Below are 143,257 nucleotides of genomic sequence, written 5' to 3' on the forward strand. Positions count from 1 at the left end.
TAATTTGGAAGGCAAAACGGAACTATTTCCGGTATCCCCCCCGCCCCCCACCGGGTAGTTTACCAGCAGGAATATTACCTGCGGTTACATTGACTCTCAGAATGCCAGTTAATGAAATTAAATTAAAATGGTCACAATACACACGCTCATAAACACTTAAAATGTATGTTTACCACTTTTCCAAGCGGCACCGCTCGTTTCTTTACATTCTCGCGTTCAGTGAATAAAACGCCACTAAAGAAGTTTGTTCCTTTGGAGACACCGTAACAGTTATCCACGCAGTTTCCGCCCAACAGGAAGTGAGCGGAGTCCAGCGAAAGTGTGAGTGAACTGTCAAAACAAACCAATAGCGACAAAATTATATCTTCACTTAGAGCGTCCGCACATCTAAAGAGGTCCCTTCACCACCATGGACAACATGCCTAACCCTCTGTGGTGTTTCCGTGAGCAGCAATCGGCAGAAATGTTCTTGGATGACGGGGTAGAGACGGTGACTTCTGTGGAGCAGGTAAGCACACGAGCGTTAGCTTTTCTTTTTTTATAAGGCAGTGTGGCTAATGCTAACGTGCGGCTCTCCAGTCTGGGTGTAAAAAAGTGCACAGAAACTCAGCTGCCATACACACAATGCGTTATATTGCTAAAATGTCGGCACTTTGATTGAAAAAGTAATCAGAAACTTGTTTGCGGGCATTAGTTCGCCGTGCTTTATCCATTTAGCCCATGGATGGCTAGCTTTGTTCCTTAATGAGATTAAGTTTGAATGTAGCTAGCTGCTAGCCAACTAATTAAAATAGTTAAGCCTGGGCATGACATAAAGTCTAACTTTGTCTTTAGTTTCTTCCCAATTAAAACATGATAGCAGGAGAGGGCTTTTATTTTGAAAAAACCTTATAAGACGTCAATTTCTGACAGCGTCTGAACATCTCTGCATCCTGGGCACTGTTCTTGAAAGTTACTCCACTGCAATCATTTTAGATCAGATCCAGTAACAGTTATCACTTCAGTCAAGGCACAAGTTAGAACTGCATTAATACAAAAGGAAACTAGGATTCAGACTGCCGTTTTTGCTCATTTCTAAAAAGTTCATCTTTCATTTTTTTCGGGGGGTGCAAACATTATTGTTATGTACGTTTTTGCTATTTGCAAAAAGAGATCTTTCTCTCGAGTCTGTGTGGGAAGGTGCGACAGCTGCTGCAGCATGCACACACATCTTAATCCAGGGTGTCAAAATCACTGTTTGTCTCTTACAGTGGGTATGCACAATTCAGTGATTTATCAATATTTTAGTACCTGAATTTGTTCATACTTTAGGAAAACATTTAAAAGTGCCAAGTGAACAAATGAAGACCTGGCTGTCTTAGGAAATGAGGTGGGAATGAGGTGGAAATGAGAGCAGTGATGGCGGATCAGGCAGATGAAGAAGAGGAGGAGAAAGATGCAATGAGAAAAAGATAATGAAAATATACAGGTTACAGGTACACTGTTAAATGGTCATATATAGTTTAAAAGAACTATTATGATAGTTATGTTAGAGTGTAACTTATAAGATGTACTATTTATGTTTCTGGTCTCTGCAAACATACATAAAACTCGATCAGGTGGAATGATCAGGTGTCCATCTAGGTGCCTTGTTGCTTTTGCTAATTTTGCTGATTTTTACCCCTTTTGATGACACCATACACTTAAAAAAACAGTACAATCAGAAATGTATGCATATTGTAGCATATCCCCATAGCAGGAAGAGTAGTGACTATTGGTGATGTCACAAGAAATTTCACACATTGCAAAGCCCTCAAGAGGGTCAAATTGGACCCTTTGGCTGGCTTTTTTCACCCACTTGTCATATGTTTTACATCCCTGGTCTAAATTAAGCTATACATGAACAAATAATGTCAAAAGTTACCCATTTTATTATGATAGAAGTTTTAAATATTCCTGGCTGCTAACGTTGATAAAGTAGCTCACACTCTTTCAGTCACTTTCCATAATATAGGTCATGTGTAAGGCACAAATACGAGGTTATATGTTTTGAATTGATTGAGTTGACAGTTTTGACCACAAAACACACATGAGCTGTTAATGTTCAGGGGTTTACACATCAATCGCACCTTTTCTGAATTTTGTGGCTGATGCTAGTCCAGATTTTTAAATAGGAAATAATCCTGTTTTCTGAAATGCCTAAAATATGTTTTTTTTCCCCTCAAAATAAGCTTCATAACAACCAATCACATGCTGCTTTTTTTCTCTTTTTTTTTTTTTTAGAAAAAGGTGGAGAAATCCATTCAAGAAGTCATGAGTGTTTACAAGCAAATACACAGCTTACCACAGTAAGTATCCGCAGTGTGTTGTAGAATACAATGGAGCAGAGTCTGTGAGCTTTTTCAGGCAGACAGCTCAGCCCACTACAGCCTGTGATGTGCCTCGTTCTCCACACTTCATATATCAAACACCACCTTCAGATTTGAATGTTTAATTAAACTGCAAATCCCCATCTCTCCCTCTGACATGTTAATGCTGATGCTGCCATGTGTTGCTGCCAACATTTTCAATCCCTAAACTGCACCAACATCTACCTGTAGGCTCCAGAATTTTAATCATCTCCCACTAATTTCTATGTTTATCCCGTTTGCGGGGAGTGATGAGCTCTCATTATAGAGATTTTGGATATCCGCTAAAGGAGGAGGGGGGTTGTTTCTCCTTTTGTCCAAGGGGAACAATTAACAATTTGAAGTCCTCCTTCACACTGCAGTACATTTTTAGAATCACACATTCCATCATACAAAATGAGGAAAGTAGATTACAGATGTAAGGATGTAGGTGATAAACACTGCCATCATTGATTGGCAATTTATTTGCCAATGGGCCGATAGCAGACAGTAAGGAAAACGTCGACCAATACCAATTTTCAGTGCATCCCAAAGTATTTTTCACTATATGTGGGATTGTGTCATTTATGGGTAATGTTGATGTTTGAAAAAGGAGACGGGATGGGTTCTTTGGAGTTCCTTGTCAGGTGACTCTTTTGAAGCAGAAAAGTAGAATTGCCTTGTCTCTTTATAAAAATCTCAAAATCTTACTTTGTTGTTTTGTTTTGTTTTGTTTTTTTTAAAGACTCAGACCTGGTTTCCTACATTGTTAAAGTCATTACCTGAAACCAGGACACTAAATTGGCCTGGTTATGACAGAAAAGTGTGCATTTTCAGACTCTTGCTGACAAGTAGGCCAGACGTTGTGTAGCCATAGCAATAATAATTACGTATTCATCAGTCACTCATAAAGGTGACTACATGAACAGCCATTATGAGGCATTTACAGGAACACCATTATTGGCCGTAGATGTTATTATGTTTTTTGTTTTTTTTACCCACAAACACCTGCTGTTTGTTTGCTATTAGAGAAGGCTGCACTGTGATGCACGATGGCTGTTATCTTAGCGGCGAGTAGATCTGCCCACGTAGTTTGCTTCTGCTATCAGCTGCCGTCGCTTCTCAATGAGGTGACTCATCTCATTTCTATGACAACTGCTAGATGTGAATGTCAGCGGTACTGCAACCAATGGAGAAATGCATTTTAGTACTACTAAAGAATCCGTGATATTCATCAGCTGAGGTCCTGCTTTTAGTGGTGATAATTGTTTTTTCAGCCTTGGCCGGGACTTGACCTCAAACAGGTGGGAGATTTAAAGTTTTTAGATACGCTTTTTAAAACATAGTTGCAAAGTGCTTTATAGGACATAATAAATGGATCATATGAAATATAAAAACAGTGAGTGATTTACAGGATGGGTAAAATGAAGTATTTAAGAATAAATAAAGGCGGAATGAGAACATTTTTATTATTAAAAATTACTTTCTGTAAGAATAAGTTTTGAGGAGGGATTTGAAAGTAGGGTCTTAACCCTCAGCGCCTCTGGTTAAGGGATCCATAGCTACAAGCTCTAACAGAAATGTCCTGATGGGGGTACGACAAAGCAAATTTGGCAAGTTCTTTGAATTAGCTGGGTCGACGAAACCTATAATCAATGTCAGCAATCTGTAAAAATATCTTTTTGTTGTGCCTTCATTTTTTGTTCCGCTGTTTGTTTTTCTTTCCTTCATTAGTTTATTTCTTTAGAGAATTTGCCTGTAATATTTTTTCTTTCTTTATGTGCTTTCTTTCTCTTTTAGTTCTTCTATTCTTTCTATCTAGTCTTTCTCTCCTTCTTTTATTCACTGTTTTTTTCCATAGCTTTTATTCTTTCATTAATTTCTTTTTCCTTCCGATCATTTGGTCATTCGTTTTCTTTTTCTTTTGCTCTATTTATTTATTTGTTTGGTCATTCATTTATTTCTTTAATTTGTTCTTCCCCCCTATCTTTTTAGTTGTATTTTTGTTTGTACATTTTGTATTTTTTGTTTTCTTTCGTTCACTAATTTTTGGTTTCGTTGTGTACACTTGCGTGTAGCCTGTCGAGCTCTCAGCATTTAAAAGGGTGGGTTGAACATATATTTGTGTGGTGGGCAGACGAGGTTTTAGATGTGGAGCTCTGCTTCTGTCATGTAGTGATCTGTGACTCATTCTGTGTTGGTAGAAAGCGCATATTATAACAGGTGTAGCGAACACTGTGTGGAAAGGTCAAGCAGAGAATCAGAGTGGGTGGGTATCAGTTGTCATTGATGCAGATATATAGTCAGACTTATGTTTATGAAGAGCTGCAGACTGAATTTTCCTTCAAACATTTAAAGATTAACTATGCGGCTCCTTAGTTTCTGTCATTCTGTTATAGTGTTTTAAGGCATTCTTTCATTCATATGTTTATTTTTATTTGTTTTTGCCTTAATTTCCTATATATTATATATATGTCTACCTCAATTTAATTTGATGTTTATTCGGGATAAGAATACGATATGGACCAGTATCACATACCACAGCATTAATGGGTGGTTTGTGGTGCTGCTCCCTAGATAGTTTTAAGAGTTTTATGCATAAAAATCTATCGACAACAAATTAAAAAAACACAGTGCTGAAAAATATGATAGACATGATGACTTTCTTTTCTTTTTCTTTTTCTTTTTTTTAGTTTCGTTGAGAAATACTTTAAAACTTGAAAGGCTAAGCTGATGTTTTGGTTTGCCTGGCTTTGGTTTCTTTTTTCTTTTTGTTCTTAATGAGGACAGGCCTCAAAGCTCTCCTAATAGAAAGTGAATAAAAAATAAGGAAGGAAACAGAAGTCGCTAATTAGACTGCTGAGGATCTGAATATCTGAAACGAGTGAATAAATAATGCAGAGTTTGATCACAAACCCTTGCGTAGACGATCATTTTATTTGTGTTTCTCAGATTTTGGGCTACCTGGTGAATAATTAATTTTTGACACATAAATCAGTTCTTCTTTTTTTAAAATTTAAACTTACAAATGTTAGAAAAACAAGTGAATTGTGTGTCTAAGTTTTGAAATTATGAGTACTGACACTTTTCTGATTTTGTTTTTATTTATTTTAAAAAAAATTTCCAAGTTGTTTGACATTTAACTTTTTGTCCCTCGTTTGTTTTTCAGGCCAACGTTGTTGCGGGAACAACACTACCAGTATCTCAAGAAGGGCTTACGTCATTTATCAGATGCTTATGAGGTAAAGTAAATTACTAATAAATAAAGAAAACGCACACAAATTATGTGTTGTAGATATGTAGATGTAGTTTTATTTTTTCTTATAAACCTGTATTTCAATCAAAGTAGGCGTTGTATTTACACTCATCAGCCACTTTATTAGTTGTGCTCCTTTTGCCTTCTGAGCTGAGCTGTTCAGTGCTGGAAACATTGCTCAGACATTTTAGTCCATATTATGATGATAGCATCACACAATTGCTGCAGTTTTGTCCATCGCACATCCATGATGAGAATCTCCTGTTCCCCTACAGCGCAAGATTGTGTGTGAAAATTCCAGTCGATCAGCAGTTTCTCAAATACTCAGATCAGCTGGTCTGGCACAACCATTCCACATTCATTGTTTGAATGATTAGCTATTTGCATTAGCAAGCCGTTAAGTGTGTAACTAACAAAGTGGCTGGTGAGTGTGTGCTTAATATCGTGTGCTGAACAGTACGACACAAATCTCACTGCCTCTGGAAAAATGCCGAATTGTTATCCTCTGCTTTAAATAGAAATGCTGCAATTTTCAATTGGCCAAAAAAATATAGTTGTCTGCTTCTGGCAAAGTCACTGCTTTTTTAAAATCTTTTACTTTTTTAATGTGTGTGCTTTTTGTTACTCTAGCCAGAAGAGAGAAAAGCATTTGTGTTTCACCTTTTCTTCGGCTCAGTACCTTCATTATTTCAGTGGAGTTTCCTTTGATCACACAAAAGCAGGCAGACAGCCAATTTGTGTAGTTAAGTGTACGCAGTGCTAAAGAGAACAAACTGAGTTTGAATTATATGTAATAAAATCAGCACAAAAAGCATCACACAACTAATATTTGCATCATAAATGGCAGACATAATCATAAAGTCCATTTACCAACTGCAGAAAATGAGTTTGTATGATGTTTCTGTGTGGCTCACTCCCATCATTTTCCTCCTCCTGTCCCTTGTGTGTCTGGCAGAGTTGTTTTTCTCTCATCTGTGCCTCTGACTGGCTGATCTCACAATCTCATTTATAGCTGTAATCGGTCATGTGATGCCCATTTGATTTTGTGTGTGTGTGTCTGTGCGAGTAGTGTCTGGATGCTAGCCGGCCGTGGCTTTGCTTCTGGATTCTTCACAGTCTGGAGTTACTACAGGAGCCCATTCCTGCTGCCGTCGCCTCAGAGTGAGTCACACACGACAACAGAGTGGAGCCAAATAATACCCGTGCACTGCCAACGAATTTTGTTATTTATTGCTTTTTGCATAGTTCTCATAATTATTGCAGTAAAGCAGGTTTGTTGAAGATGCCACCCACCAATACCCCACCGCCCTTTATTTATAAATATCCATAAATAGTAAATGTAGAAATATGATATAGTTGTGATATGCTAGCTTTACTTAACAGAGTTTTTTAGTGGATTTCATTTTCATTTATTTTTTTAAAGATTTCTACACAACATCCTTGATGACTGCATTTTTTTTTTTTTGCTTTGCAGTTTTCTCTTTTGTATAGCAAAATCTAATATAACCACACACAACTTTCAGGTCCACCTCCTGGTAGCTAGGGAAGTGGTGTTTTTCTGTTATGGTTGATCATTGGTAGTTTGCAGACAGCTTGTAGACACATTACCGCCCCCTTCTGGTAGTAGTAGCAAACTCTTATGTTAAACTAGGCCCTAAAAAGGAGACGGTTTACAGTTTTGAGCAGGATAATCCTCCTTTCTGGCTCCAATAATGAACATAATGTAGTTTATCTTATTCCATATGATCTGAAATTACCGACCACCCTATAAGTACAGTGGTAAATGTCACAGAGTTAGGAACCTGAGGCTGTTTTCCCTCAGACTTCCTATAGAGGCCATTGAAAAAGAATGCAGGTTTAGGGCATCTGCTTCAGTTCTCAAACCCAGGGGCTATGCACATTTGTATAATTGTACATATGAATAAACCCAAAATTTCAACATATTTTTCTAAAATGCTCCAGATGTGTTTAAACGTGTTATATTGCTTAAAACAAGTTGGAAGATCAGACTACATCTGTACAGAATACAGTTATACTAGCTCTTCCTATGTCTCAGGTTATACACAATAAAAAGAGATTATTAGCTCAATTAAAATGTCCTTTATACTTTATTCCTTACGCTACAGTCACACTGTGGCAAACAGCAGTTGGATACTGAGGCACAAACAAAATGAGTGTGAACTTGTGATTTTGTTGCCTTTGAAACGGTTGCTTTGAAAATGGGGACCAGGTCTGTGACCACTTGCTGTCAGTTTGTGATTGAAGTTGGCAGATACTTAAAATTCATTTGTAACTGTGACATATTGTAAACACTGCAATTCTGTTGCCATCTACCTACAGAAAAATTCATATTAACTACTTCTAGCTCAGTGGTCCCCAACCCCTGGGCCGCGAGAGTTGAGGCTCAGGTGTGAAATGTATGGTTCAGGGTTTTTATCGGTATTTTGTTATCGTTTTTATCGTTAACTCGGTTTTCCTGGGTCTTTTCACATGTGTTATGAATAAATCTTCTTTTTTTCGGTACCGGTACTGGTTTTATTTTGTTGTATTTATCCGTGACGCCTTAAAGGCCGGTCCGTGAAAATACTGTCGGGCATAAACCGGTCCGTGGCGCAAAGAAGGTTGGGGACCGCTGGTCTAGCTGGAACCTCATAGATCTGGACCCAAAATTTCCCCCCAAAATAGTGATGTAGTTCCTGCAAGATGGCAGTTTAAGTGCTCAGCAACCTTATTTTTATATAACCAGAATGCAACCAGTTGGCAGCCAGTTCAGTCGAATCCCCGATTGCAAAGAGCCATGTCCATGTCACACATGGGATACACTCCTTGGTGCAGACTGACTCTGACTGACTGCAGCGTGTCAGGAATCTGACTGTTATGAATTGAAGGGGATCAAGTGCCAGCAGTGCGAGTCAGACTGCAATTGTTTGTAGACAGGTTTCTCCCACCGGGCGACCTATTCAAGAGCCTCGTGATCACAAGTGGCCCACCACAGGTTCAGGGTGTTGGACGCAGACATTATACTACATTACATGTACCAATGTTACTGTAAACTCCTCCTATCCTCTGGCTCCCTTCCTAAAACACAAGTCACCATTTTATAAAACAGAACCAGAAGTGGTAAGAGATGAAAGATGTTGATTAAATTACCATATAATGACCTTTTTTTTTTTTTTTTTTTTTTTTTCCTGTCCAGCTGCAGCATTGGCCTGGGCTTTGCTGTTAAATCATCCCTTGTCCTTGTTTCCATAGCCAACTTCAAGAAGTTTAATTTATTCTCTGTAATAGAAAACTCGCAGTAATAAAAAGTTGGGGTGTTGATGTTTGAAGCAGTGAAATGAAGGTTTTTCCAAGAGTTATTATGCCTGATATGTGTGATTAAAAGTGATGACAACATTGTGCATGACTGGCAGGTGTACTTATAAGTACTTTTTTTTTTATGCTGACACGGCTTCAAACACTGTTGCTCTCACTGCCACCAAAATGTCATTTGATTAAATTACTGCCAGTCAAAGTAGCACTCTGCAAACCACGTAGCGAGTCGCCGTTCCAGGCTGCCAGCCCACGCTCTCATTATAACCGTGAGGCGTGCCAGCACACCGGCTGGCACTGCCCGGGCACCAACGTGATGGCTTTGTGCTCACACACACAAAAACACTGGCCCTGTTCAACGATCTATAACAATGCAACCTACAAGAGATTGCTTTCTCTGGTTTATGAAGTGTACACTGTTCTCAGGTCAGTGTTGGCACCAGACCGGTTGGCCAAAATTAAAGTGGGCTTCCCTTCCAACTCACTTGGCTCAAAGCACTCTTACAGTTTTATTATTTTTCTCCATGGCGGAGGATGAAGAGGACATTTGTGAGCAAAGCAGCGTGGTGCATGGAGGCTGGAAAGAAAGGGACCTGTGGTAGAGTTGGTCTATGCAGTATGACACGTCAGCTAAAGTGAAATAGCCCAGTGGAGCGTGTTTTATAGCCTTCCAACTTTCTGCCGGTCTGAGATAGAAAATAGGAGCTGTGATTATTTAGTAAATGGAAACTGTGTAGCGTGCAGAAAAAGTGGTTTGTTCAAGTCAGGTGAAATAATTAGCGTCAAACTTTTAAACAGAAAGAAAAGCTGCTATACGTACATACTTATACAGACTGGAATCTGTATTGTACAGGATTACTTGACCCTCAGATGACCAAGTGGAGTAATTTATGACGTATTTTTGTGCTTATCAGCCTCATACCACATCCTTTATCTATGAAAGATATTCTAAAAATGTGCTAATGCAAGTAATCATGGTTTCTAATCATTTCTATGCAAAAGCAACGTGATCGTCACCTTCATATCATTTTGATTGTCACATTGGGTATTCGATATCTGCAGCTGCTAACAGACCTTTCTACTGAAGGTTCTACTGTTAGCCTTGGTTTACGGCAAAACATTGCAATGCAGTGATTAGAAGCAGAAAACTGCAATAAGATTGAAGACTATAATGTTTAAAAAATACACTATCCATGCCACAGTAATGGGCCACTTACTGTTTTTAAAAAAAAGCTATAAAGCATGTAGGAGAACTACACTGACAAATTACTGGTAGTAAATGTTTTTGTGATTAAAGATGTGTAACTGCAACATACGACATGGCTGTGATCCCCATTTCTTGACACCTCCTTGAATATTTGGTTCTAAAAATAGTATTTAGATATCAGCATTATTTTTATTTATTTATTTATTTTTAGAAATCGTGTCAATATCTTGTGTAACTCAAGGAAGTGAGCATCAAAACTCATTATCTGTGCAAACATACATTTCTGCAGATTGCCTAAACGTGCCAAAAATTGCGAACCCTTTGGGTGTTGACACAGATCTGAGGTAAATGGTAACTGTAACTTGCCGTCTTAATCAAACGAATAAATAAATAAATTATGTGTTTTACAAAAAAGCTGAAAAAAATAGTAAAACAGTGAATTTGAAAATTGATTAAAAACAGTAATTATATTTTAGCATTATTGCTGCTGGATTAGCCTTTACAAACATTAATATGATTTTTGGCAATTACTGTTAATTTAGGGCAGTTGTGGGGTAAACCTTTGGGTGGTGGACTAGTACATTTGTTCAAACTATCAATACAATTAATGAGTGTTTTATTGCTGCCATGCAATTTCAGCAATCCTGCATGTAAGAAAGAGTATGCTGGTGTTTGTAGTACATTCATGCAGTACCATTTGGCTGCTCTTTGTGGTTGTCAGTTTGTATATTAAATAAATAATGATATTATAACCTCTGTATCTTTGCTCTCCAGTGTGTGTCAGTTTCTGGCACGCTGTCAAAGCCCAACAGGGGGTTTTGCCGGGGGACCGGGGCAACACGCCCACCTTGCACCCACCTACGCTGCCGTCAACGCCCTCTGCATCATCGGCACAGATGAGGCCTATAATGTTATAGACAGGTATGATCACACAGTGTGCTGCTAGGGTGGTAAAATGACAACATGACAAACACAAAACAGCTTCCGTTAAAGCAGCTCAGTTTGTTTGAAATTAATATGTCAGACAACCCCTAATTTATGTGATGATATTTATTGGATTTCTTTTAGACTTGCATAGTTTATTACAGTGCTCTTATTGTATCTTGGATATTTATTTGTATTTTATAGGCTATTTAATAAAGATGAAAATAAACTGTGGCTGTGTAATTGAAATTCATAATTTACGCCTTTAAATTTGTTTGTGTAACTGAATTTCCCTCCTATGCTATAACCACTATAACACATTTTCTTACAGTTGGAGGGGGTTGTCGCAGCTACGGATCATGTTAATGTTATTTAACCAGCAGCTCATTATAAGACCATTTCGAAACACTGTTTACATGAGTTATTTTTCTCCTAATTGACTCTGCGTGATGGAGAAAAGGTGACGCTTTGCGTGTTTACAGTCGAGCAGCGATTCCCGTTTCTTCGCAGCGACGCAGATTTAGACAGCGGGTGTTGACTTTGCATTAGTGCTTTATTAAATTTGCAGCACCTACTCTTCCACCCCCTGCCCTCTCTCTCCTCTGTTTATTCTTCACTCCATCTACAGCGCCTCCTCCTCCTCCTCTTTACACCATGAACTCATCCTTGTTTCTAATCAACCCTTCTCCCCCTTCTGTTTTGACTTCCTCCAGGGAGAAGCTGCTAGATTTCTTGTGGTCAGTGAAGCAGCCAGATGGCTCCTTTGTGATGCACGTCGGTGGAGAGGTGGATGTCAGGTGAGGCCCCAGAAGATAAATTCTGATTCCTCTATCCTTGTGTTTTTCTGTAGGTTTTTATTTTTTAGAATTTGCTTTTCATCACATAAGAAAATTTATATCGTTAACTACATCTTTGATGACTGCTTGGACACCAAACATCTTTGGTGTCCATACTGTGTTGATCACAGTAAAGGGGTCATTTTTGAAGGCTAATTTCCCCTTAAGCACACTCTGCTTTGTATTTATATTCTCCTGTGTTTTCTTTTAGTGTTGATAACAGGGGAAATAATGAGAAATGCCCACATCTCTTTTACATAATAGTGGATTTATCTCATTTCGGATGTGTGTGTGTGCTTTTTCCTCTTTGAGGCTGTTATGTGGGGCTTTTTGTTATGTTTTTGTTTTGTTCTTTGAGGTTCAGTTTCCTTTGAACAAAGAACTTCAGAAGGTACTTTTTCATTCTCAGAGGAGCCTGATATCTGTTTCCAACCAATTAGCATCGAGGTGCCGTTATGTATTACTAAAACTGTCTTTCTCTTAGGCAGGTTTTGCTATTCAGTTTTTGATAAACCATTTTGTGTCACATTTTTCTAAACTGTCAACAAAGTTATCCTTATTTTGAAAGTTTTTTTTAGGGGTTGTAATTACAGGATTTTCTGATTTGATGTTAGTGTAAGTGTGGTGATATACAGTGTTATGCAAAGATTTAGTTGCCTTATTCGTGTTTTCACTGTTTTTGCTAGAAGTCTGATATAGCTTAGCTTTAAAAAAAAAACACACATTCAATTTAATTACCACGAACAAGTCTGGCTGCTGTCACTGTTCACGAGCAGCACTAAATGTATTTTCCAGATGAAAGTACTCCAACAAAAAGTGGCTTATACATTCTAGGGGAACTTTTTATTAGGTACAGCTTGCCAGTTCCAGGTTGGATCCTGTTTTGCCTTTTTTGTTTCATAGATTCAACAAGATGCTGGAAACATTTTCCATAGATTCTGGTCCATATTAACGTGATAACATCACATAGTTGCTCCAGATTTGTTTTGTTTCGACATCTTAACAGGAAAAAAAGTAACTTGTCTTTCTACAAACCTGGTTTAAGGTTTTTCCCAGCACACATAAGCACATCGGTTCAACTTTTATATCATATTTGAAAGAAATTGAAATCAAATAAACCCCAATTATTAAAACAGTCTTTCTTTCTAGTTATTTAGTTAACATAGTTTTGTGAACCCACATGAACTATAGCCAAGGTGTTCATCATAAAGATAGAAGATTATTTATATAACACTTTTTGAGTTTTTGGACGATCTCTGCAACCAAATAAGGAGTTTTATGCACGTCTGATACCTGAGCTTTTCAAGTGATTTATTGACAATATCAAAGATTTAAAAAACACCTTTCTTGAATTCTAGTTTAGTTATGATTCCTTGCAGTCTCAACATTGCAGGGAAACAAAATATGTAACAGTCAAAATGACTGTGACTGAACAGCAGGGGAACATAAATGGCAAACTGGATGTTTGTTTGGTCTGCTGGCAGCCTAAAACACAGTATGATGATGTTTAGCGAGAGCTTCCTGCTCCCTCTCAACTTTATCGTGATCTTTATCAGCCTGATTTGTTTTTTCTGCTTTTTTAGGAGTGCATACTGTGCAGCTTCGGTAGCATCGCTCACAAACATCCTCACACCTAAACTGTTTGAAAACACAACCAACTGGATTCTCAGGTACAACAACCGACCACAGCACTCTGAGTAAATTATTAAAGAGCATTTTTGTCCTGCTTTTTTTACATAATCCAGTGTATGGGTTTTTTTGTTTTTTAACTACATGGTTTTCTGATTTCTAGCTGTCAGAACTGGGAGGGTGGTTTAAGTGGAGTACCGGGTTTGGAGGCACACGGCGGTTACACGTTCTGTGGTACAGCCGCCCTTGTCATCCTGGGCAAAGAACACATGCTGGATCTGAAAGCCTTGCTGGTGAGCACATCCTCCCTCCCCGCCTTTTCCTCTCTATTGTAACCTCAAATGCTCAGTCTGTGTCCCAACAGCAGAAAAAGATGCTATCATTGTCAGTCACAACAGGGGCTTTGTGCTAAAGTTTTATCGCTTTCAAAGTTGGGTGCTCAGTTCTGTGACGAAGCAAGTACAAAATGTCATTAAAAATCAAATACAATGTTGCAACTCACAACAAAATTTCATCTTCTGAAAAATGTGGAGAAATCTCTCTATGTCAGTCTTTCCTTCTCCTATTCGACAAACATTAATCTGATCCACTTATTGTTAAGCTTTTCTCATACTTACTATCTTTGTGATGATATTTACTGACTTTAATGCATCTACAGGCCTCTAATTCCCAAGTTAATCATTCACAAAAAGTGCCAAACGTCAGGTGCTGGTTTAGCTCAGTAGTTGAGCAGGCAAGCAGATAATGCAAGACCAAATGCAGCAGGCTGGGTTTGACTCTTTTGTTGGGCATCTTTCCTGTCTGCTCTTTACTGAAAACTATCTAATAAAGGTGAGAAAAACCCAAAATTAGTCACTCAGGAACTGTCCTTGCATACATCTTTACACTACATGTTACTTTTATTGTGCACAATCGCACGTCGCAGTAATGCAAACTTCATCATGAAGTACTAAAAGGAAATAAGTATTCAGTGACTTCAAGCAACAAAATAACCACAGATTACATGAAGTGAGCGGGTCCCAAGTTAAAGAGTGAATGTTACTGCTGTTTGCTAAAAGAGGAGGCCTGAATTTATTGATGTCACCTAGGCAGAGCAGCCTAGAAATGTTTAGCTTTTAAAAAATTCCTTATTCTGATAGTTTGATTATGTTTGGTTTCTGTGATAAGTTACTCATAATTTGTTTGAAGCAGTTTCCAGGAAAACTGCAACCTGCTCTTTCTTCACAGACTCGTTTAAACTGGCACAATTACACAAACGCATTCGCCGAGTCCTTGTAGCTGTCCTCTTTACACAGGAGTAACTTAATAATGACCTGCATGTGAGCTGTTTAGGAGACATCTGTAAACTGGAGCTATGAAAAACACGGGTTACACTCTTCCTGAATCTACTAAAACTGCCGATGTTCCTTTTATGACTTCTTTACGTGTTTAGCTGCACCATAATGTGCTTCCGTGTATTCAATCACTCTTTCTGTACTGTGGAATAAACATCTGTGCATGTAGTTACTCTCGGAGCACTCTGGAGGTTTACATTAGTTTTTGTTTTGCAACTGTTGGGATGCTTTGTTTCTCCCCTCAGGGAAATCTCATTTCCCTTCTTCCTTAGTAGTAAAAGGTTAGGAGCAGCTGCCCTTTAGCTTTGATGCAGGTCGAGCTTTTGAGTCATGCTCAGGGAAGCTGCAGTGGGGCAGATGCTCGCTGACACAAAGCTTGAGGTCATCCTGAGAAGATAAAATGATAAGGCTGTAACCAGAAGGCCAGTCTGCAGCAGTTTTTTATATTTTATTGAGCTCATAAAACACTTGATGTCATCATCCCTTAGCTTTTATTCAAATACTGTGTGATCACATTTGCATGTAACTGTGAAGTAAACCTGTTTCCACACCTGCGTGCACTAAAGTCCCTCTACCTTTAAACAACGTTAGTTATTTTCACCCAACACCCAGCTCAAGTGGCAGGTCAACAGAGCGCGCTCTCTAAGGTGTTGTGTGTCACTGTCCGTCCCTCAGAGACGCCCGGCATATAGCTCTGACTGAAGGCGGCGGGTTAGCAAAGGTTGTAAGTTGAAACCAGGTGGAGAATATCAAAAGCAGCGAGACTCGCTCGCTGCACAACTCGAGTCATAACCTAAAAATTGTATGTGAGAGAATGCATAAATCATTAACGCTGAGATACATAGATAATTCACAATGAACAACTTTCATATTTACGTGGTGTCATTGTTTATTTTCACGGGGATCTATTAATGATCTTGTGATGATCATAGTCCAGATTCTCATTAGGAATTCATTAAATCCGTGAACAACCAGGCAAATATACTCATTTTACCGCAAGCCGCGTTATTTCTTTGCCTTGCATTTTTCTTTCTTTGGTAAAGGCGGCCACTTCTCACATGATTAAGACATTTAAAACCTTTTGAAGGTGCACTAATTAAAATTTGCCTCTGTGGCACGCAAACACCCATTAGTTCCCTCATCCAAATTTGGATGACTACATATGTGGCCAGTCTCTAACCTTTAAAAGAGAGAGGTGGGGAGCTTGTTCATTCAGGTGACTCTCCTCCAGTATCTCTTGGGTGACTCTGAGGTGAGGTGTTCCAACATGTCCTAAGGGGGGGGGGCAGAGCAGACCCAGGACATGCTGGGGAGATTACATCTCTCAGCTGGAATGCCTTGGTGTCCATGCAGAAGAACTGGTGGAGTGGGTTGACTTTGTTTAGGCTGCTCCCCCAATAACCTAGCCATTGATCAGCAGCTTTTGTGTTACATGGCCTGGGTATTTTCACATTATTAACTCTTTCGCCCACGGACACTCACTAGGACTAACCCTTGTTTCTCTTTTCTTAACTGAGCAGTTTCTATTATATTTCAGGGCTGCTACCAGAACAAAATGACAGTTTTTTTTGTGTGTGTGCACCAAGTTGAGAGCAAATTTGGTCCAAAGAGCACTTCAAATAAAAATGTGTTGCAGTTTAGTTTCATCTGGTGTAGAAACATGTAGAGGTACAAATGGAGGCTGGAAATGTTACAGGCGTCACTGCTTCTGTTACCTCTTGAAGGCTCTGGCTGCTGGGCTGGGTACAGGACACACTCACTCTGTGAGCTTTGTAAGCACCTGCAAAGCCAGCGTGCTAACACAAAGTTCAATTTTGCGTTAGCTAGAGTGGATCGTTTTCTGGCCTGGGTGTACTTTGTGCTTCACTGTTACGTTCTTGTCCTTTTGTGCAATAAAAATGACAGTTATGTAATCTCCACTCCTCAAAAAAGTGCAGGCTGCTCAACTATTATTTTCTGCTCCATCAACATGAACGCCAGCTGCTTGTAGCACAAGTGCACAGAAAAGGGGACACATCATGATGTTCTTTTTCTTAGTCTGCTCTTGCTGGTTATTAAAGAACACAAATGATATTCCTACAAATTCCTTAACTTATGCAATGCACATCATAAATCAAATACATTGTGATAATTTGATGCTCTATGTAAACAGCAGAATTTTCAGAGCCATTTTAACGCTCTCCACCACTGCAGCAAATCAAAGTTCAATATATATATTTTTTTTATCTCAGCGTCCAGATGCAGTGAAATTAAAGCTAAAGCAGTAGCATGTTTGAAGCATCTATGGTACCCTGTGACTTAATGAGGAATTATGTGGAAAAATAAATAACAGAAAATATGAATTGAAGGAAATTTGCACAAAACACACATACTCACTATCAAATTTAGGTGGATACTCCAACGTTAATTTACTGATCACCGGTGCACATATCACTGTCTGTGTTGTGAGATAAAATGCAATAATTTTCCATACAGCTTAATAAAGTTTAATATGAGACATTAAATAATTTCAAATACTTCTTTCCCACGTTTGCTTCGTAGCAACTGATGTGCAGTAGTTTAATACACATATTGATTAACCCCCCCCCCCCCCCCCCCACCCCTTCTTCCAGAGTGGAGCTGGTATTAACTCCAATATCCCATAATTATTCAGTCCTATTGGACTGGATTGTACCAGTTGGCAATTTCCATGGCAGCAGTTTTCTAAATCGTTCCTATTCTGAAAAATATCAGGTCCCGTCTGGTCCGCTCCTGCCTCCTGTCTCGTCTTACCCTGTGAGGTTTTCAGCTGTTGGTATACATGCGATTCCACTCAGAGCTAAAGGGACACAAACACATGCAGTACATTCAAATTCAAATTCAAATTTTATTTGTCACACACACACAACCATACACAGTATGACATGGGGGTGAAATGCTTGTAGCTGTACAATGCCCGACCATTAAATGACAGAAGAAAAGTTTTACAATATTTACAATTTACAGTTTACTACAGAATTTACAAATCAACTTAGGAATTTACAGTAAAGAATGTGCAAATAGCAGAAGAGATTATAAAGATTATAGGAATTATAGGATTATAGGAAATGTGTGGTGGTGCGTGTGGTGACGTGTGTGAGAGTCCAGTCTTTAAGTGAAGTGTTTGGGAGAGTCCAGTCCTACACCTGGTTCAGGGCCCGAATAGCCTGGGGGAAGAAGCTCCTCCTCATTCTCTCTGTTTTGGCCTTAAGGGAGCGGAAGCGCTTCCCAGACCTCAACAGTGAGAAGAGTCCATTGTTGGGATGGGAGAGGTCCATCATAATCTTCCTAGCTTTGGACTTGCACCGCTTGGTGTAGATGGACAGCAGGTCAGGGAGCTCTGATTGATGCGTTCGGCTGAGCGCACCACCCTTTGCAGATCTCGTCTGTCCTGCTTGGTGCTGTTCCCAAACCAGGTGCAGATGTTTGCCGTCAGGACGCTCTCGATGGTGCAGGAGTAGAAGTTCTTGAGTTCTACATGCTTTGTTTGTTAATTCAGCGTATTTAAATGTGTGTTTGTCACCTTTCCTCCTCAGCGTTGGGTGGTCAGCAGGCAGATGCGATTTGAAGGAGGTTTCCAAGGCCGCTGCAATAAACTAGTGGACGGCTGCTACTCTTTCTGGCAAGCTGGACTCCTGCCTTTACTCCACAGAGCCTTATACAAAGAAGGTGCCTTTACATTTTGACCCTAAACTCTTAAAACAGTTCGAAATGGAAAGGTCTCATCACCGTAGCATCAAGCGGCACAAGGAAAACCAATTTAGCAAAGCGTGATTTTTGGTCAGAATTATTTGAAATGATAATATCAGCAAGTCTCCACTGACTTCAGCTGATCTGAATGAATGTCAGTGCAACAAAGATAGAATATTTTTCCAGTTTTAGTCGTTTTTCACCCAAAACTCTTTGAATAGTGAGTGATAGATTTATCAGTGTCAAAATCTTGAGGTTTGTCGTGAAGCAGTCCTTCGTTCTAAAATGTAAATCAGAAAATTAGAGAATATGTGGTTAGGAGGTCATTTTTCTTTAGATTTTGACTAATTTGTATTGTTATTCTGTGGGGGGTTTTAAAATGTTAAAACTGGAAATAGCCAGGTGTTCACATTTTCATGTTGAAAATGAAGTCTGAATTTTCTGTGGGATCATCCTGGGTTTTTTTTGTTGGGTTTTTTTTTTTTTCCCCTCTTGTGACTGACCTGTGTGTTTGCTCAGGAGAGTCAGAGCTGAGTCAGCAGCGGTGGATGTTTGAGCAGCAGGCCTTGCAGGAGTACATCCTCCTGTGCTGTCAAAACCCAACAGGAGGCCTTCTGGATAAGCCTGGCAAGTCAGTACCACACCATCTGAGCGCACACACACACACTACATATTTGTACAGCTTTACTCATGCGTAGCGTTTTTACATCACTGCCCTGTTTTATTGTCTTGGTATGTCCAGGTCCAGAGATTTTTACCACACGTGTTACTGCCTCAGCGGCCTCTCCATAGCACAGCACTTTGGGAACATGGACAACCATTACGAGGTGATCCTCGGCAAGGAGGAGAATAGATTGGTGAGAATGAAAGATATACATTATATGAAACTTTGACAAATGTTGGGTGTAATAAATATTTTACATAGAGGACATGTTACTTGTTGGGGAGTGGAGTCAGAAGCTGGTCTTTACATTCAGTTAAAACATGTCATCCTAAATGAGCTGTTCTACAGTTCTAACTCTACCTTCCTGTTTCGCTCAGAGTTAGATTAGATAATCAGTGCACACTCATGTGTCTGACCCACCTTGGCTTTCTGAATAACTCTGTGAGGTCTCAGTCATCATTAGTGGAGACCCTGAAGGGGATGGTTGAGAAACACACGGATGTACGTTGCTCTTGCTAAGAGCTTTGCATCCATCGTTATTTGGCGGTCATCCTAGACCTAGAACAAGAATTACCCGAATGTCATCCCTTCCCCTGTTCCTGGACTTGTAAGCACCGACCGCATATATGAGAGCAGGTAAACGTATAGCAAATCAGTCTGCAAGAGTGGGAGCTATACTCTTGGATACTGTCCAGGACTGGAAGATGCAGGCTGACTTGGATCAGAAGCTCAGTTTTCCACCAGAGATCCCAGCACCTGCTCGTAGGCCGGGCCAAATCTCGTGGAACAAACGGTACCATTAAAGAATGCGGTGGGTGAAGCGCACGAACAGAAAAAGCTGAAATAGAATGAAATAGCAGCTGAAGCTGAAGAGAGCAACGAATGTACAAGCTGCTCCATTTAGAGTTGGGATGCAGGGCATTTGTAGTGACATCAACAACAAGGCTCCCAAAGAGCACAGAGGTTTGAGAACAGGCTTTCTGATAAGTCATCAATTCACTGTCAGTTTGGAAAACGGACTCAAGTGGGACCGCAGGATGTCCAGCATAAGTGGTAAAAGCAGAGCAGCCATGAGAAACCGCATGTGGAGCTAGTGCATAATAATGCCTCAGCAGATGAGTCCATGCGATCATAATAAACCGCTGGGGTCGCAGGCGTCTGCACAAACCCTCCTGGTCACCGTTTGATCTCAAGTTTTCTGTCATTCAGACTGTAGCAGACCCACTGACAGGACACTGTGGAACATGTTTGACAGAAACACATATTAAAGCATTCACAGGTTTTACAGAAAAGGTGCTTTTCCAAAGGCTGTTATGTTAGGGCGGAGTCCTCACCGAGTTACACTAATTAACTCCTGAGCAGTTTAAAGAGATTAACATTACTGTTAATTGTTTCAAGTCTGAAATGGTAGCTAACGACATATGTAGATTTTTGATGGCATTATTCATTCCTAAAGGTCTGTGTCAGTCTCGGCTGAAAACTCTGCATTAAATCAGGTGGTTTCATTTAAAATAAAACAATGTTTTAGGACCTTTTTGCATCAAAAACTGAAATACCAACAATAGAGCTCAAATATTATGTATGTATACAGGTTTTTATATCATGTCACGCAGTTGCAAACACAAGCGGCTCTTCATGAGTAGATGAGAACTAACTGTGCACAGTGACACGGCTGCTTGCAGAGATAATCGCTCATACGGGAAACTGCTTAAGAAGGTTGGCAATTTTTATTTTTATTTTTTATAACCAGGACATGATTTCTGCACTACATTTTATATGTATTTTATTTTTGTTTTTTCTTTCTTTTTGGGCAGTTTTTGGTTTATAATCCCATTATTTTCAAGAGAAGTTGCACATTTTTCTGCAGCCAGTATCTCTAAAACTGGGAAACTTAAATATTCTTGCTTTAGCTATTGAAGCTAACAGTATAATTGTCTCTTTAAGGGTAACTGCTGCTTCTTTTTTTCTTGTTTTTTTGCACCCTTTCATTTCATCACCATGCAGTAAATAATTAAAGTACTGGTTTTCTTTTATCAGCCATGGTTTAATCTGCACGCACCTGCATAAAGAGTCAAAAACGCCTCAAAGGTGTTCCCGTGCTGACTATCGAGTGCAGTGCAGTCAGGTTTAATATGAGCGAGCTATAAAATGAGAAGCTCTGAAAGATGCTCTACAATAAGTGGGGTTTATAAAAAAGAAAAAAAAATTGAAGCTACTGAAATGACACGTGTGGTTGCACGTAAAGGCCGCGGCAGTTGGTTTTGGTTTTGTTTTTCTGTTTGCTGTTGCATTACTGGCACTGACAGCTGTTTACAGCAAGTCTTCCCCTTGCACATGCATATGCATATCGGCTCGTAGGTTAAAACAGCAGCCAGGTTCAAACTGTATCCCTAAAGTGCCTGAGCTATGGTGTTTTCAGCTCAAAGTGTAGTGGGTTTCTTTGTGGTGTGCAATTCTCAGATAAATCAATAAAACAGTCTCGGTGGATGGTGGCAGCTTCCTGTGATGAAAATGTTAAAACTGCATCATAATAGTGAAACTGCAGTTCCACCCACTAATGGGATATAATGGGATATAATAAGAAAAAAAATACATACTGCGACAAACGAAATATCTCGCAAATCTTTTGTTTTCTTCTTCTGACCAATTAGGCACCAACTCATCCAGTTTACAACATCTGTCCAGAGAAGGTGGCTCAGGCCCTGCAGCACTTTCTCCGGATGCCCGTTCCCGAGGTCAGCAGGCAGCCGGGAGGCTCCGGTGAAGACAGACCGTCAGATGCTGCTGCTGCCTCCTCATCAGCTGACCTTCAGTCCTAGTTGGTCCTCAGCAGTAACGTCACTGTGCGTTTTTAAAAAAAAACAAAACAAAATAACAAAAATCAGCCAACTCTGGGGATCGCCCCTGAGCCGGGAAGCTGTTGTCAGGTATTTTGTGGACAAGCGGGATAGTTGACCCTTGCTGCAGACCAGTGCTGAATTTTGCCCCAAATAAAGGTCAACGGTTTTGCAAGGGCAGCCTCACATTCAGTTGAATATGTTTTATTTTTATTTTTTTTGCTTGCATTGTCTGTTTTCATTCTCTGAAATAAAGGTGGAACTTTATAAGGTTTCAGTAGGTTAATAAAACTTGTTAGAGCTTTTCTCATGATGGTGTTAGGGTGCTGAGGGGGTCGGTCAGGTGTTTTTTCTGAGTTTGTATGTTATACACGTATTATATTCACTGGCCAGTTCATTAGGTACACCAGTTCCACTGCTTTTGTAAAGCAACCAACAATAGGGCAGCAACTTGGTGTATTTACACACACAGGCATGGTCAAAACAACCTCCTGAAATTCAAACTGTGCTTTTTTTTTTTTTATGCCACATACTATTCTGTCTATCCCTTTGTGACCACACTTGTATGGTGTATCTACTGTGTCACACATCCGAAATCATCCCGAACTGGTTTCGTGAATGTAACGAGTTCACTGTACTCAAATGGCGTCCGCAGAGCTCAATCCAGCAGAGCACCTTTGGGATGTGTTTGAACAAGCGATTTGCATCGTAGATGTGCGGCCAACCAATGTGCAGCACCTGTTTGATGCTATCATGTCAATATGGGCAAGAGTCACATGTTAGATGTTTCCACCAACTTGTTAGAGGAGGATCTAACTTGGTACTAGTGTGCTTAACAAAGTGGCTGGCGAGTGTATAATCGCACTCTGTGTAATTTCCCTTTAACTTGAAGCTCAGCAAAACAGGATGCAGTAGATCCTCACCAGGTGTTTGTGTTGCTAAATTAAAAGGTAGCAAACTGTGTCGAGTCCATGATTACAGGACAAATGGGGACAAAGTACTAAGACAGCTACTTAACTCTTTCCCCCATAAAGATCACATTTTATGACCTCCTTTGTACCCTTAATGATGACTTGACACCTCAGTGTGTAACAATAAAGATGCGGTTTGATGACCATTAGGATATTTTCCAGGTTTTCAGATGACAGCTAGATGATGCAGACCCAGTCATTTTGTCCTATAAGCAGGCCTGAAGTATGAAAGACGCTCAGTTCAGGGAAGAGCATCAAGGGTTACTGCTAGTAGGCTTTCAAAAGGGTAAAGCGTTATTGTAGATCTTAAAAGGTTTACGTTTGAGGTCATTTTAGACTTTACAAAAGACAGAATAAATCTATACAAAATCCGATTTAGTTTTTCTCATCTCAGTAGTTGCACCCTCCTATTTTAGAAACTGGAGCTTTTGGACATTTGCCAAATGATTTATTGCATCAGCTTTATAAAGGCAGCGTGTCTAGGCTCATTCCATGCAAACATGTTATTTACAGTAATGGGAATGGCAGTTACAGGTGGATACTGGGGAAGGGAGACTCGGCGCTTGAATAGGTCATCAAATTGGTACATGTGTGCAACTCAGGGCAAAGAACATGACATATTAAAGCAATTAAAATATTTCCGATGCTTGTAGACTTTTCTAAAATCCAGAGAGTGGTTAAACCGGAGAGCAGGAAACACACACAAAAGTATCCTCTAAATAAGAAGGGAATGACCGTGAACAGACAAGAGTCGGCTGGGGTTGGCCGCTGCTCAGCCACCTGGTTAAAAAACGACTCTCGTGTAAAAATGGGAAATTATAACACATCAGGTAGACAAACAAAACCAGAAAAACCTGACTTCACTACACCTGCACAATAAATCAGTTAAATTCAGTTTGAGTCTTTAATGTTCCCACGTACAGCTTCGTTAAGCCGCCGCCACACATTTTTTCGATCACGCCATGTGGCTGCATTGTTCAGTTCGATTGCACATTTTCAGACTTCTAGAAACTGTTAACGGTGAAATGCATTTTAAAATTTGAAAAACAAAACATGGAAACCATAAGGATGATGACACAGGTCATTAATGACCAAATAAGATTTCATCTATGATGGGTATTTCCATTTCCAGTTTGGTCTTAAATTTGATTTAGAGGCATAGCTTTGGGCCAACAAGTGAATCCCAAAGAGCTGGAAATGTGCCGTATATGTGTGCAGTGAGTCCTTAAAAAATTGAGGAAATTCAACAGGTGGAGGAGGAAAGAAGTTCCAAGGCTCTTTCTTTTCAGTTGAAAATTTCAAATGTTTTTATTCTTATGGCACTGTCATGTTTAACTTAAAAAACAAAAACCTTCCAACATATTTTGGCACACAAGCCTTCATCAGGGGAGTCAGTAGATCAATTCTGGGTCCCCGTGTATGATTTATTGTAGATTTCTTTAACATTTTGTGCACATTTTTTTGAAAAGAAAAGCCTTTGAGTTTTTCGATGTTTAGTGCCTCAAATAGCAGCTAAACAGTTGACATTTAGCATTTCAGTTGATCAATCTACTGTTTGATAAGGTCTCGTCCTAAATGGTCTCATTGGAAAGGCAGCTGTCAAGAAGCCATTCTTAAAAAAAAGAAAAAAGAAATTGAGCAGAGTCCAATATTTTAGCACTTTCACACACCGAAGGAAATGCTGATCAGTGACCACAGACAGACAGCTAAAGGATAAAATAGTTTATTTTATAGTCTCATAGTAAAGGTAGGCCTCAACTTGCAAGACAATTGTTGGCAGTATGTACAACATACTTGTAATTTCCATGGAATGGAACTGGACAAAGACCTACTACACTAATAATATCCTTCTAAATAGAAATTAAATGGAAACAATATACATACACACACATTTCCTAGACACGAAAATGCTTCCTTTTTTTTTTTTCCTTGGAGGGGGGGGGGGATTCAGCAACATTGATTTTTACTGTGTAAAGCACAACACACTGACATGGACTTCTTTTGCTTCCCTGTACTGCAGGAGACGGGGGCTACTTTTTCAGATTCAAAACCTAGTTCATAACCTTGAAGAAAACTACATGTGACAAAATCAGCATCATCTCATGACTTGTGTGATCACTAAAGAAATGCATAACATACTGTTTGAACTTGAAAACATCCAATTAATGCTTTTTTGAAATATATAAAACGAGATGCCTAATGTATTCAGCCACCTAAAGTCATCCACTACTTCAAGCTAAAGGACAAAATACGATATAAGTTCAGGAATATTCTCCTTCAAAACATCAATTTCAACAGAACAGGTTTCTCTCTCTCTTTTCTTTTTTTAATCATCTTGTGTTGACAAGTGTGTGCTGCAGGAAACGTCTGCAATCCAGTGGGGCTGAGGTGGGTTATCACTTTTAACATTTGCTCCGAGCATCTTCACATTCTTTACTGGAAAAAAAAAGAAAGCTACAAATGTTTTATTCATTTTTAAAAAGGTAAATCTTTCCAAAACTTTTTTCTTTTTTTATCTAGGTGTGTGTGTAAATTCTAAACAACAAAAACAAAAAAAATACATAACATAGCAGTGCTTGAAAGAGTACACCTGGCTCATCCTTCCTCCCAAAGGAAAAAAAGATAACTTGGGGGAGGAGGAGGAGCTTTACTGAGGGTACACACACACACAAAAGAGCCTCGAGTCCTTACATAGCCAAGCTGCCTCTTTTTAGGATTTGGATTGATGTTGCTAAAGAAGGGGAGGATACCAATGATGGAGAACAAAAATCAACAGAGAAAGAGGGGTGGAGGAGGAGGGGAACCTGAAGCTCTCTAGGTGGATTGAAGCAGTTGTCTTTCACCCTGCTTACAACCTCTCTCCCGTGGGTGGAGACTGGCTGGAGAGAGACGATTGTGGCGGCTGTTGTGAGGAGATTTGATGGCGACGAGTCTCCAGTGCGAGCCCATCCAGAGATGGAGGAGAGAGGATGACGAGGGAGGCCGAGGTGGTCGTTGGCATGAAGGTAGGAGAGGTCGGTGAGCCTCGAGAGCTTTGAAGGCCGTCTCCCCTCTCGCCCTCCGCTGTGCTCTGCTGCCTCGACCGCACCTATTTTTTTTCCTTTTTTTATTTTTTCGTTTTAAGACGCTCGGCTCTCTAGCTTGCCTCCACGCGCACCTTCTTCCTGGTGGGTGGCTCTTCTGCCTCCGACTCCGAGCTGGAGTCGGAGCCGCCGTCGAAAGCCGACACGGCGCTGCCTTTGGGGTTGGTGTACAGGCTGCTGTCAGACGAGGAATAGTTGGCCTGGAGCTGAGCTGAGCCCTTCACTTTCTCCAGAGCGCGGACTGCGTGGACACAAAGGAACAGAGAACTCAAATTTACTGAAGAAACGATTGGTCTGAGGAAACACTGCTGATCATAATTCTCTGCTTTTATAAGCTGGACAGAAACCTGATTAGGATGCATTCAAAGCACTAACAGATTACTTTCAGCGCCAGATCTTGAAGTAATTAAACAGATTTCAAACAGTCAAACTTAAGAGTGAATCTGAATCCTGGGGCCAGAATCGCCCCAGCAAAGATACCAATCTGGATGGCATTAGAAATTGTGAAGGAGGGCATTTACTTTGGACTCTTACCTGCAGTTTCATGAGTTTAACAACTTCTCTTATTGGCAAATAGCTCTCCCGTGGCTATTCATACTACACCAAAGTAAAAAAGTAGTAAATCAACTATTAAATGACAAAAAAGTTACAGCACCAATTTCTGTAGTTAAACTTCTTTAGACCGACAGAAAGGGCAGCTTCTTTGGGCCGGCCCACTCAACATTAAATTGGGTTGTTTGTCGCCCACAATGTCACATGAGCTCAATCAAACTGCTTCAAAGCCTGAAACTGGACTGTTTATTGAGCCTTCTAACAAACAAACAAACAAACAAACCCCTTAATTTTACATATATTATCTTATTTCTATCAGTTTTGCTACAGCTGGCATTTTTGTGCAATCTAATGCTTAAAAGGGGGGAAGGGAAAAAATCAGAGTGATGACGCAGGGGTCTCACAAAATTTTAGCCTCCTGAGACCTTGCATCCTTATGTGGGAACACTGCACTCAGGATTTTCTGTATCCTACACTTAACTCTGCTCAATGAAGCGTATTATACTTTGTTAAAAGATGGTGACTTATTGTATTATAGTGTAAAATAAAGCAAATGCAACCATTTTCGGCTCAGTTATCAGGAGGGTTTAAGACTTTAAGAAACAAACGTGATTCATATACATATGGAAAACATCCTCATTTTGCACAAGAGTATATTAATGCACCATGTCTAAGCTACACCTTTCATTGAGTTTTGGAGGATTTTAGGTACATCAGAGAGCAGAACATGATGGTCCAAATTTGCTCAAGGTCTAAACAATGACAATATTTAGACCTTTGTCTCTCCAAAGTCTCTGAGAAAGCTTCCTGTGCTCAACAGTTAAAACCATTTTTGTCTCTTGGATTCTCCAGTAATGCTTGGTACGAAATGCACATTTGTAGGTCCTTTTTCTTTTTATGTCGAAAATCAATCTTGTTTCCATCATTCTGAGCTTTGCCAGGTTTGTCTAATCCTTCACTCTGGTTTTAGTAACCACCATCTTCGTTTACATGACTGTTATGAGCTTACTGAAGAAAGCCGATTGTAACCTGGTTACTGAGAAGCGTGGAAATATTAGCCTTAGAGCAACCTCGGCCCTGGACGTAAAAATAGACAAGCACATCTCATACATAAACTTTAGAAACATGAGGGAGAGACGTTAGAGGGGCCATTCTCTTTTAGGTGATTACATGGAGGTACAAGGAGGCATGTTATTAAACGCTCAAACATAATGATAAAATGTTGTATTTCCCCCATGTAGTTGCAGATGATCCTATAGTAAATTTAGAACAGAAAAGGGGGCAGACTTGTTCTTTTTCTAAAAAAAACTAAATAAATCTGTTTATGCGTAAAGAGCAGTGTGTTCTGAAACTATTCACACACACACACTCCTTTATCGCCAAAACATTCAAACAAACATTTATTGTTCGGCCGTCCACGCTTGCACCTATCAGGTGGAAAACCTCACAGCCGACCCAAACCAGCATTAATCAGCCCGCCTCTCCCCGATAAGAAGTGTTACCTTGTTGCTCAAGCAGTGCGTTCTGCCTCTTCAGGTCGTCGATGTCCTGCTGGTGTGTGTGGTTTTTCCGCCTCATGTACTGAATGTACTCTGTGGCTTTGTCTAGGATTTGAGCTCGAGACGCCTGTTTGGTAGACTGCTGTTAGTGACACATGCAAAAATTGAAGCAATGACGCAAGTATACAGAGTCTTTATCACATTTCTAACACAGTAACTCTAACCCCTGCCATGATGCTACGCAGACTGGCCCCAGAGAGCAGCACACTGCAGACTCAAACCACTGCAGGACACTACAGGGTATCTGAGACAGCAGTGCATTTCTCTACCTAGCTTGCCTTCTTTTAACCCCCTGAAATCTGCTAGCACTTCAGTCTGACATGCATAAGCTTTGTCATACCCCTGACAAGTTACGGTCAGAGGCCTCTCCTCGATTACAGCAGACAACAAACACTGCAGCAGCAACCAGCTCAGATTACAGCTTTGCCATCATGCCTACCTGGTGTCTGTCAGCTACTTGACCTGTACAAATTATGGCTGGGTATCACTGATTTTAAAAAAAATCATTTAAAGGCTCCAACTTACCTTCTGTTTAAGAAAAACAAGTCTAATTTAAATTAAAGTGACAGTGACAGCAAGAGGTGTCCACCATAGAGAATGTGATACAATCCCCCGTTTCTAGGGAAAAGTGAAAAGTGCCAGATGTGTATGAGTGTCAAAGAAGGTGCCGAACCAAAGTTGCCTGCAGGTTTTTCTTGTGCAAACACTCGCTAACCAGTAGCTCAGGACAACTGGAGAAAGTGCTACACTCACTGGAAATGAGAACGCTTCCCTTAGAAGTAAAAGCTGTGCTGCAGAGCTGAAGCAAACATGATTTTCATTGAATGCCAATGATCTGTTTCCTGCTTGTGACGCAACAGCTCGGAGAGTAGCTGGACCATATTTGTAGACAACTCCATCACTTCCATTCAAACAACTGCAGCAATATGCTAGCGATCAAAGCAATCACAAGGCCAAATGGTCAGGGAACAACCTAGCAACAGGTGAGTCACTGGCCGGTCTGTAGGCCTGCGTGCCTGTGTCTTTAGCAATTATTTTCCTAGCAACTGCAATCAAACCTCCAGCAACCAGTTGGGGATTATGTATCCTTCACAACAGGCAGTTACCAGGTGGTCACTAACCACTCTAAGCCCAAGGCCTTATTCAGTTGATCTTTTATTGCCACACATCCAAAATTGGCAATAAGTTAATTTCACATGGCTAGCAATGGCACGTTTACAAAACTTCAATTAAGGTCATGCGTTGCAAAGAACACGCCACTGGAAATAAATTTAAGTATATTTGGGATTTAAGCTTTATTTAACTGTCTATACTGAGGCCACTATGTAGTTTATTCGAGTTGGCATATCTGCACTGCAATTTTGCTACTCGAATAGCACTTGTGAGTGGAACTTATCTCTTCAAGTTGAGCTGCTCTCTTCCCGTCAGTTTGGCAGATAGAGGCACAAGAAGTGCTCGTCAGAAATGCACAGATGGAAACGGCACCAATCGCAGTCATTGCAATGAAATGCAGTTACCTTTGTAGGGCGATGCATGCCTGGTCACGAGGTTTCATAGGATTTTGCAGTTACAACGTACCCACAGCATAAATTTAATGCAAACATTTAAACTCTACATTACTCTTATTGATAAAGGTAAGCCAAGTAGTATGGATAAATATATGTGGACATTTTCCTCTGCCTCAGAAGGTTAACACTGCTAACTGGACCTTCACCCCATCCACAGATGTGTTGCTGCCAGAGGAGGCAAAAAATGTCCATCAGATATATCCTACAGATGATATGGATGTCCCCAACTACTAATTTCATAACCGCTTTAATGCCTTTGCAGGTTAAACACTGCGTTAAAGGGGATACGAGTTGATTTCAGCTCCTTACCCTGCAACAAAACACATTTGGGCAGAAACACAACCCAAATATCTCCAAGTCTGATGGCAGTAAAGCTGCTCTTGGGTAGCGTTTTAGCAGCTCTACTGCTGAATTACAGCTCACCCCAAGAAACTCAGAAGGCTTTAAACCTTACTTCAACTCAAAGGCAGAAGCGGACTGACATTTAAGGAACAGACGTGTTTCTTCTTTCCCAAAAAGCAGTTAATCAATGGAAAATTAGAATTTAGACTGAGGATCAAGTCTAACAGTCAGGAAACAATAAGTGTGGCACCACCAGCCTTCCTTCCTTCTAGATTATAGGCTCAACATGCTTGCACTGAATGCACTTTCCAACGCTCAACTATTTAACACGTCCACATATTCTAAAGCAGCCAACATACTAGTGTTCATTATCTTGATCAAAACACTGCTTGAAAGAATTTTCCAAGATGCAATCTATCACATTTTTTTACTCTGCTTGTTTACGACATACATTACGGCCATTAGTGCAGGGGAAGGGGAGCTGTTGGGTAAGAAAAAACCAAACACTACTCAAGCCAAAATACCAACAAAAAACAGAAAAAAGATCAGAATTACAGTCAAACCACTGCAATCTTCTGTTTAACACTAGAAGGCCAGAACCACTAGGAACGTGAAAAAGATGCTCAATCATTAAAAAGGTTTGTTTATTTTGTAATTCGTCCCATATTTAAAGAGTTAAGCCTTCTGGTTAATCTGCCTGTTTATGATCAGCACATTGGTGCAAGTGATATGCCATAAACCAGCGGTCCCCGACTTTTGCGCCACGGACCAGCCTTTAACGTGTCGCGTATAAATACAACAAAATAAAACTAGTACCGGTACCGAAAAAAAAAGAAGATTTATTCATAACACACGTGAAAAGACTCAGGAAAACCGAGTTAACGATAAAAACGATAACAAAATAACGCTGAAAACCGATAAAAACCTTGAAAACCATACATTTCACACCTGAGCCTCAACTCTCGCGGCCCGGTACCAAATGACACACGGACCGGTGCCGGTCCGAGGCCCGGGGACCGCTGCCATAAACAGCCTCATAACCATTTATGCTAGTGTGGCTCGATCAGCCACACTCATCTCAAAGAAGGTTCACAACTCCCAATCCGTAACTGAACAGGGGAAGTCCATATTCCTATTTTTTACGTTAATGCAAGTTTAAGGTCTAAAAATTGGCAAAATGTTTATTATTGGGAACTGTGACCAAAGACTGTGAACCTGCCCAAACCACAACAGACTGCCACTTGGTAATCTTTGAAACACAGACTCAGAAGCACAAAAGTACACTGATTTGATACCCAGCCATAACTTGTTTTGTTGTTTTACAGTGGGGCAAAAAAGTATTTAGTCAGCCACCGATTGTGCAAGTTCCCCCACTTAAAATGATGACAGAGGTCAGTAATTTGCACCAGAGGTACACTTCAACTGTGAGAGACAGAATGTGAAAAAAAAATCCATGAATCCACATGGTAGGATTTGTAAAGAATTTATTCGTAAATTAGGGTGGAAAATAAGTATTTGGTCACCTCAAACAAGGAAAATCTCTGGCTCTCACAGACCTGTAACGTCTTCTGTAAGAAGCTTTTCTGTCCCCCACTCGTTACCTGTATGAATGGCACCTGTTTGAACTCATCATCTGTATAAAAGACACCTGTCCACAGCCTCAAACAGTCAGACTCCAAACTCCGCCATGGCCAAGACCAAAGAGCTTTCGAAGGACACCAGGAAAAGTATTGTAGACCTGCACCAGACTGGGAAGAGTGAATCTACAATAGGCAAGCAGCTTGGTGTGAAAAAAATCAACTGTGGGAGCAATCATCAGAAAATGGAAGACATACAAGACCACTGATAATCTCCCTCGATCTGGGGCTCCACGCAAGATCTCATCCCGTGGGGTCAAAATGATCATGAGAACGGTGAGTAAAGATCCCAGAACCACACGGGGGGACCTGGTGAATGACCTGCAGAGAGCTGGGACCAAAGTAACAAAGGTCACCATCAGTAACACACTACAACGGCAGGGAATCAAATCCCGCAGTGCCAGACGTGTTCCGCTGCTGAAGCCAGTGCATGTCCAGGCCCGTCTGAAGTTTGCCAGAGAGCACATGGATGATACAGCAGAGGATTGGGAGAATGTCATGTGGTCAGATGAAACCAAAGTAGAACTTTTTGGTAAACTCAACTCGTTGTGTTTGGAGGAAGACGAATACTGAGTTGCATCCCAAGAACACCATACCTACTGTGAAGCATGGGGGTGGAAACATCATGCTATGGGGCTGTTTTTCTGCCAAGGGGACAGGACGACTGATCCGTGTTAACGACAGAATGAATGGGGCCATGTATCGTGAGATTTTGAGCCAAAACCTCCTTCCATCAGTGAGAACTTTGAAGATGAAACGAGGCTGGGTCTTCCAACATGACAATGATCCAAAACACACCGCCCGGGCAACAAAGGAGTGGCTCCGTAAGAAGCATTTGAAAGTCCTGGAGTGGCCTAGCCAGTCTCCAGACCTCAACCCCATAGAAAATCTGTGGTGGGAGTTGAAAGTCCGTGTTGCTCGGCGACAGCCCCAAAACATCACTGCTCTCGAGAAGATCTGCATGGAGGAATGGGCCAAAATACCAGCTACTGTGTGTGCAAACCTGGTAAAGACCTATAGTAAACGTTTGACCTCTGTTATTGCCAACAAAGGTTATGTTACAAAGTATTGAGTTGTATTTTTGTTATTGACCAAATACTTATTTTCCACCCTGATTTACGAATAAATTCTTTACAAATCCTACCATGTGGATTCATGGATTTTTTTTTTTTTTCACATTCTGTCTCTCACAGTTGAAGTGTACCTCTGGTGCAAATTACTGACCTCTGTCATCATTTTAGGTGGGGGAACTTGCACAATCGGTGGCTGACTAAATACTTTTTTGCCCCACTGTAATCGATAGCTAAACAGCGATGTCCATGTGGTGATTCGGACTGAGATAAATCAAGCCATTTTGCACTGTGTGTTTCCTGAACTGAAATAAAACCCTTGTGCAGCCAGTTGCTGAACCCACTCTAAAAATTCTCTACGTCAATGATGTCAAAACAGGAAGAGAGCAACAAAATGTCCTCATAATAACTTCCCAATGCTGCTCCAAGTACTTAGACTGCATCACTGCCTTCCTGTTGCCAGTCTGCACCCTTCTACCATTTACCCTCCACTAATCAGCTGCCCAATCAATGCCCTCCACATGAAGCAACAAGACATCTGCATCTCTGAACATCTACATGCTGTTTTCTAAACATCATAAACAGTAAAATTCACATTTTAGCATAGACATGACACAATAACAATTCATTCAAATTCAAATATTTTTCATACATGAGTGTGTAGTTGGCATTTGTGTGGTAGGCAGACTTACAGGCTGAGTGTTACCAACCTTTTCTCCCTGCAGGGAGGGTACCGAGTCTCGGAGGCTGTGAAAGCTGTCTTTGATGTGGTCCCTACGCTTGCGCTCCAGCGCATTGTGGTGTGCCCGTTTGTCTGCCTGCAATGACAAGAGTCACAGGGCCTTAAGCCAGGCAGCAGAGCAGCGTGGGTAGAGGGACAGCGGGTGTCCAGCCGTCCCAGTCAAACGTTCACAAGCCGCTCTGCTGCCAAGTCGCACTCTGCAGTAAAACACTGCTTTGTGCTTTTAATTCAGTGCAGCCATCATTATTATTAACCAACCATTACAGAGGAGGAGGACTCATTTAAGATGTAGTTAATATCCCCAGTAAGGCATCAAAATTAGTTTGTCTTCAATCTATAATAAAACACTGAGAATGATAGTCACACATTTTTAAGGCCATCTTTAAACTGCTCAACAGCCTCAACCTGTAAAAATTCATTTTACTATTAAAGATGTAAATCCTTTCCTTTTCACCAACTTCAAAATTTGTGAAACATAACCCTCCTTTCTTCTTTTTTAATATCAACACACTTATCTTGTCATTTTAAAGAAATTCATATTAAAACAGGGACTGCAGTTCACTGAAACTCATGCAAATATTATCGCTCTGTAATCCACAAGATAAAAGGTTTAACCTCACAGTCCTCAACGGATTTCAATATCAGCAGCCGATATGACAGATTCTACATAGAAGGCCAGATCTTAGTGTAGACCGTCATTACTCTGATATTTTACCCAAATTTAAATATGACCAAAGGTGAGAAAACTTTTCTTTTTAACTAAACATAAGATATAACATATTTAAACACAAAATGCTTAAATTTATTAGACCAATAGTCATAAAAACAATCAAGCTAATATTTTAGAAATAGTCCAAAACTTGTTTAAATCTAAAAAATTATATTGGTATTTATTAGACAAACTGCATTTGTGTTTTTTAATACCTGCATTTATGCCGGCACACTGTACTCATCTGAGAAGTCCGAATTTAAGAACATCAGTCAACCATAGAAATCTAAATAAATAACTTTAAATTTTGCAAATTAAAGAGCATAAAGTGCATATTGGTGGATTAACAATCACAGAAACGTGAAAAATTATTTTGGTAATCACCAATAGTGTTAATCTAGTGTGACATAAACCTTACATTGGATAGTGGTCTAATAAATTTGCCAAGCACTGTAGATGCATTATTACATCTTAACATGCTAACAATGAAATGCTACTTCCAGCTCCCTCTTCATTTGCTGCAAAACTCTATTGTCTAAAATAGACCAAAATACGGAGAAATCTCTAAATTTGAACATGAAAACTAGTCACTGCAAACATGATGACAAATAATAGTGTCAGCTAACTCCCTGATGAGAAAGTAAACAGTTCAGCAGTCATGAACAGAGGTTGTTTTGCTCTCCAACCTTTATGGGGTTCGGCTTTTCACCGTAAATTTGAGGTTAATTTTAGGCTGCTGTATGAACTAAAATACAACATTTTTCATGTCTTTTGTCAAATCAAATAACTAGCTTAACTATAACAACCCAACACTATTAACAAACACCAACTAAAAACAGGCACATAACTAGCTGTTAATTCAAAACCACACATCTGAACTCCAATTATTAAACTCGAGGCATAAAACAGCTGCCATTAGCACATGACCAGAGCACTGATCAGCATGTAGTTCGGCCTGTTTTTAGGCCAAACAATTACAGCCTTCAATCAAATCTGACTCCTGACTAATCCATGCTGTCACCAGGCTGAGCCCAACTCCCAATAAGAGCCTCCAAAATCATCTGTACATCCACCATCACACAGCTTCAGCAAAGCACGAGATGTGACTAAAATATTAGCAATGAAAACAGAACAATATTTGTGGTCACGCCACAGTTTCAGGCAAAGAGAAGAGGAGACAGAAGTCAGGTGACCTTGTGTCATCTGACTCATTTTGTCCATGGATTACAACAAAAGCCAAAGTGGCCACGAGTGAGATGAAGAGCAGGTTAAGACAAGCCTTTCGCTGTGATCTCGGTGGGCGTAAAGCGTGACTCAAGTAATACTTTAAGCAAGTAAACATCCTGCTGAAGGTCTTAGCAAGAAGATAAATGCTGCAGAGCATGAACACATCCTAGACACCCTGAGTGTCACTGAAACTGAAACTTTAATTTAAAAAAAAAAAAAAAACCCAAACAAAACCCCACATATATACCCTTAAAGCTACCCACAATGCATATCATGTGACTCAGTGGCAGCTGCTCCTACAGTGTGTTGCATAAAACAGAGACCAACCAGAAGGGAGAAAAAACCACCAGGACCATGTGCCTCATTGTGCCAAGCACTCCCTCCATTAATCCTTGCATGAACAAACATGACTGCTATTGATGGCATGTGCAATTACCAGTCTGGTGGCTGTATCTATGGATGCTTCAGCGACGAGACAATAGATACAGAAAGTGCACGTGGTTGACTTTCTTGTTCAACGGCAATGAGGGGAAGACTATTATGTTCAGTATATTAACAGGAGTAAAGCCCAGAGTGTGTTAGCATTCATTTATTATAGAATTCCTGCTTGTTAAAAGCAAGTGGTGACTTACAGACAAGCTATTTAAAACACTGGAACTGCTTTAAATACAGTTACCAATCAACGCTGGCCATTAGGTTTACTTTCCCTTTTGTAAATGTACAGTTTATTTGGCTAAACTCAGAGCTGGACGATAAAAATGACAAAAGAAATGCCCATGAATAAAGTTTTGCTCAATATAAATATAAGATATGGTCACCATAAAGCTGACAAACCTTATTCCAGCATGTTTTGACAGATAAGACAAAAGACCAATGATAATGAGAACACAGAGCCACGTCAGCATAGGCTGATATAGGAGGTGTAGCCAGTAGCACCACATATGCTAGTGTTTGGGCTGCAGCAGTACAAGTGAGTGTGATTGAGATAAAACAAAATAAAAAGTTTAACGACGACTCGCGGCACAAGACTCAAGCTACGAGAACTTTGCTGAATGGAACTGTCCGATAACAAGACACGATGCCAGTAAGCACAGTCGATAATGTTGAATTAAAGGAACTGACCATTAACATTTCTCGTACTTTCAAAGCTGTACATGGACTGTAGAGCGACGGCTGGACAGCTGTGTCATTCTTCGCCACCACACTGGCTTTGTGGTCAAGTTGCACATCTGATCCATATGAGCGTCACTGCCCACTTTGTTGAGACGGCACTTTGCTTCTTATTCGAAAAAGAAAGTGTACTTTACTGATCCCCGTGGGGAAATTCCTCTCTGCATTTAACCCATTCACTCAGTGAAGCAGTGGGCAGCCATTGGGCGCCCGGGGAGCAGTGTGTAGGGACGGTACCTTGCTCAGGGGTACCTCAGGGTAGCTGTTCAGGGGAATACAACCCGTTCCTCTGCTTCAGGGAACAGACGTTATAGACATAACTGTTCGCTTGTGCCTTGGAGCACAAGTGGCCCTAAACTATCTGAATGTTCTCCTTTGCCTGCATTTGAAAGGTTCTTGAATTTGTACAGACAGTCTGAATCTATATTAAAAAAAAAAAAATCATTTTTTTTAATATCGGATTAATATCTAGGTTATACTTATTTGGAACAGACCAAAGATTTCAGTTTTCCATTTGTGTTTGTGTTCTTGGTTGTATATCTTGGTATGAAAAAGAACCTCTAAGCTTGACCGAAATTGTGAGTCCATTTACAGCACGATTTATATTTCAGACTGATAAGAAAGAAATTATTGTTTTATGACTTTCTTTCCCATATCAGCCAGCCCTAGTTAAACCTCACAATAAACTCCAATCCAATAATTCCATAAAGCTGCTTTTGTTTCCTCATTTCTTTCCATTCGTTTAAAATGAGCAAAAATAAGCTTCACAGGCGGATTTTGACAGGCCTTTCACGCTTCTTCAAAGTCTTCGTTCACTATTAAGTGCTGATTTGAACAAAGTTCCACCACAGATATATATTTTAGTGCCTTTAAGTTACTCTTTGGCAATGTAAGTCGCACTCTCAAGAGGATGTTGAATATTTACAAAAACCATCAGAATTTGAATTTATAATAAATGTTTTAAAAGCATATAAATGTTAAATGTTCATGCAAAGTTTCATTGCACCAGTTAAAGAGGAGACAGGGTACATAAAGACATTTAAAACCACTGCAGTTTAAAACAGTTTCAAGGTCTGCAGTAGTGACTTATAAGTATAAAATGTAAGTACTTTTTTTTAAGGGAAAAGTGGTTCTGTTCGGACAGTAAATATCACATTAGTAAAGATAAGGTTAGTCATTTCATGAAAAATTTGATTTATTTAATACCACCCACCTCATGACCTCAGAGGTAAATGATTTTTAGTGGTACACCAACTTCAGTCTGTTTAATTGAGGCAAGATTTTACCTTCAGCCTATGAATATTTTATATAATTTAATATTTTTACAAGCCCGAAAGCAAAAAAACAAAACAACTGTATCTGAGAAGGTCTAGAGGAAACGCAATTATTTAGATTTATATGAAATGACCCAGCTGTCTGCACTATACATGCTCTAACCTACATAATTATAATTTATATTGAACACTAATCTAATAACGATTAGCGGTTAATATGAAACTGCTTTTTTACATTACAAAATTTTATTAATCTGAGTACCAGTGAGGGTACTTTTTACTACTGTTAAATGTGTCTTTGGGAAAAGAAAACATCTCAAATTCTGTTTGTTCTTGTTGTTTCTTTTGAAGGCAAAAAAAAGAGTGAAAATAAGCTGACAGAAAACCTTGTTTTGGGAAAATTAAACAATATAATTGCCCCCAAATATCAAGATGTGACCCCATAGTACCGACAGAAAAATAAGGAATCATGCCTCTTTCTGAGAGCAGATTAAAGGACAGACACCACACCCTTTACATAAAATAGCCACAAGATCTCCACGTATGTACTGTCACGTAACCTGACATACCTTTCAACAAGTCTGTTCCTTCAGAGAGCCAGGACTGCAGCAATGTTTTCTTTATTTCTGACTTGTGTAGGAAATTTTAATTCCAAGTGAATCCACTTTAAAGGTTACATCATGCACATAATTACATTTAACTAGGTCGCCAACACTAAACAGCTGCTATAAACACAGCAGTATCTGCATCGTCAAGCTACCTTGTTGAGCACATCAGGCTCCACAAAAAGCAGGTGTCCTATTACCTGCTTGCAACCATTATCACTTCACTGTAAAGCTGATACGTTCTGCTGGCGGCCTACGCCAGCTGAGCTTCTCCTCCGTTCTATTCATACCTGATCATGAGACATTACATAACACCACCAGGTGCCTAGCTGCTGCTTCCTGGCCATTCCTTGACCAACTCACCTTCCCCGCACGAAAGCCTACGCTGCTGTCAAAACTTTTTCCACCAGTAACCATGGAAACGCCACTAAAACAGATTCGCCAGCAAGTGAAGCAAAGTTGACGATTTAAAAAAAATGTCCTCATTAGGACATATTTAAGATCTTACAATGACTGGTTTCACTGTTCATTAGTTTATACATTTCTGTTCTTGGAGCTACAAAACAAATCATATTTTGCCCCTCGTACATTTTCTAACCATTACACACTGCATACCATACATACATTAAGTGCTTAGCAGCCCCTTTGCTCCATGACTAGACAGCGTTCAGTCTCTTATCTCACCTTCCAAGACATATCTACAGACAACAGGCCCACTTTCCACATCACTATTCAAGTTTTGAGAACTATTCAATGTCTGCCACACCAAAACCATCATTACATTTTATTCCTATCTCTGTTTGCACAGCTAAAGTGGTGAATTTAGCTTTTTGGAAACAGAAATTGCAATCTGGGAAGTGCAATCCTGAGAAAATACGAGCCACAATCTAATTAAAAAATAAATAAATAACTGAGAGCATCTGAACAAGCTGACAAAAGTATTCTTGGTGGTAAATTTACTTGTCTGTAGATAATTAAACCACGAAGAGACACCATTCTGTTCTATTACTGCTGTTTGGCAAAACAAGAAGAAGGAAACTTCTTTTTATCCTTTATAAAATAATGATATTTCTCCACGCATCTGTGAGCACATCTGCCAATGTTGCAACATTTTTTTATACACTTGAGACCACTTTTTTTTTTAAGCCATCTGACAAACATCCAAAATTATGACTAAGGTAACACTTCAATAATTGTGCAAAGCACTGGTGATTTTTTTCTAAAAGCAACTTGCCAGGTTTTGCTCTAAAGCTAGCTTTTCTCTAACTGTCTGAAGCAGTAAGTCGGGGTTTTCCTGCAAATAAAATTAACTGTGTTAAATATATTTACTCTTTTTTTTTTAATGGGGTTTAATCTAGTTTAAATTCACCCCCCAGAAACAGAAAAATGCATAAACTTCTTGTAAGTAAGGCAACCATAAGCAGACCAATGGGACTTGCTTGCATAATCAACCCCGAAAGGCCCATTTTAAGCAAGAAGAAAAATGCTCCTACTGTTCAGCAGAAAACGAAATATTTTCGGTATGCATGTATAAACTAGACAACACAAGCAGAACATTAAAGTCAGTATTGATCAAAAAATAAAGAGAGAATTGCCTCAGGTCTGTTGGGGGGGAACCAGCAAAAAGGCTATTTTCTAATCTTTATATCACTTCATGTTAACATGTTAACACTAATATTTCCTAAACAGCTCTTCCGCATTTTAATTCTAGTTATTTGACAAGCGGGGAAACATGGTGTTTTTGTGTGCACCAACCAAATCGTGCAGGGTGTTTTTTTTCCCCCTAGCTTGTATGCATGCAGCTATACGTCATTCATTTAGGCTGCCAGCCTTTTCGCTGCCTGTAGAGAGAAGATGGCTCTAATCACCGTCTGCAATACAGGAAAACATCCCGCTGCACCCTTTCCTGACACCAAGCCCTGTCCGAGGAGATGCAGCAGCCTCTCTACCCGTTACGCCCCCCTCTGCATCTGCATCATGGATGCAGAACAAAATGTAAACGCGCTCTCTTTACTAAGATGACCTACATGTATGATATGCAAACCTGATTGTGAGCGGAATCCCCGCGGAGGGGAGCAAAAAAGCCTGGGGTGGAAGAGGGGGGGAGACGACTCAGGCCACTAACCTGCTGCTACGGAGCACAGAAGGCTTTGTGTTAACCGGAAAAAAACAACAAACACGCGCACACACACAAAAAAAGCCTCTGTAGGGATAAAGCTTTGGTCTAAATATAGATTTCGTGTTACAGTCTCCCTATGGTCGGGTATACACAGGATGGGGGATACCCTGCAATACACTGAAGCCGAGGATTATCGCTTCACTTGCAGAGATGCATGAACAACTACACGCAAAGCAAAAAATACCGTCCACACACACATATATAAATAAATTTAAAACATACACGTGTTATCATCGAGATAACCGCACTATCACATTCTCTCTCATGACTAGCCCCCACCACCCAAATAGTGCAATCTGACTAATACACCATAATAAATAAATAAAAATTAAATAAGCAAAGTGGTGATGAATAAGTTAACTTAGCAATAATCAGAGACACATTTTTTTGTGTCGACAGTGGACAAATCCAGCATTACGCACCACAGAGTGATATCTCGGTGATTCTTCCTGCAAAGAAACAGAACAAAAAGTACAATTGTAGCCACAATTCTTCGTAAAGCTCCACAATCTCACTGTTTTCGCTGAAGAAAAGTAAGATAATTAATCAGGTCAACAATGAGCTGATGCAAGAAAGCCTACTGTTTCTTATCATTTAGCTGGAATCCCGATAAAATTACTCAGAAGATCAGAGCTAGCCAGCTTACTGCCAGCTAGCGCTTAGCCGACGAGCTAGTTGAGCTAAAACAAATTTCCAGCTGGCGGAATAACATCCTTAAAAAGCAAAAAGCAGCCATACTTACGTCACTATCGACTTCGATGTCATCGTTATCACTCATTCTTCGATTAAATAGGCTAGTTTAAACGGACGGGTGGCTAAAAAAACAACATGAATCAGCTTAGCACCGAGCGGCGCTCCTATACACGGACAGCTAACAGCTCACGTTCTGTTTGGACGGAGCCGAGGTGGACTCTACGGGCTCCACGTGACTGCACTCCACACACGCAGCTGCCACACCGCTGTACACATGCGCAGAAGCAAGAGGGCTTTTGGGAAGTGTAGTCGATAGGATTGTTTTTCTTAATTTCTCAGATGCAAATTAATATTTGTGGAGCATTTTACTACAGGTAGTATTTATAAAATATACAATTTCCCCTGGATGAGTCAAGAAAGCATTATACAGAAAGTCTGAATACCGTTGTAAATGTAAGCAGTTGTTATTTCTAAACTACAATATCCAGGAGGGATTTCGCTTGTATACTACGTCACAGCGTCTTTATTTTTCTGATTTGCATTCTGGGAATTGTGGTTGGAGTCGTATTTGTATGCCAGAAGAGCTAAACGGGCCATGGCTGAGACACGTGGATTTTAAGAACATACTGAAGAAACATAAACTCTCACATGCTCAGGCCCAGCTACAGCAGCCTACAAATATACACCAATCAGGCGATTCATTCCTAGTATGCCTCTCCTTCTTTTCTGTTTTTCTTTTTATTTCTTTTCATCTTGTTTGTGTTTTATGTGATTCGTTTTCTTTTTAGGGATCAAGAGTATGAAATTAAGATTAACTGAGTCCTGTCCAAAAACTATAACTTGTGTTGTTTTCTTAGTTTTTTTTAAAAAAAAATGATAAAAACAATAAAATATCCTTGGGTTATTATTTGGGATACACAAAATAATGTTAATGATTCAATTGATAAACTAAAATTTAAGAAAACAAACAAACAGACCTTTCTGTAATGCCAGTGGAATAAATGCAAATAGGAGCTGGTCTCTGCACAAATAATAGCAAGAGTAAGAGCAATAATCTGCTCTGGGGCTTCCTTTTTTCACTAAATTGTGCTGTAGATAAGGAGCTTACACTGTGGATTATTCTGCACTGCAACAGTGAATCAGTAATTGTTTTTTTTTATGGCTGGGAGAAGCCTCCTCCATTCCCCCACCAGCAGGTCAAGAGACCACATCAGCTGCAGGCAACATCCTGTTTGCTTTCCCTGCTGCTTTACACCTGCACTGACCTTCATCCTTCTGTCAAGCCAGTCTAGATCATCTGCCTCTTCTATTTCTTGTATACTCCGCCAGTTTTGGGCCCCATCTACAATTTTCTTGAATCTTGTTGTATGTCCTGCAGCAGGATGGCCCAACAGGGTCACCTAGAAATATGGTCAGTAACAGCATACCTGTTTTTAATAGAAGACAACACAATAAGGCCAGGCTTTAATAATGCATCTGCTGCAGTGAAGCCTCTCCGTCTTCATGCATGACAGCAAGAAGCCATCAAGCTGTGTATGTGCACCAAAATTGAATTTAAATTACCTCGAGGGATGGGTTATGTTATAGAATAATAAGATGATGAAGTAGATATAGCAAAAGTCAAAATTTTCTGCTGTCTCACCACACCCTTAATACTGTTTCTCACAGGCCTGAGCTGAGTTATGAAGTGTGGAGCACCATTACAGTTCACAGTGTTCAGGCTGCAGGAAGGTAGAGACACTGATTAACTATAGAAGAAGAAAAAACTATTAAAATCCAGGTATAAAGAAGACTTGGCTGTAATTACAGCTAGAAAAGATGATCTGTCCAGATCTGTCCCCTCCCCCCCGTGTCCTTACAAGATTGGCCTGCTAAACCATTAAAATGCCCTCCTTTTGTCCCCTTGCAGCGTACTGGCATACTGGAAGAGCCCCAGTATGCAGACACCATTAGAGATTTTTTTTGTCCTTCTTGCCATTGTTGTTGGTGCATCACTTATGAAAAGGAGGAAGGGGGGGGGGGGGGGGGGGGAAGCACTGCAGTGCCAGATAAATGCTAGAAAAGTTTCACTACATCCTTAAACTGTCTTAGATGATATTACTGTAGATTATTCTTGTAAACTTTTATCAATAAATCAGTTAACTATACATTATCAGTGTTAATCTAAATGGAGCAAATGAAATACAGTATACTAATGTAATATGAAGCGTGACTGTACTTAAAAATAATCCAAACTCATTTCCTGAACCCCCCCCCCCCCCCTCAAAAGAAAAAAGATAAAAGTAAATAAATAAGAGTAAGTAATGTCATCCACAGAGAGATAAGCATGTTTATCTCAACTGCGCAGCACTAATTAGTATATCAAAGTGCGTGGGTTATCAATTTTTATGATAAATACAAACTGGAAGAGAGTGCTGTCAATTGCAATGCCCAGCACTGTTGGATGAGCACATGGAAGGAAAAAGTAGGATTGTAATTAAATCATCAACAGCTGCAGCAATAAAGTGTGAAATAATAATTATGATCCAATGATTCAGTTACGAGCCCCTTAGTACTTCTCTGACCTGCTGCACCCATATACACAGTCTCACATGCTATGGTCCTCAGTTATGGGGCTGTTTCTGTCCCTCCAGCCCTATTTTCTTTATGTATTTTTGTTTATTTGAACTATTTTTCAATAGATATACAAATATAAGTTATTATTACAATAATATGATGTTAAGATTAAATATATTGTGTGCTATTGAAATAATTGAGATACTCAGGACTGCACAAGAGCATTCATCTCATGTTCAATGTTTTCTCCATGTTTTCTACCTAAATGTTATTTATGATTGCATATTCTGATTTTCTGTTTCCAATTCCAATTTCATAGGCATTAATGTACCCCCATACCATCAGAGATACGGGCTCTTGAACTGAGCACTGATAACAAATTAGATGGTCTTTCTTCTCTTTAGTTGAGAGGACATGGTGTCCACGTTTTTTTATTTGGAAAACATTTTTGCATCATATTCACACATTCATAGCCGTTAGTCTTGTACTCTTTTGGGTAAACATTGGCAATGTTGTTTTTGGATTCTTGTAGTACACATCCAAACATTTTTGAGATGCTTTGCTGCCATCAAATTTAAAATGTGGTAGTATTTTTCATGAAATAATAAAATGTCTCAGTTTAAATGTGATATATTTTCCATGTCGTGTTGTGAATAAAATATCGGTTTATGGGTTTTTGCAGATTATTGTATTCTGGGTTTCTTTGCATTTTATACAGCATCCCAACTCTTTTTGGAATTCAGGCTGTAGTACCACCAGTGTAAATTTAATAGGAACATTGTGTTCGCCATTTCGAAAAAGGACAGTTATTTCACATTATCACAGTTTCCCTCATTATGTAGAAAGCCTTTGATCAATAATTAGCATTGCAATTATTTATAAGAATTTGCTGTTTTTGCGGTCCTCATTATTGGATAACAACATGCTTTGGAAATGTGGCAAATGATTAAAATTACATGATATTAAAAAAAGTTTGTACCATGTTAGGCTCTAGTGCCACAATTTATTATATATTTTTATTTGGCTGGATGTCGACATACTTTTCAAATATTCAAATTACAATTAAATTTAATGCTGTGCATCATGTTATAGTAGCGAGATAGGACTTGTGTGCTGCAAAAAACAGAATAAAGATAATTATTCTGTTTTTTGCAACAGTAACCAAAACAGAGGCCGTTTCTTCAGTGATACTAATTAGCATTTTTATCTTTCAAGCAGGTACGTTATGACTCACTGTGCCTGTCTCACAACAGAATGCAGTCTGTGCTGTATGTCAGCTGTAGATCCCTTCAAGTGATTTACAGTAAATGGTGTTGACTTTTTTGGAAATGCCAATCTCTGCTCTTTCTGCGTCATACTGGGACATCTTGCCAATTTGCTTCAATGGAGTATTACTGTTCTCCAGACTTTCTTTTTTATTTGCACGACATCCAGTACCTTGGATTACTGTGTCTAAAGAAGCACCTGTATATACAGTATCTCACGGGGTCCACGTGTTTTACTTAAACATCATTATATATATGAAATTTGTTCTATATACATATTTGAAAAATTTTATTAGTGTCTTGACTCAGATTGAATGTATCTCTATTCTATCTACATTTTAAATGCTTTTGTTATGATTTTTCTGTTTTCTTCATAAACAACTGGTCATGCAGGGTTAAGGGAAGGACGTGATTCTCACAGCGTAAAAGCTGACACAATTGACACAATAGGCCTGTAGTGTTTGGCCTGTTGATCTGTTGTAGTTGTTGCTGTTTAGAAGTTATTTTGATAATAAATGCAAATGCCATCCACCCATTCTCTTCCGCTTATCCGGTTCAAGGTCATGGGGAGTGGGAGTCTATTCTAGCTTCCATAAAGCAGGAGGCCGGATACACCCGAATGTATCCCGCCAGACACAGGGCTAATGCTATATAAAAATACACTAAATGAACTAAATAAGCTAAATGTTAATGTATTATACCAAAATCTCAGCCCACACCACTTTATAAGCTACTTTTGTGTTTATGTGTGTATCTTCTTCTTTTCAAATAAATAGAGCTACTCCACATGCTTCCCACAAGTCCATCGGCAACAGTGGAAACTCATCTTTTTTTTATTTTATTTATTTTATTTTTTTATTTTTTTGTGGTTGTCACAGTTACTCCTAGTAGTGTTTTATTTATTTTAAATCAGAGGAGACATTAATGGTTTCTGTAAATTTATGTTCAATTTATGACTCCAAAGGGACACAAGTGTGTTTGAAAGAGTTCTACTAGATGAAAAAATTTTCAGGGTCATATATCTGGTATTGTCTTTTTTTTTTTTTTTTTTTTTTTTTTTTTTGGCCTGTCCCGTTTGGCTCCCCCGCCCTCAGAACTGCCGTCCAAAGGCAAAGAAAGATGCCCAACGGATCCACCCCACCAAACCGACCATCCCAGCCTTGCCGCAATGGTCCACCCGATTCACCCTTTATCGTTCACTCTATTTTCACTTACTGAATACGGGACAGACTTGACTGGGGGAAAGAAGGGGAGAAAGAAAGAGGGAAAGAGAAACAGCTGAGAAGAGGGACGGGGGAGAAGGGCAAAAGACAAAAACCAACAGAACGGGCAGAGAAAAAAAAATGCATATATCAATCACCTGGGTCACCTGCTGAGAAAGAAAAAAGAAAGCAAGCAGAAGAGAACAAGAGTAATAGAATAAACAACATCACAATGATATATGGGAATATGACAGTAAATACTAAATGTTAAACATTATTGTGCAGCACATAAGATCAACAGAACACAGTGTGCTTTGAGGTAGGAGCCAAAAAGGGTGTAGTTTGTGGGTGTGATCACCCGTGTGTACACCTGTGAGCATGGACGCGCTTGTTTTTTGTTTTTTAAAAGGTTCCTTCATGTAATAATCTGCTAGAGGGTGTGGGGGGGCCACAGCCCCGTCCTCCAGGGCATGAAGCAGGTGTGGAGGAGCTCAAAACTCCAGACATCCAGAGGCCCCCAGAACACAAGAGACCAAGGAAGACCAACAGAGGGGCAGCTGCGCCACTGTCCCGGAAAGAGCTGAGGAGAGTCCCAGATGAGGGCTCACTCAGCAGCCGCGGAGCAGAAGCCAGGGGGAGTTGCAGTGACGCGCCCGTGAGCTCCGCCGGCAGCCAGCTGCGCCTGAGTGACCGAGCCCCAGGCCGAGAGGCCGGGGGCATCCCACCTCCGAAGTGCCCCGAGCGAGCCCCAGGCTCCAGGCCCCGATAAGCGGCCGCCAAGGAGTGAGCCGGTGTGTACCTGGACGCCCATCCCCGGACACAAAGAAGCACCAACGCACCGATGTCTGAGGGGGTCCGCCACTGGCAGGGGAAGTGGTGGTAGGGGGAGATAGGCCTCCAAACCTTGGAGGGCCTAAGATGTCCCCAGAGAGGTGGCGCCTGACACCCAACCTGACATATAGACACAGACATACAGGCACACACAGATACAAACATCCATTCCCACCCTCATGCTCTCATATGCACTTACTCCACACTCAACCAACGTGGAGACAGACATAAAGAGACGTTGTACACACGATCACACTCCCCAAGCGTACTCTACAAACCGGGTCTAGGTGCCCCCGCCCCTGGAGGGGGGAACTGCACCCAGACCCAGGTGGTGTTTCCCTTTTCCCTGCGGTGGGGGGAGGCAGACCGCCCCGACTCCGCAGCAGCAGGAAGGCTCCACACTCCAGACCGCAGTCGGACGGCCAACTCCTCCTCCTAGTCCTAGCCCCCCTGCTCCAGCAGGTCGCAGAGAACGGGGGTGAGAGAAGACTCCGAACCTCCCTCCACCCGCTCATTGTAATGTTGATGCATGTGTGTTCTAAGGTGCATTTAAAACCCAGGAGGGCTTGGAGCTACCTGCCAAGGAGCAGCAGGTAAGCGCATGGTCCCTCCTGCTAGCCCTCAATGTCTACGTGTATTTAACATTGAGAGGTGGGCAACGACGCCAGGGGTGGGGTGTACACCCTGATGGTACTTTGGACTCCGTGTATCGTGCCCACCCCCAAGATCCTATATGTATGTGTAATGAGAGTGTGAGTAATGTGAATGTCTAAGTTGTGGGATAAAATTGAGGCAGAGGCAGCCAGAAGGGGACAGAGGGGGGGGTAGCCTCCTCTGCACCCTGGTGACATACCCCTACTCCAAGACCCTGCATGTGTGGGTGGTTGTGGTGGAGCGGGAAGAGGGAGGCAGCTGGAGATGGGGAGGGAAGGAAGGGAGGGGCAAGTGACCCCTCCCTGGGGCCAGCTCCCCCGCTGACCCCAGTAGGCACCCCCACACTCCGCGACCCGCCAGGGAAAGGGGGCCCAGGCCCATCCAGACCGGGGCCCAGTGCAGCAGCGCCGCCCGGCCCCACAGAGCCCGGGACAGTCCACCCAACCCCACCACAGAGAAAACTGCACCCACCCCACCATCCACTCATCTTCCAGACTACATAAGACAATAAACACCCAGGCTGAGATCTTCCTCCACCTCTCCTGTATCTCCCCCTCCTGCAGAGGGAGCTCCTGAGGAGAGGAAAGCTCCTGCAAGATGTGACAATCTCCCCCACCAGTTGAAGAGCCCCCCAGGTGGCTCGATGCACCGGCGGCACCCTGCTCCAGGGCTGGGCCCCCATGCACCCACCCGCCCACAACCCCGGCAACACACCAACCAGGACCCAAGCCCCGGAGGCCCGGTCCGGGTCCCAGCCCAGAGACGGAGCGCCCCCAGAACCTCACGCCCATCTGGAAACTCATCTTTATCACAACTATAACCAAAAAACATCTTAAAGCATAAAGCAGGATGTACTGTTGTCATTTCAGAGCTACTTCTATCATTTTTGGCATGGAATTATGAGCTCTTGAAAGCCAGTGAGGAACTTGGCATCAGTATTCAGGTAACAATCTGTCAGCTGTACATAACTTGTGATCATGTGTGGAGTTTGTACCTGGCAGATGCTAATCTGCTGGCAAACCAGCAGGCAAAAAGGTATCATTGCAAGTATTTTTAGCAATAAAGCAAGACTGCAGACTCCTAATGACTGAATCATCTGTTTGTATTTTTAATGTTCTACTTTTGATAAATTCTGACATTTTAAGCATTAAAAGCCCATTTCGGGTGCATCATTCCTCATCTAAAAGCAGAGACCTCTTCTTTCTGTATGTTTGTTCAGCCACTCGTCATCTGTTGAAATTTGTTTTTAAATATGCAACCCCCTGGATATGTTAAGATGGTGTTTCTGTGATTACAGCATTGTGTTCAGACAAAGGGCTGCAAATTCTTTTTTTTATTTATACTCTGTGACTCATTGTGGTCCATAACCAACGGGGCAAACAGAAAACATCTTTGGGAATCTTCCTCAGGGATTTCCACAATGTCAACTCTTTCACAGATGTTCATCTTCAAAGACACAATGCCTCTTGCTTTAAAGGGCTAAGCCAGCAAGGACACACAAAAAAAAAACAAAGACACTTTTTGACTTCATAAAGTTAGAGGAAGTTATTAGTTACCAGTTCATTCAGATTTATTTTTTATTTTTTACATTTCCATTGCAGAAGCTCCTGGATGAGCTTCACCTCTTGAGGTGCTGAAGTCAGTTGTGCACTAGATAATAATAATGGATTGGATTTATATAGCGCTTTTTAAGGCACCCAAAGCGCTTTACAATGCCACTATTCATTCACTCTCACATTCACACACTGGTGGAGGCAGCTACGGTTGTAGCCGCAGCTGCCCTGGGGCAGACTGACAGAAGCGAGGCTGCCATATCGCGCCATCGGCCCCTCTGGCCAACACCAGTAGGCGGTAGGGTAACGTGTCTTGCCCAAGGCAAGACACCACCTGATGAAGCCAGCTCGCACTTGAGAGGTTCAAAGCGCTGGGAATGAGAATCAGCACCTCCAAGTCTGAAGCCACGGTCCTCATCTGGAAAAGGGTGGAGTGCCCACTTCAGGTCAGGGATGAGTTACTGCTCCAAGTGGAGGAGTTTAAGTATCTCGGGGTCTTGCTCACGGGTGAGGTGAGAGGGGAGCGGGAGATCAACAGACGGAGTGGTGCTGTGACTGCAGTGATGTGGACACTATAGTTGTGTCCAAATTCATGGGCTGCATCCTCCTGAGGACCCGGCTCTCACGGTCTACGTGGGCCGGGTCCTCAGATGGTCGGGTAGGCCGGAAGTAAACGGCTGTGAAATTGGACAGTCTAACCTTCAGATTTGTGTCACCGCTGTCTTGGTGGAGTTTAATCAACTCAGCCGTCTGCTCTTTGCTATCTAAAATATAACAGGACACTGGTGTAAATTCTCGACTGTCTCACACTTCTGTTTAATCAGTTTTCTATTTGATGTTTATTCAGCTGTGTGAAAACCACCCGAGGGATAATTAAGTTTTATTTTATCTAATCTAATCTAACAACTTTAATCTCAGCCAAACTGATTCACTCATGAACAAATAAAACACTGAAAAAAGCCAAACAATAACATTTTTAGGTTGTCTAAGTTTACGTTTAACCTGAGTAGCGGAAGTCTGCGGTGATCTGAAAATGATGTGCCGGGAGTTGTGCCGTTCTCGGCAGCTCTAGTGACCCTCGAGCTCCCGGCTAGCTATCGAGCTGGCGGATAACAGACGTCTCCGAAAATGTCAGAGCACTTTTGCAAATATGCGATATCTTCATAAACTGAGCAGATATTTGAAGTTTACACAGCTACATTCTCGCCTGAAAATATGTTAAAAGTTTATTTTGTGACCCAGAAAGAGTAATAAGAGTAATATTAGTAGCAGCCGCATTGTTCAAAACTGGAATTGGCTGGGCCGCGCTATGAGTTCTGGGATATGGTGGGCCATGAAGGATACACCCGACCCATCCTTCAAATTCTGGGAAAAGGAGGACGCATTTTTCGGCTGCATTCGGAGGAGTCTACGAATTTGGACAGCCGTCGTCGCGTTGCTGTGGCATAATCGGCCTACAAATGCAGCCTCAGGAGGATGCAGCCCATGAATTTGGACACGACCTATACCAGTCTGTCCTGGTGACGAGAGAGCTTAAAAGTAGCTGGTAGCTGACAGGGATGCCTACTGGGTGAGGCATGTCCCCCCAGGTGGAGGTCCCTGAGCAGGCCCAGAAGAGAGAGATTACATGTCTCGGCTCTCATCTCTGAATGTCTTGGTGTTGGGCTTTCCTTCAACTACAACAACTACAACAGCTCAACAGGCCAAACCCTACAAACCACTGCCCCATCCCTTTCTGCCTCAAATATTTGTCAGTAATTCTAAAATTTTAAGCACTAAATGACCATTTTTGGTGCATTATTTTTCATCTACAAGCAAAGCCTCACACAGGCATGTCTTTTTCTGGATATTTGTTCAAAATGCAACCCCCTTGTTCCTTCAATTACAGCTAATCAACAGGATACGCAGAAAACATCTTTGGGGACTCTTCGAGGAATTCCACAGTGCTGACTTCTTCACAGATGTTCACTGTCAAAGACACAATGCGTTCTTATCGGATTCATTCTTTGAATCAGATAAGATTCAAAGAATCTTATCAAAGAATATTATCTTGCTGATCTGATTCATTCAAAGAATGAATCAGATCAGCAAGGACCCACAAAAACAATACATGGACACCTTTTGATTTTCTAAAGTTAGAGAAAGTTATTCGTTAATAGTTCAGTCTTTTTTTGTTTGTTTGTTTCTTATCGTTTTTCATTACAGAAACTCCCAGAGGAGATTGTTTTCTCTTAAAGTGCTGTAGTCAGCTGTGCACTAGATGGCACCTCTGCGCAAACAGAAGCCTCCATGTGTCATTTGTTACAGATAACAGGAGTGTCAACACAAAAGAGTTGATTTAATGACAAAGAGACGAGAGACGAGGAAAGGAAGAATCTGTCCCAGAAGGTAAAGAAAGCACTGAATACAGCAATATATATATATATATATATATATATATATGTATATTCAATTTAAAACTGCAGCTGTTCATTTCTTGGAAATCATCTTGAGAATTTTCCTAATTTCTTCTTTTTCCTACTTTCTGCAGACTGACCTCTATATTTAGGTGTGCAATTTTCACCTTCAGCACAGTCAAAAAGTAATGCTTGACACCTTTATGGAGCTTTGCTGTGCTGTAGGGTTTTTTTTTCCCCAAACATGTTCTTGTTTATATGAGCAGAAAACAGAGATGTGCAATCTTGTGAAAGTAATTTGTGTGCACACAGCATGTGAGCATGCCAGCAGGGAGGATGTGGTTGTCACATGGAGATGGAGGCATGCTGGAGTTTGAGGTTTGAAACAAGCAAATGCTGCATGTTGTTGTGCATTAATGCACAGATTAACTAGATTTAAGTGACTTTCAGCGAGACATATGCTTTGTTTAGCTAACTATGCCATGTTAAACACGTTTTATCCAAGTGTTTTTGGTTAAATGTCAAGCACTGTACTTTTAAATGACTTTAAACTCCTTCCTCTTCTTGTAAACACAAAATAAGTCATTTTATATGACTGTGTATGCAGCACTGTGTGTGCTATAAAAACAGGATGGTATAAGGTGTGTAGGCTGCAGCAGCATTACCTCAAACACAGTAAGGGAATTCAAAGGAGTTTCAAAGTCTGAACATCTACAGCACATGTAATGATTACATTAAATGGTCTCAGGCCCATATAATGTGTACTATGACCTGTACAACTACTATCTCAAAACAGGGAACTTATCTCAGGTCCACACAACATCGAGCTTTCTGGGAAAGCAAACAAAGTAGAAACCGTTAAGAGCGATTCAGTGAGGAATGAGACCCCTTTATTTGACTCTCTGATCTAGTTTTATAATTTATTTTCATATATTTTATTTAAGTGAACAAAACTAACTGATATTAAACACCTTTTTCAAGAGGAGTGCACCATAAAGCAGCTTCAACCTATCGAGGATTTCTCTGCATTAACTAGCTCAATAAAACTTAAAATTATCCAATTAGAGAACTTGAATTCCATTGTAATTATTAAGGTTTGTTTTTGCTTCAATCTCTGTGTATGCTCACATACAACAGAGTGTTTGATGGACAAAGGATACTCCTTTAAAGATGACAGTGTTCATATTCAGGGCTGAAAGCATCAATGGTTTCTAAGAGGAGTAATGGAGGCTGTTTACATCCACTGTGACTGACCATCGCTGAACAGAGACATTGTCTTATGACAACAGCTATCAGCCATCTACGATACAATCTTGCGAACCTTTTCCACTCACACCTAGCCTCTAGTGATCTCAAGAAGTCACATGATAGGGTGGGGCAAAGTCTGGTTTCACCCTTAACCCTCTAGCATTTTAATGAGCCATGCCTTGTTTCACACCTTGGCTCATGTGATGATCCACATGATTACTAGTAGGTCAATGACCACCCCTAAATAGGAAAACCTACATTAGGAGATTAATACCTGGGCCTATCCTCCTTTGGGCTTTAGAACTGAAGAAGCCTCTTGGATGAGAAGTGAAACATCCTCACAAACTTAAAGAAGGCCGGTTACCGCTTATTTTAAGCTCTCAAGGTTATAATGACCTGGATGACTGAGACCACACAGATGTGTTTAATGCTTCATTTCACTCTTCTGTCACTGAAATTGAACAGAATGAATGCTAAACAGAACAAACCTTTCATGGAAAAACATTGAAAATAAAAATGCAGGTCCTGCAAATAAGGCAGTTGTTAATCTTGGTAATAAATATGCCAATATACATATCATTAGCAATCTGACACGTTCAACTTGTTAAACCTTAACCTCCATACATTTGGAGGTTAAAGTTGCTCATTCATTGACCTGACTTTATTTTGCTTCACAGTGCATCACTCTGGCCTAATGAGCAGCAAACATAGTACCAACTGCAAAACCTGCAAAAAGCCAAAGTTAACTGTCACGGACTGCATTGCACACAACACCAAATCCATTGTGCAAGACTCACGGTTAAAACAGCTACAATTCCAACCAAATGCACCATAAATATTAGAACAGTCACACTGACTGAAATTTAATGCACCTCTTCTGTCCTCAGGATACAAAATTCTTTGAATGAGCCTGCAAAAGTCAGCCTGCTCTATCATTTGATTTTCCACTCACAGCTCTGATTTGAAGGCACCATGGACCACACAGTGGATATTATCTCCGATCCAGATCCGTGGCTCAACAACACAAATGCAAACAGCACCTCCAGTTACATGCCTACCATGTCACCAGTAATGGACAAAACCATCAACATAATTATGATAATTGTCTTATTTGTGACCATGGTTTCACTGGGATGCACCATGGAGGTGTCCAAGATCAAGGTGACTACAGCAAGTTCAGTTTCATATGTGAGCTAAATGTAAGGAGACAATCTTATGCTAATGTGAACTTTTCTTCTTCTGTTTCCAGCATCATATGAGAAAACCTAAGGGGGTGGCTATCGCAGTCGTGGCTCAGTATGGCATAATGCCTCTCACAGCTTTTTTCTTAGCTAAGGTTGGTACTGATGCAAAGTGAAATAAGAGTATAAACACTACAGTAAGAAAGGCAGTAGGCATAATATGTTTGTACTGGAAAATATTTGTGTTCCTGTTTTTTCTTTACTTCATTTTTAATTGTCATTTCTAATGTTAGTAGCGCTAAAACAGTAAAATAAAGTATTTTCTGTTTTTTTCTGAATATATAAAATGGTCATTTAATCTGTTCACTGATTAAGAATTTATTCATGAACTATGACATTAACTGCAGAGGAATCATCAGTAATTAAAAAAAGTAATTAAAGAAAATGCTAAAGGTATTCTTAGTGCACATTTGTGTCATTATGAGATCTTGCTTTTGTTGCTTTTGCATATGAGGTTACTATGATTATTGCGTTACAGCTGTTTAAGTTGGCTGAAATAGCAGCTGTGGTGATTCTGATCTGTGGCTGCTGTCCCGGAGGAGCTCTCTCCAACATCCTGGCTTTGGCTCTTCAGGGCGACATGAACCTCAGGTACACAAACAGAAAATATTTAGCTACAAAACTGTTAATGCATTGGGTTTTTTTTAAACGATCAAACGCACAAAGACATAAATCCTTAGAGATTATTAGTCTTTATTTTATTTGTAAAATTCAAAACCCCTTACTGCGGGAGGAAGTGCATTCCTAAATGGTTTGCTGTTAAAATCTCACATTTTTTAGGTATCTTCTTCTGACACCTCCGAATCCAGATGGTTTAATTTTCTTTGAAACAACTTTAAATATCACACAAGTTAAAGACACAAACCTGAAACCGTTTGTGTTTATTTAAATTCAGTTCTGGGAAAAGATATGCAATAAACTGTTTTTTTTTTAAGTTAAGCAACCTCATCCGTCTTGTTATCGTACCGCTGATAATCATAATACACCTTGCAGTCTGAAAAGCAGTGATACACGTTATTAGAAATGAATGTCTTACAGATCATCAACATTTTATCATAACAAAGCGACACCTAGGCGTTATACTTTCACTCGGCTAGCCTTTCACCTCGTCTCTTATCTCTCCCTTATGAAGCAACAGGTGGTTACTTTAGGCTTCGAGACAGTCCTCCTTTATCTGATATGTGAGGACCTCGTTTGGCCTGTTGCTCTTAAACATGATCAGTGAGGACAGACTGTGGGCAATGAGGGCAAAGAATGCAGATTGTTTCAGTCACTACAAGCTTGTTATCTTGTTATATAACCAAGTGCCTGGAAGAACATCGTTATCTCACACAACCCCACTAATGTTTTATGAATTAGAATTTTTGTTTTTGTTTCATTTGGGAACAAGAAAAAGACCACTGACAAAACAGGAACTCTGATCAACAAAGGAATGTTAACAAGAGCGTAATGGCATGTACTAGAGTTGCATAACACAGTGTAGCAGCCAACCTTGTAACAATTAGTTGGCAAGCATGTCATGGGCTCCCAAACCAGCAAAAATAACACAAGCAATGTTTCGGCAGGATATGAGGAATTTCCAGTTAGGCAGGGTTTTGGAAGTAATGCATGAGGCTCCCAAACGGTGAGCTGCTCACAAGAGGAAAAGTGGGAAAACTGGACTGTGCTTTTGATAGCATGTAGAAATAAGAGGAACATCCACTCTGCGATCTTAACAATTAACATAAGGACTGCTCTTGGCTTCTAGAGACCTTGCTGCTTAATTTAGACATGATATTCAATTCAATTCAATTCAATTCTATTTATGTGCCAAATCACAACAACAGTCACGTCAAGGTGCTTTATATTGTAAGGTAGACTGTACAATAATACATACAGAGAAAAACCCAAGAATCATTTGATCCCTATGAGAAAGCACTTTGGTGACAGTGGGAAGGAAAAACTCCCTTTTAACAGGAAGAAACCTCCAGCAGAACCAGGCTCAGGGAGGGGGGACATCTGCTGGGACCAATTGGGGTGAGAGAAGGAAGACAGGATAAGACATGTTCTGGAAGAGAGCCAAAGATTAATAATAAGTATGATTCAGTGCAGAGAGGTATATTAACACATAATGAGTGAGAAATGTGACTGAAGAAACACTCAGTATGATATGAAGTCTTTCCACTGGGCTCTTGCTTGCTATTTGTAAAAACTGCTTTTCTTCAGTCAAATTTTACCTCATCTAGATTATAATATTTTCAATTTTCAATTCACTTTTTGTAAAGGGGAATTAAAGTCCAGAGCATTCAATTTCTGGTAAAACGGGAATGTTTCGCAGTGGATTTTTGTTGCCTTTTTGCCTTGAAACCCTAAGTAATGTACACATGGCTGCACAAATATTCTTCTTCTACTATTTCTTGTTGTTGTTCATATTAATTATTTTTTTCTTCTCATTGCTTGGCTTAACCTCAGAATACTGATACTGAATACACATTATTTATGTTGTATGTAAACACATCTGAGACAGAAATATAGTCTTTCTGCAGTTTAGAAAGAGACAGTATATTTCTTCCACATTGGTTTCTCTTCATTGGCTCATAGGGGGTCATCTGATTGCAGGGTCTTTACCTTGCAAAATAAAGCACCTTGAGGTAACTGTTGTTGTGATTTGGCACTATATAAACAGAATGTATTTAACCTCTGGAACAGTCAGAATTTGTGCAACCTGTTCGTGTTGTGTTTATGAAGTGTCTCACACTATGATAAATTTTGAATGCATTTTGTCAACATAATGCTGAGAAGGAAATTTTGAGCATTATGGTGCTACAAAAAGATAAAAGCTGTCATGGTCTCACGCTTATCTTTTTCCTTCAGCATCGTGATGACCTCTTGCTCAACGTTGCTGGCTCTTGGTATGATGCCTCTCCTGCTCTACCTCTACTGTCAGGGTTTCTCCGACCTGCAGAACGCTGTCCCTTATGTTGAAATTATCGTATCACTGGTCATGATCCTGGTGCCGTGCGGCATTGGCATCATCATCAATACCTACAGGCCGCAGTACTCAAAGATCATCACAAAGGTCTGTGCATACTCACAAGAGTCTGAAGGTTGGACAGATCACTAGAACTGATAAACAGTGTTGATTAACTGGCACAGAGATGTTTATCAGTACATCATCAGTCAAAACTTTCTTACATCAATCAAGTGTTTGATTTTGTGTGTCACATGTTTTAAATGAATCTTTCTCATTTTTCTCACATCACATGACTACCCAGTGAGTCCTAAAGAGTTCTTTGGACCAGGGTGGTATATAGGTAACTAGGTCAATGTGAACCAGTACATGGTTTAGAGAATGGTGTTCTGGTTTTTGGATGGTAAAGGATCTCTGTATCACTTCGAAATCAGAAATCAGGCTTCACTATTTGTTACTGGATCGGCTTATTTTTGGTTTTGATCTTTTTATTGGATCTGTTGACAACAGAGTCAGGTCCTTAAGTTTTTCAACAGTCATTTTTTGTAGTTTTGCATCTGTACACAATCATGGTGGGTTTTAAATCAAGCAATCAAGTTGTGACTCAAGTCAGACTTTCAGCTTTAATTTAAAAAAAGTAATTACCTTAACTGTTTACTACTGTGGTCAAATACAAGTTCAGCTCACAATGTTTTATCTGCCACATTTGTTATGAAGTAAAAGGGAATACGCCTCATTTTGCCTTAAAATGCTTGTCAGTCAACTGTCAAATTGCTATGGAGTTGATTTGTTTCGTGTCCTGCTGTTTGCAGGTAGGCCTAATTATAATGATGATTTTTATTGTGGTGATCGTCACCTTAACCAACATTGGAATCGGAAGAGTCATGCTGACTGTGCTGTCTCCTCCGCTCTTGGCCATCGCTGCTCTCATGCCTTTGATAGGCTACTCCTTTGGATATGTCCTCTCTGCGATCTTCAGACTCAGCCAGTCGTAGGTTCTTTGGCTTAATTCAGTCATCGAGTCAAGTCAAGGCAGTCACATCAAAGATGAAAGAATTATGAGCCTTTCTGTTTATATTCATGACTCATGAACATGTGTGTCTGTCACCAGGGAGCGGAGGACCGTTTCTGTGGAAACAGGCTGTCAGAACATCCAGCTGTGCATCACCATATTGAAGATAGCTTTCCCCCAGGAAGTGATAGGCCCTCTGTTTCTGTTCCCAATGATCTATGGGTCTTTTCAGGTGACGGAGGCATTGGTGCTCGTTGTGCTGTTCAGGTGCTACCGAAGGTTCACGAAAAAGGAGAAAGGTACATCAGGTTATCTAAGGCCTTTTATGACACAAGAAAAAACATGGGGAACAAACAGGGAGAGTAAACAAGAATAAGTTCAGCCTTGACCCTTTATAGTGTTGATGATTAATAACAGTTGTTAGTGGGCATTAATCTAAGCAAGGCAGATTTGATGTAAGCTTTTATTTTGTAGGTTATAGAGACCAATCTTGAACCTCTAATGACATACCCTCATTTGTTTCCTCATTTAATAGCATCAAAACTGACCTTTTATAAAGGTACATAGAACATAGAGGGGTGTTTATTCTACTGTATATAATTTCCTTGTTATTCATCTGAACTAAAGATATTAAATATAAAACAGACTGGAGTCTGAATTACAAGTATGAGATCTTAGAATAACTTTTGTTAGTTTTTAAAACAAAGGCTGTTGTAAATGTTGGGAAGGACCAGTTTATACTTTAGTCATGCTGAAACACTGAAACAAGACTTTTCACCTTAAAAAAACAAAAAAACAATGTCACTAAAAATATAAGGTATGAAGGCTCTAATACAAACAGTAAAGCCTTGCATTTGTGTTTTTTAAAAATTGGAAGAATAGTGTTAAAAATACTTTTTGATGTGTAGCGCAAGGGAAAGCTGGACTTTTTTCCACAACATACTTTTTGACTTCTCATTACAGTAAAGCACAAATATAATTTTTCTGTCCTGTCAGCCAGCATGAAGTAGCTCTCTTAAACACTGTTGGTGCTTTTTTCTGCTTCCATGTGTCAAAATTGGCCTATTTTTTATGTAGATGAATATCCAGACCACAGAGTTTCATATTTCACCACAAGTTGATCAACTTTTGTGCAAGATCTCGGTTTGTGTTTATAATGGATCTGCTTATTTGACTCACAGAGACTTACCAGCCTGCGGTCACTGAAGAGGAGCTGAAAGAGACGACTGAGGGGACTGTGTGACCTCAATCACCACCCATGTATTGTACAGCCTACAGCTGACTAAACAAACAGAAAAATGCACAGCCGTATAGCTGGTCTTGATTTTTATACTGTATTGTGATCTGAAACCTCTAAGTGCATTAGAAACTTCAGTTTTTTATTGGTTAAGTCTATTGTCTTTCTACACCATGCAAACATCATCATAGTTTTGACTGAAAATAAAATCTTCATGTACAAAAATGTATTTTTACAAACTCATTTGAAGACTACATTTAAAAGTCTGCAATCTACACATGAATCCCAAATAAAAGCACAGCCACGCAATATAATGCAAGAAGGAACAGCATCCTTTAGTCAGTCGTAACTATGGCCATAAAAAGCATGAACATATGTGATTGCAACATTATAATTGCAAACATGTGCTGCTGCTAGTCCATTCAGAGCTTTTATTGTCACCAAGAGGGCCGTCTTCGTAAGCTGGAAAACAAAAAACAACTTGGACTTCTTACAGTGGAAGAATCTCTTTCTTTAGATCCTTGGAAAAAGCTCAACAAGTTCAACAAGAAATAATCAGTTATCATCAGTAAACTAACACATGTTTTTCCATTGCATAATGTGATTGCAATTTGATGATTGATGATTTTGCAGAGTGGTTTGTGATGAATCATCTGCTGAATGTAAATAAGACCAGAGAGATTGTGATCAGCTTCAGAAGGAAGAGGACAGCTACAGAACCCATCACTGTCCTTGGACAGGATGATGCTGTGGTGTGACACAGGTATCATAGAGTATGTGTATAAGGAAGGCAAGGAAACGAATTTCTTAATTTAGAGGAGCTTATTGGGTAATAGTTGAGAAAAGGTCTCACTGATGTTAAACACATTTTCAAGAGAGACCTGAGAGCTGCACCATGAAGCAGGTTCAGGTTAAAATCCCCAGTTATCAACTTCTTATTACTTGTTATCACTGGCTTCATGCTTCACATAAAACAGGGTGGCCTGTCGTTGGACTGTCATGTCTGCAACTTAAAAGAAACGGTGATAGAAGAATATGAGAGACATCAAGACAGCAAAACTGGATGCAGGACTGCTTTTTCTGGCCTGCTGGAGGGGAGGTGATTCAAGGTGACTCATTTTCTACATTGAATATTCACTATAATACCTCAAGTGTATGAGTTTTATTAACTGTAATACCAGCAATGTACAAAATATTTGTCAGAAATCTTTGGCAAATTAAAAAAAAAAAAGTGGAGGACAAGAGAAAACTGCAGCGGATGGTGAGGGCGGCAGAGTGGGCAACTGCCACTTCACTAACCCCCCTCAGAGTAGGGCTGTGCGATATGACCAAAATCTCATATCCCGATATAAAACATCTATCGTCCAATAACGATATAAATCACAAAAATGTAACATTTTCTGTAAATTCGGTGAATCTCGGGTAGCTGAAGTGTTTCCAGCTGGGCATCGTGCACTGTAAAATGTAATATTGTGTTTAATTAAAAATATTAAAAAGGCTGAACTTAGTTTTTATCAATTTGTTATTAGAACTCGATTTAAATAAGTTAACAGTACTTTTAATGCAAACACGCTGATCAACTCAATTTATTTGAGTTGTCTTAACTTAGAAAAACTAAGTAAGATGGAAGTTTTGCTTCTCAGTGCGGAAGGATGAAAGATGTGTTTTGAAAATGCCACGTGACTACCGTCCTCCTCCCTCTCGGATCAGTTCGCATGTTCATGGTGCCAGAATTTGTTATGGAATATGTTGAGCAAACCTGGAAAAGCGTCAGCTCAAGATATTATTGTTGTCATTGCTGTGGATCTTTACCTGATACACTGACTTGGCGAGTAAATGTTTACTCTTATTCAAACTGATTTTGTGGCTTCTCTTAGTTTAGCACCAGGTTTATAATCTTGTTAGCTAGTTAGTGTTAGCCTACACTGTTCCAAAAATAGTAATGTCAAATGATTTTACTGTGTATTTTACAGATGTGTACTGTTTTTCTAGAATATCATTACATTTACATAAGTAGACTGTGATCTGACACGTCAAATGTAAAATAACATAACATCACTGTAAATGTAATAAAACACAATTTACTTGTTTGTTAAATATATTTTGTTGTACATATGCATATTTAGATTGTAAAAATACATCCAGAAATGTCTCCCATCATGCCTTGGGACATGTGCTGCTGTTTAGATGTTCTTGTTTTATTGTTTATGGTTACGTTACTTTAAACCGTTATCTTGAATGTTGTGTTTACGCCGTGGTGCAGAGTCACTGACAGTTGTTGTTTTGTAGAGAGAGTGCTGTACCATGAGTGACTTCTGTTGTGCTGTTGTTGAACATTGAGGCACATTGTAGCACCGTAAGTGTTTTATTAAGGAGCTCCCCCTACCAGCTTGGAGTTAAATAACAAGCTCAAGCTCTCTCTTTGAGCTTCTTTGTTAAGATTTCTCTGCATGCCACAATGTAAAACATTGCATGGCCACGCTGTGCTAATTATATGTATTGAAAAAGAAATGTAGAGGTAGGAATTGCAATTAATATAAATAACATGACGCTAAGCATCGGCCAATGAATGTGAACTAACAACAAGGTTGCGGGTAACGCTGCGACCGTAGGAAAAAACCCTAATATGAAGGTATTTTTCTGTGCATTTTACAGTAATGTTCTGTTCTTCTAGAATATCATTAAAGTTACGTAAATAGACTTTGACTTCACATTTTGAATGTAAATTAACACTAAATCACTGTAATGTAATACAACATAATTGTCATGATTATTAAATGTATCTGTCTGTACATATGCATATTTAGAATGTTAAAATACATTCACAAATGTATCATGATCTCACAAATATCTGTCCATTATTTGAAAGATCGAATTCAAATGTAATGCTATGGAAAAGTATATAACATGATCCCTATAAGCTTGTGTTACATCACATAAGTATTATTATCGTTGCGAATTAGGCCGTTCGTGGCTCAAGAGTTGGCAGTTCGCCTTGTGATCAGAAGATTGCCGGTTCGCGCTCAGACACTCTCCGTCGTTGTGTCCGTGGTCAAGACTCTTCACCTACCGCCTACTAGTGATAACCAAAGGGGCCGATGGTGCGATATGGCAGCCTCGCCTCTGTCAGTCTGTCCCAGGGCATGCAATCAATTATTACTTAAACCAGCTGTTAACTGTATATTTCTGTACATTTACGTATTATGATTCATATTTCCACATTCAGTCACCTTGTTTATAGATAATTTCATTGTTTGATCTTCGGGAGGTGCAGCTGTAACAGGGTCATAAATCACATCTTGTTATAATTACACAAAATGTGTTCTAAACCCCCAAACCGTTCCTTTTATACCTGACTTTTAGGACCTCCAAGCCTGTAGTTATGTTCATTATCAGTTAGAGCCCCTCCTCATTCTTTTCTTCTTCTTTTTTGGTGCACTCCTATAAATACAGTGTACCCCTTTTGCCTCTCCCCTTTTCTACAATTCCCCTGTGGGAGAGGTGGGTGTCATTTCTTTCCAACACCTTAAAACACACATATAATTCATATTTAGCCACCCTGATGTTTCTGATTGTGATTTTAGTTCAATTATTGCCATTATTAAGCCTGTTTTTGTTAGATGTTATAAGTGTGTAGTGTATCATAAATGTGTTTTAGGCGCCATAAATGCTAGCATGAATATATACTCCTTGCTAGCTTGGAAGTTGTGGTGGGTTGAGCTAACCCTCTTCCCCACTGTTTGTATTTGGTCGTAGGAGCTGGAGTGGGCAAATTATTTACTTGGAGGTCTTTCTTTCTTTTACCTTTTTTTATCAGACACAACGCAGAACCACACTGGTTACACTTGGTGCCGTGACCCCTCACATCGCCAATCCTCCTCCTCCTTCTGCTGCCGCTATTTTCCCGCCTCCTCTCTGCAGCTGTGCGCTGTATGCCAGGGTCCTGTGCCCTGCGCTTTGACTCACAGTTTTTTATATTGTGCCTGTGTGACCAATGCCCCGCAATTTGGCTTGCAGGCATCTCTGTCACGTGTGAACTTAAACGGCAAATTCGTAGATGATCATTTCTGTCACTGTTTCATATTGTTGCCTCAAATTATACAGGCACGGATTGTAATTAATTAATAAATTTTTTTCTATTGGTATTGGCTTTTACAGTCTGTTTTAATTGAGAGGAGAAAACAACATTTGATTTTATTTTGTATGGTGTTTTGATTCTTTGATGTTTTTTCCCCCCCACATTTCATTGTTTTGTGAAGTTTTACATAATTGTGTGTGGGGGTTAGGCTCATTTTTTTCTTCTTTTTGCTGTTAAACAGTGATATCCCACCTGGGCCAACTTGTTAGGTGAGGAAACTGCGGATAGCGCTATGCCTGATCTGTTCTTTGCGGGGAGTAATGTGACCTTTGGTTTGGGAAGGGGTCATCAGATTGCTCCAAAGTGTTTTGGGAGGGGTAGGCCAGTAGTCCTGGGTATTGGTACCCACACTGTAGACCAGTCAGTGATGCACTCACCATTAATGCCAGCTAGCTCCACACCAGCTGCTTGCGAACGCCAAACACACACCCAGGCTGTCACTAGTGACATGTTGAGCAGCTTGATTACTGACTTAGCAAAACAAATTGGGGAAAATATCACATCCTCTCTTAACTCTATGCACCAGCCAGCCCCCACCCAGCCACAGTCTCCCCAGAATGTGCCCTCGAGCTGCAATGACCAGTCCCAGCTGAAGGTTGTTGTTCAGTCAGACACCAAAGCTCCACCATACTTCAAGGGTGACAACACAGATCTATTTCCCATCGGTGAATGGGAGGACATGATAAGATGTTAGCTGCACAGAATCAGCTGTGACACAGATGAAGAAATGTTTGCCATATTAATGTCTAGACTGACTGGCAAAGCCAGAGATGTGGTCAAGGTGTCACTTCGTTGCCGCCCTGAGTTGAATCGGAATGATCTTATTACTGCTGTGTTTGACATACTGAGGTCAAACTTCAGCGACTTGACATATTCCAGCCTGCCCATGAAAGATTTCTACAGTACTGTGCCACATCCAGGTGAGAATGCCATGGATTACTGGATCCGGTTGAACAAGTCTATTGAGGCTGCTGATGAGTGTCTCCGCAGGCGCGGCAAGCTGGTAGAGGACCCCAGTAGTGAGGTTGTTTTGATGTTCATTAATCACTGTCCTGACCACAGTCTTGCCTTGTCTTTTCAACTGAAGGCCCCTGAGGAGTGGACTGCAGCTGAGGTTCAGAGCCGTCTGGACAACTATGTGAGGAAAATGAGACAGTCTAGTGTTTCGTCTCATAATACAGCATGTCTGTCCATCCCACATCAGAGCCCTGTTGCTGTTAACAGCCAGCCCCACTCCAGCGGTGCTCAAGCAGTCCCAGTAACACATGAGCCAGCCTCGTATCTTATGCCCTTTGGTCCCTCTGCAGCCACATGTCAGCCTCTCTCTTCTGGTGACATGGTAAGTGTTCAGCAGCCCTCTGCTTGTCCTCCCTTGACTCCTCATGTCATGCCCCCATCTTTGCCAGTTTCCGGCCCTCCTCCAGCTGAGCCAGGTGTTCAACAGATGGTAGCACTGTTTGACAAGGTTCTGTCCATGTGCACTGCATCACTAGCCACTGGTCCTAGGTGCCCACAACCCACAGGTCATTCCCATGGGCACCGCAGTGCTCATCGTGCTTCGTGCAGAGTGTGTGGCTCACATGAACACACAACCCATGTGCATTGTAGGCTGTACAAGCTATGCCACAGCTGCTTTGACCCTGGACACATGAGGCGTGAATTCCCACAGTTGCACCAGAAACCAAGCATTTCAGTCCCTCCTCCCACCAGTGCTGCTTTAAACTAGCCAGCCCATGTAACAAGAGGGGTAGCATGGGCAGTGTTGATGAAACCCCCAGAAATGCAACAGACCCAGAAGCCATATATGTTAACTGCTGTAGTAGCCTCTCTGATGAGAAGACTGTTATTATGGGTTCACAAAGAGTTGGCAGGGCTAGTGAGTTGTTTTACACTTCAGTGTCCGTCAGTGGCCGGTGCTCCTTAACAGGCATGCTTGATTCAGGAAGTATGTCATGCACACTAAGTGAAGATGCTGATAGCAAGCTAAGAGCTGCTGGTGTTGCTCTGATTCCGCAGCAGGTCTCTGAAAATGTGGTGCTTCTCACACAACCCAAATGCATCTATGATTTGGACATTGAAGTATATGGGTCGAGGTTTCTTGTGCCAATGTTTGTGGTTCCTGGGCAAAAAGATGAACTCATTGTGGGGAGCAATGTGATCCGGCCCATCATTCAGAAGATGAAGGCTGATACAAAGTATTGGGAGCTTATTAACTCCAATTACACTGGCACTGATTGTGAAGACTTCCTGCAGTTGCTGAGCTGTATCTCGGTGGTCTGCTCCTGTGTTGCCAGATAAAGTAGGTACAGTCAGGTTGCGGAAGAGTGTCACCCTCCTGCCACAAAAAGAATATGTAGTTTGGGGAAAGCTGCCACCTTCTGCCCTTGTGTCTCCAGGAAGTACTGTCGTTGTGGAACCCACGTCAGCCCGTTCCACTCCAAAGAACATAATGGTGGGGCGCATTATAACACCCATGTGGGGAGATCGTTGGGTCCCTATGAAAGTCCTTAACCCAACAGAGAGCCCTGTGACACTTCGTCGCAATGCTAAGATTGCGGATGTCTTTCCTTGTATTGCTGTAGAGGACCTGCCCATCACTCAAGGTCTCTGCGAGACTCTGACTGACCAGCATACCAGTTTTCCTCCCTCATCAAACTCTGTGCCTGACTCTGCACAGCTACTCAAAGACGCTGGGTTGGCTGATATTGACATTGAGGGCTGCGAAGTGTCAGATGGGTGGAAGAGGAAATTGGTGAAGCTTGTGTTGACTTACCAAGATGTGTTCTCTTGAGACAAACTGGATTGTGGTGAGGCGAAAGACTTTGTCCATCATATCCACCTCACTGACGACCACCCTTTCAGGCTTCCCTATCGCAGAGTACCCCCGGCTCACTATCATAAGTTGCGAGAGGTGCTGTCAGACATGGAGATGAAAGGCATCATCAGTAAGTCCACCAGCGAATACGCCTCGCCACTGGTAATGGGTTGGAAGAAGACAGGTGACTTGAGGATATGCACTGACTTCCGCTGGCTCAAAGCCAAAACCGTTAAGGATGCTCACCCACTGCCCCATCAGGCTGACTGTCTTGCTGCCCTTGGTGGGAATGCTTTCTTCAGCACCATGGACCTCACATCCGGGTTCTACAACGTTCCCCTCCATGAGTCTGACAGACGGTACATGGCTTTCACTACACCTCTTGGCCTGTATGAGTACAACAGACTTCCCCAGGGTCTATGCAACAGCCCAGCATCTTTCATGCGGATGATGCTCAGCATCTTTGGTGACTTGAAGTTTTCCAGCCTCCTGGGTTATCTTGATGACCTGCTGGTGTTTGCACCTTCAGAAGAGGAGGCCCTAAAACGTCTTGAGATTGTTTTCTCTAGCCTGAGGACCAGCAATCTGAAGCTGGCACAGAAAAAATGTCACTTTCTCAGACGCTCTGTGAGGTTTTTGGGTCATGTCGTGGATGCTGATGGTGTCTCGGTTGATCAGGATAAAGTGAGGGTTATCGCCAGTTTTCAAAAGACTGACCTTATGGATGGTGACGGTTGCACCCCTTCTCAGAAGAAAGTGAGATCCTTCCTTGGCATGGTGATGTTTTACCAGCATTTCATTCCAGGGTGCTCTCGTATTGGGAAGCCACTCTTTGCTCTAACTGCCGGTCAGAAGAGGACTAAAGGCTGCTATGGGAGTCGGAAACCTGGAACCTTTCGCAAGCTCACCCCTCAAGACTGGACTCCTGCTTGCGAGAAGGCATTTGAGGGACATCCTGATTTTGAGAGGCCATTCATCCTTTCAACTGACACTTCCATGGATGGGCTGGGTGCTGTCTTATCCCAGGTGCCAGCTGGTGAGGAGAGAGCAAGACCTATAGTCTTTGCTAGTAAGTCTCTCAGCCACAGTCAGGCCAAATACCCTGCACACCGGCTTGAATTTTTTGGCTCTGAAGTGGGCTGTGTGTGATAAGTTCAGCCACTGGCTCAAGGGTCACCGGTTCACTGTCTGGACTGATAACAATCCTCTCACATACATTCTGACTAAGCCAAAGCTGGATGCCTGTGAACAGCGTTGGGTCTCTAAGCTTGCACCATACTGCTTTGAGATCAAATATGTTCCTGGGAAGCTGAACATCGTAGCAGACACCCTGAGCAGGGAACCGTTTGTGAGGCCTTTGGCCCAGCGCCTCCTGTCGGAGCCCTACCTTGAGCTGCTAGGGCAAGTCAGTGATGTGAAAGATGCCAGTGTCCAAGATGCCTTCCGTTTGACCTGTCAACCTCAATCGATATGCAGTGCTCCACCCTCTGCTGTACTTGATGTGTCTCTGTCAACTGATGACGTGTCTTCTCTCATGTCTTCCCTCTGTGAGTGGGAGTCTGCTTCTCGCCAGCGTGCAACATCCCTCGCTGGTCATCTGACCTCCATTAGTCCACCTGACTTTGATGTCTCTCATGCGCTATCCCATGTTGATCTCCTGTCTCATCAAACAGGGGATCCTGTGATCTCCAGAGTAGCCTGCTATTTTGAGCGTAAGCACAGACCCTCCAGACGTGAGTGCTGTCATGAGAACCAACAAACGTTGCGGCTCCTGAAACAATGGGATAAGCTCACATTCCTCAATGGTGTCCTCTACAGAGTTGTGATGGACCCACTGACCAAACACAAGAGATTCCAGTTTGTGGTACCTGACTCCCTAAAACAAGTGGTGCTGTCTGGCATACACGACAATGCTGGTCATCAAGGTCAACCTCGCACACTCTCCTTGGCTCGTCAACGTTTCTTCTGATATGATATGGAGAAGGATGTGCGCGATCATGAGGGAAATTGCCACAAGTGTGTTCTCAGCAAGATCCCAGAGCCAGCAGCTAGGGCCCCGTTGGAAAGCATTAAGACCTGTGCTCCACTGGAACTTGAGTGCATTGACTTCTGGTCAGCTGAGGACAGCAACAAGTCAGTGGATGTCCTTGTGATTACTGACCACTTCACAAAATTAGCACATGTATTCCAATGCCCGGATCAGACAGCTAAGAGAGTTGCTAAAAAGCTCTGGGATGGATTCTTCTGTGTGTATGGCTTCCCTCAGCGCATTCACTCTGACCAGGGAGCTAGTTTTGAGAGTGAGCTGCTTGCAGAGCTTTGGGTGGCGTTACCAAATCCCACACTTCACCATACCACCCCATGGGTAATGGTACCACAGAGAGATTTAATCGCACCCTTGGAAACATGTTACGGTCCCTCCCCCCCAGATGTAAGCAGAAATGGCCGCAGTTGATACAGTCCATGACGTTTGTGTATAACTGTACAGCACACGAGACCACCGGCTTTGCGCCATTCTACCTGATGTTTGGGAGGGTCCCAAGGTTGCCAGTTGACCTCATGTTTCAGGATGTCCTTCATGATGACACCATTTGTGACTATGATACCTATGTCAAGTCACTGATGGATGACCTGCGCTCTGCCATGCTCCAAGCCCAGGAGCACAGCACGATGGAGCAGAGACACCAGTCTGACCAGTACAACAGAAAGGTGAAGGGTCTGCCTCTTTCACTAGGGGACCAGGTGTTGTTGGCAAACAAGGGAGTCAGAGGAAAAAGGAAGCTCTCTGACAAATGGGAACCTGTTGTGTACACAGTAGTCGACTTGGATCCTGGTCTTCACATCTGCCATATCAGAGACAAAGAAGGTCATGAGCGTGTGGTGCATCACAACCTGCTCCTTCAGAATCAGAATCAGAATGGGGTTTATTGCCAAGTGTTGAGCAGGTTTACAACATTAAGAAATTGCTGCGGTGCTTCAGTGCAAACATGGTGTCATAAATAACACTTAAATAGACATGGAAAAAATAAAAGTAGGGATAAGAATTAAAAGTGCTACGTGGAAAGATATGTGCATGAGATATACATGAGATATATACATGAGAGTAAGAATTAAGAGTGCTACGTTGAAAGATATATACATGAGTGCAGGTGGTGATCAGTGCCAAACATGGAATGATACAGTGAACACAGCGTAAGTTCATGTGTTAGTGGCGGGGACAGTCATATGGTTATTGTTCATGTGTCCAACAGCAGAGGGGAAGAAACTGTTCTTATGGCGAGAGGTTCTGGTGCGGATGGACCGGAGCCTCCTGCCTGAGGGGAGCAGGTCAAACAGACTGTGTCCAGGGTGAGAAGGGTCAGCTGAGATCCGAGCTGCACGCCGCAATGTCCTGGAGGTGTACAGGTCCTGCAAAGATGGGAGTCTGCAGCCAATCACCTTCTCAGCAGAGCGCACAACATGCTGCAGTCTCTGTTTGTCCCTGATAGTGGCTCCAGCGTACCACACGGTGATGGAGGAGGTGAGGATGGACTCAATGATTGCAGTGTAGAACTGCATCATCGTCCGTGTTGGCAGGTTGAATTTCTTCAGCTGCCTCAGGAAGTACATCCTCTGCTGGGCTTTCTTGATGACGGAGGTGATGGTGGGCTCCCACTTCAGGTCCTGGGTGATGGTGGTACCCAGGAAGCGGAATGAGTCCACAGAGGTGATGGGGGTGTCAGTCAGGATGATGGGGGGGAGTGGGGCTGTGTGCTTCCTGAAGTCCACAATAATCTCCACTGTCTTCTGGGCATTCAGCACCAGGTTGTTGTGGCTGCACCAGGACACCAGACGTTCAACCTCCCTCCTGTAGGCAGACTCGTCCCCGTCCGAGATGAGCCCAATAACGGTGGTGTCATCTGCAAACTTGATTAGCTTGACAGACTGGTGGGTGGAGGTGCAGCAGTTGGTGTACAGGGAGAAGAGCAGAGGAGAAAGAACACAGCCCTGAGGGGAGCCGGTGCTGATGGTCCGGGAGTCCGAGACATTCTTTCCCAGCCTCACATGCTGCTTCCTGTCCGTCAGGAAGTCAGTGATCCACCGGCAGATGGGATCAGGCACATTCATCTGGGAAAGCTTGTCTCGGAGATGGTCTGGAAGGATGGTGTTGAAGGCAGAGCTGAAGTCCACAAACAGGATCCTGGCGTAGGTTCCTGGGGAGTCCAGATGCTGCAGGATGAAGTGTAGGGCCATGTTGATGGCGTCGTCTACAGACCTGTTGGCTCTATATGCAAACTGCAGGGGGTCCAGGAGGGGGGCCGTGAGGGTCCTGAGATGGGAGAGAACTAGGCGCTCAAAGGACTTCATGACCACAGATGTCAGAGCCACGGGTCTGTAGTCATTTAGTCCAGTGATCCTAGGTTTCTTGGGGACAGGGATTATGGTGGAGGACTTGAAGCAGGCAGGCACATGACATGCCTGCAGTGAGGAGTTGAAAATGCCAGAAAACACTGGGGCCAGCTCGTTTGCACAGTGTCTGAGGGTGGCAGGAGACACGCCGTCTGGGCCGGGAGCTTTCCGAGCATTCAGGTTCTTAAACTGCTTCCTCACATCTGCTTCATGAATATGAAGAGTTGTGGTGGGAGGAGGTGGTGTGAAATCCTCTTTTGTGTGGGGTGAGGAGGGGGGTGTTGTAGGTGAACGGTTTGAAGGTGGTGATGGCTCTATGGAGGGGGGAGAGGTGGGGGAATTAGTGTCCAAAGTGTCTCTATTGTTGGGGCCGTTGGAGGTGTGAAGGCTGCCTGATGGCTCGTCAAAACGACAGTAGAAGTCGTTAAGGGTGTTGGCCAAGAGCAAGTCATCAGTGGAGTGGGGGGTTTTAGGCTTGTAGTTTGTGATATTCCTAAAACCTTTCCACACAGAGGCCGAGTCATTCTCTGAGATCTGCTGCTGCATCTTCTCAGAGTGCTGATGTTTAGCAATGTCCACTTCTTTAGTGAACCTGTACTTGGCCTCTCTGTAGCAGTCCCTGTCTCCGCTTCTGAACGCCTTTCTCTTTTCCAGCCACAGCTTTTTGAGTTTAGGAGTAAACCAGGGTTTGTCATTGTTATAACTCACCCTGGTGCGTGATGGCACAATGCTGTCCTCACAGAAGTGGATATAGGAGGTGACAGTGTCTGTAAACTCGTCCAAGCTGTTAGAAGCAGCCTTCATTGTGTCCCAGTCTGTAGACTCCAAACACGTGCGAAGCTCCTCCACAGCCTCGTTGCTCCACAGTTTTTTAGTCCTCACGACAGGTTTGGAGAGCTTCAGCCTCTGTCTGTACGCGGGGATTAGGTGGATCATGACGTGGTCAGAAAGTCCGAGTGAAGCGCGGGGCACCGCGCGATAGGCCCCGCTGATCGTGCTGTAACAGTGGTCCAATGTCCTCTCCTCTCTGGTCGGGCATTTAATATACTGCTTGTATTTTGGAAGCTCATGGCTCAGATTGGCTTTGTTAAAGTCCCCAAGAGCAATGATGAGAGAGTCCGGGAATGTCCGCTCCGTGTGGAGAATCTGCTCCGCGAGTGCGCACTGAGCTGCCTGCGCATCTGCGTCTGGCGGGATGTAAACAGCGGCCAGGATGAATGAAGCAAACTCCCGCGGAGAATAAAACGGTTTGCAGTGGATAAAAAGATATTCCAGAGAGGAAGAGCAGTGCTGAGCAATCACTGTCACATCTGTGCACCAGCCACTATTGATGTAGAAGCAGAGACCTCCACCTTTGGACTTACCGGAGAGAGCGGCCTGCCGGTCCGCGCGCAGCAGATGGAAGCCCTCCAGTTTGAGCGCGCAGTCTGGGATGTTCTCACTGAGCCACGACTCCGTAAAACATAAGACACAGGAGGAGGCAAAGTCTCTGTTCATGCTTCTCATCAGGGCCAGTTCGTCAATCTTATTCCCGAGTGAGCGTACATTAGAAAGGAAGATCCCAGGAAGAGCGGTTCGCAGTCCGCGTCTCCTCAAACGCACGAGTGCGCCGGCTCGCTTCCCTCTCTTTCGGCGTCTCGCTTTCCTGGTCAGGGTCAGCAGTAAATCTGCCGCAGATGCGACAAATATTGGAAATAAATCCACAGGCGTTGTAGTCCTGTAGTTAAGGAGCTCTTCTCTGGTGTATGAATATCCAGAGGAGTGCCCAGACACAGAAGAAATGCACAAAAACAAAACAAAAGTAACGCACTGAAGCACCAGGGCGACCATCCGCGGCGCCATCTTGGTTAACTTTTTGCCCTTGGACACAACATTGAATGACAATGCTGCACATCCTGCTGTGAGCATTGTCAGTGGCCCCCCTGAGTCTGACCTGGATGGGTCTGTGACATCTTTTGGGGACACAGGAGCTGCACCTCCTGCCACCTGTACTTTGGATTCCATCTCCAGCATTGGCGAGTGTGATGACCGCACACTATCATGGATCCATCAGCAATCTGCCGCTGACCCAGTCGAAGATGGCGTTCATGAGACCCCTCCTATGATGGGTGCTCCTGATCTTGGTGGGCTGGCTGGTGATGGAGCCTCCCCAGGCTCCTCTGCTGACTCCCATAGTTTTCATTCTCTTGAACCCGAAGATGTGGACTTGGATTAGGGACTTACCACACGTTTTGGTAGAATCATTAAACCAGTTCGGCGCTTGATCGAATCAATGGCTCAACTCGAAACACTCCTTGGTGTTGAACCTGTTCAAGCAGCGGTTATCGATGTGTGAATTTGTTTATTGCTGTATGTTGTCCATTGCTATTGTTTTTGGTAAAGAATAATAAGAGGCACAGAGTCGATTGTATTTTGTCAGTTGTGCAGTCTGATGGTGATGCCCATAGATATTATGGCCTGTTTTGTGTGGTGTAAATGGCACCTCATTTTGTCTATTGTGTGTCCTGGGATCTTTCTAGGCGCCGAGCGGGTCTCAGGTGTCTTATCCTCCTTGGAGGAAGCTATGTTGCTGATCTAATTCATTGGATATGTGATGTGAATTTGTTTGAGGCCACTGTATCTGTTGTTGTGGGTGTATTTATACATTTCATTATTTTTTTTGTGTGTACTTTTTAGGATTTTGTATAATTCTTGGGGGGTGAATGTAACAGTGTCATAAATCACATCTTGTTATAATTACACAAAATGTGTTCTAAACCCCCGAACCGTTCCTTTTGTACCTGACTTTTAGGACCTCCAAGCCTGTAGTTATGTTCATTATCAGTTAGAGCCCCTCCTCATTCTTTTCTTCCTCTTCTTTGATGCAATCCTATAAATACAGTGTACCCCTTTTGCCTCTCCCCTTTTCTACAATTCTCTGGTGGGAGAGGTGGGTGTCATTTCTTTCCAACACCTTAAAACTAGGGCTGCTCAATTAATCGAATTTTAATCACGATTACGATCTGGGCTTTCAACGATCATTAAAAATGACTGAGCCGATTATTAGCCCCTCCCTCATTTATCCGCGACACCTTAAAGGCCGGTCCGTAAAAATATTGTCGGGCATAAACCGGTCCGTGGCGCAAAAAAGGTTGGAGACCGCTGATTAAGAGGACCTGAGGGAAGCTCGGAAAGCTAAGCAGAAGTTATTTGGAGAGGAGAGTGACTGCCGTTGGTTGAAAAGAGGTTATAAAAAAAACTTCTGTGGTGTTGCACACTATTTTAAAATATTTTTTAAAGTCATTGTTAACCCTTTAAATCCGGTCAGAGCAGCACGCTCCGTTTTGTGTAACTATTTTTAAATCCCTGTAGAACCTGAACCGTGTAAGCTAGCGCAATAATTTGTTTTGTATATGAAACCGGAGGAGTTGTACTTACATCTTACGCCATCAGCTTGTCCTCGGTCACGGTTTCCTTCCACATATAGCTTTGCAAAAATTGCATAAAAAGCGCTTGCAGGAATAAAAACATAATATTCCAGAAACACGCTTTGCCGATCCGATCAGCTGTTCGTAACACTTCCCACAGTGAAACAGACATCAGCGCGAACTATCGCATGTCCGCCATTTCCTGGCCGAAACCGGAAGTGACGTCATTTTCGCGGAAATGTAGTTTTTTACTTGTAGGCCTTAAAAACCTATACTGGTCATGTTTGACTTTTCTGAATAGTTTCTGAGATGCTTAGAACTCAAATTGCACTGCTGGAAATAGTTTATTTTGACGCACCTGCTGCTTTCTTTGCAAATTTGCATCATAGGATTGTTTTTTCGTTTTTTCTGCAGTGTATATAAAAATTGGTGTATCTCCAAAATAAAACTATGAAGACACTCAAAATAAATTTCCTGTTGTTGTAAACTATTTTTTGCAACTTTTTTGTATTTAAAGTTTTAAGGGATAAACCTCTTAAATTTCTCCAAGTAGAAATATATGTAAAAAACAAAACAAAAACTATTTTCAATTTTTTTGTAGTTTATTGCACTTTTTCAATTAATGTAGTTACTATGGACTTAATGCATACATATTATTAAAATATGGGCCATAACAGTTATATAGCAACTTGAAATGCTCCCACAAATATATATATATTATAGCGATACAAGATGGATAATGCACTTTTTAAAACTTCTGGAACCAGTTCCTTCATCTATTCGAGAGCGGAGCTGCTGGCACTAAGAACAAAGGGACAGACCGGCATGCGACACAACATCCCGGCCGAGCTAAAGAGGAGCTACAGAGGCTGCAAAGCTGGAACGAGGAGAGCGGATCACCGGAGGCGATTCAAACCATCAATCCCGACAGTGATCATGGGCAACGTGAACTCGTTACAGAATAAGATTGATGAACTGTGCGCTCTGAACAACCACAGACTATACCGTGAGTGCAGCTTGTTTATCTTCATGGAGACGTGGCTAACCGAGCTAACGCCGCAGGCTAACGTAGACCTATGCGGTTTCACATCCGTGAGAGCCGATAGGGACACGCAGGCCAGCGGAAAAAGCAGAGGTGGGGGACTCATTGTCTACGTTAACAACAGATACTGTAACCCTGGACACGTCTCCGTTAAAGTTTTGGTATGCCGTCCGGACCTGGAGCTGCTAGCTGTTAGCTTGTGGCCATATTATCTACCTCGGGAGTTCAGTCATGTGATCTGTGTGTGTGTCTACATCCCTCCGAGGGCCGCTGCAACAGCTGCCTGTGAGAAAATACACACAGTCACAGCAAGACTTCAGACACAAAACCCAGAGGCTTTCATTATTATATCTGGAGACTTTAACCATGCCACACTGGACTCTACTCTGGCTGCTTTTCACCAGTTTGTGAATTGTCCCACAAGGACCAACAGGACAATTGACCTACTGTATGCTAATGTGAGAGATGCATACAGAGCCACCCCCCTCCCCCCACTAGGGAAGTCAGACCACAACCTGGTTTACCTACAGCCACAATACACACCCCTCGTCCAAAGGCAGCCGGTCACAACGCGCTCCATCCGGAGATGGACCCCAGAAAAGGAGGATGCTCTGAGGGACTGTTATGACACCACAGACTGGGATGTGCTCCTGAGCCCACATGGTGAGGACATAGAGGGGGCGACACACTGTCTTACAGACTACCTCAACTTTTGTGTGGACACGGTCGCCCCTGCTAAGACGGTACGGTGTTATCCTAATAACAAACCGTGGGTAACACAGGAAGTCAAAGCTGTCCTCAACATGAAGAAGAAGGCTTTCAGGAGCAAAGTGAAGGAGGAGAAGAAAGCAGCACAGCGGGAGGTGAAACGCTGCCTGAGGGAAGCAAAGGACACCTACAGGAGGAAGGTGGAACAGAAGTTGGAGAGGAACAATATGAGGGAGGTCTGGAATGGTGTGAAAACCATCACAGGCCACAACACCAAGAAAAGCACAGTGGGGGGGGACTGTGGAGAAGGCAAACGAACTCAACAACTTCTTCAACAGGTTTGACCAGCCCACAACCCCCCCCACCCTCACCTTCACTACAGAGTCCAATCCCCACTCTCCTACCTCCCTCGCTTCCCCCCCCCCCCTTCCTGACACCATGACACCCCCCTCCTCCAATCCCTCTCTCAGCAGCAAGACATCTCCCCCCCTCCCCTCCTCCCAAACATCTCCCAGTGTCACAGTGGATCAGGTCAGGAGACAACTGAGGAAGCTTCGCCCCAGAAAGGCAGCAGGCCCAGACAAGGTGTGTCCTAGGATGCTAAAGGCGTGTGCTGCTGAACTTGGGGAGCCGCTACAACGAGTCTTCAACCTCAGTCTGCGACTGGGGAGAGTGCCCGCCCTATGGAAGACATCCTGCATCGTCCTGGTCCCCAAAAAGAACCGGCCCAATGAGCTGAATGACTTCCGACCGGTGGCACTGACGTCACATCTTATGAAGACTCTAGAGTGGCTCTTCCTCAACCTCCTCCGACCACAGGTACAACATGCCCAGGACCCACTACAGTTTGCATACAAGGCGGGTGTCGGAGTGGAGGATGCCATCCTGTACCTCCTACACAGAGCCCACTCACACCTGGATGGGGGAAAAGGCACGGTCAGGATCCTGTTTCTTGACTTTTCCAGTGCCTTTAATACCATCCGGCCCTGTATGCTTCAGGAAAAACTGAACAGGATGGAGGTGGACCCCTGCCTGGTCGCTTGGATCTCCGACTACCTCACCGACAGACCACAGTACGTCAGGCTGAAGGACATCACGTCTGACACAGTGGTCAGCAGCACAGGAGCACCACAGGGAACTGTGCTGTCCCCTCTTCTCTTCACCCTGTACACCTCTGACTTCTGCTACAACTCTGAATTATGCCACATTCAGAAGTTTGCAGACGACACAGCCATCATGGGGTGTATCTGGGATGATCAGGAAGAGGAGTACAGAAGTCTGGTGAGGAACTTTGTCACATGGAGTCACACAAACCACCTGCAACTCAACACCTCAAAGACTAAGGAACTGGTTGTGGACTTCGGGAGGTCTAGAGCAGGTCCACTGCCGGTTCAGATAGAGGGGGAGGAGGTGGTCAACAAGTACAAGTACCTCGGGCTGTGGGTGGACAATAAACTGGACTGGTCATGCAACACAGAGCACCTGTATAAAAAAGCACAAAGCCGACTGTACTTCCTCAGGAGGCTGAGGTCTTTTAACATCTGCAGGAAGCTCCTGAGGATGTTTTACCAGTCGGTGGTTGCTGGAGTACTTTTCTATGCTGTTGTGTGCTGGGGGAGCAGCACAGCAAAGAAGGACTCATCCAGGCTGGAGAAACTGATCAGGAGGGCTAGCTCTGTGGTCAGCATGAAGCTGGACACTCTGGTGACAGTGGCAGAGAAAAGGACATTAAAGAAACTGATGGACATTATGGACAATGCCAGGCATCCTCTGCACACGGCCATTAACAACCAGAAGAGTCTGTTCAGTGACAGGTTGCTTCTCCCAAAGACAAGAACTAACAGACTTAAAAACTCCTTTGTCCCACACGCCATCAAACTGTTTAACTCCTCTCTGGAGGGGAGAGGGAGGGGAAACAGGAGGACAAAGGAGGGGGGGAACAACTAAGCTGTAGTGCCTCTTCACCTCACTGTGCAATACCTTTTGTGCAATACTTTTGTAAATAGTCAACAGTGCAATAGACCTCAATACTTGAAATGTGCAATTCACTTGTATTCCTATTTATTCTATTTATCCCCTTCGTATATTTTATTTATATTGTCTCTGTATTTATATATATGTGTGTGTGTGTGTATATATATATATATAATATTCTGTAACTCTGTAACTTCTGTCGGTGCTGTGCTTTTTTGGAAATCGAATTTCCCAGAGGAACCCACCCGAGGGATTAATAAAGTTCTATCTTATCTTATCTTAAATGGCACTACAACATGTAAAAAAATAATATAAGCTCTGGCGGACTTGGTTCTATGGTAGGTCTTAAAGGGTTAAATAAATATCGTCAAATAATCGAGATCTCAATTTCAGTTAAAATAATCGTGATTATCATTTTTGCCATAATCGAGCAGCCCTACTTAAAACACACATATAATTCATATTTAGCCACTCTGATGTTTCTGATTGCGATTTTAGTTCAATTATTGTCATTATTAAGCCTGTTTTTGTTAGGTGATATAAGTGTGTAGTATGTGTGTATCATAAATGTGTTTTAGGCGCCATAAATGCTAGCATGAATATCTATTCCTTGCTAGCTTGGAAGTTGTGGTGGGTTGAGCTAACCCTCTTCCCCACTGTTTGTATTTGGTCGTAGGAGCTGGAGTGGGCAAATTATTTACTTGGAGGTCTTTCTTTCTTTTACCTTTTTTATCAGACACAACGCAAAGCCACACCGGTTACACAGCCTTTAGGGGTGGGGTGGGGTGTGGGGGGGATTTTCAATCCATAGCCATAATTGACTAACTAACTATATATATATATAATGTTTAACCTGAGTAGCAAAAGACCGCAGGGGGTTGAAAACAATACCCCAGGAGTTAGCTGTGCTCGCGGACTCTTATCAAGCCTTGACCTCCCGGTCAGCTATTGCGCTGGTGGATAACAGAGCTCTCCGAAAACGTGGAAGCACTTTTGCAAATATCTGATATTTTGATAAATTAAGTAGATATTTGAGCATTAAACGGCTACATTCTCGGCTGAAAATATCTTAAAATGTTATTTTGTGACCCAGAAAGGGTAGTCTGGGGAAAAGGAGGATCGCATTTGTCGGCCACGGTTGTCGGAGCCTGTGCGTACTTGTAAGCGCGGCAATGGCGGAGGAGCGGGGCTAAAAAACTTATTACTTTTTCTGGGTCACAAAATAAACTTTTAAGATATTTTCAGGTGAGAATGTAGCTGTGTAAACTATTTCATACTATTTCACGTGATTCAGTTTATTTTGAAAAGTCTGATCAGTATCTTGAGCTTTATTGTGAAAGGTTTATGTGGAAAATAAACAAGCGGACACGTGATGGTTTTACCGTCGTTGTCGCTAATGACAACGCATAAAAACAGGCGCTTGTCCGTTAGTGTGGTTGTATTAAATATAAGAGAAAGAGAGAACTTTAAGAAATTAATATAGCCACTACAGTGACCATCAAAACGATGAAAAAATATTGCTGTAAACAGTTTATTTTGCAACACCACGAAACAAACGATAGCGTAAAATGAAACGATAAGACGTTTTTATATTGTCATCCGATATATATCGTTATATGAACAGCCCTACCTCAGAGATGTTTTTACTGGCAGACTTCAGCGGAAAGCCAGTATTATCATCTCACAACAGACTGCAGTCTGAGGAGTATGTCAGCTGTAGATTCCTTTGAGTGATTTATAGTAAATATTGGTGACAAAACTTGGGTTTGAAGGCCTGATTTACTCCGTGAATCATACATTTAATTTATCACTATCTATAGTCAAAAGTTTCAAAAAAGCCTTCATGTAACAGACAGTTTTTTGAAAAAGACAAACTCAAAAAGAATACAGTCCAGTTATGTCTTTATTATCTTTGGCTAGATCAAAGATGAAAGCTAGATCACTCTGACTTGAAAATCTGTAACTTATCACTCCTTGTCAAAATATTCCCCTCTGAACTGCAGTGGGTTCTATCTGAGAGGATGTCGCCATTTGTCCACTGCATGAACTACATCTCCTTGGATGATGTCCACATATAATATCCAAGCACAGCATGCACACAAACCTCTCCAGTTGTCCAGATACCAAACATAATATGAAGATTACTTGGGGTCGGAACACCCTACCCTGTCTTAATTCTATGGCTTTTAGTTTACTTGTATTGCTATGTATCACTTTTATTTTATTTATCTCTTTAGTTTCAAATAGTTGTACAGCACTTTGTTTGAAAGCGCTTTATAAATAAAGTTATTATTATTATTATTATTATTACATGCTTTTGAATAGGTGGGGCAGTATTTGAAAACTAAAATATGCCGGTTTGTACACATACACGAGAGACACAAGAGTTCTTCCTTACTGATGTTTACTGTGCTTCTCTTAACGTACACAGGTACACCGTAGAACTGGTGAATACAAATGTACAAGAAAATTATATTTCAGCATTAAAACATATTACAATATAAAATTCACAAAATATAAACAAACATACCACTTTGGCCTGCAAGTAGACAAACCGGTGTAATTGGAACTTAGGGCTTATTTCTTCTTTCTTAGCTTGACTTTTACACGGCTAGACCGTCACCATGCGCAGCTTCTCTGACCTTACTTCCTAAAACAGGAAGTGACCTCTGCCCTTACCTTATACTTACAGAATTAACTGGTTACTTTCCATGTATCAAATTAACTGTACACCAATCCAGTAGGCAAAAAAGGAAAATGTTAACATGCTCAACACAAAAATAAAACATACAAAATAAAATGCGTTAGTTACATTATCATTACAAGAGCTCCGCCTAGTGGTCAAATAATAACATTTCACCAACTGTTACATAAAATAAAGTGTCTTGTAGTGCTACTTTAGTTCATTTCTTTCTTTATGTGGAGGAGGATGGTCTCCTCTCTAGGTGCTGAAGTCAGCAGTGCGCTAGATGGCACCACCAGAGGCCTGAAGAGATAAAAGAAGTGGCAACACAAAAGGATGTTTTGACAAAGAGACGAGAGCAGAGCAAAGGAAGAATCTGGCCTAAAAGGTAAAGCAAGCACTGAATACAGCTGTAAACATATCTGTCAACTGTTTATTTCTTGAAAATGCAGAGCAATATGCTTTGTTTAGTTAAGCATTAGTTAAATGTGTTAAACAGTCAAATAAAAGTTCACTGTATTTACACTGCATGCATACGATTAGTGAGAAATAGTGAAGAAAGTAGGCTTTTAAATGACTTTAATAAACCTCATGTTCTGTTTTTATTAGGGCTGTAAAATGATTAAAATTTTTAATCAGATTAATCACAGCCTAAAAATTAATTAATCATGATTAATCGCAACTCGAAATATGACCAAAATGTGTGCAAACATACGGACAGATAGCGGATTTTTACACACTTGTTAGTGTTATTTAATGCTAAGACCACGCTGAGTGGCCTGCGTTCACTCAGCGTGGTCTGACGTAGGCTGGGTGTTGTGCTGGAAGCGAATTAATCACAGCCTAAAAATTGATTAATCGCAACTCGAAATATATGTGTATATGTGTATATATGTGTAAAAATCGGGACAGATAGTGGTTTTTAACACACTTGTTTGTTTTATTTATTATTAATTGTGAGTACAAGCAGTACAAGCAGAACAGGGCTTCAAATAATTGTGAGGGATTTTTACTGAATGTTTTCCACCCGTTTAAATCTAGCACATTGTTTTATCCATATACATCTTCAAGTTCACAGAACATAGGCCTAATTCAACAAGCAAAATAGAAAAAATCTCCAATCATCCTTTTGGGTAAGGTAGATTAGTGCAAAAAAATATGAACAACAGTGAAAAGTATTGTTTAAATCACATTCAACCATAGAACAAGCTCTAAACACACGGTCCTCTGGTCTACTCATCCTTCAGCCAGTTGCTGAGACAAACCAACTTGTCCACGTTCTCTGAGTGCAGAGCAGACCTCTTCTTGTTCACAATGTGCCCTGCTACAGAGAACAGCCTCTCACAGGGCACTGTGGAGGCAGGAGTGGCCAGGTATCTGCGAGCAAGGCGGGCCAGCTGGCTGTGGGCTCCTGCATGAGCTGCCCACCACTGTAAGGGCAGTGCAGGGCTCTGCTCTGTAGCGCTGTATGGCTCTGTCCTGCTGTACCTCCTCCTCTGACTCAGAGTCAGAGTCCATCTGCAGCAGGCTCAGCCTCTTCTTGGCTGGACCTTCTTCTGCAGTGTGTGATCTTCTAGGCGAGTCTTCATGCAGCATGCCTGCCAGTGTGGTCCACACTGCTTCTCTGTCAGTCTTGGGCACACTGCGTAGGTCTTTAAAACGTGGGTCCAGTGCAGTTGCGATCTGGAGCCATGCATAGTTGGTATGTTCCTGGCGGGAAGCAAGGTCTTCCTTAAACTTCTCTTTAAACCTCACCACATATGCAGGGTCCTCATCAGTTACTTCCATGACACGGCGCAGGTGGCAGAAGGCTGGTAGAACTACAGAGCAGGAGACGTAGGCCTCTCCTCCCAGCAGTTCAGTCACATATCTGCAGTGGAATACACACACACACACACACACACACACACACACACACACACACACACACACACACACACACAGATAAGACAGCAAATTAAAAAAAGCTTTTTAATACTAGGTAATATTAATAAAATATTTGATTTCATTTATTTTTTAAATAAGACATTTTCATAATAACAAAACTGATTTAAGATGTATGTTTGATACATTTAATCTAAACCTACAATTATGGTCACAATGACAGGCTCACCTGCAGGGCTCTAGAAGTGTCTCCAGTCTCTGGAGTTTGTCCCACTCTGGAGGCGTCAGGAGGACAAGTTTATGCTTTTGTTTATCCAGAGTCGCGGTTACTGCAGTTTGGTTGCGGATCAAGCGCTTCACCATCTCCAGCGTGGAGTTCCAGCGCGTAGGCACGTCCTGGGCCAACGGCTCCTGCTTGCGCCCCAGTGACACCTGCTCTGCGTTCAGCTCTGCTGTGTTTGCTGGGCTGTGCTTAAAATGGCCAACAATTTTGCGGCATTTGGCCAGCGCAGTGACAAAGCCACTGTCTGCGAGACTCACTGTGACAAAGCCACTGTCTGCGAGACTCACTGTGATGCATCTCTGTAGAATGTGCGCGGTACACGGCATGTGATTGAATGGCATGATGCGAGCCGCGGTGATCATATTGCGCGCACTGTCCGTGCCTACTGTTGTCACCTTCTCCTCAATTCTCCACCTGCGAGCAACAGTCTGGAACTGCTCTGCACAAGCCTCCGCAAAGTGCCGCTCTTCCGTTTTCATTATAGTCAGCGCAAAGGATGTCAGACCCCAGGCTTCAGTGATTAAATGCGCATTAACTCCCAGGTAATTGTCATTAGTCAATGATGTCCAGTGGTCTCCTGTCAGAGCCACGCATTCTGTGTGAACTAGAGCCTCTTCTTTTTTCTTTTTCTCCGTTTCATACAGTTCGTGGATTCGAATTGTTATTGTGCTTCTCGCTGGGGGCTTGTAGGACGCGTCCTGAGATGCAACCTTTAAAACATCTGCAAAGCCCTTGTCCTCCACAATGCTTAGCGGTCTACAGTCCTTTGCTATCTATTTGGCTATATTGTCGGTCAGTTTGTCCAAAGAAGACTTACCGAGTGGCCTGCGTTCACTAAGAGTGGTCTGACGCAGGCCGGGTGAAGCTGCTGCCCCGACAAACGCGTGTTTGGCATTAAGGTGGTATTTTAAGGTCGAATTTGAACGGTGAAATTGAAACTCTTTACTACAGTGAGTGCAAATTACAACGCGTTTGTTTATTGTCCCATCTATGTTCTTCTTGTATTTAAATTCCCCATCCAGAAGGCCATCCTGTTCCTGCTTCTCCATTTTCAGTGGCGCGGTAAACAAATCAAGTGGAATTATGGGAGCGACTTATCTGCGTGTTGCGCTAAATAGTTAAATATTCTAACGTAATTAATTCCAAAATTTAATTATCGCAATTAACACGTTAATTTCGACAGCTATAGTTTTTATCCTAAATTAACTCCTAAAATTAATTTTACTAAAACATCACCTTGTTCCATCTTGACTTCTTTTCTTGAACATTTTCACATAGCCAAACTCTCATAATCTATCATTACTCTTCTTCGCTTCTTGTATTTGAAATGACAGTGGAAAAAAGTAGGAATGCTACAATAAGGGAGTAACAAGTCAGGCTTTTACAGGAAAAACAAATACTTATACTGTAAGTACTGCATAATTTCTTGTGTAAATGCTCTGTACTTTTTGAGATGTGGGCTGTATTATGTATCAACCTTCCTTAACTTGCTGGTATTTTGCAGAAAATGAGACCCTTGTTTTGAAGGTTATGTTTGAACAGTGATTGTAAAAAACATCGAGTTAAATTAGACTTGGCTCCATCATTATAAGGTGATGTAACCCAGCAAATTTACATGGTATTTATTTTTTCTTAAAAGTTGGTAAGGGAAAGGCAAGGCTTGCAAAATTTCAAAATCCCTGGTAGCCCTTCGGGCAGGGACTCTTCAGTTTTTGGTAGCCCAAAATAAATTTAAGTAGCCGGAATAAAAAAGAGCAATTTTTTGATTGATGTTTTGTTTCCTGCTTTGTTTCCTTTACAATATTATACATTAAAGTATAATATTGTAAAGGAAACAAAACAATCAAAAAATTGTTGAAACACAAATTACAACATTGTATAAAAATTACAATCATCAACTCAAATACTTGGTTCTAATTGAACAGAAATTTCTATGAACTTATAAGAACTGTTGTCAGTGATTTACAGTTAACAAACAGTCAGGTGAATAATCAACACTGAGACACTTGTGTAGGTTAACGTGCTGCACGGGTGAAAAGCTCAGAGCGAATCACACCGAACTGCAGTATTCGTTTATTTTTATAGGTTACGTCGTCAATATGCAAATATAATCACATTTCCTGTTACGCAGGTCCTGATGCTGTCTGTGTGTGTGTGTGTGTGTGTGTGTGTGTGTGTGTGTGTGTGTGTGTGTGTGTGTGTGTGTGTGTCACAAAGTATGTGTGTTGCAAGTCAATTTCTAAGAATAATATAATGCAAGTCAACTTCTGCGGATATGTATTTCTGTACTGGTCTCTTGTCAGTGTCACAGGGTCAGCTTCCTGTTTCAACAGAAAACTGTGTCTGGTGAAATATGTGTAACATAACTTTTGAAGCATAAGCAAGTAAAACAATAAAAACTCCCTAACAACTGTGTAGAACATGAATCAGTCTGTGTCAGATTCTGAATTTGAAATTTCCACTGAAGTCACGTGGAGGCAAGTGGAACCAAGATCGAGGCCATTTGCTTTTTGAAGTTTGCAAAGACTGCTAAATTTTGCCAGTGGTAGTTCACTCTTTGCAACATAGTGCGCTGTTCTAAACAGATTTTTCAGGTTTATTTTTAGTATGTTATTTGCAATTGGTGTTTGTTCTGGGAAAGATATTGCAGACTGAGCAATAATGCGTTTCTTGCATTTCTCATGGGTTCTAATGGGGGCCTTTCTTAAAATTACTGGTCCCAGTAAGAAAGGCGCTTGTCGACTCAGAAATCGAGGGAAAACCAACAACACACCTGGCAGAACATTATGTTATTTACATGAGTGCACATAAGTGGTCCGCATGTGCGCATTCGCTGTCAAAATAAAAGACGCGCACCAGATAAGAAGTTGCAACGCGCGTTTGTGTCCATATAAAAGTCACTGTTTTTGTCCGCTAGAGTGGGATTTTCACGACACATTCTGCACCACATCACTGTGCGCAGTGGCGTGTCTAGAAATTTTTTGTTGGGGGGGCCAGGTAGGGGCACAGATTTGGAGAAGGGTGGCAGATGTAATTGGCAGATAATGTTTAAAAAAAAATTCTACCAACCGTTAACCATAATTCAATAATCCTGTAAACCTAATAACTGAATGCGCTTTTAACTCTTATTAGAATGAGATTTTAACCACTACGGTGCAAAGTTTTTAGATACTGCGTTGATAAAGTACAAGAGATACAATCAGTGCTTTGTCAGTGTTTACTCAGCAGTCAAGGACAGCAATATTTGCATAGTATTTTTACTGACATATAGTTCACATATGTTTTGGGCAAAAACATTTTTAATATTAAAATATGAACATTTGTAACAAACAATTGACAAATTAGCCAGTTCCAATGTAAAACTTTATCTGCCTGTTAAAAAAAGAAGATAATCTTCTCACAAACTGGTGTTTGATTTTGAAACAGGAAAAAAGTAGAGAAACAACTGAAAAGACTAACATTTGAATAAAACCTGAAAGCAAGTAAATACTTTCTATGCTGGCTTATGGTCAACTTTGGTAATATTGATAAAGAACAACACTGGCTGATGATGAAATACAGTCAGCTGGCATGGTGACACTGCCAGTATTAACCTGCAGGGCTGGACTGGGACAGAAAATCGGGCATTTTGACTAGAGACCGGCCCACCAGGCATTAAAGCCATAAAGCCTTTGAATGAAAACAAATGCTGTTGTGACAGTGATGTACAGTCTTGTTGGTATATGTATGATTTCTATACATTTTACGTCAAATAAAAACTTTGGTTGTAAGATTTAGAGTTACCAGCTGTCAGCTGCTTAGAAAAGGATCCTGGTGTTATTTGTCTCTCAGAAACAGTTCATAACTTCCCTTCAACTCATTCATGTGAACTAAAAGGTAAACCTGTTTCTCCATCACCTGTTCAGCTCTGATGATTCAGTAAGGACATCTCCTGGTTTCATCTTCATGTTTCCCTCTCATCACATAACCAAACCGATATCATGACCAGCAGCTTTACAGCTGTGGCTCCAGCAAACATCAGCTGATACTAGAAATTAATATTAAATAAATTCTTACAACAGCTGATCAAGCTTAAACGTGCTGCTGTTGTTTAGAGCGACATCTGCTGGTTTCCTCTTTCTGGCGCAAAGTGGGCGATAAATAAACAAGAGAGAAAAGCCGATCAGCTGATCATTGATCAGTTTAATGATTGAAGTAGCAACAGGGGAGGCAGGGGGAGAGAATGAGAGAAGAAGAGGCAGCTGTGCAGCATAACGACAGAATAACTCCTTTGTGTCTTTTTTTCATTATAGCTAAAGTCCGGGACAAACTGCGTCTCTTCTCAGCTCAATACGAAACGTGTAATATTTTCTCTGAATGAGGGACCATTCCATTTTTTAAGGAGCCGTTGGCAACTCTACTAACTAAACTTATGAATAAAATAAAGTTCACTATCAGTAACATCATAGCACCCACCCAGCTGTATAAAAACTCCGTCAAGCTGGCTAGAACGCAGCACGAGTTATTGCAACTGACGGTAAAAAGTCAGCACAACGAAAATAAACTCCACCTAAACTTGGTTTATATCTGACCCAGATAGACTGCAGGTCATAACTTCTTACCTGAAGTTCAGTTCACCTGACACTCGGACTGGCGGCTGCCTCGGGGCTCTCCTCCTGCCTCCCCTTCCCTCATCCACCTGCTGGCCTCTGTGGAAGCTCCGTCATAGCCACCACCAAACAACTGAGTTATTTTTACACATCGACCTGCATCTGGCCAATCCACCTCCTCTCATTGTTCATGCCATTACAAAAAAAAAATAAAAAATAAGTCACCAGGCATATGCCCGGTATGCCCGATGGCCAGTCCAGCTATGTTAACCTGCAACCAAATCTGCAGCTCCATACAGCAATGTTACGACTTAGATTATATCTTATAACTCATAACTCTTATGTTAGCTGCCCTCAGTAGCCTACTGTCTGAAATATTCGATGGCTGCAATAATTCTTTAAGTGTTATTTTTTCCTTGGTATTCTAATTTCACCGAAGTTTACTAAACTCAACAAACTTAATATTACTTACCGGGACATTTATTCTGTCCTCATTTTCTTTCACCGAAAAATTGTTTCCTGCTGTGCCGTCTTTCGTGCTTGGCTCTCCTACCTTTGCTAACGTGATGTAGCGCAGAAGCCAATGCTGCATTCACTTACACTCAGATATCTCAGCTTCACCGTGAAAACATAATCGGACATTTGATATTTGATTGAATTTTATTGTTTTGCCTTTGGGGTGGCACCTGGGGTGGCCAGTCTGGTTGGGGGGTGGCCTGTGCCCCCCCAGGCCACCCCGCTGGACACGCCACTGACTGTGCGTTCATCATTTGTTTGAAGCCAGCTCACCTCCTGCAACCTCTTTTCCGAGAATACGCGCTTCTTTTGTGGTTTGGACTCCTTCTGACATTTCTTTGGAGGTGGAGGAACACCAAAGTAATTACTTAAAGGAGCTTGCTTCTTCGACATCGTTAAGAGTTCTAAACAAATGTCTGTCCTCCTCCTGAAAATCTTATGCACACAAACACGCATTGCAACTTCTTATCTTGTGCGCGTTTTTTATTTTGACAGCGAATGCGCACCTGCGGACCACTTATGTGCAGCCCTGGTTATTTAGCTTGTCATATTGCAGTCACAGAAACCATAAAGCTGCACTTTCTTTTTGCCTTATAGTCTGATTTGTCATAACTTTTCTGTTTTGTGGTCACTTCTTCACCCTGACCTGTCTTATTTGGCTCAGCAGGACTAAAATATATATCCTGCTGCTTTTACACATGCACTCACATAACGCTCAGCGATTCTCTGCACGATCAACCTCTCACATGTTTAAGCTTTCTGCGGGAGATTTCACTTGTCATGTTTGCATAGTAAGCTAATGATTGATAAGACAATGTCGGAGGAATTGGTGCGCAAATTATCGTCACTCACAGATCAGTGCTGTCGCTCTCTATACACAGTTCGCGCGATTGCAAAGTGAAAGCAAAAAACTAGTGCAAATTCAAACGCGATCTCAATATGTCACATATTGACAGTGGCTCACCGATGCCAATGACATAATTACCCAGCTACATTTCTGAAAGAATGCAAAAGCATTGACATATATTTTTCCTTCCTATGATAACCCGACGGGCAGGGCAGAGATAGATTTTGGCAGCCCGACTGGAAAAATCGCTAGCCCCGGGACGTCGGGCTAGCGATTTTGCGAGCCCTTAAAGGAGTCCTTATCACATGCATATCAATGTAATGAATATTAAATAAAGATGTAAAAAGGCAAAAGTAATCCATTTTATAATATGGCCAATGCCATATTGAAAATACAACATATTTTTAGAGTAAGATAGGAAAATATTGTTTGTTTTTCTGCAAAATTACCATGAAATTAGAGAATACTTCAAATTACTTATGCACAACTTAAGTTTACTTACAGTATTATTATTTCCTTGTTCATGTAAAAACATAAACCCTTTATTCTGGTCTGCCTACGTTTAAGTATTTAAGTGCAATTACATTATAATTTTAAATGTAACACATTGGAATTTCATTTAATTACAGGAATTTCCCCCTTAGTTTCGAGCCGTATTATAAAGTGCTATCCATAAAACCCCTAATTACTGTATCAATCTTGTTTATTAACACGGGCTTCCTGCTTCAGTCTCTGTGCATGCTGATGTAAAACGGGGTGTTTGAGTAAGAAAAATGATCACGGCAAAACACAACACAGGTCCTGAGAGAAAGGCAGAAGACCAGTGCTTCAGAAACCAGTTAATCCTAGTATGAGATGTGTTTTAAGTAGTCCAGAGTGTACTGTTGCAGTTATTGTTTCATCCCCAAAGTGTCAGCTGTTAAACTTTAAACTCGATCAATTTGAACACAAAGTTCTTAGAGGGCATTCAGGTGTGACACTCTTACAGAGAGCGCACAGAGATTTTAAAGTGGTTTTATTTATTTATTTTATTTTTGGACAAATTAAAGTGAAATCATTCTCTGTATTGAATAGTCTTTACTACAGTGCTGTAACATATGCCAGATTTGACAGAACATTAAACCAAGCATAACAAACAAAAGTACATATACATGAATTTTCTGCATTTATTTCAGCAATTTATTGGCTTCTTTAGGTTCTATTACTTAAATACAGCTTAACAAACTGCATCTGAAAATTATCTTACCACAGCTCAGAATCTATATCGTAAGGATATCTCAATAAGACAGAGTGTGAACTTCCTGCTAGAGAAGTTTTCTTCACTAAGTTTAAGGACTGACTTAATCTGAGCACAGAATGTAAACAAACAAAGATGCTGGTATTCTGCTTAACTCTTACTCTGCTCTCTGTTGTTCTTCTCCACTTGTGGTTTTTCACTCACAGCTCAGAACCTCTTGTTTCTTCTGATTTGAAGGCACCATGAACAACACAGCAAACCTGACCTCTCATCAAGATTTGTGGCGCAATGTGACGATTGGAAACACCACCTGGGTTTACCGTCCTGCTGTGAACTCTGCTCTTAATGATGCCATTTCAGCAGTGGTTATAATCATAATCATCATCAACATGGTTTCACTTGGATGCACCATGGAGGTGTCTAAGATCAAGGTGACCAAGATCAGCAGTGAATTCAAATGTATATGTGGTTTGTGTATATGCAAAAAAGCATTGTGACAAAGCTTGAAAAAATTGCTAAAAGCTGTGGAAAGTCATTACGCCAGCTGAAATCAGTAAATAGAAAGCAATCCTGCCGCTTAATGCAAACTAATTTCAGCAGTTTCAGTCCCAAGCCTATAAAAAGGTGTCTCATTACCAAGGTGTCACACAAGAAACATCAGATGAAGGGTAAAACCAACAAGATTTCTCAAGACCTTCGCAGCCTTATTGTTCCAAAACATAGTGATGGCATTAGTTACAGATAAATGTCTAAACTAGCGAAGGTTCCAGTGTAGCACTATTGGGGCCATAATTTGGAAGTGGAAAGAACACAATTTCACCATAAAATGGACATGACCAGGTGCTACCAGACAGACGAGAGAAAATAAACATCAGAAGAGCTCAAGTCCAAGAGTCAAGGACAGAAAGACCTGGAATCAGCAGGTACGATTGTTTCAAAGAAAACAATACGTAATGCATTAAAACGCCATAGTCTGTAAGCATGCTCATGAAGCAAGACTCCATTGCTGAACAGAAAGCATTTTGAAACATGTTCAAAGTTTGCTGAACAAAATTTAGACACATCTGTGAAATACCGGGGGAATATAATTTGGTCAGACCAAAACAGAACTCTTTGGATGCCGTAATGCACACCATGTTTGGAGGTCAAAAGGCACTGCACATTACCCTAAAATCACCATACCGACAGTGAAGTTTGAAGGTGGGAACATCATGGAGTGGGGGTATTTTTCAGCATATGGCATTGGCATGCTTCATATAATTGAAGGAAGGATGAATGGAAAAATGTACCGGGACATTGTTGATGAAAATCTGCTGTCATCTACCAGGATGATGACGATAAAACAAGGGTGGACGTCCCAAACACAGATCCAAGGAAACTCTGTTAGTTATGGATATGCCTGGTTTAAATTTCTTTGTGTGGATTGGATGGGTTGTTAGTGACATCTGCCTTTGAAATGATGTCAGTACCACCTTTAGAAATATATTCACTTAGCAAATTGGTAAAGTGTTCAATACTTATTCAATACTGCCTTTGAAATGGCAAGGTGTCACCTGAGTGAGCCGGAATAGGTGGCAAGAGTGAGGCAAGACTATGCTTCTCTGCTCCGACTGCTGCCCCATGACCTGAACCTGGATAAGCATCAGGAAATGGAAGGAAGTAAGGAAGGAAGGAAGGACTGATTATTTTTACTCAAACTGGAATAAAATCTTCAAATATTTACAGATACAGGATTTTGGAATAATACTTATTGCTATGAATACAGAAAACTGAAAGTTTACCTTTTTGAATTGAAATGAACTTTTTAACATTTTGAAGTGTGTTTATATATCCAGTGATATTATTTCTGATCAGTTTTCTACCTTCTTCTGTTTCCAGTATCACCTCATGAAACCTAAGGGGGTGGCTATTGCAGTTGTGTCCCAGTATGTGATCATGCCTCTTACAGCCTTTTGCTTGGCTAAGGTTGGTATTACGTTAAATAAGATTAGAAATAATACTTCATATAAAGTTAGTTCCCCACAAAATCTTTGAAGAGATTCATAATAAAAATAAGAAAACTATACAAACTGACTTAACCAGAAAGAAGATTAATATTAAAATAAATCAATTTAAAAAAAAAAAAAAAGCATTTTCTTTTTCCATGCTGTCGGCATACTTCACAAGAGCTCTCATTTTGGGTAATAAAGATCTTTATGATATAAAGGGGCCTGATTATTCATGATTTTTTTATGTGAGGAAAATCATTTTAAATTCAATTCTGAATTTAACAGGGAACCAATGAAGAGAAGCTAATATGAGGGAAATTTGATTTCTCTTTCCAGTGTCATTTAGTACTCTTGCTCTTCACCCTATAATACATAGTGGCCCAATATAATTGAATTTGTGTTGCTGTACCAGAATATAACTGACACCAGATCAGCACTTGTATCACTGTTAAACCTTGTTACTGGCACCCTGTAAGAGGTTATTGTGATTTTGTGTTACAGGGGTTCCAGTTGAGTGATATAACAGCTGTGAGTGTTCTGGTCTGTGGCTACTGTCCTGGAGGACAGTTCTCCAACACATTGACTCTGGCACTAAAGGGGGACATCAACCTCAGGTACACATGAGAAGTTATATTCTTGTAATACATTTATATAAAAAATGTAATTTGAGGTGATCATAACCCTTGTCTTTCCCTTCAGCATCGTGATGACTTCCTGCTCCATGTTGTTGGCTATGGGTATGATGCCTCTCCTGCTCTACATCTACTGCAAGGGTTTCCCCAGTGTGCGGAACGCTGTCCCGTATGTTCAAATCATCTTATCGTTGGTCTTGACCCTTGTCCCGTGTGGCATCGGCATCCTCATCAACACCTACAGGCCGCAGTATTCAAAGAGGGTCACAAAGGTTTGTGAAGAGAATGAAGGTCAGACAGATCACTAGAACTGATTAACAGTGTTGATTAATCAGTTGGTGCAGGGATGGCAAATAAAGACTTTAATAACTGATATTTGTTATATTGTTTAACAAAAAACAAAAGACAACAGAAAACCTCACCTTCAGCACACTCCAGACATCAGTCTTAACACTTTAATGAAGCTTTGCTGTGCTGTGTTTGTAGTGTGTTTGTGTTTGTGTTTGTGTTTACTTCAACAGAAACAGACATTTGCAATTTATGTGCACACAGCATGTGAGCAACATTTAAAAACCTCTTGAAGATCTCCAGACATCATGCTCTTAGGGAGGTGACGGGTGGTCGCAACTTTTCTTACAGTGGGAGAGGGGCAAGGATGAGCTTGGCTGAAGGTATAGAGATATATGATGTTCTGTTCAATGTTCTTTGTGTAAGAGTGTCTGTGATAGGGTATATAAGATGTAAGGGCGGTGGCCACAATTCAGAGATGATCCTAGTGTTTTGGCTGGGATGTTTCTCTCCATATTGCAATATGTTATTAAACAATTTCAAAACGCTCACCTGGTTTGTTGCAGGTCATTGTTAAAATTTCCATAACAATTTGGCGTTGTCGAGCAGGGTTCCTCATGTTACAGGTATAGCCCTTTAATGAAGGCTGTGGAAGGATGTGTGGGACTGCTCCTGGAGGTGTGTGTCTGAGTGAGGGAGCGAGGAAAACAAGGGGATCACGAGTATCTACGGAAGAAACAGAAAGTAAAGGCATTAAAAAATATAACAACTCCCACAGCAGCCCGAGGTGTGTGCGATGCTCGTTCTGAGTAAATTGTTGGAGCCCACTGTACACGGTGTTTACGCCTTGGAAGAAAATAAAGTTCCGGTGAAGCAGTTTTCCTATGCCTCCTTCTGTCTCTTCAATAGCAAAGTTGACCTGTGCAGTAAGCTTGTTACCGACTACGAGCCAGTCACGGAACCCGAAGTAACAGCCAGAGGTCTTCTTACTACGGTTTGGGGCCATGGACCTGGTGAGGCAACACTAGGGGCTCTTTTCCAGGATTAAACTCTGCAAAGTGCCAAGAGAGAAGGGGAGCAAACTTTATTTTTTCTCAGACAGCAGAGAGAATGGGGGCGCCGGGCGATGCTGAAGGGGACGACAAGGTAATACACTTCAATAACATTAGCAACCCATTTTTGTCAGAATGCCCATGAAGTGGCAAAGTTAATATGGACCGTGCTAATGACAGAAACAATAAGATCTGTAGTGGCAACCCCTTCATCACAGGCATGGAACTAACGTCAATGGCAAGCGTAGCAGCAGCCAATATGACAGGATTTGAAGCTGCATGGCATCTCACCCCGCCACTTTCAACTCACACCAACCCTTTCTTAACCCCAGTAGCAAAGCAGAATGCAGTGTGTAGCGAGTTTAAGCAGTTTTAGTACTCAGATTGTGAAGGCCCTGGAAATATTACATCTACACCACTTACAGTGGGACAGCATGGCACACATGATCACCTTTCTTGGATTATTACATCCCCCTCATGCAGCCAGCCATTCACCACCATGAACTGTACCTGCAATGTCCCTATAAAACCACAGTTTACTGAGAGCAGCCCCGGTTTCACACACGTTGCCCATTGCGGACTGGCAGGCCTGCTGAGGTACTATGGTGATGTCTTCTCCACTGGCCCAAATGACCTTGGTCGCATCAGTGTCGTCCAGCATGACATCTTGACCACACCAGGTTCACCAGTTAAACACTCGCCATGCAGGATGGCAACAAATAGTGGCCAACCAGCAAGTACAGCAGAGCCTAGAGGCTGGGTCAGCTCAGCCTAGCAATAGCAGCTGGGCTGTTCCAATTGTGATGGTGAAAAAGAAAGATCAGAGTCCCCAACTGTGTGTGGTCTATAGACCACTAAATGAGCGAACTCTTAAAGACGCTTGACCCCCGCCACACATCCAGGATACCCTTGACACGCTTTCTACTGCCAAGTACTTCAGTACATGTTACGTTTCGGTGTTGTCAGTGTGTTCTTTTTGGCGTGACTGTTATGTGTTTCCTGTTTTACTTTGAAAGTCTGTGTTATCTTAGTCTTTTCAGTTTACGTTTCCCTGTCTCGTCAGTTCTGAGTTGCCCCAGCTGTGTTTCCCTCTTGTTGTCCATTTTCCTGATTGCTCCCTCTAGGTATTTAAACCCTGTGTTTCAGTGTGTCATGGTCGCGATCTCCCCCGTGTTGTAAATAGTTTGGTGTTTTGTTGTAAATAAATAGTCTGTTGTAAATAGTTGTGAATGGGTTGTTAATACTTTCGTCATGGGATATTTTCGTTTCGGGATTTTGGTGGTGAGCTTTAGTGGGGGGTTTTTGTGTGTGTGTTTTTTTTTTCCCTTTATTTTTACTTTTTTCGTGTTGCACTCCGGTTGCCTAGGCCGGGGTGTAACATATGGGGGCTCGTCCGGGATCGGTGGAGGGTCCGAAGGAGGGACAGCTTCGGCCTTCTGTCTTCGCTGGAGGGTCCGAGGACCGCTTCAGCCTCCGTCTGTCTTCGCTGGAGGATCCGAGGGACCGCTCCAGCCTTCATCCGCCTTCGCTGGAGGATCCGTGGGACCGCCCCAGCCTTTGTCGTCGCTGGAGGGTCCGTGGGACCGCTCCAGCCTTCATCCGCCTTCGCTGGAGGGTCCGTGGGACCGCTCCAGCCTTCATCCGCCTTCGCTGGAGGGTCCGAGGGACCGCTCCAGCCTTCGTCGTCTGCTGAAGGGTCAGTGGGACCGCTCCAGCCTTCATCAGCTTCGTCTGCCTTCGCTGAGGGGAGGGTCCGTGGGACCGCCCCAGCCTTTGTCGTCGCTGGAGGGTCCGTGGGACCGCTCCAGCCTTCATCCGCCTTCGCTGGAGGGTCCGTGGGACCGCTCCAGCCTTCGTCGTCTGCTGGAGGGTCAGTGGGACCGCTCCAGCCTTCATCGGCTTCGTCTGTCTGGATCAAACTTTTCACTTGGTGTTAAATGTTTGATTTTTGGGTGGGGGGAACTGTTACGTTTCGGTGTTGTCAGTGTGTTCTTTTTGGCGTGACTGTTATGTGTTTCCTGTTTTACTTTGAAAGTCTGTGTTATCTTAGTCTTTTCAGTTTACGTTTCCCTGTCTCGTCAGTTCTGAGTTGCCCCAGCTGTGTTTCCCTCTTGTTGTCCATTTTCCTGATTGCTCCCTCTAGGTATTTAAACCCTGTGTTTCAGTGTGTCATGGTCGCGATCTCCCCCGTGTTGTAAATAGTTTGGTGTTTTGTTGTAAATAAATAGTTTGCTGTAAAATAGATTTGTCGATACTTTCGTTTCGGGATTTTGGTGGTGAGCTTTAGTGGGGGGTTTTTGTGTGTGTGTTTTTTTTTTCCCTTTATTTTTACTTTTTTCGTGTTGCACTCCGGTTGCCTAGGCCGGGGTGTAACAGTGCACTAGACCTGACATCAGGATACTGGCAGGTAGAGATGGGCTCCAGAGCCTGAAAAGATAAGATAAGATACCTTTACGGGTACAAAAAGCAGCTGCATTTTGTACCCGTAAGGGATTGTTCTAGTGGAATGTGATGCCTTTTAGGCTATGCAATGCACTGGCCACATTCCAAAGGCTTATGGACAGAGTCCTGGCTGGGCTGCAATGGGAGACGTGTTTAATGTACCTTGATGACATCATTGTCCTGGGTCAGGTTAGCACCCAGATCCTGGATCGGCTCGAGCAAGCGTTCATCATATTGCGTGGAGCCAATCTAAAACTGAAGCCATCTAAATGCTGCCTGTTCCGGGAGCAGGTTGCCTATCTGGGCCAAATCATCTCTGCTGGAGGTATTTCCACAGATTCCCAGAAAATTCAACAAGTGATGGAATGGCCTGCACAGCGGACCGTCACAGCGGCAGTACAGCAGCCCCTGTCCTGGGTTACCCTCTGGACCAGGGTGACTTGTTCCTCGACACTGATGCCAAAGATTGTTGGATCGGAGCAATCCTTTTCCAAGTGCAAGGGGGCGAAGAGCAGACCCTGACTTATTGGAGCAGGTGGCTGTCAGCTACCGAACAAAACTACTGCACGACCAGGCGAGAGGTTCTAGCAGTTGTGGCATTCACTTCCCACTTCAGACAGTATCTGCTGGGTAGGCCATTCACTGTCCAGACTGACCATAGCAGCCTTTGCTAGCCTTAGAGATAGGGCGAGAAGTTCAGCCATCAGGGAGGGGCTCAGAGTAGAGCAGCAACTCTTCCACATCGAAAGGCACCAGTTGAGGTGGTTTGGGCATCTGAGAAGGATGCCTCCTGGGTGCGGTGTTCCAGGCATGTCCCACCGGGAGGAGATTATATCTCTCAGCTGGCCTGAGAACGCCTTGTTCTGCCGGACAAGCTGGAAGGTGGCTGGGGAGAGGGAGGTCTGGGCTTTCCAGCGGCTGCTGCCCCCGCAACCTGGTCCCGGAGAAGTGGAAGAAGATGAATGGATGGGATGGACCAGCAACATACAAGATATTTGTCACAATTTTGTATATAAATAAAAAACAAACAAAAGCTGATATATATGTATATATGACATTTTGCAGAGAATGTCACAATTTATTAATAAAAACACAGTAAATAGTGGTGACAAAATTGGGCTTGAAGGCCTTGAAGGCCTGATTTACTCCTTGAATCATACATTTAATTTATCTCTGAGACAATTAAAAAAAGAAGAAACAGACAAAAATGAGAGGTTTGGGGGTAAGTACATGGACTCGAACACCACCAACAACAAGCCGCTCTGGTCTTTCGGGAGCTTTCAATTGATCGTGATTTCCACCCATGACTTCACATATAATATCCAAGTACAGCACACACACAAACCACTCCAGCTGTACAGATACCAAACACAATATGTAGATTACTTGTGGTCGGAACAACATATATGTTCTGAGATGAAAATATTACTTCTAAATAGAGGAGACATTATTTAAAAACTAAAATAAAGTGTCTTGTAGTGCTATAGTATTATAATATTCTATTTTATTTTAGTTTTATTTGGAGGAGGATGGTCTCCTCTGTAGGTGCTGAAGTCAGCTGTGCACTAGATGGCACCTGTGGACAACCAGAGGCCTCCATGTGTCATTTGAATCATATAAAAGGAGTGGCAACACAAAAGGAGTTTATTTTATGACAAAGAGATGAGAGCAGAGCAAAGGAAGAATCTGACCTAAAAGGTAAACCAAGCATTGAATACACCTGTAAACATATCTGTCAACTGTTTATTTCTTGAAAATCATCGTGAGTTTTTTCATTTTTTCTGCTTTCTGCAGAATAACTATTAGGTTTAGGTGTGCAATTCTCACCTGCAGCAAACTCCAGAAGTCAGTCTTGACTTTTTTATGAAGCATTGGTGGGCTATAGTGTTTTTTCATACAGCACAAAATGAATAGAAAACACACATGTGCAATCTTGTGAAAGCAATTTGTGTGCACACAGCATGTGGACAAAGGAGTGCGCAATTTGAAACAATTAAATGCTGCGTGTTGTTTCTCAGTAGTGCACAGGTTAACCAGATTGAAGTAGCTTCCAGTGAGGAATATGCATTGTTTAGTTAATTACTTAATTAGTTAGTTAAACATGTTGTACCCAAGTGTTAAAAGTCAAGAAAAGATTCAGTGTATTTGCACCGTATGTATGTATGTTAGAAATGGAGAAGAAAGTGAACTTTTAAATCACTTGAATTAAATTCCTGCAGGACATGTTCTGTTTCTAGCTTAAATTAACTCTGCGCCATTCCTAAAATTACTTTTACTGAAACATCAGCTTGTTCCGCATGATCATTTTGACACAGCCAACCTTACATAATCTATCATGTAGTCGTCTTCTAACAAATGGGACGAACAAAGGTTATCTTATCTGGTAATCTTATCTTTACATTGGGAAGCAAAATCTGAGTTTACAGCACCATATATGTCTTGAAAGACGTTCCAAAAGAACTTTGAGGCATTTCAAATTTTGACAGTTTGCAGCACATGTAACTTTGATTTTCAAAGCTGGCAAAGTTTTTGTATTGCAATTAATTTTAAGTGGTGTCTAAATTCTGGGTAGTCTCAAGGATAGGAGACAAACTATACTGTAAGTAATTTTAAGTATTGCATAATGTCTTGTTAATTTTGTGGAAAATCTCTTCATCTTACAGTTGTTGTTTCAACTTGTAAATGCGTTATCATTTCCGAGATGTGGGCTGTATAATGGAGCAGAGTAACATTGCTGGTTTCTTACAGGAAAGGAGACCCTCCTTTGTGAACAGTGATTGTAAAAAACAAACAAATTAAATTAGACGTGGCTCCATCATTATAAGGTCATAAGCCTGCAAATTTTGTTGGTATTAAGTTTTTCTTAAACTTTGGTAAGGGAAAACAGTCCTCAATCTCATGCACATCAGTGTAGTGAGTATTAAATACAGATGTTAAAAAAATGATGTAAAAGGTCAAATTATGCATTTCATAATATGACCAACACCCTGGAAAATACAACATATTTTCAGAGTAAGATAGGAAAATATTGTTTGTTTTTCTGCAAAATTACCATGAAATTAGAGAATACTTCAAATTACTTATGCACAACTTAAGTTTACTTACAGTATTATTATTTCCTTGTTCATGTAAAAACATAAACCCTTTATTCTGGTCTGCCTACATTTAAGTATTTAAGTGCAATTACATTATAATTTTAAATGTAACACATTGGAATTTCATTTAATTACAGGGGAATTTCCCCCTTAGCTGCGAGCCATATTATAAAGTGCTATCCATAAAACCCCTAATTATCAATCTTGTTTATTAACACGGGCTTCCTGCTTCAGTCTCGGTGCATGCTGATGTAAAACGGGGTGTTTGAGTAAGAAAAATGATCACGGCAAAACACAACACAGGTCCTGAGAGAAAGGCAGAAGACCAGTGCTTCAGAAACCAGTTAATCCTAGTATGAGATGTGTTTTAAGTATTCCAGAGTGTACTGTTGCAGTTGTTGTTTCATCCCCGAAGTGTCAGCTGTTAAACTTTAAACTCGATCAATTTGAACACAAAGTTCTTAGAGGGCATTCAGGTGTGACACTCTTACAGAGAGCGCACAGAGATTTTAAAGTGGCTTTATTTATTTATTTTATTTTTGGACAAATTAAAGTGAAATCATTCTCTGTATTGAATAGTCTTTACTACAGTGCTGTAACATATGCCAGATTTGACAGAACATTAAACCAAGCATAACAAACAAAAGTACATATACATGAATTTTCTGCATTTATTTCAGCAATTTATTGGCTTCTTTAGGTTCTATTACTTAAATACAGCTTAACAAACTGCATCTGAAAATTATCTTACCACAGCTCAGAATCTATATCGTAAGGATATCTCAATAAGACAGAGTGTGAACTTCCTGCTAGAGAAGTTTTCTTCACTAAGTTTAAGGACTGACTTAATCTGAGCACAGAATGTAAACAAACAAAGATGCTGGTATTCTGCTTAACTCTTACTCTGCTCTCTGTTGTTCTTCTCCACTTGTGGTTTTTCACTCACAGCTCAGAACCTCTTGTTTCTTCTGATTTGAAGGCACCATGAACAACACAGCAAACCTGACCTCTCATCAAGATTTGTGGCGCAATGTGACAGTTGGAAACACCACCTGGGTTTACCGTCCTGCTGTGAACTCTGCTCTTAATGATGCCATTTCAGCAGTGGTTATAATCATAATCATCATCAACATGGTTTCACTTGGATGCACCATGGAGGTGTCTAAGATCAAGGTGACCAAGATCAGCAGTGAATGCGAATGTATATGTGGTTTGTGTATATGCAAAAAAGCATTGTGACAAAGCTTGAAAAAATTACACGTAAGCAGGATTTTCGAGGATGTCCTTATGCCTGACAACACATTCCAGTTCCTGCAAGGAAATGCTGGCCATGTTTAGATAAAAAGGATAAAATAAGTAAATATGGTTAATGTGAAATTCTCACCACATGTCGGCAGCAAACCATGCAATCCATTCATGAGAAATGACACAGGGATAAAAGTTGTAAACACATAAACATGAAGAAAAGGAGGTGCTAAAAGCTGTGGAAAGTCATGACGCCAGCTGAAATCAGTAAATAGAAAGCAATCCTGCAGCTTAATGCAAACTAATTTCTGCAGTTTCAGTCCCAACTGAGCCTATAAAAAGGTGTCTCATTACCAAGGTGTCACACAAGAAACATAAGATGAAGGGTAAAACCAACAAGATTTCTCAAGACCTTCGCAGCCTTGTTGTTGCAAAACATAGTGATGGCATTAGTTACAGATAAATGTCTAAACTAGCGAAGGTTCCAGTGTTGCACTGTAGGGGGCATAATTTGGAAGTGGAAAGAACATAATTTCACCATAAAATGGACATGACCAGGTGCTACCAGACAGACGAGTGAAAATAAACATCAGAAGAGCTCAAGTCCAAGAGTCAAGGACAGAAAGACCTGGAATCAGCAGGTACGATTGTTTCAAAGAAAACAATAAGTAATGCATTAAAACACCATAGTCTGTAAGCATGCTCATGAAGCAAGACTCCATTGCTGATGAGAAAGCATTTTGAAACATGTTCAACGTTTGCTGAACAAAATTTAGACACATCTGTGAAATACCGGGGGAATATAATTTGGTCAGACCAAAACAGAACTCTTTGGATGCCGTAATGCACACCATGTTTGGAGGTCAAAAGGCACTGCACATTACCCTAAAATCACCATACCGACAGTGAAGTTTGAAGGTGGGAACATCATGGAGTGGGGGTATTTTTCAGCACATGGCATTGGCATGCTTCATATAATTGAAGGAAGGATGAATGGAAAAATGTACCGGGACATTGTTGATGAAAATCTGCTGTCATCTACCAGGATGATGACGATAAAACAAGGGTGGACGTCCCAAACACAGATCCAAGGAAACTCTGTTAGTTATGGATATGCCTGGTTTAAATTTCTTTGTGTGGATTGGATGGGTTGTTAGTGACATCTGCCTTTGAAATGATGTCAGTACCACCTTTAGAAATATATTCACTTAGCAAATTGGTAAAGTGTTCAATACTTATTCAATACTGCCTTTGAAATGGCAAGGTGTCACCTGAGTGAGCCGGAATAGGTGGCAAGAGTGAGGCAAGACTATACTTCTCTGCTCCGACTGCTGCCCCATGACCTGAACCTGGATAAGCATCAGGAAATGGAAGGAAGGAAGGAAGGAAGGAAGGAAGGAAGGACGGACTGATTATTTTTACTCAAACTGGAATAAAATCTTCAAATATTTACAGATACAGGATTTTGGAATAATACTTATTGCTATGAATACAGAAAACTGAAAGTTTACCTTTTTGAATTGAAATGAACTTTTTAACGTTTTGAAGTGTGTTTATATATCCAGTAATATTATTTCTGATCAGTTTTCTAACTCCTTCTGTTTCCAGTATCACATCATGAAACCTAAGGGGGTGGCTATTGCAGTTGTGTCCCAGTATGTGATCATGCCTCTTACAGCCTTTTGCTTGGCTAAGGTTGGTATTACGTTAAATAAGATTAGAAATAATACTTCATATAAAGTTAGTTCCCCACAAAATTTTTGAAGAGATTCATAATAAAAATGAGAAAACTATATAAACTGACTTAACCAGAAAGAAGATTAATATTGAAACAAATCAATTTAAAAAAAACAAAAAGCATTTTCTTTTTCCATGCTGTCGGCATACTTCACAAGCAGAGCATTCTCACTCCCGAGGCGTAACATGTCGACGTTTTGTCACGTCCCCCGGCGTTCCTGAGGAACGCGAAAGGAGACCTTCGGCGTTCTTATGGTACGCGGCGGGTTATGGCTGGAATCCAGTGCAATGACGCTCCCGCGGGAGTAGACATTCCAGCCCTGTATTCCAGCCCTAAACCTAACCTTATCCCTAGCCCTGACCATAACCTTATTCCTGACCTTAACCAGGACTTTAATGATGTTAAATAGCGTGTTTCTAAGCGATTTGAAGAAAAAGAGCGAACATGTGTAGGTTCAGTCCAGACGGTTCTCATATTTCCTCTTTTTCCGAGGTCGTCATTTAGGAACGTGGTGGGTAGCCGAAAACGTAATATGGTGACGATTTGTCACCTAGCGTAAAATGTTACGCTTTGGGAGTGAGAATGGGTTGTCACAAGAGCTCTCATTTTGGGTAATAAAGATCTTTATGATATAAAGGGGCCTGATTATTCATGATTTTTTTATGTGAGGAAAATCATTTTAAATTCAATTCTGAATTTAACAGGGAACCAATGAAGAGAAGCTAATATGAGGGAAATTTGATTTCTCTTTCCAGTGTCATTTAGTACTCTTGCTCTTCACCCTATAATACATAGTGGCCCAATATAATTGAATTTGTGTTGCTGTACCAGTATATAACTGACACCAGATCAGCACTTGTATCACTGTTAAACCTTGTTACTGGCACCCTGTAAGAGGTTATTGTGATTTTGTGTTACAGGGGTTCCAGTTGAGTGATATAACAGCTGTGAGTGTTCTGGTCTGTGGCTGCTGTCCTGGAGGACAGTTCTCCAACACATTGACTCTGGCACTAAAGGGGGACATCAACCTCAGGTACACATGGGAAGTTATATTCTTGTAATACATTTATATTAAAAATGTAATTTGAGGTGATCATAACCCTTGTCTTTCCCTTCAGCATCGTGATGACTTCCTGCTCCATGTTGTTGGCTATGGGTATGATGCCTCTCCTGCTCTACATCTACTGCAAGAGTTTCCCCAGCGTGCGGAACGCTGTCCCGTATGTTCAAATCATCTTATCGTTGGTCTTGACCCTTGTCCCGTGTGGCATCGGCATCCTCATCAACACCTACAGGCCACAGTATTCAAAGAGGGTCACAAAGGTTTGTGAAGAGAATGAAGGTCAGACAGATCACTAGAACTGATTAACAGTGTTGATTAATCAGTTGGTGCAGGGATGACAAATAATGACTTTAATAACTGATATTTGTTATATTGTTTAACAAAAAACAAAAGACAACAGAAAACCTGTGGATTCTGTCATCTTAAATATTAGGATTTACTGATTGTTTTTCACTTGACAGACAGAGAAATTGAATAACTCTAGACATCAAGCTGTGAACTGATACAATTCCAGAGACTTGATAATTCGTAAGGCTTTGGAGACTTTGGACACACATCAGATCTCCAAAGAAAAAAGCATGCTGAATATCTATAATAATGTTAAATGGGTAATGTGTTAGGAATGAAGAAATTCCATCTGATGGAAACGAGAATCATTAACCTATAGAGGTGAATTCAAAGACACCCGAAAATCAAAGAAAAAAGAATATGTAAAAGGTTAGTGCATTTTGCTCAAATTTCATTGTAGTTTGTAGCTTGTCTAAGGATCTCAAACAAATACCTAATGGTAGTCAGAGTGCTGTTGCCTAGCCTGTAGAGGTCTCTGCATTCCTTTGATAAGCCCCCGCTAACCATCACTGACCCACCTGCTCTCATCTGTGAAAAGCACAGGGTGGACCTGCCAATTCCGGCATTCCATGGCAAATGTCAAATGAGGCTCCACAGCGTCAGGGAATGAGCAGAGGTGTCACGGTCTGCGGCGGGCGGACCGTGTGTGGGAGTGTGAGGTTCCAGGTGCAGACATAGACGAAGAGACAGTACTGAACTTGAAACGAAAAGCGAGCCTTTATTTGGGCTGATTAACGTGGAAAACAACAGAAAGTACAGAGGCAAAACTAAACTAGAAGCTGAACTGGGAAAACTAAGAACTGACACTAAACTCAGACAGCAGGGAAAGTGAAGACAGGGTGACAACGATGCATATGGGAGACTACTATGAACAGTACTCTGTGCTGGAACAACAAAGAACTATGAAACGTATACTGTACACGTAAGCAATATGACCAGCACAGAGTCCTGAAACCTGGCGTAACATGGGGGAAGTTGAACAGACGACGCGGCCACGAACAAAGGAAGACTGAGGACTTAAATACACACATGAGGTGATCAGGGGAAGTGGAGACACATGAGAACACAGCTGACTAGAAGGAAACATAATGACAATACAGGGGAGAGTAACACTAACTACAATGAACAAAGAACACCATACTCTTTCAAACTAAAACAGGAAACACAGAGACATAGACATGGAGATAGAACATGAACTTAACCTAACCAGAGACATGAAACATGACAGGTAGACACACGGACCAGGGAGAGATGACAAAAGGGACTAAGAAACCAAGGACTAAACTGCAAACTAGAAAACAACTAGATGCGTTAAACTACACATGTGGATATAAAAAATATATATTAGAACTTAAACACTGGGCCTCATGGCCCAGTACCGTGACAAGAGGGCCCACTAGAGGACGTCTGGCCCTCAGGCCACCCTTATGAAAGAGACATTCACACAATTTTATAGGGCTCTGACAATGCTCATCCCGTTCCTCCTTGCACAAAGGAGCAGATACAGGTAGAGCAGGGGAAGCTACCTGAACGCTACTCCCACAGAGGTCATTATATTTTTAATAATTTTACATCTTCACTCCGTACAACACTCTAGCTCCTCTGGAAAAAAGAAAAAGACTCAAATAGGAAGTACTTGACTCCCTGGTATAACTTTCAAACGGGCATCTTAAAGCAGATAACTCGTAGGCTGGAGAGGAAATGGTGTCTCACTCATTTACAGGATCAGCCAGGAAAATATTTTTTGGCTCAATAAAAAAAGAGGATTTAAAATCCTCCTGATCACATACAAGGTCTTAAATCTTGAATCGACTTTTAAGACTTCGTAATACCATTTCACCTTAATAGAGAACTTCTGCTCTCAGACTGCAGGCTTAGTTGTGGTTCCCAGAGTATTTAAAAGTAGAATGGGAGGCAGAGCCTTCAGCTGTCAGGCTGTTGCCTCTTCTGTGAAACCAACTCCCAGTTTGGATTCGGGAGATGGACACCCTCTCTATTTTTTAAGATTAAGCTTAAAACTTTTGACAAAGCTTATAGTTAGGGCTGGATCAGGTGATCCAGAAGCCTCCCTTAATTATGCTGCAATAGGTCTAGGACATAGGTGTCAAACTCAAACTGGCCTACTTACATTTGGCCCGTGAAGCCATACCAAATTACTATCAGAGAGGGCCTACTGGTATTATACAGCTAATATATATATTGTTTAGTATTAAGCTTTGCTTGAGTCCATAAGAAAAGATTCATTCTCATATCTGGAGGAATAAATATATTTCAATAAATATTAACGTTAGCCCGCGACTTTGTTCCAGTTTTGAATTTTGGCCCACTTTGTATTTGATTTTGACACCCCTGGTCTAGGATGTTGGGGCTTCTGATGAAGTGTTTCTTCTTTACTTACTATGTGTTTATACACCACTCAGCATTTAATCATTGGTTATTATTAATCGATGGCTTGTGACTTTGTCCTGTTTTCCTCCTCTCAATCCGAACTGGTCACAGCAGATGGCCACCCCTCAGTGATCCTGGTTTTGCCGGAGGTTTCTTCCTGTTAAAAGGGAGTTTTTACTTTCCTCTGTGGCCAAAGCGATTGCTCATAGGGGTCATATGATTATTGGGGTTTTCTTTGTTTTCAATGTATTATTGTAAGGTCTTTACCTTACAATATAAAGTGCCTTGAGTTGCCTCAATTCAACTTGAGTTTAGTTGAATTGACAACAGTCAGAAATGATGAGGTTGGAAAAATCCCAATGGCCTCCATTTCTGTTTTGAGTGTTGTCTTGTTGATTTCATCAACATCCGAGCCACTAAAACCAATTAACAACCCCCTCTGCTACTTAACTGATCAGATCAATATCCCAGAAGTTTCATTTACTTGATACTATACTCTGAAAAGTATTCCTTTAATTTTTTGAGCAACATAGAACCGAAAAAGAAGTCAAACACTGATTTATTCCCTCTCTTGTTTCTGTTGTTAGGTAGGCATGATTATCTTGCTGATTTTTACTGTGGTGACCTTGACCTTAGCTATTATTGCAAACGGACGCTACATCCTGACTGTGCTGTCTCCTTCACTCTTGGCCATCGCTGGTCTCATGCCTTTGATAGGCTACTGCTTTGGATATGTCTTCTCTGCGATCTTCAGACTCAGCCAAAGGTAGGTTATTTGGTTATTCAGTCATTGATCGATATTATCGACATTGATGATCCTATGAGGTTTGGAAAAATATATAGATAGATCTCTCTCTCTATATATATATAGAGAGAGACAGACACACAGGCAGGTAGATAGATATGACTTGTAAATAATCCTTCCATATGCCTTCAGGGAGCGGAGGACCGTTTCCATGGAAACAGGCTGTCAGAATATTGTGCTGTGCGCCACCATATTGAAGGTAGCCTTCCCTATCGAAGTGGTGGGTCCTCTGTATCTATTCCCGGTAGTCTACTTTGTGTTTCAGTTCTTCGAGGCGGCGATGATCATCATGCTGTTTTGGTGCTACCAAAGGTTCAAGAAAAAGGAGAAAGGTAAGAGTGACAGCAGGTTTCAGAGGTTACATTTTACCACAGGCCTTTTATTACACAAGATAAAAAAAAAACAAGAGTTTACAGATGTCTGGCTGATCATTATTTCACAAAAATTCAACTGTGAATTGATCAAGTGTGGGTTGACTCACTGAACTACATCCAGGTTGCAGCATCTCAGATTGGAGGTGTAACTACAGGGGTCCAACAAAGAATGGCCATCTCAGGGACAGTTACAGGAGGGTTTGCATTACTGAAGTTGCCATATTTCAAATATATTAGATTAAACATCGACCGTGGCTCAGGGGGTTGGGAATCGCATCTGTAACCGGAAGGTCGCCGGTTCGATCCCTGGGCTCTCTGTCCTGGTCGTTGTGTCCCTGGGCAAGACACTTTACCCTACTTGCCTACCGGTGTTGGCCAGAGGGGCCGATGGCGCGATATGGCAGCCTCGCTTCTGTCAGTCTGCCCCAGGGCAGCTGTGGCTACAACTGTAGCTTGCCTCCACCGTCCAAAGACATGCAGCTTGAGGGGATAGGTTAATTGATTAATCCAAATTGCCACTAGGTGTGAATGTGCGAATGAATGTGAGTGCGAATGGTTGTCTGTCCCTGTGTGTCCAGGGTGTACCCTGCCTCTCGCCCTATGACAGCTGGGATAGGCTCCAGTGCCCCCCGCGACCCTGAAAAGGATAAGCGGAAGCGAATGGATAGATTAAACATTTTTAAATTTTGTGTTTGAAGAAATAGTACTTTTAGCACTACACAAGCATAGAGCAGAAAAATACAGATATATTCTTTATTGTACCTTTATGGGCTTGTAAATTGGGCGATACCTTCTAAGGTACTCTTGTTGTTCCCTTTCATGTTGTAGGTTATGGTGACCAGTCTTGAACCACTAATGGCAATATTATACTCATGTACTGGTACCCAAACTGACCTTTCTAAAAAGGTGCCACGTTAGATACAGTGTAATTTATTCTATATATTCTCCAGCCGGCTCAGGGAGCGGCAGCTATCTGCAGCGATTGGTTGGGTTGTAGTGGAGGAAGACCTAGTTTACCTAGTTATTCTAGACACAGGAACTTGAATACATAGTACATTACTAAACACACAGTCTGTGGTTGAAGCAGCAGAAAAAAAAGAGGCAGAGAAAATGAACAATTCCACCATCAGGTGTGGATGAGCGAAAACAATACACAAAATTGTGACCTGAGTCGTAACAAACTGCAAGCACCAATGAGCCCACAAAAAGGTTTCTGGCTAAGCGTCTCTGCTGCCTGTTCTTGTTTTCAATTCTACACACGAAAAAAATGGCAAAACGGCGCCAAAACACTCCATAGAAGAATAACTTTGTGATTGTGTTTTGTTTACCAAATTTTAGAATTTTACATCTAACCACAGATTGAGCAACTTTTGTGTCAAATCTTGGTTTGTGTTAACGCATCTGCTTATCTGATCCACAGAGCCTTACCAGCCTGCGGCCACTGGAGAGGATTTGAAAGAGTCTGATGTGTGATGTCAATTACCACTCATATATTTCTCTATTAGCGTGCACTGTTACACCAAAGGGGCTCCAGATGAAGGAGACAAAATCATACAGCTTACTGAACAAACAGAAAAATGTGCAACTGTATTTCTTGATTATTATACCATCTTGTTATGAAACTTGTTAATGTTGCAGTAACTTCATTTACAAAGCACCAGTGAAAAGAAAATCCAGTTTTAAATAAATTTTTGAAAAATTAGAGGTCTCTTTTCCTATGTCATACAAACACAACATTTTAGCTTAAAATAAATTCATTATGTACATAAATGTACTTTTTCCAAGATCTTGTCCACCAAGTACCAACATTATCACTGAGAGAGAAGCTATGGAAGCATCTAAAAGAAGCATCAAAAGTTTCCCGGATAAATAGTTGGATAAATATGTGGAGTTGTCTGTGAGGAATCATCTGCTTCTTAATGTAAAAAAAGATCAGACAGACAGTGATCAACTTCAGACGGGAGAGCATGATGATGTGGTGGAGTACAGGTATCTGTCCATAGAGTGGGTGTACACAAACAGGGGTGAGCAAGGAAACAAATTTATTGATTTAGAGGAGCTTATTGAGTAATAGTTAATATTTTTCCTTTTATTTACTCATTTATTTTCATGAAAGTATTTCCAAGAGGAGGAGCTTCTTTAGCACTTCTTGAGATGCTTAACTCACCTGTGCATTAGATGGCACTTCTGCACAAACAGAAGCTTCCATGTGTCATTTGAAACAGACAAAAGGAGTAAGGAGTGACAAGGAATTGATTTTATGACACAGAGAAAAGCGAAGAACGTGGCCCAATAGGTAAACATAGCATTATATACACCTGTAAACATATTTCTCATGTTTAAACTGCAGCTGTTCATTTCTTGAAAATCATCTGGAGGATTTTGGTCATTTCTTCTTTTTCTGCTTTCTGCAGAGAGACTTCTAGGTTTAGGCGTGCAGTTCTCACCTTCAGCACACTCCAGACATCAGTCTTAACACTTTAATGAAGCTTTGCTGTGCTGTGTTTGTAGTGTGTTTGTGTTTTTGTTTACTTCAACAGAAACAGACATTTGCAATTTATGTGCACACAGCATGTGAGCAACATTTAAAAACCCCTTGAAGATCTCCAGACATCATGCTCTTAGGGAGGTGACGGGTGGTCGCAACTTTTCTTACAGTGGGAGAGGGGCAAGAATGAGCTTGGCTAAAGGTATAGAGATATATGATGTTCTGTTCAATGTTCTTTGTGTAAGAGTGTCTGTGATAGGGTATATAAGATGTAAGGGCGGTGGCCACAATTCAGAGATGATCCTAGTGTTTTGGCTGGGATGTTTCTCTCCATATTGCAATATGTTATTAAACCATTTCAAAACGCTCACCTGGTTTGTTGCAGGTCATTGTTAAAATTTCCATAACAATTTGGCGTTGTCGAGCAGGGTTCCTCATGTTACAGGTATAGTCCTTTAATGAAGGCTGTGGATGGATGTGTGGGACTGCTCCTGGAGGTGTGCGTCTGAGTGAGGGAGAGAGGAAAACAAGGGGATCACGAGTAGCTACAGAAGAAACAGAAAATAAAGGCATTAAAAAGGGAATATAACAACTCCCACAGCAGCCCGAGGTGTGAGCGATGCTCGTTCTGAGTAAATTGTTGGAGCCTGTAGAGATGAGAATATTATTTTACTGTTACTATTCATAACCATTATTATTACTGTTGCATCATTTATGATTTATCATTATCATTTCATTAGAGCATTTATTGAAACTGTTGATGTTACATTAAAGTCTGTATTTCAGGTGTGAGCATAATTACAAAGCATATTTACATGATAATCTTTCATTGCAGGTGCAACCGTAATCATCTTATACAAATTGCATTTTTGTGCTCATTAAAGAGTTGAAGATCGGTCAAGTTAATTAATGGTTTGAAGCTACCGCCGACGCGATGTTCGACCGATCAACTGTGCAAAGTGACCCACAGCTATTGAAAGGATTGCATACATGCTTACAGTACAATTTACCACATATTAAAGGCCTGTGTGCCCTCAGCAGCCTGTTGCAAGTTTGCCTGGTAACAGATGACGCAGAGTAAGGTCATGCACTGAGGTTAAGACACAGACACATAGTCTGCCTGAATACACATACACAGTATTTAGACTTGTTTTGCTCGAAACTGACTGCAAAGTTGTTTACCTGCATACGTGACAGTTTAGTTCTACAAATAATTGAAGTGCAGTAAGTGAAATAACAGGAAGCATCCGGCGGTGGCGGAGGAACAGAGGAAGGAACTGTTCTTTTTTAGAATATGTCCTAGGAGGAATTACTGAAATTGATGCATGTTTTTTATCTGCTTGGACGCACAAGGGGCGTTATATTTCCTGATACCCTGATGTTATATATATGACACCCCATTTATTGTTCGGAGAAGATCGATGCTGTTTGAGTGATCGTGCTCGGCTTCCCACATATATGTGGGAAGCTATTGACAGAAACAATAAGCTCTGTAGTGGCAACCCCTTCATCACAGGCATGGAACTAACGTCAATGGCAAGCGTAGCAGCAGCCAATATGACAGGATTTGAAGCTGCATGGCATCTCACCCCGCCACCTTCAACTCACACCAACCCTTTCTTAACACCAGTAGCAAAGCAGAATGCAGTGTGTAGCGAGTTTAAGCAGTTTCAGTACTCAGATTGTGAAGGCCCTGGAAATATTACATCTACACCACTTACAGTGGGACAGCATGGCACACATGATCACCTTTCTTGGATTATTACATCCCCCTCATGCAGCCAGCCATTCACCGCCATGAACTGTACGTGCAATGTCCCTATAAAACCACAGTTTACTGAGCCAGAGAAGCTACATATTATGCCAGGTACACCCCAACCTGCCCAATTCAGCTATGAAATGCCAGCTCAGGGCTACTTTTTCCCGACACCTCGCATGGTAACACCACCACCAGCAGGGGTGTGTGGGCTTTGTAAGCATGGCCATGGCCACAGTTCAAAACAAGCCATGCCAGGGCCACCAGCACTTGGAGAAGCATCAAGTGCTGGTGGTTCACACAGTTGTGCAGCCTCGCAAACCCTCTAGCATCCCGATCAGAGTCTTTAACCCTTGGGCTACAGCTGTTACCGCAGTGGCTGGGGTTCTTCAGCCTGTGCAAGTCCTGGAGAGGTCGGGGAATCACCCACCAAGGGTCTTGGCAATCCTCGAGATTGATAGCACTGCCCCTGCTTCTGTGCCAAACCATTGGCAGACCCTGTATGCTGAGAGCAGCCCCGGTTTCACACACGTTTCCCATTGCGGACTGACAGGCCTGCTGAGGTCCTATGGTGATGTCTTCTCCACTGGCCCAAATGACCTTGGTCGCATCAGTGTCATCCAGCATGACATCTTGACCATGCCAGGGCCACCAGTAAAGCACTCGCCATGCAGGATGGCAGGAGACAAACAAATAGCGGCCGACCAGCAAGTACAGCAGAGCCTGGAGGCTGGGTCAGCTCAGCCTAGCAATAGCAGCTGGGCTGTTCCAATTGTGATGGTGAAAAAGAAAGATCAGAGTCCCCGACTGTGTGTGGACTATAGACCACTAAATGAGCGAACTCTTAAAGACGCTTAACCCCTGCCACGCATCCAGGATACCCTTGACACGCTTTCTACTGCCAAGTACTTCAGTACACTAGACCTGACATCAGGATACTGGCAGGTAGAGATGGCCTCCAGAGCCCGATAAGATAAGATAAGATAAGATAAGATAAGATAAGATAAGATAAGATAATGTAAAGAGATGTACTCTAAAACACTTCTTCAGTTGAGAATCAGAGAAGAGAAATACGCAGAATTTCTTGCTAGCAAGGGCAGCCTCCAGAACTGAGACTCGCCCTGAGGAATGCCCTGGTCCTTTATTTATATGCTTCAGTGAGCGTTTGTTCCATACATTGAAATGTGGAGGTGTACGTGTGTGTGTGTGTGTGTGTGTGTGTGTGTGTGTGTGTGTGTGTGTGTGTGTGTGTGTCCATAAATGACTTCCCTAAACCCTAAACCAAAAGGCACTTAGACTAAGACAGATATAGCTACGTTAATCCTACCGTAAAACAATAAGACAAGGTACGACCTCTCCCATGCTCCTAGGATGTGGGGGTGAACGCCAGAACACCCTGGAATGTTACAGACCTCCTAAGATGAGACATTCTTTCAATATGCCACCAACTATATACTTCTAAACACAAGTGATTACATGCAGTATTCTACCATATGCAAACTTATGTCATTAAAAGATTATACTAACTACTAAGTACAATTTTCCATTGACATTCCCTCCTGTTGTCAGTATAACTATAATATATCTAAGTGAGATATCAGTATGTAACACCTTGTTGTACATTTTCTGTCACATCGTCATTAGTCACACAAAGTCTTCATGTTACAACAGGTCGGAGTCATTATCATCACTTGCCACGGCTGTATATGCAGCAACAGTAGAAAATATTATGCGGTTAATCATGAGTTTTAGACATGGCAGGACGCATGTTACAAAGACACAAATTAAAAGTAAAATTATTTCAACTCCTTTTAGCACCTGTAACCAGGAGCCAGTGTAAAGCCAGGAAAACCAGTCACTTGTATCACTTACATAGTCCTGATTTTGGGCCTGCTGGATCTGTCTCAAAGCATTCAGGGCGTCAGTCATGTCATGTTCAGTCATGTACATCGTCCGGTATGTAAGTGCAGCAGGTGTTATTGAAGAGGATACAAAGTCCCCCTTTCTCTGCTAGTATCATGGAGTAGTTCTTCCCTGGGAGTTGGTCCAGGAACACATATAGTGTCGGGTGTGTTGACGTACTGGCATATGAGAACAGACATAATAGTCTGGATTTGCAGATTCTGTCTTTGTCCTGTCGTGGATATACTTATGGCTCTTCTACTGTCCATCCTCTGTAGAAAAACCTCCTCTGTGGAAAGGGTGCTGGGTCCAGTTATCTTACTGCTGTTATGATCCCAGCAGTCTTCAGTCTGCCATCGTATGCACAGTATAGTGACACAGCATTAGGTGATTGTGGAATATACGAGGCACAGGTACACGCACACGCAGGTTGTTATTGCCAAGTTCCACATTTATTCACACGTTTCACAGGTTTATGCTTTTCACATAGACTGACAGCTCATTCCCAGCTGACGTGTGTCGCTTTTTCTCTCGCCACCGCTCTCCGTCTCACTATAAAACAGGGGAGGGAAAACCATCGTCAGTCCATAATCACCATCAGCTGTTCTTACCGGCGTCTCCCGTACCGCCCCGTTGAGCCCACTGCACCACTCCTCCCCTGCAGCCGTGCCCGGGGCCCCGCCTCCGCCACACACCCCCACCGCCCGACTGAGGCCGGGGAGCCGTCCGGCCGAGCCAACTCCCCCCCCCCGCGAGCGAGAGAGGAAATCGGCCACCGCCATCTGCGCCCCCGGCCTATGGACCACCTTGAACTTAAACGGCTGCAGAGCCAGATACCACCGGGTGATCTGGGCGTTGGCATCCTTCATGCGGTGGAGCCACTGCAGCAGGGCGTGGTCCGAACAGAGGGTGAAAGAGCGCCCCAGGAGGTAATAGCGAAGGGAGTCGACCACCCACCGGATAGCCAAGCACTCCTTCTCCACGGTACTGTACCGTCTCTCACGCTCTGCCAGCTTCCGGCTGATGTAAAGGACGGGACGGTCAGCCCCCTCACCTGCTGGGACAAAACTGCCCCCAGCCCCCTGTCCGAGGCGTCGGTCTGCAGGACAAAAGGGAGGGAGAAGTTAGGCGTGTGAAGCAGTGGCTCCCCACAGAGAGCCTTTTTCACCTGCACAAACGCCGCCTGGCACGGCCCCATCCACTGGACCAGATCCGGGGCACCCTTTCGAGTGAGATCGGTCAGGGGGCTGGTCAGCTGCGCAAACCCCGGCACAAAGTGGGAAAAAACGGGCCGTGCCCAGCCAATCCAGGAGCTCGTCGACCCGGGGCATGGGATAAGCATCAAAACGTGACACTTCATTCACCTTGCGATAGTCGACACAGAACCGTATAGACCCATCCTTCTTCACCACCAGAACGATGGGGCTACACCAGGCGCTGTGCGACTCTTCTATCACCCCCATTCTCAGCATTTCGGCCAATTCCCTCTGCACGATTTGCCATTTATGCTCAGGAAGCCTGTAGGGCCGTGAACGCACCGTCACGCCAGGCTGCGTTACAAAATGATGCTCAATGAGAGACGTCCGGCCGGGCAGGGGGGAGAACACGTCAGCAAAACGCTGTTGTAACGCGACAACGTCCGCTCTCTGGGCCTGTGTGAGATGGTCATCACAAGGGAGGGAGGCGGGGATGATGGAATTTGGCACCTCCGGCCCCAACTCATCTCTCTCCTTAACCAGGCTTACCAGAGAAGCGGTTTCAACCTCTCTCCACGCTTTAAGGAGATTGAGGTGATAAATCTGCGTGGCCCCTCCCCTGTCCGACCGAGCGACCTCATAGTCAACGTCCCCGACTCGCCGTGTGACCACAAAGGGTCCTTGCCACTTGGCGAGCAACTTCGAGCTGGAAGAAGGGAGTAATACAAGCACTTTGTCTCCTGGTGAAAATTGCCTGAGTCTAGCCCCTCTGTCATACAGGCGTTGCTGACGCTGCTGCGCCTGGAGCAAATTCTCCTGTGACAACCTCCCCAAAGTGTGGAGTTTTGCTGTCAGGTCCAACACGTACTGAATCTCATTCTTGGCGGGGCTCGGACCGTCCTCCCAGCTTTCTTTAATCAGGTCAAGCACCCCACGTGGCCTCCTGCCGAACAGCAGTTCAAAGGGAGAAAATCCCGTGGAGGCCTGGGGCACCTCCCGCACTGTGAATAACAGAGGGTCTAGCCAGTGATCCCAATTGCGTTCATCCTCGCTAATGAACTTACGAATCATGGACTTCAAAGTCTTATTCAGCCGCTCCACCAGCCCGTCCGTCTGAGGGTGGTAGATGCTGGTCCGAATAGATTTAATTCCCAGTAATTCGTACAGTTCCCGCAGTGTACGAGACATAAACGACGTGCCCTGGTCAGTCAGTATCTCTTTCGGGATTCCGACCCGGGAGATGACCTGAAACAGTGCCTGCGCCACACTCTTCGCAGAGATGGTGCACTGCTTCCGGGTACCGCGTTGCATAATCCACCAGGACTAATACAAAGCGGTAGCCGCGTGCACTCCGGTGAAACGGCCTGATGAGGTCCATGCCAATGCGCTCAAACGGGACCTCTATGAGTGGAAGCGGACGCAAAGGCGCTTTTGGTATGGCCGGCTGATTAACAAGTTGGCAGTCCGGGCAGGACGCGCACCAGCGGCGCACATCCGCTCGGATGCCCGGCCAATAAAATCGGGCCGTTATTCGCTCCAGAGTTTTTTCGTATCCCATATGCCCTGCCATGGGGTTATAATGAGCCATGACCATAATGAGCCGCACAGATGCCGGGGCAGGAGTGCTGGAAGTGCGGGCAACTGGGACACCTGAGGAGGGACTGTCCGCTTATGGAAGTGGGGCAGGTGTTCCGTGTTGCCGGTACCCCAGCGCCTGTCTACTCGGCCTCCGGCCGCTGTCCCCGGGCTCCCCTGCTCTCGCGGCAAGGTGGTCCTCCGCCAACGTCACCGCCACCTCCAGACTCGCGGGCCGGTGGCACCAGACCATCTCGCAGCCACCGGCAGCCCCTCCACGAACTGCTCCAGCACCACCTTGTCCACCAGCAGCGTCTCGCCCTCCGACGATCCCAGCTGCAGCCAGCGCACCGCTGCATCGCGTAGCTGTCGGGCCCAGGCGAACGGTCGATCCGCCGCGGGGCCAGCCTGCAGGCTCGGAACCGCCGGCGATGATCTTCGGCGGTGAGCCCCAGCCGGTCCACCACCGCTCGGCTCACGTCCCGGAAACAGCTCCTTGAAGCCGGCGGCAGACTCAGGGCTGCCATTTGGGCCTCCCCAGACAGCAGGGGGAGCAGCAGCGGAGCCCACTCCTCCTGCGGCCATTGGCAAGCCTCTGCCGTGGCACGGAAAGTTTCCAGGAAAACCTGGGGGTCGGTCCCCCTCCCCCATCCGGGGCACCGCCACCGACAGTGGTGGGGGCTGCGGCTTGGCAGCGGCCCCTACCAACCGCTCCAGTACTTGCGTCTGCCGGTCCGTCCGTTCCTGCAGCGCAGCCAGGTGGGCCCGCTGGTCCGCCGCCTGTTCTCGGCTCATCTTCGCCATCTCCGCCAGCATCTGCGCCAGATACTGCAGAGGCTGGGCGGGTGGCGCGGCCTGTGGGTCGGATATCCCCACGCCGGCCTTCTCCTGGGTTTCGGCACCACTTGTGGAATATACGAGGCACAGGTACACGCACACGCAGGTTGTTATTGCAAAGTTCCACATTTATTCACACGTTTCACAGGTTTATGCTTTTCACATAGACTGACAGCTCGTTCCCAGCTGACGTGTGTCGCTTTTTCTCTCGCCACCGCTCTCCGTCTCACTATAAAACAGGGGAGGGAAAACCATCGTCAGTCCATAATCACCATCAGCTGTTCTTACCGGCGTCTCCCGTACCGCCCCGTTGAGCCCACTGCACCACTCCTCCACTGCAGCCGCGCCTGGGGCCCCGCCTCCGCCACAGTGATGTTCATAGCAAACTGCTGTTATCACCACCATAGCTTCTGGTTCCTGTGCTTTCACAGAATCATGATGCCATCCTTAGACTCCCCCTGCGCTGTCGATGGAGCTTGGCACGCTCCCCTCATCCTTCAGGTGCCCGTCCGTTGTCCACAATCTCCTCTGTTGGCCTCTGGAAAGCCCCCTTGGCACAGCTCTCATTCCAACGCAGTTTCGTGGTCCTTGCTGTGGCTCCAAAGTCTGATCTCATGATGGGCCCCGACCAGCTCGACCTTTGACCTCAACCACTGCCTGGGCTTTCAGCTATGCCTGGAATGGTTCTCGCTTCTCACTGGGCCTCTGAAGATTTCTCAGGAGATTACTGCTGCACCTGTATTTCCTTGCTAGGAGGAAAAACTTCTATTTGGAGAGCATGTCAACAATCATCAAACCACATTCTTTTTGTTCAGTGAACTTCACTTATAGGCCATCAAAGCCTCATCTGAACATGGATGCACCACTTGCATAGGTTTAATACCTGTAAATGAACTGTTAATCACACAAATCGCTGCAAAAATCATATAAAACATAATTTAATGTTAATTTATTGTTTCATGTTAATCCTGGACCCCTCCTCTTGACGCATGGACACTCCCATGAGTCAACTCATCAAAACCAGATTCCTGTCTTAAAGAAAAAGGTTAGCTAGATCACGTCCCAGGCAACATCAGGGCGTCTCCTCCTCTGGAGCGGCACCACTCTGGACCTATAATCCTGCAATAAAATATGTTAGTGTGTTTTGCATATTAAGTTTGCTTAACACCTAGCTCTGCCAGGAGCCTGCATACACACCATCATGGCCTAGAAATCAAGATCTGAAAGTGAAATCAAACTTCACACCTATAAACAATTGTATCATAAGAGTAAAAAGCATTCAGCATCAGCAAGACAAGTGTCATGTGCGGGTTTTCTCAATTCAGTAAACTACAATTATTTCCATAATTTGCCTCAGACATGGATCATCCCATGTACTCAGTCAACATTAATGTAATCCGTGACTTCTCTTAAACAAAGTCACTCAACTCATCAATCACTATGAGCTCAAAAGTGGCCAGCTAATGAGCCCCATATTAAACTATTCCATAAACACTGCACATCTGTTCAATTGTCACTTGTCTGTCTGTGCTGAATCTTTTACAAGCACTCTTAAAGAAAAACAACATTAGCCAAACACACGATTCATACTGGTTGTCAGGTGTCGGCCATCCAGGTTCCAGAGGAGCTGTGAAAGGTCATAATGTTAACACTCACTGTGGAAAAAGTAACAATGGTCTCATCACAGTATGTCTCAAACTGTATTAATTTCTCCCCAGTAACATTCACATTTTCTCCAACATTCTCTCAACAACACAGTGTAATTTCATCATCAACATATAGCCTGTAACTACAATTTTCTCCATACAAAATCTCAGAAATCCTGTAGTAGAAAAACATTAACTAGTCCTCTTATAAATCACATGATCAAACACATGAAGAACTGTAATGCTGTAGAAAAGAAAATGCAAATGTTAGCGCTGCGCAGGCGTATGCATACTTTGTCACAGTTACCTCTGTAAGCAATACAAGGTAGTGAATAACACCCCTGGTAGTTACACAGACACAGAAAGTGGCATTTAAAAGGTTAAATCGCCATGCAACCTCGGATGTTGCTGTCATCTTTCTGCTCCTGTAAAAAGAAGCACATAAATTCATCTGCACCTTTGTGAGGTGGGGGTTAACCTTGAGTCGTGGTCAAGTCTTGTCAGCTTTTACCAGTCAGTCAGTTTGTTTTTTTATTTCCATTCATTCTGTCATGGTCCTGGGTCGGTGACCCAGCGCTTTTAGTTTGTTACCATTTTCTAGATGATGATTGTTTAAGTTCTGTGTTATTTTCAATCTGCCTCTGAGTCTGCGTCTGTATCTGTCTGTCTATGGTGTCTCCCCATCTGTTTGTGAATCTGTCTGTTTAGTTCAATGTCTTGTCTGGTTCCATGTATCTGAGTTTCCTGTTTTATTGTGAAGGTCCGTGTCGTATGTGAGTGTGATCAGTTTACGTTTCCCCTGTCCCGTCAGCCCAGATTCCTCCCAGCTGTGTTGCCCTCCTGTCTCTCATCCCCTGATTACTGGTGTGTGTATTTAAGCCCTGTGTGTTCTCCTGCCTGTTGCCGGTTCGTCTGTGTAACTCCGCGTCAGTCTGTGTTCCTCGGTGTCCTGCTTGTCTCTCTGCCTCTCTTCCCTTTTTGTTTCATCTCAGGTTTGTCATTTAGCTTTCCCAGTTCAGGTCTTTAGTTTTGTCTTCCCTCTTGCCTGTTTTGCCTTCTCACCACTGTGTAAATAAACTCACTGGCATCTCATCCACTGCCTGCATCTTGGGTCCTTCTTCTAACTCCACACAGCTCGCCTCGGCAGCCGTGACAGTACGAACCGGCCAAATATGGACCCAGCAGCATTCGCACCTTCCAAGGAGCTTCGGGAGGAATTAACCGATTCAGTTTCCAGATGGACTAATCTGTGGCTAGAGCATGAGGGGGAGGAATTTCGTCATGCTCTGGAGGCCCGAATACAGCGGCTAGTTTCCAATCACCCCTGGTTGCTGGATTCACTTCACCCACTCCTACAGGACTTCATCCTCAACACGCTTCATCTTCACCCTCCAACTGTGACAGCTGACCTGCCTGGCTTACCGGAAGATTCTCTCCCCAGTCCACCAGAGGACTCTCAGCTGGACACAATGCCGCCCGATCAGTCGGCTTCCCCCTCCTTCCGGGCAAAACAGCGGTCACGCCGCCGTCATCCTTCGCTTGCCAAACCAGCTCTCGGGGTCAGTGAGAGTGACGGTTTCATGTACATGCAGCCCCCCAGTGGCCAGCTCACACCAGCCCAGGCTTTTTACAAAGCACTGGGAATCATCCTCATTCCACCCAGCCCATCCACCTCACAGCAGGAGCAGCCACTTCAGAGCTGCCTCGCATCACCGCCCGCTTCCCCGGCCGCTCTCGCCCCTTCTCCCAGGCGGAAGCGACGTCCGCATGGCCGTCAGTTACCGGCGGATTCCGTGAGTCAGGAGCGCAGTGTTTTTTCTGCTCCATCTGAGCGCGCATTCATGAACACTCTGTCAGTTTTTCCTGAATCTAGTAATTCAATACCAGTCAACTCAGGGTTATTCAAATTTGAAAAGAGTAATTCGGAAACTGTTAATTCTTTGTCTGATACTCCAAGGTCCGTTAACACTCGCTCTGAGGATCTAGAGGACTGCTTTCATTCTGCCTCTTCCGAGTCCTGTGTTATGCCAACCCGGACTTTCAAACCGAAATCTGGAAATAAGAAAGACTATCTACCAGAAGCTCAGTTAGCCGCCCGGCCAGAAGCTCAGTTAGCCGCCCGGCCAGAAGCTCAGTTAGCCGCCCGGCCAGAAGCTCAGTTAGCCGCCCGGCCAGAAGCTCAGTTAGCCGCCCGGCCAGAAGCTCAGTCGCCACCTCCACCACCGTTGTCATCACAACCATTATGTCAGTCACCCTTAGTCCAGCCTCCTGTTCAGCAGCCGCTAGCCCGGTATCCTGTATCAATTGCTCCACCTGTAAAACAATACAAGTCAATTCAACCCGAAAAACACCATTCCTCGCCCGTCCATTCCAAGCAGAGGGACACACCTAATAATAATGTCAACACTCCTCAAAGGCTGGCCAGTTCTGAAACTGAGGTGCACCCCAGGGCCTCCCCAGAGGCTGGGTTTCAGCCCCCAGCAGACTCCGGACCCCTGGAGGTTAAGAAGCCAGCTGAGGGCCGCACCCGGCTGTCGCTGCCTGAACAGCGTCGATGCTCTATGCAGCTGCAGCCTGCTATGTGTTTGCCAGAGGCCACCGTGCCTGCTGGTCCTGTCCTGTCCCTGCCAGAGGCCCGTGTGCCTGCTGGTCCTGTCCTGTCCCTGCCAGAGGCCCGTGCGCCTGCTGGTCCTGTCCTGTGCCTGCCAGAGGCCCGTGCGCCTGCTGGTCCTGTCCTGTGCCTGCCAGAGGCCCGTGCGCCTGCTGGTCCTGTTCTGTGCCTGCCAGAGGCCCGTGCGCCTGCTGGTCCTGTTCTGTGTGTTCCAGGGGCCCCTGTGCCCACTGGTCCTGAGACTGTTCTCACTGGAGGGCCCGAGGAGCCCGTCCAGCCTTTTGCATCATCAGCTGGGGGGCCCGAGGAGCCCGTCCAGCCTCCTTCCTCGTCAGCTGGGGGGCCCGAGGAGCCCGTCCAGCCTTTTGCATCATCAGCTGGGGGGCCCGAGGAGCCCGTCCAGCCTCCTTCCTCGTCAGCTGGGGGGCCCGAGGAGCCCGTCCAGCCTCCTTCCTCGTCAGCTGGGGGGCCCGAGGAGCTCATCCAGCCACCAGCTGCTCCACCAGCAGCCTCATCCACGCTTGCAGCAGCAGTTTCATCCATGCCGCCACCTGCTGCAGCGCCTCCGTCTGCATCCTCCACGCCATCGCCTGGTCCGGATTCAGCCTCCTCAGCGTCGCCTGGTCCAGCGCATGCTTCGGCTTCATCCGCTTCACCTGGTCCAGCCACTGCTTCATCCTCGCCTGGTCCAGCCTCCGTGTCTTCATCCTTGCCTGGTCCAGCCTCCGTGTCTTCATCCTCGCCTGGTCCAGCTCCCGCATCACCTGCAGTGGCCTCCTCTTCAGCATCAGCTGCTTTGCCTGGTCCAGCTTCAGCATCCTCATCAGCTGCTTTGCCTGGTCCAGCTTCAGCATCCTCATCAGCTGCTGCCTCGCCTGGTCCGGCCTCCGCTTCTGCTTCAGCCTCGCCTGGTCCGGCCTCCGCATCCTCATCAGCCTCGCCTGGTCCGGCCTCCGCATCCTCATCATCCTCATCAGCCTCGTCTGGTCCAGCCTCAGCTTCCGCCTCGTCTGGTCCAGCCTCAGCTTCCGCCTCGCCTGGTCCAGCCTCAGCTTCCGCCTCGCCTGGTCCAGCCTCAGCTTCCGCCTCGCCTGGGGCTGCAGGGGCCACGCAGCCTTCAGGTCCCCTACTACCACCTCCACATCTTCGGTCATCTGCCAGGCCGCTTGTTGGGCATCTCCGCCACCGTGGACGCCCTCCTGAACGCCCTCCTGAACGCCGCCACTGCCTTCCGCGTGGCCGGCCTCCGGACTTGTTTCCACGCCGCCGTTGCCGTCCGCACAGTCGGCCCCCAGAACTGTTTCCACGCCGCCGTTGCCGTCCGCACGGTCGGCCCCCAGAACTGTTTCCACGCCGCCGTTGCCGTCCGCACGGTCGGCCCCCAGAACTGTTTCCACGCCGCCGTTGCCGTCCGCACAGTCGGCCCCCAGAACTGTTTCCACGCCACTGCCTACTGCGTGGCCGGCATCCGGACCTGCCCCGTTGCCATTCGCATGGTCGGCCTCCTGAACTTGACCATCTGGGCCTTTTTGGACTCTGTCCCTCCGTCCTGGGCCCCCTCCGCCCGCCCTGGTCGGGTTGTTTTCTGTTTTGTTTTGGTCCGTTTTTTCGTTTCTGCTGGGCTGTCTGGTGCCAGCCCTTGAGGGGGGGGGGGGTACTGTCATGGTCCTGGGTTGGTGACCCAGCGCTTTTAGTTTGTTATCATTTTCTAGATGATGATTGTTTAAGTTCTGTGTTATTTTCGATCTGCCTCTGAGTCTGCGTCTGTATCTGTCTGTCTATGGTGTCTCCCCATCTGTTTGTGAATCTGTCTGTTTAGTTCAATGTCTTGTCTGGTTCCATGTATCTGAGTTTCCTGTTTTATTGTGAAGGTCCGTGTCGTATGTGAGTGTGATCAGTTTACGTTTCCCCTGTCCCGTCAGCCCAGATTCCTCCCAGCTGTGTTGCCCTCCTGTCTCTCATCCCCTGATTACTGGTGTGTGTATTTAAGCCCTGTGTGTTCTCCTGCCTGTTGCCGGTTCGTCTGTGTAACTCCGCGTCAGTCTGTGTTCCTCGGTGTCCTGCTCGTCTCTCTGCCTCTCTTCCCTTTTTGTTTCATCTCAGGTTTGTCATTTAGCTTTCCCAGTTCAGGTCTTTAGTTTTGTCTTCCCTCTTGCCTGTTTTGCCTTCTCACCACTGTGTAAATAAACTCACCGGCATCTCATCCACTGCCTGCATCTTGGGTCCTTCTTCTAACTCCACACGGCTCGCCTCGGCAGCCGTGACACATTCATTCATTCATCCATTCTTTCTTTCGTTGCTGATAGTGGAACCTATCGCATTTAGTTTCCACCCTCAGCAAAATGACGTCATTTCAAAAAGAAAAAGAAGAACTTTAGATCGGATTACCTCGCTGAATCCTTTTTAGGCCGGGACTCTCATTTTCTAATTGTCCCAAATAAGTGGCTTTCTCCTGAGCCCATTTTAATGTGGAGAAACTCACTTGTAACGGTTTTCTCGACATGTTGTATAGCACTTTTAATTCCCAACGTGCATATCTGCTTCAAGAAAAGAAACTGACAAATAGAAATCAGTGCCTGTTCAAAAAAGAAAAAGAAAAAGAACAGAGATTATCAAACAAAACTTTCAGTGCACTGTGAAAGTATCAAAATAAAAAGGCCTTGTTGAGTCATGACACAAGCTCCTCATCTCAGGAGGGTAAATCATACCATTAGCATGGTTTATCATACCATCATACTAATTGGCAGGCTCAACTTCACAACAAAAAAAAAAAATCATCAGCTAAATTCACTCCAAACCAACCATCAGCTTCACAACACACAACATAACCCTAATATTTTATTAGATATGAGTTTAATCCCCAGGTCTGTGCTTTTCACTCATTTAGGCCACACACCCATTTTTTTCAGTTTTCCTTTTTCCCATCCATCATAAAATGTGACATGTTGTCATGCACTTCACAAAAGAAGTTTGTTCTGACGTATTCAGAGTTGTGTATCTAGGTACAGGATTCACTCGCACATCAAAAGAGGAAACTCAGTGTTTTAGAGTCTCCACTCAACACACAACAAACTCCAACACATCTCATTCACTCGTGCTAGAATTCAGTCACCTTTCCTTAATCTAAGAATGATCAACTAATTTGCATATCAGCTATTAACCCACTAAGATGACAGGACAACAGAAATGCATGTTCAAAATGTTATCACAAAAATAGAATTTCCCTCATACAGTAAATTACTTGTGCTGCATCAATCAAGCAGGAAGCATCTCCCAATTTACTATATCAACGACTAAATTTATTGTCTGATCACTGGTTGGTCAAACCAGAATCTTTTTTCCCACGAAAGTTAAAACTGTTGTCCTGCAACCTAGAGAGTCAATTTTTTGCATTGGATAAATTCAGCATTTGATAACAAGTGTCTGTTAAATTTACCCTATTTTAACACTGACGAGAGATAACAAGATAATTTTCATTGCATGTGTGTTTGTGTTATTAGGCAGGTTTAATGCATGTCTGTGGAGCTGCATATCCAGCAGAGCATGTTCTTAAAGCTGCCTTCCCTACACATTTCTCTGCTATTATTTAATCATTTTGTAACTGATGTGCTATGAGTCCACTGATCTTTGCATCACTTCTCGTCACACTAAGTGACTTGGACAAGATGGTAAACAGACTCACATACTTAAGATGTTGTCTAATCTTCATGAGCTCTCTTGTGTTTGGAAGTGTTAGTAGGGTTAATGCATGTTCTGTTTGTGTGTGTGATTTTGTATGTTTCTTTTTGCAGTGCTTCAGACTCCTTCACAATTTTCCCACTTAAGAAGTCAGTTTTGTTTTTCCCAGGTTTGCTAACCCAAATTTTGATTTCCCAGATTAAATAACAGCATTCTCACTTACTCTCACTGTTGTCCTCTCCCACTTCAACAGTCCAATAGCCGGCAGTTCTCCTTCAGCTTCGTCCTGTGTTTCACTGTCTCTTCTTGCCATATTCTCCAAAGGTGGCAAATGTCAAACTCCAACAGTCTCCTCAGTTCTCCTCAAACGTTCTTTTCACCTGCACAGCGAATTTGCAGCTTGTTGGAAACACAGTGCCATTCATCCGATCAGTCAGGATGATGGGTTTGCTCTTCTTCTCTGATGCGGTTTGTCCACACTGCTGCTGCTTGCTGGGTCTCTTTGCTCAGGACTTTGCTGCTGTCTCTTTATCTGCCATATTATTGCTCTTTGGAGCTGCATTCCTTGTCTTCAGGGAGGAGTGAGAGCTCGCTTGTGAGGTTGAGAGACACATGGTGCTGTAAATAAGTCAGCCAGAAATTTGGCCTGAATGTTTCCAATGGTGTTAAACTATAACTTTCTTCCGACCGCTGCATGTAGAAAATTGATTCAGGTCTGCTTTTCACCTGAAAATGACAAACTAAGACATTTTCATTATTATTATCACTGCTTAATCAACACACATCTCTCTCTCTCTGTTTTTGTGAACAGTCCTTTCTTAAAAGCAGAAAATGAGATTGTAGTTGTTCTTGGCTGATCAACACAAAACCTTTTTCCTATGATTATTTTTCATCTACAATGTAAATTTTGTCTCTTTTTCACTCTTTTTTTTTTTTTTTTTAAATAGCTGGTGACCTGCAGAATCACCGCTCTTACAATCAGAGGCAATTACTTTTACACAGCGCACAAAAGCACTGTGACGTCAGGCACATTCACACTCACTTTTTTTATCTGCATAAATAAATCATTTGGCCAGTGGCATGTGCCATGGTGATCCATAAATATGATCACAAGTTTATTTAATTATTTATCAACCCAACAAAACAAATAAACAGAAACATGATGCTGATGCTATGAACACACACACACACACACACACACACACACACACACACACACACACACACACACACACGAGTCAAGATGCAGGAAAACTGCTCACAGAAATGCTGCACACTCCAGTTATCATAATTATCATAGTTTCGTTTCCCTCTCTTTTATGAGTTCTCAGCCAGATCTCGATCTGATAATGTGTAGCTTGCTCATCAGCTCAGAAGAGACCACAACGCAACCTCACACAGTGGTTGCGTGCTTTGCCCCACATAGTGGCAAAGACTTGCACTTTCATATTCAATTCAGCTTCTCCATCATATAATTTTCAGCTGCTTCATACAGGGTTCAGCATATTAGTTGTTTTCACAGGTGTGCTCTATATCTCAATGGCTCGTAATAAGACGACAGTCTTTCAAACAGGTCAAGTGCCTCTATGCACGTCATTAGTTTAAATATTTACTTATATCACTTCATCTGTCATTGTACTGAATTTGAGCAACCCTGAGCTTAATGCAGATTACTATTAACAACTGGTTAAATTAATGGTCTGGAGCACCGGCTGTTGTTGATCAGGGCAATCTAAAGAATCTGCGTTTTTTTTTTTGCTTTTTGTGGATTTCTCCACTTATTTGCACTTATTTTACCTGCTCCAGTTTGTTGTTTTTCTAACCATTCCTCATCAGGTGTTAATTTTACTTGTTTATTCCCCATTTTCAAAGATTTTGCTGGGCCGTTGCTGGCACGCTTGACTTCAGAGTGGTTTACTGATACGGCCTTCGACTTCACCCTAACGATGAAGCGGTATCAGTTTTATGAGATGAAACTCAACCGTTCTCCTTTGTCACCAGTACATGAGCCTCAGCAAAGAAAACAAAAATGGAAGTAGTTCAGCAGCGTATTGTGCTGTAAAATCAACTTACTTCCAGACACATACACACACATAGACATTTGCGCGCTAATTTGTCACGAAGTATTCGGCTACCTCTAAAACCAGTCTAAACACAATTCCTTTTGGCGAACTTAAACCTATTTTATTACGTTACTTTAAACCTTTGCGGCCGTTTTATACTTGTTTTTATTTGCTTAAACGTATTTTAATTTATCACGAAGTAATTTCAGCTACCTCTAAAACTAGTCTAAACACAGTTCCTTTTGGCAAACTTAAACCTATTTTATCACATTTCTCTAAACCTTTGCGGCCGTTTTATATACCAAAATAGTGTTTCTCCCCCTCCAACTTCTCACTGGTGGTTCAGATCATCAGACTGAATCCCACCGCCGTGGATCAGAAAAAAACAAAACAAAAAAAACCAAAACACCGGCCCAGACCCGAATTCACGTCCTGGGGCTCTCTCCTCGTCTAATAGGGCTGTCGACAGACTTCGGTGCTGGCTTCGCACGGCGTCAGGAATAGGGCTGCCACGATTTGTCGACTAGTCACGATTACGTCGACTATCAAAATCGTCGACGACTGATTTAATAGTCGACGTGTCGTTTGAAGCTTTGTAAGATCGCAAAAGACGCAGGAATAATAGCAGGATTTAAGAGTGTAATAACGGACTGAAACAGAAGATGGCAGCACTGCATGTACAAGGATGCCAGCTGCCGTTAAACCCCGAAGAAGAAGAAGCAGCTGTGTCCCAGAATTCATAGCGCGGCCCAGCTTAGTTTCCAACAATGGCGGTAGCTAGTTAGTTTTAATATTACTCTTATTATTCTTTCTGGGTCACAAAATAAACGTTTAACATATTTTCAGGCGAGAATGTAGCTGTGTAAACCTCAAATATCGGCTCAGTTTATCAGGACACCACATATTTTCAAAAGCGCTCCGACGTTTTCGGAGACGTCTGTTACCCACTAGCTCGATAGCTAGCCGGGGGCTAGGTCACTAGCGCCGTGAGAACACCGGACTCCCGGCAAATTGTTTTCAAACCCACCGCCGTCTTTCGCGACTCAGGTTAAATATATATGAGTCACTTAGATAAATGAAAAATTTTGTTGCTTGGCTTTTTTTTTTTTTTTTTTTTTTTTTAGTATTTTATTTGTTCCTGAGTAAATCGGTTTGGCTGAGATTAAAGTTATAGTTTTTACACAGCTGAATAAACGTCAAGCAGACAGCTGATTATCAGAAGTGTGAGATGCTGGAGAATATACTCCGGTGTCCTGTTATATTTTAGATAGCAAGGAGTTTATTCAACTTTACCGAAACAATCTGCAAATTTCATTAAAATTGAATAAACTATCATCTTGTCTTTATTTTTAGTTAGCACCTTAAAAGCTTAAAGCTGTAAGCTAATGATAGTTATAGAAGAGCAGATGCTGCTGGTGCAATAAGCTGTAGTTTTACGTCCAGTGGATGATGATCTGATTAGTCGACTAATCGCATAAATAATCGGTGACTAGTCGACTATCAAAATAATCGTTTGTGGCAGCCCTAGTCAGGAATCAGTGCTGGATCTTGGAACAGAGTCACAGATAACAGTTCTGATGTTTTCTGATTCGGCTACGACCAAATAATGTAAAGAGATGTACTCTAAAACGCTTCTTCAGTAGAGAATCAGAGAAGAGAAACACAGAATTTCTTGCTAGCAAGGGCAGCCTCCAGAACTGAGACTCGCCCTGACGACTGCCCTGGTCCTTTATTTATATGCTTCAGTGAGCATTTGTTCCATACATTGAAATGTGGAGGTGTACGTGTGTGTGTGTGTGTGTGTGTGTGTGTGTGTGTGTGTGTGTGTGTGTGTGTGTGTGTGTGTGTCTGTCCATAAATAATGACTTCCCTAAACCTGCTGGACTGGAAGTCCAAGGTACAACCTCTTCCATGCTCCTAGGATGTGGGGGTGAACGCCAGAACACCCTGGAATGTTACAGACCTCCTAAGATGAGACATTCTTTCAATATGCCACCAACTATATACTTCTAAACACAAGTGATTACATGCAGTATTCTACCATATGCAAACTTATATCATTAAAAGATTATACTGACTACTAAGTACAATTTTCCATTGACATAAGATAATATAAGATACCTTTACGGGTACAAAAAGGAGCTGCATTTTGTACCCGTAAGGGATTGTTCTAGTGGAATGTGATGCCTTTTAGGCTATGCAATGCACCGGCCACATTCCAAAGGCATATGGACAGAGTCCTGGCTGGGCTGCAGTGGGAGACGTGTTTAATGTACCTTGATGACATCATTGTCCTGGGTCAGGTTAGCACCCAGATGCTGGATCGGCTCGAGCAAGCATTCATCAGATTGTGTGGAGCCAACCTAAAACTGAAGCCATCTAAATGCTGCCTGTTCCGGGAGCAGGTTGTCTATCTGGGCCAAATCATCTCTGCAGGAGGCATTTCCACAGATTCCCAGAAAGTTCAACAAGTGATGGAATGGCCTGCACAGCGGACCGTCACAGCGGCGGTACAGCAGTCCCCGTCCTGGGTTACCCTCTGGACCAGGGTGACTTGTTCCTCGACACTGATGCCAGCAATTGTTGGATCGGAGCAATCCTTTTCCAAGTGCCAGGGGGCGAAGAGCAGATCCTGACTTATTGGAGCAGGTGGCTGTCAACTACCGAACAAAACTACTGCACGACCAGGCGAGAGGTTCTAGTAGTTGTGGCATTCACTTCCCACTTCAGACAGTATCTGCTGGGTAGGCCATTCACTGTCCAGACTGACGATAGCAGCCTTTGCTGGCCTTAGAGATGAATGGATAGATGGGATGGACCAGCAACATACAAGATATTTGTCACAATTTTGTTTATAAATAAAAAACAAACAAAAGCTGACATATATGTATATATGACATTTTGCAGAGGATGTCACAATTTATTAATAAAAACACAGTAAATAGTGGTGACAAAATTGGGCTTGAAGGCCTTAAAGGCCTGATTTACTCCTTGAATCATACATTTAATTTATCTCTGAGACAAAAAAAAAAAAAAAAAGAATAGACAAAAATGAGAGGTTTGCGGGTAAGTACATGGACTCGAACACCACCAACAACAAGCCGCTCTGGTCTTTCGGGAGCTTTCATTTGATCGTGATTTCCACTCATGACTTCACATATAATATCCAAGCACAGCACACACACAAACCACTCCAGCTGTACAGATACCAAACACAATATGTAGATTACTTGTGGTCGGAACAACATATATGTTCTGAGATGAAAATATTACTTCTAAATAGATGAGACATTATTTAAAAACTAAAATAAAGTGTCTTGTAGTGCTATAGTATTATAATATTCTATTTTATTTTAGTTTTATTTGGAGGAGGATGGTCTCCTCTGTAGGTGCTGAAGTCAGCTGTGCACTAGATGGCACCTGTGGACAACCAGAGGCCTCCATGTGTCATTTGAATCATATAAAAGGAGTGGCAACACAAAAGGAGTTTATTTTATGACAAAGAGATGAGAGCAGAGCAAAGGAAGAATCTGACCTAAAAGGTAAACCAAGCATTGAATACACCTGTAAACATATCTGTCAACTGTTTATTTCTTGAAAATCATCGTGAGTTTTTCCCTAATTTTTTCTGCTTTCTGCAGAATAACTATTAGGTTTAGGTGTGCAATTCTCACCTGCAGCAAACTCCAGAAGTCAGTCTTGACTTTTTTATGAAGCATTGGTGGGCTGTAGTGTTTTTTCATACAGCACAAAATGAATAGAAAACACACATGTGCAATCTTGTGAAAGCAATTTGTGTGCACACAGCATGTGGACAAAGGAGTGTGCAATTTGAAACAATTAAATGCTGCGTGTTGTTTCTCAGTAGTGCACAGGTTAACCAGATTGAAGTAGCTTCCAGTGAGGAATATGCATTGTTTAGTTAATTACTTAATTAGTTAGTTAAACATGTTGTACCCAAGTGTTAAAAGTCAAGAAAAGATTCAGTGTATTTGCACCGTATGTATGTATGTATGTTAGAAATGGAGAAGAAAGTGAACTTTTAAATCACTTGAATTAAATTCCTGCAGGACATGTTCTGTTTCTAGCTTAAATTAACTCTGCGCCATTCCTAAAATTACTTTTACTGAAACATCAGCTTGTTCCGCATGATCATTTTGACACAGCCAACCTTACATAATCTATCATGTAGTCGTCTTCTAACAAATGGGACGAACAAAGGTTATCTTATCTGGTAATCTTATCTTTACATTGGGAAGCAAAATCTGAGTTTACAGCACCATATATGTCTTGAAAGACGTTCCAAAAGAACTTTGAGGCATTTCAAATTTTGACAGTTTGCAGCACATGTAACTGTGATTTTCAAAGCTGGCAAAGTTCTTGTAGTGCAATTAATTTTAAGTGGTGTCTAAATTCTGGGTAGTCTCAAGGATAGGAGACAAACTATACTGTAAGTAATTTTAAGTATTGCATAATGTCTTGTTAATTTTGTGGAAAATCCCTCCATCTTACAGTTGTTGTTTCAACTTGTAAATGCGTTATCATTTTAGAGATGTGGGCTGTATAATGGAGCAGAGTAACAATGCTGGTTTCTTACAGGAAAGGAGACCCTCCTTTGTGAACAGTGATTGTAAAAAACAAACAAATTAAATTAGACTTGGCTCCATCATTATAAGGTCATAAGCCTGCAAATATTGTTGGTATTAAGTTCTTCTTAAACTTTAGTAAGGGAAAACAGTCCTCAATCTCATGCACATCAGTGTAGTGAGTATTAAATACAGATGTTTAAAAAAATGATGTAAAAGGTCAAATTATGCATTTCATAATATGACCAACACCCTGGAAAATACAACATATTTTCAGAGTAAGATAGGAAAATATTGTTTGGTTTTCTGCAAAATTACCATGAAATTAGAGAATACTTCAAATTACTTATGCACGACTTAAGTTTACTTACAGTATTATTATTTCCTTGTTCATGTAAAAACATAAACCCTTTATTCTGGTCTGCCTACGTTTGCCTACGTTAGGTGTGACACTCTTACAGAGAGCGCACAGCGATCTTAAAGTGGCTTTATTTAATTTTTTATTTTTGGACAAATTAAAGTGAAATCATTCTCTGTATTGAATAGTCTTTACTATAGTGCTGTAACATATGACAGATTTGCCAGAACATTAAACCAAGCATAACAACCAAAAGTACATATACATGAATTTTCTGCATTTATTTCAGCAATTTATTGGCTTCTTTAGGTTCTATTACTTAACCCTTTAAGACCTACCATAGAACTAAGTCCGCCAGAGCTTATATTATATTTTTACATGCTGTGGAGCCATTTTTTGGAGCATTTCAAGTTGCTATACATCAATACAACAATTACAGCCCAGATTTTAATAATATGTATGCATTAAGTGCATAGTAATTACCAGTGTTGGGGGGGGTAACGGAATACATGTACCGCCGTTACGTATTTAAAATACAAAATATGAGTAACTGTATTCCGTTACAGTTACCGTTTAAAAAGGTGGTATTTAGAATACAGTTACTTTGTTGAAATAAATGGATTACACTGTGGTACTTTCCTGTTTAATTTTGGCGCGGGTCAGGACTGTTTGGGTTTTGTTTGACAGCTACGTTCTGTTGTTCCAGGCGGCAGCGTTACGGTTGCCATGGTTACAGGGCGACGCTCTCTCTCTCTCTCTCTCTCTCTGCGACTGTGTGTTTCCTGGGTGAGAGAGCGCCTTTTCGTCGTCGTTGTTGTTGTTGTTGTTGTGCTAAGCTAACAGGCAGAATGCTACAAGCATAGCTCTAGAGAATGTAGCATCATGGGCAGTGTAGTCCGTGTTGCAGGGAGAATGGACTGCCATACACGTTATGTGTCTGTGAGCGAGGAGGGAGAAAAAGGGGAGTGGAAAGGTACGAGTTGTCATCGAGCAAAAACGGGAGCTGGAAGCATGTAAATATAATAATAACCACTGCAGCCAAGAAGAGTGCCTGACGAGCCCAGTTGTAAGTAAGCTATTAAGACTCGACTGTACACCATGTTCGTGTTTTCCTCCGAAAACAATAAGTTCCGTTGGAGCAGTCTTTCAACGCCTCTCTCTGTCTCTCGCAAGAAAAGTTGACCCACACAACAAAGTAAAGCTATTTTTCGGCTACAAGCCGACAGGGACCCCGCCGTATTAGCCAGAGGTCCCTTTACTACAGTTCGGAGACGCGGACCTTCAGTAATAGTAATAAATCACACAGCAATAGTACATTCACGTTGTTGTAAAAAGCATGATAATATATTAAGTAATCCAAAGTATTCAGAATACGTTACTGTCATTGAGTAACGTAACGGAATACGTTACAGAATACATTTTGGGGCATGTATTCTGTATTCTGTAATGGAATACATTTTAAAAGTAACCTTCCCAACACTGGTAATTACATAAATTGCAAAGAAGTGCAATAAACTACAAAAAAATTGAAAATCGTTTTTCCTTTTTTAACATATATTTCTAGTTAGAGAAATTTAAGAGGCGTATCCCTCAAAACTGTAAATACAAAAAAGTTGCACAAAATAGTTTCCTACCACAGGAAATTTATTGTGTCTTCATAGTTTTATTTTTGAAATACACCAATTTTTATATACTGCAGGAAAAACGAAAATAATTATACTGCAAATTTGCAAAAAAGCAGCATATGCATCAAAATAAACTATTTCCAGCAGTGCAATATGAGTCCTAAGCATCCCAGAAACGACACAGAAAGTCATAAAGTCAAAGATAACTTTTAAAAACACCAGTATAGGCCCTGAGGCCCTGATGGTAAAAAAAAAAAACTACATTTCCGCGAAAATGACGTCACTTCCGGTTTCGGGCAGGTAATGGCGGAAATGCAAAAGTTCGCGCTGACGTCTATTCCAATGTAGGAAGTGTTATGAACAGCTGATCGGATCGGCAAAGCGTGTTTCTGGAATATTATGTTTTTGTTGCTGCAAGTGCTTTTTATGCAGTTTTTGCAAAGCTATATGTGGAAGGAAACTGTGACCTAGGACAAGCTGATGGCATAAGATGTAAGTACAACTCCTCCGGTTTCATATGCAAAAAAAAAAAAAAAAAATTATTGCGCTAGCTTACGTGGTTGCAGAGCTACTGGGATTTAAAAATAGTTACGCAAAACAGAGCGTGCCTGCTCCGACCGGCTCTAAAGGGTTAAATACAGCTCAACAAAATGCATCTGAAAATTATCTTACCACAGCTCAGAATCTGTATCATAAGGATATCTCAATAAGACAGAGTGTGAACTTCCTGTTAGAGAAGTTTTCTTCACAAAGTTTAAGGACTGACTTAATCTGAGCACAGAATGTAAACAAACAAAGATGCTGGTATTCTGCTTAACTCTTGCTCTACTCTTTTCTTCTTCTCCACTTGTGGTTTTTCACTCACAGCTCAGGACCTCGTGTTTCTTCTGATTTGAAGGCACCATGAACAACACAGCAAACCTGACCTCTCATCAAGATTTGTGGCGCAATGTGACGGTTGGAAACACCACCTGGGTTTACCGTCCTGCTGTGAACTCTGCTCTTAATGATGCCATTTCAGTAGTGATTATAATCATAATCATCATCAACATGGTTTCACTTGGATGCACCATGGAGGTGTCTAAGATCAAGGTGACCAAGATCAGCAGTGAATTCAAATGTATGTGGTTTGTGTATATGCAAAAAAGCATTGTGACAAAGCTTGAAAAAATTTCACGTAAGCAGGATTTTCGAGGATGTCCTTATGCCTGACAACACATTCCAGTTCCTGCAAGGAATTGCTGGCCAGGTTTAGATAAAAAGGATAAAATAAGTAAATATGGTTAATGTGAAATTCTCACATGTTGGCAGCAAACCATGCAATCCATTCATGAGAAATGACACAGGGATAAAAGTTGTAAACACATAAACATGAAGAAAAGGAGGTGCTAAAAGCTGTGGAAAGTCATGACGCCAGCTGAAATAGAGTAAATAGAAAGCAATCCTGCCGCTTAATGCAAACTAATTTCCGCAGTTTCAGTCCCAACTGAGCCTATAAAAAGGTGTCTCATTACCAAGGTGTCACACAAGAAACATAAGATGAAGGGTAAAACCAACAAGATTTCTCAAGACCTTCGCAGCCTTGTTGTTGCAAAACATAGTGATGGCATTAGTTACAGATAAATATCTAAACTAGCGAAGGTTCCAGTGTTGCACTGTAGGGGCCATAATTTGGAAGTGGAAAGAACATAATTTCACCATAAAATGGACATGACCAGGTGCTACCAGACAGACGAGTGAAAATAAACATCAGAAGAGTTCAAGTCCAAGAGTCAAGGACAGAAAGACCTGGAATCAGCAGGTACGATTGTTTCAAAGAAAACAATAAGTAATGCATTAAAACGCCATAGTCTGTAAGCATGCTCATGAAGCAAGACTCCATTGCTGATGAGAAAGCATTTTGAAACATGTTCAACGTTTGCTGAACAAAATTTAGACACATCTGTGAAATACCGGGTGAATATAATTTGGTCAGACCAAAACAGAACTCTTTGGATGCCGTAATGCACACCATGTTTGGAGGTCAAAAGGCACTGCACATTACCCTAAAATCACCATACCGACAGTGAAGTTTGAAGGTGGGAACATCATGGAGTGGGGGTATTTTTCAGCACATGGCATTGGCATGCTTCATATAATTGAAGGAAGGATGAATGGAAAAATGTACCAGGACATTCTTGATGAAAATCTGCTGTCATCTACCTGTCATGATAGCTGTGTGGCAGGCAGGATGAGGACCCAAAATGCAACCTCACGGACTCAGGGGATAAACTCAAAATCACAGCTTTAATGCTGGAAGGCAGATCACAAGAAATACAAAACTTAAACCGGGAACAATAACTAACACTTGCAGAGAGACACAGGGAAATCCACGCAGCTATGAGGGAGACTACGACACAGAACTGAGGGAGACGCAGACATAAATACACAGAGGGTTAACGAGGGAAGTGGGAGCACACAGGGAACACAGCTGACACAGATAATCATAACGAGACAGGGCAGGAGTGAACACAACATGACGCATACTGACGAGAGACTGTCAAAGTAAAACAGGAAGTACACAGAGGTTCAGACAGGAGGAGAGAGCACGGGGAGAACACAGACATAACCGGCTGGGGGAAACATGGAATAAAACACGAAAGGGGACAAGGGCTCATGAATACATAGAGGGGCACACAGGGGGTGAGAGTCACAAAGGGAAAGCACACAGGGAACAACATAACAGGGCAACTCAGGAAACAGAACCTAAACAGGGAACTGAATACAAAAATACAAGAGAACTAAGAATACTGGGCCAACACGGCCCAGGACGATGACACTACCAGGATGATGACGATAAAACAAGGGTGGACGTCCCAAACACAGATCCAAGGAAACTCTGTTAGTTATGGATATGCCTGGTTTAAATCTCTTTGTGTAGATTGGATGGGTTGTTAGTGACATCTGCCTTTGAAATGATGTCAGTACCACCTTTAGAAATATATTCACTTAGCAAATTGGTAAAGTGTTCAATACTTATTCAATACTGCCATTGAAATGGCAAGGTGTCACCTGAGTGAGCCGGAATAGATGGCAAGAGTGAGGCAAGACTATACTTCTCTGCTCCGACTGCTGCCCCATGACCTGAACCTGGATAAGCATCAGGAAATGGAAGGAAGGAAGGAAGGAAGGAAGGAAGGAAGGACTGATTATTTTTACTCAAACTAGAATAAAATCTTCAAATATTTACAGATACAGGATTTCGGAATAATACTTATTGCTATGAATACAGAAAACTGAAAGTTTACCTTTTTGAATTGAAATGTACTTTTTAATGTTTTGAAGTGTGTTTATATATCCAGTGATATTATTTCTGATCAGTTTTCTACCTTCTTCTGTTTCCAGTATCACCTCATGAAACCTAAGGGGGTGGCTATTGCAGTTGTGTCCCAGTATGTGATCATGCCTCTTACAGCCTTTTGCTTGGCTAAGGTTGGTATTACGTTAAATAAGATTAGAAATAATACTTCATATAAAGTTAGTTCCCCGCAAAATTTTTGAAGAGATTCATAATAAAAATGAGAAAACTATATAAACTGACTTAACCAGAAAGAAGATTAATATTGAAACAAATCAATTTAAAAAAAAAATGCATTTTCTTTTTCCATGCTGTCGGCATACTTCACAAGCGCTCTCATTTTGGGTAATAAAGATCTTTATGATATAAAGGGGCCTGATTATTCATGATTTTTTTATGTGAGGAAAATCATTTTAAATTCAATTCTGAATTTAACAGGGAACCAATGAAGAGAAGCTAATATGAGGGAAATTTGATTTCTCTTTCCAGTGTCATTTAGTACTCTTGCTCTTCACCCTATAATACATAGTGGCCCAATATAATTGAATTTGTGTTGCTGTACCAGAATATAACTGACACCAGATCAGCACTTGTATCACTGTTAAACCTTGTTACTGGCACCCTGTAAGAGGTTATTGTGATTTTGTGTTACAGGGGTTCCAGTTGAGTGATATAACAGCTGTGGTTGTTCTGGTCTGTGGCTGCTGTCCTGGAGGAACTAACTCCAACACATTGACTCTGGCACTAAAGGGGGACATGAACCTCAGGTACACATGGGAAGTTATATTCTTGTAATACATTTATATTAAAAATGTAATTTGAGGTGATCATAACCCTTGTCTTTCCCTTCAGCATCGTGATGACTTCCTGCTCCACGTTGTTGGCTATGGGTATGATGCCTCTCCTGCTCTACATCTACTGCCAGGGTTTCCCCAGCGTGCGGAACGCTGTCCCGTATGTTCAAATCATCTTATCGTTGGTCTTGACCCTTGTCCCGTGTGGCATCGGCATCCTCATCAACACCTACAGGCCGCAGTATTCAAAGAGGGTCACAAAGGTTTGTGAAGAGAATGAAGGTCAGACAGATCACTAGAACTGATTAACAGTGTTGATTAATCAGTTGGTGCAGGAATGGCAAATAATGACTTTAATAACTGATATTTGTTATATTGTTTAACAAAAAACAAAAGACAACAGAAAACCTGTGGATTCTGTCATCTTAAATGTTAGGATTTACTGATTTTTTTTCACTTGACAGACAGAGAAATTGAATAACTCTAGACATCAATCTGTGAACTGATACAATTCCAGAGACTTGATAATTCGTAAGGCTTTGGAGACTTTGGACACACATCAGATCTCCAAAGAAAAAAGCATGCTGAATATCTATAATAATGTTAAATGGGTAATGTGTTAGGAATGAAGAAATTCCATCTGATGGAAACGAGAATCATTAACCTATAGAGGTGAATTCAAAGACACCCGAAAATCAAAGAAAAAAAAATATGTAAAAGGTTAGTGCATTTTGCTGAAATTTCATTGTAGTTTGTAGCTTGTCTAAGGATCTCAAACAGATACCTAATGGTAGTCAGAGTGCTGTTGCCTAGCCTGTAGAGGTCTCTGCATTCCTTTGATAAGCCCCCGCTAACCATCACTGACCCACCTGCTCTCATCTGTGAAAAGCACAGGGTGGACCTGCCAATTCCGGCATTCCATGGCAAATGCCAAATGAGGCTCCACAGCATCAGGGAATGAGCAGAGGTGTCACGGTCTGCAGCGGACGGACCGTGTGTGGGAGTGTGAGGTTCCAGGTGCAGACATAGACGAGGAGACAGTACTGAACTTGAAACGAAAAGCGAGCCTTTATTTGGGCTGATTAACGTGGCAAACAACAGAAAGCACAGAGGGAAAACTAAACTAGAAGCTGAACTGGGAAAACTAAGAACTGACACTAAACTCAGACAGCAGGGAAAGCGAAGACAGGGTGACAACAATGCATATGGGAGACTACTATGAACAGTACTCTGTGCTGGAACAACAAAGAACTATACACGTAAGTAACATGACCAGCACAGAGTCCTGAAACCTGGCGTAACATGGGGGAAGTTGAACAGATGACGCGGTCACGAACAAAGGAAGACTGAGGACTTAAATACACACATGAGGTGATCAGTGGAGACACATGAGAACACAGCTGACTAGAAGGAAACATAATGACAATACAGGGGAGAGTAACACTAACTACAATGAACAAAGAACACCATACTCTTTCAAACTAAAACAGGAAACACAGAGACATAGACATGGAGATAGAACATGAACTTAACCTAACCAGAGACATGAAACATGACAGGTAGACACACGGACCAGGGAGAGATGACAAAAGGGACTAAGAAACCAAGGACTAAACTGCAAACTAGAAAACAACTAGATGCGTTAAACTACACATGTGGATACAAAAAATATATATTAGAACTTAAACACTGGGCCTCATGGCCCAGTACCGTGACAAGAGGGCCCACTAGAGGACGTCTGGCCCTCAGGCCACCCTTATGAAAGAGACATTCACACGATTTTATAGGGCTCTGACAATGCTCATCCCGTTCCTCCTTGAACAAAGGAGCAGATACAGGTAGAGCAGGGGAAGCTACCTGAACGCTACTCCCACAGAGGTCATTATATTTTTAATAATTTTACATCTTCACTCCGTACAACACTCTAGCTCCTCTGGGGGAAAAAAAAGACTCAAATAGGAAGTACTTGACTCCCTGGTATAACTTTCAAACGGGCATCTTAAAGCAGATAACTCATAGGCTGGAGAGGAAATGGTGTCTCACTCATTTACAGGATCAGCCAGGAAAAATATTGTTTGGCTCAATAAAAAAAGAGGATTTAAAATCCTCCTGATCACATACAAGGTCTTAAATCTTGAATCGATTTTTAAGACTTCGTAATACCATTTCACCTTAATAGAGAACTTCTGCTCTCAGACTGCAGGCTTAGTTGTGGTTCCCAGAGTATTTAAAAGTAGAATGGGAGGCAGAGCCTTCAGCTGTCAGGCTGTTGCCTCTTCTGTGAAACCAACTCCCAGTTTGGATTCGGGAGATTGACACCCTCTCTATTTTTTAAGATTAAGCTTAAAACGTTTTGACAGAGCTTATAGTTAGGGCTGGATCAGGTGATCCTGAATCCTCCCTTAGTTATGCTGCAATAGGTCTAGGATGTTGGGGCTTCTGATGAAGTGTTTCTTCTTTACTCACTATGTGTTTATACACCACTCAGCATTTAATCATTGGTTATTATTAATCGATGGCTTGTGACTTTGTCCTGTTTTCCTCCTCTCAATCCGAATTGGTCACAGCAGATGGCCACCCCTCAGTGAGCCTGGTTTTGCCGGAGGTTTCTTCCTGTTAAAAGGGAGCTTTTACTTTCCTCTGTGGCCAAAGCGATTGCTCATAGGGGTCATTATTAGGGTTTTCTTTGTTTTCAATGTATTATTGTAGGGTCTTTACCTTACAATATAAAGTGCCTTGAGTTGCCTCAATTCAACTTGAGTTGAGATGAATTGACAACAGTCAGAAATGATGAGGTTGGAAAAATCCCAATGGCCTCCATTTCTGTTTTGAGTGTTGTCTTGTTGTTGATTTCATCAACATCCGAGCCACTAAAACTGATTAACAACTCCCTCTGCTACTTAACTGATCAGATCAATATCCCAGAAGTTTCATTTACTTAATGCTATACTCTGAAAAGTGTTCCTTTAATTTTTTGAGCAACATAGAACCAAAAGAGAAGTCAAACACTGATTTATTCCCTCTCTTGTTGCTGTTGTTAGGTAGGCATCATTATCTTCCTTATTTTTAATGTGGTGACCTTGACCTTAGCTATTATTGCAAACGGACGCTACATCCTGACTGTGCTGTCTCCTTCACTCTTGGCCATCGCTGGTCTCATGCCTTTGATAGGCTACTGCTTTGGATATGTCTTCTCTGCGATCTTCAGACTCAACCAAAGGTAGGTTATTTGCTTAATTCAGTCATTGATCGATATTATCGACATTGATGATCCTATGAGGTTTGGAAAAACATATAGATAGATCGCTCTCTCTCTCTCTATATATATATATATAGAGAGAGAGAGAGACAGACACACAGGCAGGTAGATAGATATGACTTGTAAATAATCCTTCCTTGCCTTCAGGGAGCGGAGGACCGTTTACATGGAAACAGGCTGTCAGAATACTGCGCTGTGCTCCACCATATTGAAGGTAGCCTTCCCTAGCGAAGTGGTGGGTCCTCTGTATCTATTCCCGGGAGTCTACTTTGTGTTTCAGTTGTTCGAGGCAGCGATGATCATCATGCATCACCGAAAGCATTATGCGCCTCACATCTGCCTCAACATGTGGCAACAGTGCTAACCACTGCACCACTCTGACCTGAGACAAACACACAATAAATGTCAGATGGTATTAAATGCTCAAGTACGCTTGAGCCTCAGTTAACAGCACAGTTAAATGCTCATTTTTTAAATGCATTCTGTATTTAATAATGAGTTAGTAATTATTATTAACATCTGGCACTCTCAAATAGTTTAATTGAGTTCATTTCAATTTTATTTATATAGAGCCAAATCATAACAGTAGATGCCTCAAGGGAGTTAAGTACTAATATATTATATTAAAGTCTTGGATTCTAAGTTTTTACAATAATACAGAGAAACCCCCAACAATCAAACGACCCTCCTATTAGGAAGCACTTGGCCACAGTGGGAAGGAAAAACTCTTGTTTAACAGGGAGAAACCTCCAGCCGGCTCAGGGAGCGGCAGCTATCTGCAGCGATTGGTTGGGTTGTAGTGGAGGAAGACCTAGTTTACCTAGTTATTCTAGACACAGGAACTTGAACACATAGTACATTACTAAACACACCGTCTGTGATTGAAGCAGCAGAAAAAAAGAGGCAGAGAAAATGAACAATTCCACCATCAGGTGTGGATGAGCGAAAACAATACACAAGATTATGACCTGAGTCGTAACAAAAGGCAAACACCAATGAGCCCACAAAAAGGTTTCTGGCTAAGAGTCTCTGCTGCCTGTTCTTGTTTTCCATTCTACACACACACAAAAATGGCAAAACGGCGCCAAAACACTCCATCGAAGAATAACTTTGTGATTGTGTTTTATTTACCAAATCTTAGGATTTTACATCTAACCACAGGTTGAGAAACTTTTGTGCCAAATCTTGGTTTGTGTTAATGCATCTGCTTATCTGACCCACAGAGCCTTACCAGCCTGCGGCCACTGGAGAGGATCTGAAAGAGTCTGATGTGTGATGTCAATTACCACTCATATATTTCTCTATTAGCATGCATTGTTATACTAAAGGGGATCCAGACGAAGGAAACAAAATCCTACAGCTTACTGAACAAACAGAAAAATGTGCAACTGTATTTCTTGATTATTATACGATATGAAACCTGTTAATGTTTCAGTAACTTCAGTTACAAAGCACCAGTGAAAAGAAAATCCAGTTTTAAATAAATTTTTGAAAAATTAGAGAAGTCTCTTTTTCCTATGTCATACAAACACAACATTTTCGCTTAAAATAAATTAATTATGTACATAAATGTACTTTTTCCAAGATCTTGTCCACCAAGTACCAACATTATCACTGAGAGAGAAGCTATGGAAGCATCTAAAAGAAGCATCAAAAGTTTCCCGGATAAATAGTTGGATAAATATGTGGAGTGGTCTGTGAGGAATCATCTGCTTCTTAATGTAAAAAAAGATCAGACAGATAGTGATCAACTTCAGATGGGAGAGCATGATGATGTGGTGGAGTACAGGTATCTGTCCACAGAGTGGGTGTACACAAACGGGGTGAGCAAGGAAACAAATGTATTGATTTAGAGGAGCTTATTGAGTAATAGTTAATATTTTTCCTTTTATTTACTCATTTATTTTCATGAAAGTATTTCCAAGAGGAGGAGCTTCTTTAGCACTTCTCAAGATGCTTAACTCACCTGTGCATTAG

At 42.2% G+C, this 143,257-nt stretch overlaps 7 protein-coding genes across 17 annotated transcripts; 5 read left to right on the plus strand and 2 right to left on the minus strand.

The window, feature by feature from the left end:
- Positions 1 to 249: 249 nt before the first annotated feature.
- Positions 250 to 23,034, plus strand: fntb (farnesyltransferase, CAAX box, subunit beta). Its single transcript, XM_004550521.6, has 12 exons — positions 250 to 508; positions 2,263 to 2,327; positions 5,536 to 5,608; positions 6,692 to 6,783; positions 10,916 to 11,062; positions 11,779 to 11,862; positions 13,485 to 13,571; positions 13,694 to 13,823; positions 18,419 to 18,551; positions 19,092 to 19,203; positions 19,315 to 19,429; positions 21,888 to 23,034. The coding sequence occupies exons 1-12, from the start codon at positions 410 to 412 to the stop codon at positions 22,053 to 22,055; spliced, it is 1,305 nt and encodes a 434-aa protein (XP_004550578.1). The 5' UTR covers positions 250 to 409; the 3' UTR covers positions 22,056 to 23,034.
- A 1,717-nt stretch (positions 23,035 to 24,751) lies between these two features.
- max (myc associated factor X) lies at positions 24,752 to 41,695 on the minus strand. 8 transcript variants are annotated; one of them, XM_004550523.4, is made up of 5 exons: positions 41,504 to 41,695; positions 41,184 to 41,210; positions 33,548 to 33,673; positions 28,182 to 28,305; positions 24,752 to 26,368 (listed from the first exon to the last, which is right to left on the minus strand). In XM_004550523.4, exons 1-5 carry the CDS (start codon positions 41,537 to 41,539, stop codon positions 26,181 to 26,183), a joined length of 501 nt encoding a protein of 166 aa, XP_004550580.1. In that variant the 5' UTR covers positions 41,540 to 41,695; the 3' UTR covers positions 24,752 to 26,180. The 8 variants fall into 8 exon arrangements, with proteins under 8 accessions (XP_004550580.1, XP_004550579.1, XP_004550583.1 ...); XM_004550522.6 differs by having other exon boundaries at positions 28,182 to 28,320; positions 41,504 to 41,694; XM_004550526.4 differs by having other exon boundaries at positions 33,566 to 33,673; positions 41,504 to 41,693.
- A 10,131-nt stretch (positions 41,696 to 51,826) lies between these two features.
- LOC101481638 (hepatic sodium/bile acid cotransporter) lies at positions 51,827 to 61,141 on the plus strand. Its single transcript, XM_004550529.2, has 8 exons — positions 51,827 to 51,903; positions 54,114 to 54,320; positions 54,409 to 54,495; positions 54,879 to 54,991; positions 57,254 to 57,458; positions 58,163 to 58,341; positions 58,462 to 58,661; positions 59,544 to 61,141. Exons 2-8 carry the CDS (start codon positions 54,132 to 54,134, stop codon positions 59,603 to 59,605), a joined length of 1,035 nt encoding a protein of 344 aa, XP_004550586.1. The 5' UTR covers positions 51,827 to 51,903; positions 54,114 to 54,131; the 3' UTR covers positions 59,606 to 61,141.
- A 19,331-nt stretch (positions 61,142 to 80,472) lies between these two features.
- LOC106676955 (E3 SUMO-protein ligase ZBED1) lies at positions 80,473 to 84,040 on the minus strand. The gene is made up of 2 exons (XM_024805257.2): positions 82,869 to 84,040; positions 80,473 to 82,625 (listed from the first exon to the last, which is right to left on the minus strand). Exons 1-2 carry the CDS (start codon positions 83,399 to 83,401, stop codon positions 82,097 to 82,099), a joined length of 1,062 nt encoding a protein of 353 aa, XP_024661025.2. The 5' UTR covers positions 83,402 to 84,040; the 3' UTR covers positions 80,473 to 82,096.
- Positions 81,013 to 93,705, plus strand: LOC101481925 (hepatic sodium/bile acid cotransporter). 2 transcript variants are annotated; one of them, XM_014414549.4, is made up of 5 exons: positions 81,013 to 81,143; positions 90,318 to 90,542; positions 91,990 to 92,076; positions 92,601 to 92,713; positions 92,799 to 93,705. In XM_014414549.4, exons 2-5 carry the CDS (start codon positions 90,354 to 90,356, stop codon positions 93,037 to 93,039), a joined length of 630 nt encoding a protein of 209 aa, XP_014270035.2. In that variant the 5' UTR covers positions 81,013 to 81,143; positions 90,318 to 90,353; the 3' UTR covers positions 93,040 to 93,705. The 2 variants fall into 2 exon arrangements, with proteins under 2 accessions (XP_014270035.2, XP_014270036.2); XM_014414550.4 differs by having other exon boundaries at positions 90,349 to 90,542.
- A 4,299-nt stretch (positions 93,706 to 98,004) lies between these two features.
- Positions 98,005 to 109,418, plus strand: LOC106676956 (hepatic sodium/bile acid cotransporter). 2 transcript variants are annotated; one of them, XM_024805259.2, is made up of 8 exons: positions 98,005 to 98,211; positions 100,588 to 100,781; positions 102,462 to 102,548; positions 103,512 to 103,624; positions 103,710 to 103,914; positions 106,978 to 107,156; positions 107,328 to 107,527; positions 108,990 to 109,418. In XM_024805259.2, exons 2-8 carry the CDS (start codon positions 100,593 to 100,595, stop codon positions 109,040 to 109,042), a joined length of 1,026 nt encoding a protein of 341 aa, XP_024661027.1. In that variant the 5' UTR covers positions 98,005 to 98,211; positions 100,588 to 100,592; the 3' UTR covers positions 109,043 to 109,418. The 2 variants fall into 2 exon arrangements, with proteins under 2 accessions (XP_024661027.1, XP_024661026.1); XM_024805258.2 differs by having other exon boundaries at positions 98,008 to 98,211; positions 100,557 to 100,781; positions 108,990 to 109,411.
- Positions 109,419 to 133,103: 23,685 nt separating this feature from the next.
- LOC106676957 (hepatic sodium/bile acid cotransporter-like) lies at positions 133,104 to 142,748 on the plus strand. 2 transcript variants are annotated; one of them, XM_076874562.1, is made up of 8 exons: positions 133,104 to 133,331; positions 134,758 to 134,982; positions 137,275 to 137,361; positions 137,882 to 137,994; positions 138,080 to 138,284; positions 141,063 to 141,241; positions 141,428 to 141,494; positions 142,504 to 142,748. In XM_076874562.1, the coding sequence occupies exons 2-8, from the start codon at positions 134,794 to 134,796 to the stop codon at positions 142,537 to 142,539; spliced, it is 876 nt and encodes a 291-aa protein (XP_076730677.1). In that variant the 5' UTR covers positions 133,104 to 133,331; positions 134,758 to 134,793; the 3' UTR covers positions 142,540 to 142,748. The 2 variants fall into 2 exon arrangements, with proteins under 2 accessions (XP_076730677.1, XP_076730678.1); XM_076874563.1 differs by lacking the exon at positions 133,104 to 133,331 and having other exon boundaries at positions 134,945 to 135,010.
- The last annotated feature ends 509 nt before the right edge of the window (positions 142,749 to 143,257 follow it).

The sequence above is a fragment of the Maylandia zebra genome, linkage group LG15, assembly GCF_041146795.1.
Source record: "Maylandia zebra isolate NMK-2024a linkage group LG15, Mzebra_GT3a, whole genome shotgun sequence".
NCBI lineage: Eukaryota > Metazoa > Chordata > Actinopteri > Cichliformes > Cichlidae > Maylandia > Maylandia zebra.

Coding starts and splice junctions, on each gene's coding strand:
- fntb (XM_004550521.6), top strand. CDS start 410: ATGGACAACATGCCTAACCCTCTGTGGTGTTTCCGTGAGCAGCAATCG. Junction 6,784..10,915: donor CCTGCTGCCGTCGCCTCAGA/GTGAGTCACACA, acceptor TTTGCTCTCCAG/TGTGTGTCAGTTTCTGGCAC. Junction 11,063..11,778: donor GCCTATAATGTTATAGACAG/GTATGATCACAC, acceptor GACTTCCTCCAG/GGAGAAGCTGCTAGATTTCT.
- max (XM_004550522.6), bottom strand. CDS start 41,539: ATGAGTGATAACGATGACATCGAAGTCGATAGTGAC. Junction 33,674..41,183: donor CACCGAGATATCACTCTGTG/GTGCGTAATGCT, acceptor TTGTCATTGCAG/GCAGACAAACGGGCACACCA. Junction 28,321..33,547: donor AGGTTGGTAACACTCAGCCT/GTAAGTCTGCCT, acceptor TGTCACTAACAG/CAGTCTACCAAACAGGCGTC.
- LOC101481638 (XM_004550529.2), top strand. CDS start 54,132: ATGGACCACACAGTGGATATTATCTCCGATCCAGATCCGTGGCTCAAC. Junction 54,321..54,408: donor TGGAGGTGTCCAAGATCAAG/GTGACTACAGCA, acceptor TTCTGTTTCCAG/CATCATATGAGAAAACCTAA. Junction 57,459..58,162: donor ACTCAAAGATCATCACAAAG/GTCTGTGCATAC, acceptor TGCTGTTTGCAG/GTAGGCCTAATTATAATGAT.
- LOC106676955 (XM_024805257.2), bottom strand. CDS start 83,401: ATGAAAACGGAAGAGCGGCACTTTGCGGAGGCTTGTGCAGAGCAGTTC. Junction 82,626..82,868: donor ACACTTCTAGAGCCCTGCAG/GTGAGCCTGTCA, acceptor ATTCCACTGCAG/ATATGTGACTGAACTGCTGG.
- LOC101481925 (XM_014414549.4), top strand. CDS start 90,354: ATGAACAACACAGCAAACCTGACCTCTCATCAAGATTTGTGGCGCAAT. Junction 90,543..91,989: donor TGGAGGTGTCTAAGATCAAG/GTGACCAAGATC, acceptor TTCTGTTTCCAG/TATCACCTCATGAAACCTAA. Junction 92,077..92,600: donor CAGCCTTTTGCTTGGCTAAG/GTTGGTATTACG, acceptor TTTGTGTTACAG/GGGTTCCAGTTGAGTGATAT.
- LOC106676956 (XM_024805259.2), top strand. CDS start 100,593: ATGAACAACACAGCAAACCTGACCTCTCATCAAGATTTGTGGCGCAAT. Junction 100,782..102,461: donor TGGAGGTGTCTAAGATCAAG/GTGACCAAGATC, acceptor TTCTGTTTCCAG/TATCACATCATGAAACCTAA. Junction 102,549..103,511: donor CAGCCTTTTGCTTGGCTAAG/GTTGGTATTACG, acceptor TTTGTGTTACAG/GGGTTCCAGTTGAGTGATAT.
- LOC106676957 (XM_076874562.1), top strand. CDS start 134,794: ATGAACAACACAGCAAACCTGACCTCTCATCAAGATTTGTGGCGCAAT. Junction 137,995..138,079: donor AAGGGGGACATGAACCTCAG/GTACACATGGGA, acceptor CTTTCCCTTCAG/CATCGTGATGACTTCCTGCT. Junction 141,242..141,427: donor ATCTTCAGACTCAACCAAAG/GTAGGTTATTTG, acceptor CCTTGCCTTCAG/GGAGCGGAGGACCGTTTACA.